The sequence below is a fragment of the Melanotaenia boesemani genome, chromosome 16 (genome assembly GCF_017639745.1).
Source record: "Melanotaenia boesemani isolate fMelBoe1 chromosome 16, fMelBoe1.pri, whole genome shotgun sequence".
NCBI lineage: Eukaryota > Metazoa > Chordata > Actinopteri > Atheriniformes > Melanotaeniidae > Melanotaenia > Melanotaenia boesemani.
The window spans coordinates 31,153,870-31,298,048 of record NC_055697.1 but is presented as its reverse complement, the minus strand read 5'-3'; the positions used below and the strand labels follow the sequence as shown (position 1 = coordinate 31,298,048).

Below are 144,179 nucleotides of genomic sequence, written 5' to 3'. Positions count from 1 at the left end.
ACGAGACTGTGTTTGCAATCCCATAGTCTTTTAGTACGCCATAGCAAATTCTCATAGAGGTTCTGAGTTTCGGCTTGAATAGCTGGTTCTCACAATCAGAGACGGTTTGATTATTTTGTATTGTTGTGTTCCTTTGGATATAGTCTCTCACTTGTAAGTACCGAAAAAAATCATGTCTATGAATGTCATATTTATTAAGTAACTGTTCAAAAGACATCAGATTAGGTCCGTCCATTAAGTCCGAAAGGGTGGAGATCCCTTTTGCTGCCCAAACTCGAAAACCGGAGTCAGTAGTCCCAGGCAGAAAAAGGGGGTTATCACACAGTGGAGTGAAAAGAGATGTTAATTGAGACCTGCCTTCAAGCTTTTGTACTATTTGCCAAGCTCTTACAGTAGATAATGTTAATGGGTTACTACAGGACATCCTTAAGGTTTTGAGTTTTTTCACAAAAAGCAGGTTTTTTAAGGGGAAATTGGACATGGCGCTCTCTATATCAAGCCAGAGAGAAACAGGTTCTTGCACCCAGTCGGCAGCTACACGCATGTGGGCACTAAGCTGATATTTCCTTATGTCTGGGAGGTCAAGGCCCCCCTTTGATGATGGAAGACATAACGTAGCTATTTTAAGACGAGGTTTCCTCCCTGCCCAAATAAACGAACTAAACCAGCCATTCAGAGTTTTAATAGTTTTGTGCGAAAAAAGAGTCGGAACCATCTGTATTGGATATAGTAGCCTGGGTAGGACGTTCATTTTCAGAAGAGCAATACGGCCAATCCACGACAGGGGTAAGGTTTTCCATCTCTCTAAATCCAATTTTACACGCTCAAATAAAGGAGTGAAGTTACTTTTATACATCTGATCAAAAGCGGGCGTAACCTTGATCCCCAAATACACAAATCCCTCTGGTGACCAATTAAAGGGAAATGGAGAAGGAGTCTGAGGTTTTTGCGTAAAGGCACCCAGTGGCATCACTTCTGATTTATTGAAATTGATTGTATAACCTGAAATGTCGCCGAATTTATTAATAATTTCAATTAGAGAAGGGATTGATGTTTCAGGCTGGGTCAACACAACCAGAACATCATCCGCATACAAAGTAATCTTATGTTGTCTTTGTCCTATGGTTAGACCGTGTATGTCCTCCCGAGATCGAACCGCCTCTGCCAGTGGCTCCACAGCCAAAGCAAAAAGCAGAGGGGAGAGTGGACAGCCCTGTCTGGTCCCCCTCAGAACCGGAAAGTTAGGTGATCGCAACCCATTTGTAAGAACTGAAGAGCAAGGATCAGTATACAAAATCTTAATCCAATTTATAAAATTTTCACTTAAACCAAATTGACATAATGTATAAAACAAGTAAGGCCATTCGACGCGGTCAAATGCCTTTTCGGCATCAAGAGAGACCACTACGCCAGGCACTGAGTTTTGTTTGAAGAACTGGATTGTATTCAACAACCTGCGCACATTGTTATATGAGTTGCGACCCCTAATGAAACCCGTCTGGTCTTCATTAATTAACAGGGGGAGTAAGCGCTCTAGGCGTTTAGCAAGTATTTTGGAAAGGAGTTTCAAATCCACGTTCAATAGAGAAATCGGCCTATAAGAGGCACAGTCTTCAGGTAATTTACCTTTTTTTAATATAAGAGAAATATTTGCCTCCCTTAAAGAATTGGGTAAAAGACCTTTTCTAAAGGAGTCATTATACATTTGTAGCAACGGGCCGACCAGTATTTCTCGAAATTCTTTATAAAACTCAGCACAAAGTCCGTCAGGCCCAGCTACTTTACCTGACTGTAACTCTTTAATGGCATCTAACACCTCTTTCTTTGATATGGGGGAATCAAGAATCAATTTTTGGGCTTCGGTCAGCCTGGGAAGATTGAGAGAAGAGAAGAAAGAATCCATTAAGCCTGGAGCATTTTTATGTGTTTGTGATTTATACAGGTTTTCATAGAATTTTGTAAATATCTCATTAATAGTGGCAGTATCAAAAAATTGTTTTCCATTTGTGTCTTTAATTGAAGAAATATTTTGGGAGTCCGACTTCTTCTTCGTCAAATACGCCAAATATTTCCCAGGTTTGTCGCCATGTTCGTATAACCTTTGCCTTGCAAATCTAATTTTAGTCTCTGCCTCTTTTGTCAGAAGACAATCTAATGATGAACGGAGAGCAAAAATTTCCTTAAGTTTACCAGTAGACGATTTTCTCAGATAATCTTCTTCAGTACGCTTTAATTTGGATTCTAAAATCTTTCTCTGTTCCGCTTGTCTACGCCTTTTACTTTTTGTATAGGAAGTGATGAGGCCTCTTGAATAAGCTTTCGATGTCTCCCATAGTAATGAAGGGTTATCTGTAGAGGGTGTGTTAATTAACAGAAACTGTCTAAATTCCTCTGTAAAATAGTCTATAAATTTTTGATCATAAAGAATGGAGGAGTCAAAATACCAACGTCTAGTTTGTGGGGCCGGGTTTCCAACACTGCAATGAAGGAAGACCGCAGCATGGTCAGACACTACTATGTTACCAATTGAGCTGGACATAATTGATGGTAGTATATGGTTTGGGACAAAAAAATAATCTATTCTCGTATAACATGTATGCACTTTGGAAAAGAACGTAAATTCTTTATCTGCCAAATGTTGTGCCCTCCACACGTCCACATAGTCCAACTCTTCACATAAGGTGGTAAGAGTTTTGGCCTGAGGTAGGAGAAACAATTTACCTTGAGGAGATTTATCCATAATTGGGTTTAAGTGACAATTGAAATCCCCCCCAACAAAGGAATTCCTGACATTTAGATCTACAAATTTTGTAAAGGCGGTGACTAGAAAATCTACTGGATGGTCAGGAGGGTAATACATATTCATAATTGCAATTTCCTCTCCATATAGAACACCTCTCACAATCACATAACGGCCACCCGTATCCTTTATACCAGGCATGTCAAACTGGTCCAGCAAAGGGCCGTGTGGCTGCAGGTTTTTGTTCCAGCCAGCCAAGAGCACACAGTTTGACCAATCAGCTGTCTGAAGACTGAGATCAGTTGATTGAATCAGTCAAATCTGGTGTGCTGCTGCTTGGTTGGAACAAAAACCTGCAGCCACACGGCCCTTTGCTGGACCAGTTTGACATGCCTGCTTTATACAGTCAAGAAATTTGAATGGTAGATTTTTACTGATTAGGATAGCTGTACCTCTACTCCTTGATGTAAACGAAGAGAAAAAGACATGTCCAAACCCCCCCTGCGCTAGTTTAGAATGTTCTATAGAGTCCAAATGAGTCTCCTGTAGTAGTGCTATGTGAACCTGTTCTCTCTTGAGATAATTCAAGACCTTTCTCCGCTTAACAGGTGTATGGATGCCATTTACATTCCAAGTGCATATATTCAATTTAGACATATTTTTATTATATTATGTAGGTAAAGCATGGTGTCTTCTGAGCCCCTTTCCACAGTTGGATAAGAATAGCAAGAATAGTAAACATAAAAAAGAGCTGGGGCAGCACAACAGGTGAACAAACAAACAATAACAAAACAAACAATGCCTAACATCGGCAAAAGAGAAAACACTGTCCTTCTCCTAATATAAAGGAGCTCGAGTGTAAAGGTTTCTAGCCGCAGAAGATAACTTCTTACTCAAAAAAAAGAAGTAAAAAAAAGGGTAGCAGCAACGCCCATAGTGTATCACAAACAATCAACATAACATTTCTTGACAAAAACAAAAAGATAGTGGCAGTAAATGCAATTTTAGCAGGACAGTACTAACTAAAATGAAATAAAATAAAAAAAAAAAAGTAGACTGCAAGCAGCAAACACTTACTCACGGTATAGAAGAAATCTCAACTAAAACCAGAAGAGCGAACACAGTCCGCCGATCACTCGCTATCAACAACAGGGGTTGAGACCAAAGACTCAATAAAGTCTTTCACCTCGGTGGCGTCCTTGAAAATCTTAGTAGATCCGCAGTGGGTCACTTTTAGCAAAGCGGGGTAGATCTGTCTGTAGTCAGCTCCAATGGACCTAAGGTGTTTCTTAACTTCGTCAAAACTTTTCCGTTTACGCACAACAGCAGCCGAGTAATCCTGAAAGATCATCACCGTGGCGTTCTCATACTTCAAGGGCTGGTTATTCCTGCTGTTTGTCTTGGTAGTTGTGTAGCCTCACCAATGCAGGACGTGATCTCTGGCCAGGGGACGGGGTCTGTGTCGCCGTGCGGTGCGCCCTTTCCACCTTAAGTCTGCCCGCTTTTGTCTTTATGTTTAAAAGTTCAGGCAGCCAACTCTCGAAAAAGTGTGTGGGATCGTTACCTTCAGCGCCCTCTGGGAGACCAATAATGCGAATATTTTTACGTCGTCCTCTGTTTTCTAAGTCGTCAGCGCGCTCCGCCAGCTCTTGCACCCGCTTCTCCAGTGATTTTAGTTTCTCTTCGGTCGGCGCCGTGGCATCCTCCACAGCCGAGAGCCGGGCTTCAACCTCTTGTATACGCCCCTCATGGTCCTCTAGTTGTGTCCCCTGAGCTTGTAGTAGCAGGGACTTTAGTGAGGTTCGCGGTCACTTCACGTATCACCTCGCGGACTGCTGGGTCCATTACATCCTCCGACTCGGCGCTGCTAGCTCCCATGCTAGCTCCTTCGTTAGCCTCGCTGCTTTGCAGACTGGGATCCTCCACGGATACTGTGACTTTCCTGCGCGGCATGTTGTCAGACTGTCTCAAAAAGTAGCTGCTAATACTCATCGCAGACTTACAGAAAAAAAAAGCGCCCGTTCTGTAGATTTATTTGTGGGTTATAAGTGTAAAATCAGTGAAATGGCGTGCTGGTACTCCCAGATGCGACCTCACTTCAAGCCGCCATCTTGAAACCCCTGCACAATGTTTTCTGACATCTATACCAAGATGCAGAGAGATTTGAGAGATGGCTTCATTAGCAAAATGTGCTCCATTATCACTAGACAGCCTTTGAGGTATTCCCCATCTGGGAATGATTTCACTCAGCAGAGCTTTAGCTACAGCAGAAGCATCTGCTTTTTGAGGTTGGGAAGGCTTCAACATATTTTGACCACATGTCCACTAGGACGAGACAGTATTTTTTCCCTTCTGCAGGTGTTAGTTCAATGAAGTCCATCATTACATGTGAAAAGGGACCTATTGGAGGTGGATGAGCAGCCTGATGGGAATTTGGCTTAGCTCTTCCTGGATTGTGAGAAGCACAGATCATGTAAGACTGACAAAATTTTTGTGCATAATTTGTGAAACCCTTTGCGAACCAGTGTTGTGTTATGGCACTCATCATACCCCCTTTTGACACGTGGTCAACACCATGTGTCAATTTGGCATAATGAAGGAAAAGGGCTGAAGGAAGGCATGGTTTACCATCAGGGCCGAACCAGCCATGGGATGTGTGTTGTGCATTTGCAAGTTTCCACAGGCGTTTGTCATCAGGCGTGGCCAGGCTCTGCAGCGCTGGGAGCGAAGATGGAACTGAGAGTGAGGTGGAAGCCAAGCAGAATACTGGTGGGACAGAAGCAGAAGCAGCCGCTTTTGCTGCAGCGTCCGCACGAGCATTACCTAGAGAAACAGGATCAGAAGAGTTAGTGTGAGCAGTACATTTACATACAGCCACCTGTTTTGGGAGAAGAATGGCAGTTAGGAGATCAGCAATCAGGTTGGTGGAGGATGGGCTTCCCATCAGATTTCAAAAATCTGCGGTGGGGCCAAAGAGCACCAAAGTCATGCACAACGCCGAAAGCGTAACGAGAGTCAGTGAAAATTGTCACAGATTTGTCAGCGGAGAGTTTACACGCCTGAGTTAAGGCAACTAATTCGGCTGCTTGGCTGAGTAATGGCAGGGGAGGGACGCGGATTCAGTGGTGTCATGGTCAGAGCAAACAGCATAGCCAGAACGGCAGTTGCCAGTAGAATCGCAGAACGAGGAACCATCAACATACAACACAAGATCAGGATTGGAGAGTGGCTGATCGAGTAAGTCTGGGCGGGGGGAGCACGTGATAGAGAGTTCAGCCATGCAATCATGTGGGATGCCTTCATCAGGGGTTGGGAGGAGAGTAGCAGGGTTTAAAGCAGTGCAACGTTTAACCGTTATATTGGGAAGTTCCAGAAGGCAGGTGTGATAACGAAGGAAACGTGACATGGAAAAGTGTGAGGTTCTGTGTTCAGATAGGATGAGATGAACAGAATGAGGTACCAGTAGAGTTAGAGGGGAATAGCCCACAATGTCCCTAGAGGCAGCAAGAGCTTTTTCAGCTGCTGCAATTCCTCTAAGACAGGGAGGAAGGCCTGCAGCAACAGGATCCAGTTTACAGGAGAAATAAGCAACAGGGCGCAGAGAACCTCCATGGTCCTGTAGGAGAACAGAGGTCATGCAGCCACCGCGCTCATCCACTGTCTGAGTGAAGGGCTTGGATGGGTCAGGGAGGCCCAGAGTAGGCGGGGACTGCAGGGCCAGCTTTAAAGCAGTGAAGGCTTTCTCAGCTTCAGGGGTCCACTGAACAGAAGACTTCATGGGCTTGGAGTGAGTCAGAGCAGAGAGTGGTTTAGACATGACAGAGAAATTAGGGACAAAGGCTCTGCAGTAAGAGCATAAACCAATAAAAGACAGGAGCTGTTTAACAGCCACTGGTTTAGGAGCCTGTTGGATGGCTGTGAGGTGTTTGGAGGATAAAGACTTGCCCTGGGAGTTGATGGTGTGTCCCAAAAAGATGACCTCGGGCTGCACAAACTGCATTTTGCTGCGGCTGACCTTGTGACCCTGCTCGGCCAGGTGGTGGAGGAGGGCGACAGTGTCAGTTAGGCACTGTTCCCGGGTTGGGGCACAGATCATCAAATCGTCTACATACTGGATAAGGGCGGAGCCTGGAGTGGGGGCATAGGTTGACAGTGAAGTGGCCAGGACTTGGTTATAGACTGTAGGAGACTCAGCATAACCCTGTGGCATCCTGGTGAAAGTGTAGCTTTTCCCTTGGAACTGAAAGGCAAACCAAAACTGAGAGTCAGGGTGAACAGGTACACTAAAAAAATGCATTTGCCAGGTCAACTACAGAAAACCATTTGGAGCCAGGTGGAATGTTAGATAGGATAGTGTAAGGGTTTGGCACAAGTGGAGCACGACAGTGAACTGCAGAATTAACAGCTGTTAAATCTTGAACAAAACGATACTCATCTGGTTGGCCTGGGCGATATTTCTTCACAGGAAGAATGGGTGTGTTAACTGGTGAGTCATTGCAGGGGCGCCCTACACCTGACTGGAGGAGAGAGTGAAACACCGGAGCTATGCCTGCAGCAGCTTCAGGGCGAAGTGGATATTGCGGCCTCCGAGGGCGGAAGTGGGACTTGGGAGTAACCACTAGAGGCTCACAGTCTTTGATCAAACCTACATCATACTTTCTTGTGGCCCAAACATGTGGAGGAACTGTAGTTAGGGCTGCTTCTAAGTCAGGTTCAAGAGAAGAGGGGGAGGATAGAAGGAGGGGGGTAGGTGAAATCTGAAGAGCCTGAACAGAGCGAAGGGTGTGGACAGTCTGGATAAGAGGCATGCGGCACACGGCCAAAGAAGGGGAAAACTGGACAGTAGGATCAGGAGTGCTTGTCCAATCTGCAGCCTGGTTGCAGGATTTCGTCCAGGGACCTAGGTCACGCCATTGGTCAGTGGAAGATTTAGCTAGAGAAATGTGAGCAGCACTATCAGGGACTTGGAAAAAGAGGAACTGATCTGGTGTCAGAGAGACTGACAGGGCACAGCGGGATGGTGACCAATAAAGGGTTGTGGTAGACAATCTGTCTTCAGCTTGTGATAGGAAGCTGTCAGCGTAGGGCTGGTCTGGTTGAGGGGACACATGGGATGTACAGTGCAGGTGGGCAGGATCTATGAAGTTCGCAGTATGTGAAACGAGTTCGCGTGCCAATTTTACCAAAGAAACAGAGCTAGAAAAGTTTATCCACCACTGATAAACACATAAGGTGGAGGTCAGAGAGTGTTTTACCAACAGATGAGATCGAGGAGCAGGGGAGTGCACAGTCATGCCTCCGGGAGTCGATCGGAGCTCGAGGCCCAGAGTCAGAATGAGGTCTCTGCCTAGAAGGTTAAAAGGACAGCAATCAGATAACAGAAAGGAATGCTTAAAGGATGTCGGGGCGATTTGGCATGTAACGGGAGCGGTGAAATGTTCTTTGGTTTCAGTTCCGCTAGACCCCACTGAATAGAGGTAACATCCGCTTAATTTGGTACCTGGCAGGTCAGAAGCTCGTATCACAGAGTACGTGGTGCCAGAGTCTGCTATAAACTCAAGGTTTTTCCCATTTACAGTCATATTGGATAATGGTAAATTTAAAATGCTCTCAGTGGAAGGACAATGCATTGTCAATGTATGTGTTGTGTGTGTTGTGGGCGGGAACTTATCTGGTATGGGCTGGAAGGGTCCTTCAGTCGAACCATTCACCGAAGCTCCGCCCTGCGTCACCAATCAGTCCGAATGGGTGGGGCGACGTGGGGCAGTCTGCCATTGGTCAGACCAATTTCTACGTGGTCCTCCTCGACCACGCCCTCTGCCTCTTCGTTGGTTGTGGGGTTTGCGTGGACATTCTCGAGCCCAGTGTCCAGTTCCTCCACAATAGAAGCAGGCGCCAGGTGGGCCAGGGGGCTGGTAATGAGGATTCTGGCTTCCGGTGGGAGGAGGAGCAGGGGCTGGAGAGGGCGGAGTTGCAGAGACTGGATTGGGGTTAGAGGCATGCTGGAGAAGGTGGAGCTGTGCTTTCAGGGCGGTGTCTTTGCGCTTCTTGTGCTCAGCAGAGTCTTTTTCTCTCTGTCGTTTCTGCTGGTGTTTGGCGTGGCGGAGGATGTCAACCATACGAGAAGAGGGGTTGGACCAACCAATGCAGGAGTCTTTCACCAGGTTGGCCAGTTCCTTCATCAGACCTTGGAGGAACTGTTGTTTCAGCAGACATTCGTAGGGGCCCGCTTCCCGGCCTAGGTAATCGTGAGGTTTTTCAAGCCCACTGTGGTTGTCAAAAGTTTCCTGCAGGCGAATCATGTAGTCCTCTACATCTTCATCTGGCTTTTGAGTGCAGGAGCTGACTTTAGACAGGTCACAGGCCACTGGGAAGGACCTCAGTGATGAACTGTGTAACACTTACTCCTGTTACTGTGGAGTTATCCACTAGGTTAAATTCCACCAAGGGTTAAGGAACCTAGATGATTTTTGGGCCAGAGGTTCGGCTACTTAGAGGAGGAGTGAAAAGAATGAGACTCGTACACAAGCTTAAATTTAAATTTCCGGGTTGTATTATTTTAACAGAAAATAGAAAATTTGCAATAAGAAAACAAGGAGGGAAAGAAAAATAAATTAAATTGTTTCAAGTCAAAATCCTTTTTGGTACCAATAGTCAATCAACTCTTTCACAGTCAAGGATTGACTATAAAATTCTACCAGGGTGCACCCATCTAGTTGTACAGATTAATCCAAAAGAACAGCTTCAGCTGTAATAATATTTTTCACGGAACTTGAATCATAGCATTTTAGTGCAACAAAACCCTTGTTTGAAATATGTCTTTCACTATCCCGCACCGAATCCACTTCCTTGGAGTGAAAGTATGTAGAGTCCGCAAAAGTCTTTAAGGCCTTCAAGTAAATGTCCAAAAGTCTCAGTAGGAGGTGTATGTATGGGCAAGGAAGGGGAAAAGAAGATGCATTACGGTGGGGAAAGGGTTTCTCCTTTTTTCTGTTGTTGCAATTGTCCTACCGCACTGCACCGTGCAGAAGAGGTAAATGCCATCTGGTTCATCCACGGGGTTGGCTCGCCATCAACATTGATCCACCCAATAAGGGAAGGAAGAGGTGGAAAAAAAAAAACCTGACCTGTGAACAACAGTGTCATAAATACACTAAGTGTCCTAATTACACAACTTATCATATAAACACTTCTTGTAACATTTGACATGTTGACAATAAAATAAAATTGTGCAAAATCTAAAATATGCATTGTCTCATGCACATTTTCCTTCTCAACACCATCTAAATGTTGGCATATTATCAAAACAGCAAAAACAAATATTTCTTTCAACAAAACAAGTTAAATCTTTTTAACCATTTTTTACAATTGTGTTTCACATTTTACATTAACATCACAATTGTACAAAAACTGTATAGACCAGTGGTTCTCAAACTTTTTACAGTATGTACCACCTGAGAAAATATTGAGCTCACCAAGTATCACCATCATGAAAAACCTGAACATACAGTAGCAAACATATTAAACTAAGACATACATAGCTATTAGCTATGGACAGTTCATAAAGGAACTGAGCTGCACAGTGGTGTGATGGTTAGCACCACAGCTTCACAGTAAGAAGGCCTGTCCAGGGTGTACCTGCCTCTCACCTGTTATTGCTAGAATAGGCTCCAGCTTACCCGCGACCCTTAATGGATGAATGAATGAACAGTTCATAAAGGAGGCATGTTAACTCCTAATTTGAGGATTATTTATTGATAATTGTTGCCAGCCAAAGCCACACTGTACAAAACTGTTGCATTATAACAAGCATCCTAACATGTCATCCTAGCGGCATATTTTCACTTGTTATACACAATATAAAATAGCAGTTGTATTTCATTCATTCACACACACAGTAGGCTGACCGAACCAGAAGTGTTCTGTTTCTTGAAAAAATACTCTTCTAATCAAGGTTAGAAATAATTCAAATTCCAAAGATTTTTTTAGCAATAAGTTATGAAACATCTGAAATCTTACAACATAAAATCACAAATCTATAACAAGAATGAATATTCACATTAGAAAAATCAGTGCATTATATTTGTATGAACAACACACGAACACCGTTTTTGTCATCACTGTCACCGTCTTCACATGTGGGACAATAAGCACACACCTGTATAAACATTAGACTCAATACAGTCTTTCTGTCCTGCTTTGACCATCATGTCCTGTTAACACTGCTACTTAAAAATAAAACCTGTAGCAACATAGCATGAAAAACGGGATCAATGAACCACAAACAATTATTAAGAACTGGCCAGCAAATTAATGACTGTTATCTACTTACATACGTCTAATGAGAGGGGTGCGCCTGTCTCTGCGCACACAGCCCTCCTATGTCTGGCTCGATCGTGGTCAGCTTCAGTCTCAGGTCTGGCTCAGCATCCATCCTGCTTCTGTATTTTGTCTTAATGACGGCAAGTAAAGAGAAGCCTTTCTCACACAGATATGTTGTCGCAAAAGGAAGGAGAAAGCGCACGGCCTTATCCGAAAGTGCAGAGTATTCCCTGCCTTGCTGCATCCAGAAGTTCAACAGCGACTGTTTTTTGAAACCAGTCTTCAACGTTTCATCACAAGACAGTTCTATTAAACTCTCCTGCTCGCAAACAGTAAAATCCTTGGGGATTTCAGAAGTTTCAATGCTGAATGGGTTTCTCATTCACTTGTTCACTTCAGGCGTCATTGGGAAATATTCCCTGAACTGCTGTCTGAGGGAGGCGAGGTGCGCAGCGATGTTGTCCCTGACCCTGTCATCAAGTTGCAGGTCGTTGTCAGAAAGAAAACTCTCCAAGGCGGGGAATGCTGAAACATCACCTGCCATGACTTTAATTTCGAACAGTTCCATCTTTTTCAACATTGTGCTGACTTTGTCCTGCACGTCAAAAATGTTGACAGAGAGTCCCTGTAATCCCAAATTCAGTTAATTCAAACGGGAGAAAATATCTGACAAGTATGCCAGTTTACTGAGCCATATAGTATCCTCAAAAACATGTGATATGGGGCAGTTTTTGTCCTGTAAGAACACCTGGACCTCTCTGTACAACTCGAAAAGCCTTGAAAGCACCTTCCCTCTTGATAACCATCTGACTTCTGTATGAAGCAGTAGCTGGACATGCTCGCTGCCCATTTCATCACAGAGCACATGAAACAGTCAAGAATGCATCGGTCGGGACTTAATAAAGTTAACTATTTTTACAGCTGAGTCAAGCACTGACTTCAGCTCATCAGGCATTTTCTTCACTGCAAGTGCCTCCCGATGGATGCTGCAGTGTGTCCATCGCATTTCAGGTGCCACCTCCTGAATCCTGGCTGCTACTCCGCTGTGGCGGCCTGTCATCGCCCTGGCACCGTCGGTGCAGACTCCGACACACTTTTTCCAATCGAGTCTGTTCTCTTGCATGAAGGTGTTTAGTAGCTGAAATATATGTTTGGCTGTAGTTCTAGTCTCCAGTGGCTGACAGAACAGTAAATCCTCTTGAGCTGCCCCATCACACTCATATCGGACGTACACAAGCAAATTAGCCAGATCTGCAACATCGGTCGTCTCATCCAGTTGGAGGGAATAATACTGACTTCTTTTGATGCGCTCAGTCAGTGTCTTTTTAACATTATCTGCCATGATCCGTATTCTCCGTGACACTGTATCGTTTGAAAGTGGCACCAAGTTTAACTGTTTAGCTGCTTTCTCCCCACACATGATGTGTGTAATTTCTTTGGCTAATGGCAGACAGAGTTGCTCGCCAATTGCATGTGGCTTTCCGGCTTTCGCTATACGGAGGCTGGCATGGTATGAAGCCACCTGTGCTTTGGCCATGGATGTAACACAGGACTGCAATGTGGACTTGGACTGCTTCAGCTCGTCCCACTTCCTTAGAAAAAAGTCCTGCGGTTTGTCTTTCAGCGCTGTGTGTTTGGTTAAAAGGTGCCGTTTGAGGTGTGCTGGTTTCATGGATTCCTTGGACTTCACCACAAACCACACATTGGGGCCTCGGTTCTTCATCAGTCCCGCGCCAACTAAATCCAAATTTGAGGTAACTGGAGTCATATTTCCTGACTGTTTTGCGCCGTTTGGTGCTAATGGGTGCTATGGACATTTGATTGGCGCCTCTCAAGTAGCCATTAGCACTTGTGCTCGGTTCACTGTCGTCCTCCTCTTCATTTTCAAGGCGGCTGCTTGAAATATTTTCCTCCTGAACTGCAGTCCTCTTCGTAATAGTTCCAGTTTGAAACCACGATTGCAGTGTTCTTGAACCACTCATCTTCCCTCTCTACATTTGACGTTTGTTGATCGTTTTGCACACAGTTCAACAACTCATAACCAATCACGGTCGGGCTAAGTGCATGAACCGGAAAACGTTGCGGGCTTATAACAAAAGCAAAAGGAAGACAATGCTTATTTTAAATATGAATTTAATAATGTGTTGTATGTATTTTATTTCTAAGCTTTGTACTATTTTGATGATATTATATATTTTAAAAATAATTTAATTTAAAAAAAAAATGACGTTCCTCTACGTACCACAAGAGGGCTCTCGTGTACCACTGGTGGTACGCGTACCACAGTTTGAGAAAGTCTGGTATAGACTACAAACATGAATTAAAGTGCTCACCAATCTCACAGGAAGACAACGCAGAAGCACAAAATGGCGCTGCCTGGAGCCTTTGAATTCCTCTGATTAAAAGTACAGAGAGAACCAAAGCTAATGAACATTTTTCAACTAATTGCATCCGTTTTTTATTTGTAAGAGGTTTTAAACAAAATCTAACATCAACAAATAACTCTTAACTCATCACAGAACATCGTTTTGTACCTTCTTTCTGTGAATCTCCGTCTCCGTGTTTAACCAGCTTAGAGTTCGTGGCGGAAAGAAGGAGCGGAAGGCCCACACTCCGAGGCGGAAGTGGTAGGCGGGACAATGCGCCGTTTTACAGCATCTCATTGGTCAAGAGTTTACATGCGCTTCCAGAAGAATTAACCCTTTAATCGCTGACAATTTATTTACCAGAACAACATAACTGCCCAAATGGACATTTTAACACATTTGTGGAAGCTCTTATACAGTTTATCACAGCCATATTTACATGGGGGTTACACCTGGACCACCCATCGTTGGTATTCTGCGTCTCCGGGAGCAGGTACACATCCTCTTCATTGACCTTCTCCCAGTTGGGTGAACTGGGTTGGACATGGTTGGTGAACTGGTCACGAAGAAGACCAAACTGGACAGTGCTGAGCAGATGGATCATTACTTGGCCCATTTCAGAAGAGGTGGGGGTGTAGTCTCGGATAAAGTCTATCAGGGCTTTGGCCATCACCTCTCCTCCCTTCTCTGGCTTGGGGAGATGCTTGGATGCCACGATGATGTCATCTGAAGTCCATGGGCGGTACACAAAGACAGGCTTTCCTTGTGGGCCTGCAACCTGGACCATAGGTAGCTGTGGAATGTGGGGGGCAGGTCCCAGGGTTAGTGCTCTTGTCATCATCCCACCATCTAAGGGGCTTGGGGGGCTGTCGAAGGAGGCAGCGAGGTTAGGAGGGGGACGTGAGGTGGAGGAGATGGGAGTGGATGCTGATGAGGCGGTCTGGGCAGAGGAGGAGGAGGCAGGGGAGGAGCTGTCAGGGGGAGGGCCATAGGAGGAGAGGAGGGGGGAGGAGGAGCTGGCGGGGGCAGGGCTTTCCTTGGAGACAGTGTCCGAATTTTGCGATATGCCAGGAAACAGCCCTCTCCAAACAGCAGAAACCCAGTTATCATGAATCCGAATGTCTTCAGAGTCCTCGACAGACAAGATCGACAGGCACATGACTTTCCCCACTCCCCAGGAATCCATCACATATCCAGCCGAAAATGTTCCACTAGGACAAGCAGGCTCCCCTACGCCTTTTTTCCGGTTCGAATAAATTTGGTCGATTGCATTTAGGGACCAGCTGATCAAATCCATGGTCTAGATTTTAGCTTCAGAAAGAAATGCAGAGAGAGACTCAGAGATGACAGGACAAGTAGCAGGGCAGATTTTTTTGGAAGAACCACCACATATTAGCTTAAACTACAGAAAGCCAGAAAGATCACAGGACTAGATCTTCCCAACTTTATTTTTTTTGCCAGGACACACTTGTAAAGGAGAGTCTTAAACTGGATGAGGTTTTTCCTGGTTAAATAAATAAATTGAAATTACTCAGTAGGTTACAGTAAACCTTAAAATGGTGCAAATCCCTGGGTCCTGGACAAGGAGACACCTGTCCCCAGCTCGTCTACCCTGTCTGGGATCCTGGGGCCTACTGCTACCGGTGGGTTGGCTCGCTCTCCGGGAGAAGTTTTCTACAACTAACGTGTGGGTTTCCTTCCCTCCAGCTGTACCCCATACTCACCGAAATTCACCAAAAACAATGGCAGAGTCATCAGAGAACTTGTGCAGATGACAGAGGGGGGAGTTGTAGCTGAAGTCTGAGGTGTACATTGTGTTCATATCTAATAGTCTGCGAGAACAACGCTCACTCGATGTAAGCCGGCTGTTCTGATTTACTATCCTTACGGATCAAAGTCCCCTAGGTTCATGAGTTCCTGCTACTTTTATCAGGGCACAGGTACATCCTACCAAGAAGCAAGACTAATGGGCAGAAATATTCTTTTTTCCCTGCAGCCATTGCCCTGTTAAATAAGCTGAATAAATAGCTCTATTTTTCTATTTTTCAATTTTTCCGTTTTTTTTTTTTTTTTTTCTATATCTATAAACAAGCAGCGACCTCTGTAAATAAAATGTGAAGCCTGTGTGGAAGTGCAAAAAATTGCAGTTCCCTCCTCATCCACTAGGAGCTGGCTCGAAAACAGAACAAATCCCCATAGACTCCCATGCTAAAAAGACCAAATTCACAGCAGAAATAAACATGTTTAAAGCCTGGTACAAAAATCCATTTTAGGATTAATAGGTCAAGTTTACCTTCATGACAACTTTGAGGGGGGTGAAGTTTTTTTCTAACTCATCCGTTTGGATGTTATTTAATCTTGAAATTCGGCATTATTAGGGGCGTGCCCTTTTGATTGATAGGTATCCAATATCTGTGGCATGAAGGGAGAGTGCAGCACAACCGTAGTTTTTAACTGGCTAACAGCGCGCCTTAGCTTTAGTCCATCTACCTCCATTAGCTCAGTTAGCTCAGTAGCTACTGTTAGCTCTGGGTTAGCTCAGTTAGCTTTTAGCTACATGCAGATCGGAGTTTGATGAGTGTCAATCATCCACCCCCACCTTCATAGTCCCCCTCTCTTTGCCCATTTTTGGATTTTTTTTTTTTATTTTATTTTTATTTTGGAATGATACAATAAAACCAATAAAAAGTAAACTAGAAAACACAACATAGAAAACTAAAAGAAACATAAAAATAAAAAACAAAAACAAAATGCAACGCCAGCAATTCCAGTCACAATCACAAAGCAGGTGTCACCAGAAGGAGAAACAGAATGATGCATCTTATATAACCTGAAATATAAAAAACTCAACAAGATTTTAAAATGAATGTTCAGGAAATGAGAACCTCCAAATAAAATGTGTATTAATTGTCTGTTTGTACATAAATGTTTGTCCCTGACTGCTTTGTTTTAAGCACTTTGAGTTGCTTTTGTCTGAAAAGTGTCATAAATAAAAATGTTTAATTTGGTTACTGTTTTACCCCCAAAGTTCCAGATTTTTAGTTGAACTTCCAGCATCCCAGTCCAATAATGGTACAGCTGAGTGGTCAACGTCCAGAAGTTAAATAAAAATTATAAGTTTACTCAAAGCTGAAAATGTATAATCAACATTTCAGAGTGATACAAATAAAAACTGTTCTGCAGTGTGATGGCCGTACCTACAGCCCCACATTTAAAGGCGGTAACCCCCACTACACCAACACATTTCATTTATGTTAGTTTGAGTTAACACTGTTTATATTTGGTTTAAATTAGGTTGAAATGCTTTAGTTCCCTTTTGTTAGCCCGCACATTGGAGCACTACTGTATTTTCAATTCTGTTTAAGTTTGTGTATTTAACATATGTTTTTCTCTTAATGGTGCTGGGGGGAACATGATGAACGCTGGGGGGCAGCAGTGAGCTCAACAGGCAGAAGCCAGGGAGCAGGAAGTGCCATGGGCCCAGACCAAGTTAGCTCCTTCCGGAGGGGAGATTAATGGCCTTCATATCGTTAAACATTTAGTTTTGTTGTTACGATTTTGATTAGTTTGATTTCTTGTAGTATTTTTGAATCATTCTTGTGTTAAGTAATAATGAGCTAACTGTTTAGGTTTTGTCTAATTGTTTAATGTATTTGTTTAGTATTTGTCAACCCCTCTTGAGTTTTAGAACTGGTCTGATCAGCCACTATTTAGGTACCCCTTTGTTTCCTGTTTGTTAGGTCAGGTTAGTTGTTTTGTTAGGTCAGTTTGGTTCTTGTGTTAGTTTGGTTTCTTTTGAGTTACATGTTAAACAGTTAGTTTAAAGTTTCTGAGTTATTGTTATACTTTTGTTTAGTTTTGTTCATTTGACCTCTTTTAAGGGCCCAAACTTTTTGTGTGAGTATTCTTTTGGGTAAATAAAACCCGCTCTTGTTTTGAAACCAACTGTGTCCTTGCCTTGTACCAGCAATGAAAGTCGATCAAGCCTTGAAAGTCACTGCTACCAGTTTCCACAAGTATCCCAACTTTTCTAGCTAACTTTTAACTATTACTGTACATACAGCAATATTTTATCATATAGCTTAAGTAAAGGGAAAAAGGAGCTGCATCAGCTTCAAACATCCACATTTAGACTCATACAACCTGATTAGAAGAAGCTGACATGCTGTCATTACTCATGCTGCTCGTCTGAGGATTGTTAGACATTTTACAGCAACACAGTGAGGCCAAAAACTTGTCCATGACACTTTTCCGGATTAAAATATACATAACCAAGTCTGCAAGAGGACTGAAGATAAGCAAAGTGAAAGCCGCGTTGTAGAAACTCTGGTTACATCTGTGTTTGCCTGCTAAAAACCAAATGATGCTGGGCAGGAACAGGAGCATGTAAATAAACAGCAGCACAACCAGAATGGCCACAATTCTTCGTTTTTCATCAGCAGGGACGCTGCGAGCTGCAGACAGGGCTTTAATGGTCCCAACCAGGAAGAAGATGAACAGGGGGAGGGGCAGGAGGAGGAAGACCCCACAAATGGTGACTATAACTGGAAAATTAGCCTTGAAATAGAGAGGGAGGGCATAAATCCAGGGGATGGCCCAGACCATGACGCAGACCACCACAGAGGTGTTGATGTTTCTTCAGAATCTGTACCACAGTGGCTGGGTGATGGCCAAATATTTGCACAGTTTATGTAGCATGTAGCACACTGCACATTATGTACATAGATTACTTTACTTACTTATATTTTACCTATAGTTTATATTTATGTTTACTCTTTTGCATGCTCTTCTTAAATGAGTCTTTTCTATATACTTTGAATATTTATGGCATTTGGTGTGGACGGCAAAGTAAGAATTTCACTGTACAGGGAAACCTGTTTCCTTACTGTGCATGTGACAATAAACACTTTGAATCTTGAATCTTGAAATACCTGCAATAACAGAGAGGAACATCAGACTTATGTCATAATAAAATCATCAGGGACAGTATGAACAGAAATCATACCTTTCTAGGGAAACACAAACCATGGATCCAATGCTGGAAATCAGACCAAAGAAGTAGATAAATCTGGCAGCATCTGATTGGGTGGTGAGGAAAACAGCCATGCAGCAGAGCTGAAGTGGATCAGAAATCAGAAGGTTGGTGATGTAGACTGGAGCTACATGATCCTTTCGCACCTGCAGCAAAACATTTATAAAAGGAAATAAAACTTCTATAATATATACTGAACTTTACCTCCTAAATGCGACTATAAAATGGCATCGGTGGCATTGCTCAGAAACAACATGTACAAATGGTGGTTCAGTAACTTCCCTTCTGGGTGCTCAGAACAACGTGGGTGAGAAGATGTTGGTCATATTGTGATGGAAATTATTGTGTGAGCTTGGCCTAAATTTTATTAGAGCTGTCATAATTTGAAAACATAATTGTAATGCTTAGGATATGATGATCATGTGGCTTTTCATCCTCATGTGGCCCCTTCACACTAAAAACGAAACTTACAGACACTGGCCAGATCTCTTTGTAGCTTCTCCTTTCCCCGTCTACCCAGGGTGAAGTAAGGGACAAAAGATCATGAACTGTCTCAAAGTGTGTCTAGTTTCATTTTATGTAAAACTCTCTCCAAATAGTTCCACTTTACGAAGAACTCTCTCTAAAAGTTGCCCTAGCAACAGCTATTGATAGATATCTCCATCAAGTCATGATGATGATGATGACAGTTGGTAAAGGCGTGATCAGAAATCTATATAACTTTGTGACACTTCCTTGTTTGCTCAGAGAGAGCTCTCTGCATGCTTGACTGCATAATTTTTTTATATTTGTCTTTGCTATAATAAACTTGTAAAAGACAGTTTGAATCGGCATCATTTTTGATTCTCCCCACGAAGATTTTTTCCAGCACAATTTGGGGGCTTGTCCGGGATTCCAAGTGAGTCCGCCGGTGTCGGGGACCGCAGGGCTGATCACCTGAACCACAACTGTTCATCCTCAAACCTCACGCAGACAAAGGAGTGACGAGGACCACGGTCTTCGATTCTGGTCGACTGCGCTGGAATCAACGGACTCCAGTCCGGAAAAATCGGGTGAGAAGTATTATTGCCAAATTTTATTTTAGATTTAATAACAATTAATTTAAAACTGGAAAGACAGAATTTAGAGGATTTAAGGAAATCTGAATTAGAACAAATTTCTAAATGTACTGAAGGAGTTCAAATCTTCTTGGTGCTTTGGTCAACTGCCTTTATTTTGTTAATGATTGCTGTTCTTCACTTCTTATAAGACCTTTTGTGTAAATAAGAATAGGGAAAGGTGTGTGAATGCCAGAACATTACTGAATGTGAATGAACAAGGATGATGGAAACCTAGCAGTGATAACACAAATCATCCCTCTGTGAAATCACTGAAAGTGGTTCTGGATTTTAGCCATAAAGTTTTGGTGTCAGAAAATCGAGCTAGTTCGATTTTCAAAAACCAGGTACTCGGGACACAGCGTGCCATATTTCCTAGTTGGCCAAAACTAAGAATAAATTAAGACCTGTGAAGTTTTTTTAAACTAAGATCAGGCAAATAAGTCCTGTGAAGTATTTTACTAAGTATTATTACTGAGACCAGGCCAGAAATCCAGTGAGTTCCGGCGTGGACAAGATCTGGTGACTAGGGAAAGGAATAAAATGAAGTCTTGTGAACCGTGGGTAACGGTGAGACCAAGCAGGGAAAAGTCCTTTGAGTCAGACGTGACAAGATAAGGTATAATGGGTAATTCAGGAGGAAAAGAACAGCAACATGACAAACCTGTGTCAAACCTTATGAATTTCATGAAAGCAAAGTATGGTGATGACTGCTGTAAATATGTCTATGTGTGGTGTGAAAAGTTCGGATTTCCTGATGGAGGTTCAGTGAGCCAAAATCAGCTAAAAATCCTGGTAAATGATCCATGATAACACCAGTATTTATGACATTGGTCATAAAAAATAAAAAAATCTTAATGACTACTATATTGCTAAGCAACCTGTTTTGACCTGGAACTTATGACTTCACTTTCTGTTAAACTTTAGACCAATCAGAGAGCTTAGATTAACGGTAATGTCCAAAGGAGCAGCCAAAGATCAACAAGTGAGCAGAACTTTCTATATGTGTCTGAAAAGAAGAAAAATAATGCTCCTCTATGGCTGGAATGAAGTCAAGAAGACGTTTCTGGAGCCGAGTTGGAGTTGGTTTTTGAGGATAGTAGGTAAATAGTAGCAAAAACTAAGAGGGGCTGAGCTTCTGCATGTATTTTACATTAAACCAACAAAAAACAAAAAAGGCCAACCAAAAATATTAAAATTAGGCTGGAGTTGTAATGGTTGTTCCTGTGGAAATGCATGGAAAATATGACTGTTTCTGTGTTACTTTAATCCACTGGAGAGATGATATGCACCACTTTATGTCAAAAAGTGATTTATGACCCGCAGTTGTACAACTTCATGTCAAAATTGATTTATGACCCCTACTGATGACATGATTCATGATGGTGGGGTGGGGGGGTGCCCGTCGTTCAACAGCCGGTATTGTTCAATCAGAAGCTGCCACGTCATCGCTCGAAGTCCCTCCCTACCTCCCTATCCAGAAGTCCGTCCCCCTCCTAGAGAGCAGAAGTCCCTTCTTAACTGGGCAGTGCGTCATCCTCCGAAGCCCCTCCTGCCCTCTTAGAGGGCGGAAACGTCGTCAATCCGGAAGCCGCGTCACTGCCAGGATCCCCGCCTCTTCCGTGGTTTTAGAGCCAATGAAGTGCGGGTGGGTCCGGCGAGGGCATGTTGGGGCATGTCTGGGGAAAAAACACTGAAAATAAGAAGATAAGCTGTTTCTCTACAGAAGAGAAGTACGGAGAGGGGAAAAAAATGGAGAGAAGACGCGCAAGCGAGGCTGTTAGCGGAGGCTGTTAGCGGAGGCGAAGTAGTTCCTGACACGGGCAACGATTAGTTACCAAGGCGCATCAGGCCGAACAGTACTCCGCCAGTGATCAGCGAGACTGCTGTAACCATCTATAAATCGGCGCGTTCGCTACCCAGAGCTCCAGTAAAGAGAGTTGTGTATTACCAGAGGGTCCAGATGCCTTCAACCAAGTCTCTGCGTGACGAATGGTCTCTAGTTCCCTACGGAGTGAGTGGTCGATGGGGGTACGTGTTCAAGTATGAGATGGGAGAGCTCTGTATCTACCAGGTGGATGGGAGTGAAACTTTCAGAACCTTACCGAACATAGCATCTTTGACCTCCAGCGACTGGGGCGTCCTGAAAATAGTGGTCCTGCGGTGGCGTGGAGAGGTTGAACTAGGCTCCTCGGATGAAGACGAGCATACAGCGGCCTCTCCTCCTAAACGGCCTAGACCGGGATTTTCCCCCAGCAATTCGGAGAGGGACAGCGGAGGAAAGCCTTGTTATAGCTCTGTGTGGCAGTCGAAAACCACCACCTCTGGCCACTGGTTTTTCCAAGCCAGCCTCCGGAGCCTCGGGGATCTGTGGGATCAAGAGCACTTTTTTCTGGAGTCCTTTAATTCAGAATTCCAGATGGTGTTGGCTCTCCCTCACATGGCCTGGGCTAAAAAAATGGAGGAAATTAATAACAAGATTAGCACCTTCTTCCGTGACTGTCGCAAGTGGAAAGACGTCATATCGGTGAAAAAAAAACTTATTTTTGTAGACCACGCCTCCTAGTCCTCCCTCTATTGGCTGATTTTCCATCTCCGCCTGAGATTTTTAAGGACCACGCCTCCTCCTTCTTCCACTGGCTATTCCTCCAACCCCTCCTACCATGCTCCTACTTATTGGCTCAGGTTCTACCGGCGGGAGTGGAAAAAAGTGCCCTAGCAAGATAAAAGAAGCTGCAGCAGGAATTCTTTTTAAACCTAGATTCTGAAGGGACCCACGATGTGACAGAGAAAGATGCGTGCTACACCCCGACCCCGCGGCCAGAGATGTCTAACCACATTCTTCAATCGGATGTCTGCTACATCCGAGAATCCCTCCTCAGTCTTCAACTCCTCCGACTCGACCGAGTCGGGTGAGTTTTCACCCCAGCACGGAGCTCACAGCCCCAGCTCACCAGACCCGACCCAGGACTCTGACTGCACACCCTCGCCGCTCGCTGGAGCCGCGGATGTGGGGTACTCTCAGGACACTGAGTGCTCACCCTTGCTGTTGTCTGGAATCAGGGTCGAGAGGTACGCTCAGGCTCCCGAGCCAGCGCAGTTGAAAAGGACAGGATTAAAATGTGGAAATAACAGTTGGCTAGGCTGCCTAAAACACACCTAACAAACAATATAAACTACCACAGTACTACATGATACATAAAGAAAGTACATTAGTCATCAAACGTACCTGCAGAGAAACGTACCAACACACAAAGATCAGTAACATCTAGTCAGAAGCAGATAGAAACACACAGGACAAATAAAAAATAAAAAAAAATAATTATCACTTAGTATTAAAACCCACTGGACAACTCAGTGACTGTGTCTGCATGCAGAGCATGAGGAACAAGGAGTGATCAGTGATGAAGAGTGGTGAGTGAGACCTCCACGGAGGCCAGAGGCAGACCAGGGCCAGAGTTCTGGGCCCTCAGCAGCAGACCCGGGGCACCAACCCAAGCCACCCCACCACGAAGACAACTCCAGCCCCACCCGAAGGGCGGCAGAGGAGAGCCCCAGCAAGAGCCCCCTACGGTCCCGGGGCACAGGTCCCACTGGGCCAAGATCAGCAGCTGCCGGCCCCGCCAGGGAACAGCCACCCAGGGCCCCAGGGGCCCAGAGGCGGCCGCCCCACCCCCCAAAGGCAGAGGGCCCGCAACATGCCTAGGAGGACCAGGCCCCCCCAGACAACCACCCGGCGTAGGCCAGCACACACCCCGATGTCCCAGCCGCACACCCCGGGAACCAGGGTGCTATCGGCCCCCTCCCCCCACTCCCCACCTATTCCAATCTGCACCCCATATAACCCCACACTCACACCCTCCCCCATGCCGCACCCACAAGCACTCACCACCACACAGTTACGCCACACACAACCCACGCACCATGCCCCGTGGGGGACACGCCAGGTGGACCAGAGGACAGCGAGCCCCAAGCACCCCCCGACCCGACACCCACAGAGCCAGCAGCCCACCAGCGCAGGCACCACAGGACCCAGTCCCGGGGCAACCACCCCCCCCACCCACCTGGGCAGTGACCGCAATGAGTCGAGAGCTGGGCCACCTAAGTGGCCCCGTCCGACATGCACCGCATGCCATGCCGCCCCAGTGTTGTTTGTGTGTTGTGTTTCTTGTCTTTTGGTGCCCTGTCTCACACCCCGGCACCTCCCCCTATAATCCCCCGAATCCCACTCAGCCCTCCAAACCCCTACACCCCCCCTTCCCCCGGGCCATACCCTGGGTCCCAGGGCGTCAACCAGACACCAGGGCATGCCCCAACCCACACCACGGCAGCACATCCGGGCAGGCCTAGACCCCCGGCACATACGGACCCCACCACCCCGGAGGGAGGAGGACCACCCCTGGGCACCAGAGCCCAGAACTCCCACCCAGCCCGCCCCGGAATAGCCCAGCCGCCCGACCCAGGACCGACGCCCACCAACCCAGGCACCATCAGTGGCCCACCCCCCGCCACGAGGCGACTCCAACCTCTGGCCCCCACAGCCCCCGACGGGGCCAAAACCAGAGCCCCATCGCAGAGCAGCCCGGTCCCGCACCACGGACAACCACAAAGAACCCGCAACCACCAGTCTCTCCCGGCCATTTCCCAAACCCCCATAGCAACGAGGTCACAGTCCTCCACCTACACTAAGTGATGGAACTAAGCACAGGGGACCAGAGGGAATGAGATTCAGCTAAATAGTTCTTTGAGGAGGCAGACTTTGTCTCACTACTGATGTGGTCAACTAAGAGATTCCTAAACTGCTGAATAGACAGATTATTTTTGTTTTTCCAGTTCACAAGGATAGTTTTCTTTGCGATGCATAATGCTGTGCGTATCATGTGTGCAGAGTTAATTGCCATATTAATGTCACCCAAGTCACCTAGTAGACATAGTGCGGGGATTGTAGGAATATTACATTTAAACCATGTTGACATGTCCACACATACCTGAAGCCAGAACCTGCGGACAGGTGTGCAGAACCACAAGGCATGGAGGTAGTTGTCAGGTGTGTTTTCATTGCAGTGTGTGCAGATGTTTGATTGTGACAGACCCATCCTGAACATCTTTTGTCCTGTATAATGAGTTCCATGCAGAATTTTGAATTGTATTAGTTGCATATTTGAATTCTTAGTCATTTTAACATATTTGTGACCATTTATCTTTATTAATGTTACTGGATAAGTCACCCTCCCATTTTGAAGTTGGAAGACAGATTGAGTCTTCTAGTTTAGATAATAGTCTATATGTTTTTGATAATAGCTTTGGGGCATTGAGATTCATGAATTCTGCCACCCTAATAGGTAGCTGTAAGTTTAATTGATTAATGGTATATTTTTTACATATAATAGATTTAAGCTGGTGATATTCTAAAAATTGTTTGCTACTGATTCTATATTGTGAAGTGAGAATATTAAATGAGAAGAAGTTTCCATTTTCTATTATATGTTCTGTTTTATTTCTTTATTTTTCCACTGAGTAAAATTGATAAGCTTTTTGTTTTGCAGGATGTCAGGGTTGTTCCAGAGGGGTGTAAACTTACATGAAAAAAGTGAGGATTTGGTTATTTTTAGAAAATCCCACCAGTATGGGGGGGATTATGGGACAGTATGGGCTATTTATAATGCAATTAAAAACTGGAAGGAGCCATGAGATGGTGGTGGGTTCCACTGCTGCCAGGCAGCAGAACCCCCTCAGGACTCCCTCAGTGTGTGTGAGTGTGTGTTATGTGTGTTGTGCAGTATTGTTAATTGTGGTAGTGTCTAACGTGTAAATAAAATCGGGGGGAGAGAGGTCACAAGGGAGGGGATGGAAGAAGGGCCACCTCGGTGGCTCCTGTCTGCCCACCCACAGCCCATGTGCCCATCCCCCCGAGGCCCTAAATGTACATTGATGTCTAGGTTGTGATTAAAATCTAGTGGGGCAGGCAGTCGCAGGGGTCCACAGGGGGATCCCGCAATGGGGACCCCTCAGTCAAACCCACCGCCTCCACCCGCCCCACAGTGCCCTATGTGTGGTGTGTATGATGTGGGGTGGCGGGGGAGGAGAGGGGCTCGGGGAGGGGCACAACTGGGAGACAGATCTCTGTCCCAGGCAGCCAACTCCTCAGCTGGCTGCTGTAGGTGCCCCTGCCTCCCCAAGACCACCCGAGGGAAGAGGGGCAAAGGCCCGGCCCAGCCAAGAGCCCAATGCATCAGTGCCCCGGACGCCCACCCACCCCCGGCAGCCCACGCCACCACACCAGGGGACCATAGAGCCCCAGGTTGCACACACTTATCCTGGTCGGGCCCAAGGCACAGCGCTCCCATCCACCCCGAAGGAGCCCCCGGCGGGAGGGGAGATATCAAGTCCCTGGATGTTTAACAGTGCAGTGGAGGAGGGTTTTCTCTGGAAATCAATCACCATCTCCTTTGTCTTGCTGGCATTTACTAGAAGGTGATTCAGCTCACACCAGTCAACAAAGTCCATGATGACCTTCCTGTACTCGCAGTCGTTCCCCTTGGACACACATCCCACTATGGCAGTGTCATCGGAGAACTTCTGGCGGTGACAACTGTCCATGGAATACCTGAAGTCAGATGCGTACAGGGTGAAGAAGAAAGGTGATAGTACTGTGCCCTGAGGGGCCCCTGTGCCGCAGAAAACCACATCCGACACACAGTCCCTCAGTCTCACATACTGGGGTCTGAAGTAAGGTAATCCATGACCCATGCAGCCAGATGGTCACTGACCCCCGCCCTCTCCAGCTTCATCCTGAGTAGTAAAGGTTGAATCGTATTAAAAGCACTGGAGAAATAAAAAAAAAGTGATCCTCACAGTGTTTCCAGTGCCCTCCAGGTGAGACAGGGATCTCTGCAGCAGGTAGATGACAGTGTCGTCCACACCAATGCCAGGCTGGTATGCAAACTGCATAGGATCCATATTTGGAGTTTAAAGGAGTGCGTGAGGTTTTTTAATAAATCAATCATGTGCAAGCCTTCCACAAACTCTCCTTTTAAAGTCCATCAGCCGTTACTCTTGGTTAGCTTCTTTATAATGTATTCGGCATTTCTGCAATCCCTCCGAGGAAGGTTTTTCAATACATCATGCGCTATTTCATCCAGGTTGCTCTGGTCGGATGCAAAAAAGCGCAGCCTGGCCTTGGATCCATTTTGAGGCTCAGGCGGAAGATGGTTGGGATGCTGGTCATCTGCAGACTCGCAGCGTAAAGTCAGAGTAACCTGGCTGTCATCTTTCAGACCTTGCTTGATTAGAGCGAGAAATCTCTGGAGCAGCGTGTCATATCGCTTAACCTTCTCGTAGGCACTCAGACACGGTTCGTTTAATATCGCTCTCATCTTCTTATCCAAATCATTTTCAGCCATCTGCCTAATAGACGCCTCCAGCGGCGTCAGATTTAATCGATTTAATTGTTGAGGTGAAACGAGGAACCTTTTCTGTGAGGTCTTCAGAGACATTTTTCTTCTTTTCTTATTTTTTCCAATTATCTTCTAATGATCCCGCCTAAAAGATTTCCCAGGATAGGTACGGCTGCAGAAAGCAGCTGTAAAATAAAACCACCTGACTGCTTATTTAAGGCCTGTCTCTTGCGTTTTATCCCAGTTTTTTTTTATCAGCCAACAGTTTGATGATTCTCTTTTACCTCTTCAGTTTTTTATATTGGCATGACGTCAGAGGAATGTTCCCTTTCAAAAGATTTAAGGCAGTCCTAAGTCCGGAGAGCAGTGAGAGAGAATGTCATTGCGTTTCCGCGTTACCGCTGCGTGGTACAGAGCTCTGAGTAACGGCACATTCCTTTTTATGCGTGCTGACATGTTGATGATGATGCTGGGTTATTTAGATTTTGGCACATACGGTCGGCCAATGGCCCGGAAGTATGCCCATTCTCAGTCTGTAAAGTTCCAGACAGGTCGGCGTGAGATTCAGGATTAAATAACCCGTGGGGGTCTCTGGTTGCAGCTTCAAAGCTCTCCAGAAAATAGGCTTTTTGTGTGGGGAAGATCTGATGAGCCAATATTTAGGCCCGAGCACCGAAGGCGGTGCGAAGGCCTATTGTAATGCAAGCGTTTATTATTATTATTCTTCAGCCTACATTTTGGCATTTTTGGGGGTCTGAACATGCTCAAAAACTCACCATATTTTGCCTACCCCCCCATTGGAATGCGAAAAATTTAATATTTTTGCATTTCCTGGACTGTTCGGGCAAAAATGAGCAAGAGCGCCACCTATTTGTGAAGCCCCTCCGCTACATCTTATCAATCTTTATGAAACTTGCTATACATGTTTTACATGTAGGGGTGAACAAAAAAGGAAATTATGACATTGGTCTAAATCAAACAGGAAGTCGGCCATTTTGGGTCAAAGTCGCCATTTTGCCATTTTACTGACCTTGCATTTGAACGATAGTCAGACGTGGAACTCAGCCAAATTGACATATGATGGAATAGTACCATTGTGGCTCTATAGCGCCCCCTACAATATTTCTATCAACCAGCTCCGCCCACTACGTGGACCGACATGCATGAAATTCACCACATTGATTTACCATGCCAGGATGTACAAAATTGTCCATTAGACCTATAGGCTAATTTCAACAGGAAGCCGGCCATTTTAAAAAGTGTCATTTTCACGCTCATTTTTGCCTGTTTCTTGCCATTGCATTTGAACGAACTCCTCCTACAGATTTTATCGTATTTACCTCAAAATCCCTCTGAAGCTTCCAGAGGCATGTGTGATCAAAAGTTATGCAAAACTTTCTCAAAGGAGAAACGGCATGGTGGGGGCGTGTCCTCAAACTTTGATATCTCGCCATGAGAGACGAAACTGATATACCTTACATATAAAACAGCCTATCTTCACCAAAATGGCCACATATGATGTCATTTCCATGCTGACCACATGTACATGTCCAGATGTTATCAACGCCAAAGCCCCGCCCCCTGGGAACAGGAAGTACCACATTTTTTCCCATTGAAAACCTAACACACCTACTCAAACTCGTCAATATCATCATTGATGAACTCATGATTTACAATATAACAAACTTCTTACACCATCTTCATTAAAATGGCTGCCTGTGAGTTTTGAGTCCCTCGCCATCAAACAGGAAGTGGCTATAACTCTGGACTCAGTAGACCAAAGGACGTGATATTGGGCAGTTGTAATTATAGTCCCAATCTGAACATTTTAGTACAAGATCAAACACTATAGCGCCACCTAGTGGCCATTCTGATATCTGCGAATATTAAAACCATGCCTTTGCTTGTATTTCTTTCACAAAATAGGTCAGAACATGGTCATGAATACATCTAATGTCATTATTGGGCCCACTGATGCACCAGGTCATCCTCAAAGGGAGACAATGTCCACTCAAGGCAGAAAACCTGGGGACGAGTGAACATACCGCTGCAAGCGAGAGCAACCGTGGTGGGGGACGGAGGTTGCCAGCTTAGGGGGCGGTGCAATAGGCCGGAGCGGCGCCAGAGGTGCGAGGGCCTTCATCGCTGCTTGCAGCTTTAATTTCATTTGTAATTTATCCCGAGGGTTTTTTAAAAAGCACCATATAGTTTGTATTTAAGCTAATGGTGCGGCTGTATTTACCCTGATGCAATACATTCTGAGTGAGCAAGAATACGCTCATATTTCTATGATGTCTACTTTGCGTGAATATCTTCACCACCTCTGCTCACCTCCCTGGAAAATGACGTCATCGAGTATGATCAGATGATTCTGATCTGAGGGAAACAGATCTTCATTCTGAAATGATTCAGACAATTCTTGCACAAATTTAATTCTTTTATTAAACTTCATCATCTCAGCATACATAGGTTGGAAAGATGTGTAAATCCATATCACATTAGAGGGTTCAACATCCATTTGAAATTTTCCAACACATCTTTTACACACATCTTTTACATAAAAGTTTTCCCACATCCTGAAGGTCCTGAAGGTCCAACAACCATGAAAATGACGTTTTCAGTCTAGGCTCAAATAAATAAATTTCCTCTGTAAGGTGCGTCTTTCTCTCTCTCTCTCTCTCTCCCTCTCCCCTCGCTTAATACCCAAAAGGCAGACTGGTACCGTCAGGAAAGAGGTGCCTTTTATCATACACCACACAAAACTTTTTTTTCAAATGTACAGTTTTTCACCTGAAAGCTCTTTTTGTACCGTCAGATAGTGTGCTACGGAGCCTCGATCACGCCCCCTCCAGAACCATCGCCGGTGCCCCCGCTCTTGGCGAGAACCCCCCACTTGACCTTTTACAGTGTCAAAGCTGATGCGCTCACTGCACACAGACCAGAATCTGCGTGATCCCCTTCATGCGCAAAACAACTTTTTGCGCAAACAACACCCAACTTGTCCGTAAGATTTCCCAGATAATTTCTTAGCTGCAATGGAGTCTCCCCAGTTTTTACCACATAAATCACGCTATCTGTGTCGGTGTAAAGAACACGGTGCTGCAGCTGCTCTAGATAACCGTACAACTTGAGCCGAGCGTAGGCTGTTGTAAAAGCAGCAATGAACATGTTGCTGGTCTTACCAGGAGGGATCACAGTTCGTCTGAGTATTTCCACTGAACCATCGTAGTTTTCTTATTCAGAAAGGTGAAATATCCCACCTTATATGAACCTGAAAACAGGAACCTGAAAAACTGCTCAGGGTCACTGACAAGCTCGGTGTGTACCAGATTATTTCTGTGAGCAATTTTCCCCCAGAAAGAATTTAAAAAGATTTTTGCCATCTGGCGTTTTGCAGGATTCACCTCGATATTGTCGGCGTCTAGTCGAATGCCCTGATGCGTCTCATAATCCCTGATGTAAGCCTCTCTGCTCGCCTGATCAGTCGACTCAGGTGGGTAACCGGATGCCTCCTGCTTGTTTTTTAGAAAGGTGCGGATGTACCCCTGGAAAACTGTGTCACTACGGTTATTAAAGTGCCAGACTTCTGTGATTTTACTCACGGTGTAACCGAGATCCAGAGCTTTGTTAAATTCTGCGGTCACCCAGACCCCCATTAATGCTCTTCCTTCCTCGTTGTGAGCGCAAGGGCCTGCCTGATTGTTTATTTCAGCGCATGTCCAGCAGAGGGTGAACACCAGTTTTTCACGAGACGTCTTGTACGGTAGAAGCGGAAAAAAAGCCCGCACGGCGGATTGACTACGGCTCTGATGAGTCCAAAGTAACTTTGAGGCGCAGCAAAGTCTCGAGTGATGATGACGGGGTGCCCTAGTGGATATGCGTAGCTGAAATTAACGTATGTGTACAAGGAGGTGACATCCACATAGTGCATGGTCTCATCGGGGGCCAGGTAACCGCAGCCTCACCTCGCAGCGCCTGCCTCGGAGAGAGCGGTTCAGGGGGTTTAAACTCACTCAAGAATGCTCTCACCTCAGGGTTTTCCCTCTTCATCCTCACCCATTCATGCTCCCACATGACCACGACACGCATGCCATAAATTGACTCCAGCGCGCGGCATTTGTGCTCTGTAGCATCACACAGCTGCTCATAGGGGACTCCGCTGAGAGGAGAGATGGCTCGTGCATCAAAACCCTCATCACAACCGTGAAATTCACAGCCCATAAACTCATAAGCGTATTTGACGCCATCAATTTCAGCATATCCGTCAACGTAGTAGGGACCTACCCGCTTCTCATCGCCTTTTAGTGCATGCTGGATGTGAACGGAGCTGCTGCGCGCAAACCACTCGAGCCACTGTATTGACGCGTTTGAAAAACGTTTACATTGCCTCCTGTAATCATCCGGAGAGGGGATGGCTAGAGTTTTGGGCTGCAGATAGTTCGTTCTGAACAGTTTCATGCAGGCTGAAGCATTAGTGATACAGCTGAACGGGTCCACACTGGTGTCATTGAGAAACTGTTCACAGAACTTTACGCAGCCCTGAGAAAGAATATCCACATCATTTTGACAATAATTCAGAGCTTCTTTCTGAATGTTGAAAGTTCCCTGACAGACCTCCTTGTAACAGGTGTAAAACTCATCCTGCTCGCGCTGACACATGCGGTCCACCCCATAATCAACCGGGGGAGGGAAAGGCCCTACATTATATAGAGCTGAATTTATGAGGAAAATGGCCTTAAGTAGAATCAGGAAACCCCAGAGCTTTTGGCATCTGACTAAGCCGCATAGCTAGAAAGGAGAGCAAGTCCGTGAATCTCAATTGGTAGTCAGGATCAGTAAAACAGAGGATCTTGCTCCCCTGCATGATTAGAACCGGCTGCAGACCTGACTCGATCATCCCGTTCAGAACCAAATACCCGTCAAACCCCCTGGAGTTATACGCTATGAAGGTGGAGCCCTGATACAGAGGCCTCCGAAAATGCAGGAGAAATTGCCTGACACAATCTAGTCCATACGATACCCACTGGACACCCTGCAGCGTCTTTGTACACACCAGAAATGGAACATGTACATGTTTCAAAGTCACCCACAGCGTCGGATTCACCCAGCAATTTCTCACCGCAGATGATACATTTTAGACGTGGGCAGGTGTGAGGACGCGCTCCATCCCCCGCAGAAACGGTGTACAGCATCTTGCATTTTAGACAGCGCTTTATCGTCAAACAAATACTGGCCTGAGGAGTTTGAGCTAAGGAAAAGGAGCTGTCTCTAGACTCTTTATGTCTTGTAAAACAGGAAGAGTTTTTGCACGTTCTGTTACAGTCAGTGCACAGCACAGGAGCAGGCTTCTCCTGGTTACAGGAGGGCTCGTTACATACCAAACAATAGCCTTTACAGATGTGAGAGTGTGGCTTTTCATAACATATATAGCAGAAATTGCAAATGTGTTTACCCCTGATAAAGTGGCAAGGGTTTTTATACCATAATAGTGATTGTTTAGTAAGAAGAGAAAAAGAGGATTAGAGTGGTCCAGGAAATCAGTTGACCGGTGTCCTGTTCAAATTTTTCTATGTCGCTGTACAGATGCCATCTTTTTTTATGGATAATTTCACAATCTAGAGTTGTTTTCCAATTTCTGTTTAGCACAGCCTGATGGATTAACAATGATTTGAGCAATAAACTCCAAGCGCGAGTCTGAAGCTATGCTTTCATTAGATTGAATCATGCGCTCTAATAAATCCTCAAAAGCGTCGGCAATTTCATTTATGTTCTGATCGTCGATGGCGAGTGAAAGATGATTATGGTTATTTTCCAGAATCTAAAGAGCGCTCTTCAAAGCTGGTTTGAGAATCAGGAGATGAAAACTGTTGTGTATAAATGTTTTCAGAATCCTGAGATGAAGGCAGCTCCTCGGAACCGTCATCAGAATCTGTCGACGTGTCTTGAGAGCCGTTTTCAAAATCAGAATCTGAAGACAAGGCAGAGATCTGGATTTCTGTTTCGTTGTAGTTGGATAAGGGCTGAACCGGTGAAACACTCTCTGTAGAAGCCGGAGAGGAATCAATGTGGAGCAAGGCTTCATCTATGAGGTCTAAGAGTGAGGGCTATGAAACAGAGGGAGGATTTTCAGGCGCGTTATCACCTTCATTTAATGATGCTGGGGGTGTTTGATTTAAAGAGTCTATGAGCTGTTGTAATGCATCCATGGATTATGTAAAAAAAAAAAAAAAAAAAAAAAAAATGACGCGCCTTACAGTCACACACACACACACACACACACACACACACACACCTAAAGAAGATCACTCAGTTTTCTTACAACTTGCATAAAAGTGAGCCCGAGTTGGAGAAACACGGTTCTCAGGCGCAGGGTCGCAGCAGATAGAGCACGCTGATGCCTCTCTCTTCTTCTGCGTCGTCTTTCCAGAGCTGCACAAAATACAGGCAAAGAAAGTACTTAAAAATAAAATCTCCCCACTTTATAAATACATAAAGAGTCTAGGAGCATGCGAGAAAGAGAAAGGACTGTGATGATAATCGGCTCACCTCTAATTACAAAGTTTTCACCCCGTTGTGATGATGGCTGTGGATGAATTTCTGCCGCTGTTGGTGCTCCACGGTATGCCAGTACTGTGGTAAACGGATTTTAAACTGAATTTAGTATTTCTGCAGAAAAACTGAGTCGATGAGAGGGGTAAAATTAAGGCCTACCACACTCCATGTTCGCAGGGGTGATGCGCCTCCAGTCTGATTTTCAAAGCAGGACGCTGCTCGGCTTATGTATACGAAACGCCTATCTTTACATTTGACATTAAGATTTAGCGTTTAAATAATGCCAAAAGTAAAAGGGGGATAAGTTTGTATGTTGTTGTTGTAGGTATTTATGGCTCCTAGAGTACAGCTCCACAGCAGCCGTGTCCTCAGAGGAAGTCCTGCAGGTGCAGTGAGACACCATCACCGCTATTAACCATGTGGACAAGGAGCTGCAGGAAATGGAGACAGTCTTGTTGGAAATTAGAACAACAATTCAAAAGCTTTGTGTAAGAATAAATAAATAAAGGAAATCCACCTCTTGTGTGTTTCATAATCGTTGCATCGCTTCTAGACCTCCAGTCTGTCCCACTCTGCTGGAGATCAGAATAAATGACCAAAGCTTACGTTTCACATCTTCTTCTACTGACTGGTAAACGTTGGCAGCAGACTCTCCACCTCATCATCTCCTTGATTTTATTCTGAACCGTTGGTGTCGCAGTTTCCTGTTTTCCAGATTTTCTGCGTAGGTCTGGGTCAGAGTTTCCGTGGAGGTAGGAACATTCTCCCACCAAGTTTTCATAAATCACAACGTTGACTATATTTGGCGTTTATTTCTAGTGGTGGTTGTACTAAGGTACTGGTAAGTCCTGATCTATCAGTCCATCTATGTGTTCTCTTTAAAGCGTCTGTAAGTAAAGACTAAACTTGTGGTTTTGGTAAAGTGTGTAAACCACGTCCTGCCTGCAGCTCTGTATGTTCACTGAATGATATTGATCTTAGAAAGTCATATACTCATGTTATCATTTAGTTCTGTCCCCAGTTTTTACCTCAGTCTGTATTTTCCCAGCAGTAACTATTTAAAACTTTGTTTTCTCTTTGCAGTTTGCTGAACGTTCTCCACGAATAAACTACACAGATATAAATTTACTGCTTCATCTACTTAATAAAATCAAGGCAACTTTTTGCATAATATTATTATGTAGGTCAAACGAGGGTACTTGGGGGTTAATGCCAACATGAAACCAGATCTATGAGCAAAACTTAACATGAACTTAAATAAACTACAGATAAAAGTAATTTGATAACATCACTTAAATTTAACTTGTAAGAATAATTTGTATTATCAACATCACAGATTTAATTAAGATACATTTCCATCTGCGTGGGTTTATTTTTTTCAGTGTACTAGTGAGCCGTGCAGGCTGATCCAGATTCATTCTGCTTTTGTTAGTGAAGTCAATTCACCATCATGTGGTCTCATCTGGAAACACCATGTCAGAGGAAATAAAACATATAAAAGATTAAAATGTTCACAGCACATGTTAAAAACGGGCTGAAAATAAATAAATAAATGTGAAGCTGAACAGACAGTTTTATGTTTGACCACATGATGGCGACATCACCTCCACATGGTGGTTTTCCAGCTGGTGAGAGGACATTTGTACCATTAAGGACTCATATGAAGCTGAATGTTTGCAGTATAATATTTATTGTTACAGAATCCCTAAATGTGCTCTATTTTTTTATGTTTTATGTTGGTATTTAAATTCACTTCCCATTCACATCATATCCCAGAAACACAATTTGATTCCAGCAAATCCAAACGTCCCCACTAAACAGCTGACAGGAAGGATGTGAGAAAGTGTTAAAGAAGTAAAATCTTTCTAAAGCAGAGGTAACTAAACTTTTCACAGTAACAAAAACAGGAAAATAATAACAAAAAGTACATAATTAGAACAAACAAACCAAAGAAAACTATTTACAACACAAACAAATGTAGGATTTCTGGTTTGTTCTGAGTTACCAGATAAGGTGAGGTAATTAACAGCTGGGGCGCCCACGTCAGAAAAGTAAGAAAAACACGCCTATCGTACTTTTTACCCTCATTTAGCAGGTTCTTCTGTTTACATTCCTTCATCTTGCAAAATACATAAAACAATGTAGATTACGTTTATTTCACCTGCTTACCGATTCTTTGACTTCACTAACTTGAATATTCCAAAATATAAATTGACGACAAACTCTGGCCTGAGGGGTTTTGCACAAAACCAAGATAAGCGATTAAGCCGGGATATGTTGGTTATCCTGGATGAATTTAGCCCTAAATCAGTTGCATGAAAGCAGCTCACACTAAACCCGGCCAAGTTACTGTGGTGATTTATCCGCTGCAGCTAGCCTGCTCCAGACCAGGCTAACTGCTCAGGCTAAGATTAATCCTAGCGAGTCACCTGCATGTCCAACGTCAATTCCATGAGGAATTAATGTGTTTTACAGCATGTCCATGGTCTTCCTAAGTATGGCGCGTCATTTTAATCATCCAGTATTAAAATATTACATATACAGTCACTGTACATTTAATCGAAATCTGTTCGTAATCGCAACAGCCTTTTTATATGGATTCGAGTTGTAGTATTATTATTCTATTCTATTCTACAGTCATTTAGCAGACGCTTTTATCCAAAGCGACTTACATTTGAGAGTAAGAACAACACAAGCATGAATTCAAACAAGATGGGACGTCATAATTAAGTGTTAGTCAGACCGCTTTTGAGTCCAGTTGAACCCAGGTGCTGTCGTGTAGTGCTAGTGCAGTGCTTATAATTATTTTTTTATTTTTTTTATTTTTTTTTAGTCATTTTATTTAAATACAGGATCACGATTTCATCACACAATATCAACTTGGTCATAAGTGCATGATTTCATCAGGCCAAGTGTTATATTGCTATGCTAATGAAGACTGCTCATCAAATTGCTGTCAGAGGTTTTATAAATATGTGTTTTATTGCATTAATTGAGATTACAAAACACAGCGGATGAGGTTACAAAGGTGTATTCAAAGAAATCCGTGACGAGGGCAATGTAGAATATTCAGGTCCAACTCCCCTTCACCTGTTCCCTCTTCATAATGGCTTGCCCTTTTTCGGCGGATGTGCTGGACGAGGAAGCCCGCATCCTCAGAAGAGCATTCAGACGTGAACGAGTCTTCAGGGACAGCTCACATCCCCTGGCCTTTGGAGATGACTATGTCATTGAGAGATACAGATTTTCGGTTACTGGATTTCCAGGTCCAGTTTTCTGAGTGTCCGGCGTTTAATCTCAAGATCCAGCTCCATTCCTTGGAGCTTGCTCTTTCTGAGTCAGTTTTTAACATCTGGCAGCTCTATCTCTCTCTCCAGGTGCCCTGAATAAAGCGTTCTGACAGTTTGTGAAGTCTGTAAAGGAAATGTCAGTTAGCACAGCAGGATTTGTTCATAACGTAGATTTACTTTAGCCAATACAATGTTACCAGGCCGCTTAGGAGACTGTGCAGCATCCGGGTCCTGTTACACATTTTCTATTAGCACCACATCACTGACTTCATATCCTTCATGGAATAAATAAGCAGGCCAATCCCATAAAACTGACATGCCTCAAGCCTTCTGGACTCCACTGACACAGTCTCCTCATCTGCAGACGTGCATTCTGCAGCTGCAGATGTGCCTTCCTCCTGCCGTATACATGCAGCGAGAGGACTCGGATTAAGATTTCACAGAACATACAAAGCCTGTGATTTCGAGACACTGTACTAACCGGATCATCTTCTGGTGGCTCCAAAAGTGTAATTGTGTTCCCAGACACTGCAAGGTTATCCAAAGTCAGACACTATATTATATTTGATTGTGTTCCATGTGCAGTAGAATTGCAGTACTTTGTGTACCTTGTATGAAGCAGACAGTTTCTGTGGCTGGGACAGAGTCAGTTATTGTCCCTCCCTGGATCCCCTCCATCTCTGGCCTCCCTTTATTTAAATGGAGGCCAGTTCCTCTGCTGGAGTCACATCCTGGCTTGGTGGGCCGCCCCCTGTGCCAGTTCTATAGGCCTTTTTTTAACTGCTACAATCATACAGACATTGAACATGTCAGCAGACACCTCATCTATTCACCTCATTTGTTCACGGTTATCTACTTTGGAGTCACTTACCAGCCTGCAAAACGTTCTTATATTTAATTTTTTCTTGCTGCCAGGTCCTTTTATGGCCAGACAGGTTTGTCCTTTATGAAGCACAGAAAGATAAAATAGATAAAAACGTTACATGAGGAAAATAGATTAAATGACACATTGTGGATAATTGTTTGCACCTAATCATACTCTACATTTCCTGAGTAACATGCACCTGCTTGTCACTCTTAAAGTATACAACAGTTAGTGGATTTGAAAAGTAACTCCTTTAATTGTAGCCTAATTATGACAGTTCCAGTGGAGCACTGTTTATTAATTGTACAGTTTTTGACCACTTAACGCATTGAGCCGGTCGGCTATTGTCTGCCAGGCTCTCTCGCGTTCTTTACTTATGGCATTGGTATTGCCTTTTTTCCTTATAATATCCTTAACTTCGTCAGAGAACTCCGTCAGGAGCTGTTGTTCAGCGGCCGTGACGTAGGACGCGCGACTTTTATCCATTTCCCCATCGGTGATTCTGTGAGCGATCTCGAGGTCTGCTTCAGTATGCCGTGCACACGCACTTATCCCAACTATCTTCACCTGGCTTAACCTAGCCGCACCTTCTCATCCTGGCTCAGCAAACGTGCAACCAATTAAGCCAGGATAGGCCGCGCAGGCTAGGTCAAGCTGGGCTTGTTTAATTATCCTGGATTTCTTTATTCTGGTTTCGTGCAATACCCCTCTGGTCTCTGGTGTCTGGTCGCTCTGCTGCAGCTTAACTTGTGCTTCTTCTCTTGGTTAATAGCAGGTCGCAAACCAACGTAAACAGGTGCATACTGCCCCCTACTGCACCAGAGTGTTACATCAGGTCCTACAGCGTTACCACGGCTCGCCAGCTTTAGCTGAAGGTCAAAGCAGTGACATTTGATGGAATGACTGGTGGCAGGTTCTTTATTTCAAATTACTAATAACAATAATTTTTCTTTTGAAAGGCCACAGGAACCCTACCCACAAAAATAAATAAATAAATCAATCAATAAATAAATAGAAGAATCCACTTTGGGGTCGAGGACTAAAGGGACATGTGCTCCAGCTGCTTTAGCCTCCTTTGAACAAACCATAATGCTGACTGCAGTTCTGTTACAGAGTAAACGTTACAGTTCCAGGACCAAGAACAGAATCACAAAAAATATTGAGGAAAAAATAAAAAATCTTTGTTTGATGATCCTACAAACAGGACTGTACTAGTGACGAATGTTTAAAAAGCTCCACAGGTTTACCTGCATCAGTGAAAGCGTCGCTAACACTGTGCTGTGATATAAACCCGTCATGATCAACAAGCTGCAGCGTCCGAGCAAAACAACCCAGACTGCAGATTCCAAAGTCTTCCTCCACCTTCTTCATGGGAGTCGCACTACTTTTGATTTCTACCTCTAACCCATGATGTGACGGCCTAAAGCCAACCAGGAAGTGTTTTGTTGTACATGCACCAGTAAAAAGGTGCCACATGTTGTAATATTAGAATATATCTATATGTTTAATGTATTTTAACTTCACCACCTGCTGCAGGATTGCAGGTAATTAACAAGTGAATCTGAGAAAAATGACAATCCAGTCATTGTTTTTTCAGGCTTGTAATTCTTTTTAACTTCTAGACTAAGTTTTGCTTAAACCCATAATTTCCCTGTTGTCATGACTACGTGATACGAATGAATCTTCCTTCCATTGATTATGTCTGAGTTGTTGGGGGGCTGGAATCTTTCCCATCAGCTACTAAGAAACTATAGAAAGAACATGTGAACATGGCTTCTTATGTTATTGTGAAAAGTTGTCTGAAACTGAGTCTGTGACTGTTTCTAATGAAGTAAATAGCAGCAGTCAGGCTTCATGCTTGTGGCCATGATAACATGTTCTGATAGAATCAGCATCGCCTGCAGCATCCTTCCTTCTTATGAAAATTACATTTATCTTTCTACAGAAGATATTTGTTTGATCTCTTGAATCTGAACATCATGTGAGTCTAAATCTTTTGCATAGAACCACAAAAAATTTAAATAATGTAAAAAAAAAAAAAAAAAAAAAAAAAAAACAGAACAGAACAGCAGACAGTTGTTTAATCAGATATCCATCTCATTCTTTTTATCCTCATGTTCCATAAACAAAGTTGACAGGTTAGAAATGCAGGTATGACCTGGATGCCAACAGAAACAAGAACTTTAAAAAGTTCTTTTTAATAATGAAGAACATGTAATGATAAAACACAACATAGGATGTAACTAGAAGCACTCAGACCTCTGCCAAGCCATACGGTCGCTCATGTAGGGGCAGCGTGGCTCAGTGGGTAGAGTGGTTGTCTTGTAGCATGAAGGTTGCCGGTTTGATCCTCGGCCTGTTGAGCTCATGACAAGGTTAAGTAAATGTCACGTGCAGCGGGCGGAGGTGAGGACCCAAATGCAGGCAGTCAAGGCAGGAGGCAGAACTGTGCTGGTGACAAGGTTTTATTCTTGAAACACAGGACAGGGAACCACACACAACAGGGGAACATGTAAGGATCTGACAAGGAATAACAGAAAACCAGGAGTACTTATACACAGAGGGAATAACAAGACACATGAAGTGGATGACTAATCGGACCAGGTGAACTAACGAGGCAGGAACAGAAAACCACAGCACACACACACGGATAAAATATAAAAACATAACCAGCAACCCTAAAAACATGAACATAAAAACCATAACCGTGACAGTAAAGTTGTAATGTAAAGTTATCCCTATCTCCCAAAATTAAAGAATCCTTAACCCTCCTGTTATATTTGTTAGTCAGACACAGCAATGATGTTCCTGGGTCAATTTGACCCGATGCCTGTTTAATTATCCAAAAGATGTCCAAAACCCAAAAATCCTAACAAGCATTGTTAATATTTCATTACTTCCTCCCTTACCAAATATCCTGTCAATATTTAGTGCAATGGTGTTCCTCACCTCTCACAGGTAATGGTTCAATTAGGGTAATTCACTCGTCTTTCATAAAAAAAATACATGTTCAAGCTAAATGTGTTTTGTCCAGCTCCTTTCACTTCTCCCCAACAACACGCCTCCCTTCTAGATTAGTCATTTCCAGAATGATTTTCTGTATTGAATTCGGCATGACCAGCTCAAAAGCTGACTTGATGTCTGTCACACGAGTCACTGCATCCTAGTGGGTCCTGGCACTGTCTGATGCATATTTGGGGATGATGTTAGATATTATTTTAATTTGTCTTTGAATGTATAACTTGTGTATGATCTTAGTTAAAATATTTAATTGCAGCTTTGCAAGTTGGGGGAAAACAACACACACACACTTAACAAGAACATTGTGTAATCATGCATTAACATGCGTTGCTTTCTGTTTCTAAGTACAGAAGAGGAGAAGCTGACAATTAAAGACTCAAACTGGTAATAGGGGAAATGTCTGGCCTACAACATGTGGTTGCTTTTGGCCATTCTTCCGTTTTTTGCAGAAACAGGAAACCAGCACCTCAGATGGAGCTGAAGCAGACAGACGAGGCTGACAGCAGAAAATGCAGAAAAAAATCTGCCTTGCAACAGTTTATTAGTTAGTTATTGATGCCTTGCAGCTGACGTCACAGACGCGTTCCACTGCGTTCAAATGCTTGCCGCCGCCATATTGAGTACCTGCGCTGAGTACCTGAACCACACAGGTAGTCGGAGATGCCGTCAAAATGCTGTACAGTTGGGTGTGACAAAAAGAAAGGAGACGGAGATATAGCTTTTTATCGATTACCAAAGGAAGAAAAACGTCGTCAGAGATGACTTTCAGCGATCAGGAGGGTTAACTGGACGCCGACTGCAAGTAGCCGTCTGTGCAGTGTACATTTCATATCAGGTGAGTTTCAATGCAAGCTAGGAGAGCTAGCTTTAGCTAGCGAGGTTTGATAAACAAACTTTTTAGAGTAGTAAGTGATTAGATTAAATCCGATTAGACCCTTTGTGCAACAAATGCATTTGATTAGCATTTCATATGAAGATCTTTCAACAGAGATAGCAGTTGTTAGCTTAGCTTACATATCGGTCTACAGCAACAAAAGTTAGCTTACACCACAACAAGCTAAGCTGCCAAAGGACGCTCCTCTGCAGTCTGTGCCGTCTTAATAATAACTGACGATTGGTAAAACAGCAACGGATATTTTAATCGTTTTCCTATTGTTTTATTTTTGGCCACTTCTGTGCACTAGCAGCATTTACAGTTTTCAGCTTCTGTTAACTTCGGGTGGTAGGTCAATGTTGATAGTTTGTTGTGCTTAGATCAACTTAAGATATTTCATTCATCTGGTTACTTGGTTGTAGCTGCCTGGAAAACAGGTGGAGTAATATTAACTGAAACCTCTGTCTCATCAGGAGCAGAAAGCCAGAACCCACTAAGTCCAGACTATGTGCCAACAATGTTTCCTCATCTAAGTTCTCTCAACAAGCAGAAGAGGATTTACCAAATGGCAAGGTTTGAACGAACTCAGGCCCTGAAAAGAAAAAGGGCAATGAGCAGAGCTGACAGAGGAGGGACAGGAAAAGCAGGAGAGGACAGATAGGAGGAGGACAGACAGGAGGAGCTACGTCTTCTACCAGGAATCTTGGTGTCATGGTGGACAACCAGCTGACCTTTAAGGACCATGTTGTCTCGGTTTCCCGGTCTTGCCGATTTGCTCTCTACAACATCAGGAGGATCAGACCCTACCTGACTGAACACACGACCCAGCTCCTGGTCCAGGCTCTGGTCATTTCACGTATTGACTACTGCAACTCCTTACTGGCTGGCCTGCCTGCATGCTCAGTTAAACCTCTGCAGATGATCCAGAACGCAGCAGCACGTCTGGTCTTCAACCAGCCCAAAAGAGCTCATGTTACTCTGCTGCTAATCGCTCTCCACTGGCTTCCAGTTGCAGCACGCATCAAATTCAAAGCTCTGCTTCTGGCTTACAAAACAATAACCCAAACAGCTCCGGTCTACCTTCACTCCTTAATCCAGAGCTACACTCCCTCTCCACAGTTACGCTTTACCAATGAAAGACGCCTAGTGCTCCCACCACAACGTGGAGCAAAATCAGTAGCTAGACTCTTCTCCTCTGTTGTTCCCCGGTGGTGGAACGATCTACCAAACTCCGTCCGATCCGCAGAGTCCTTATCTACTTTTAAGACCAAGCTAAAGACTCAGTTGTTTAAGGAGCATTTCCACATTTAGCTTAACTAAATGAGTTAGAAAGATTTGTCCAGCTTTTTGGCTCAACCAAGTACTGAAGAAGCTGTGTGCACTTATGCCCAAGATGATATTATGTGATGAAATCGTGATCTTGTATTTAAATAAAATGACTTAAAAAAAAAAAAAAATTATATGCACTGCCTCTAGCACTACATGACAGCACCTGGGTCCAACTGGACTCAAAGCAGTCTGACTATCACTTAATTATGACGTCCCATCTTGTTTGAATTCATGCTTGTGTTGTTCTTACTCTTAAATGTAAGTCGCTTTGGATAAAAGCGTCTGTTAAATGACTGTAGAATAGAATAGAATAGAATAGAACATGTATGTTTAAATTGTACACGGTTCCTTATAAACATTCCTGCCTGCTGCTTGATGGCTGCTTTGTCCAGGAGAGCAGAGAGCTGCTTCCCTGGCAGCCTGCTGTACTTCCCTTTCTTTCTCTCTCCTTAAACTTTCGTTTCTAGTCATGCTATGATTGGTAAATGAAAAGAGACCAACAGTATGAATAAATCTGCTTGGTGACATGAAAACAAGGCAGAGGCTACTTTTTCTGCTGGACATTTAGCAAATAAAATACTGCAAGTGTTAATTATGTAACCTGATGTAAACCTACACTGTTGTTCCAACTTGTCTATATTAATGAAATACAGTTGTCCGGGGACATTGGTCATGCTGTCCGGTTTATTTACTTTCTGCTCCGCACACTCATACATTCAAGCTACGTCCTTCTGCAGCCCTTCATCGTTCCTCCAGGTGCCTTTTACATAAAGGTCTTCCTGTAGCAGTACTAGATTTAAACATTACATACACAATAGTAAAAGTACTGCCCTCATTTAGCATCACTGCTAAATTAGACAGCCAGCTAATATATAAGTCCTCCAATAATTGTACAAGGCTTGTCTTATTTTTTATTGAAAGTCTTGATATATCGTACAACTGAAAGTCAGCGTTGTGTATTCCCACGTTAGATAAACGTAAACATATCATAAATCTAACAAGTTTACTTGTAAACACAATTATCTGTAAGACATAAAAATATAAACCTAATATTTACAGACACGTGGTATCCAAGGCCAAACTAATGAAGTACAAATATATTGCTAAAAGTATTTACTCACCGTCCAAATAACAGAAACCAGGAGTTCCGATCATTTCCATGGCTACAGGTGTATAAAGTCCAGCAGCGAGGCATGCAGACTGTTTCTACAAACATCTGTGAAGGAACGGGTCTCTCTCAGGAGCTCAGAGAGTTCCAGTGTGGTTCTGTGATAGGATGCCACCTGTACAACAAGTCCAGCTGTGAAATTTCCTCACTCCTGAATATTCCACAGTCAGCTGTCAGTTTGATCATAACAAAGTGGAAGCGATTGGGAACGACAGCAACTCAGCCACAAAGTGGTCGGTCCCGTAAAATGATGAACAACGTCGGTGGATGATGAGGTGCATAGTGCTCAAAGGTCGGCAACTTTCTGCATTCAACTGCTCCAGACCTCCAGACTTCAGATCAGCTCTAGAAGAGGAGAGAGCTTCATAGAACGGGTTTCCATGGCAGCAGCTGCATCCAGGCCGTACATCACCAGAAGCAATGCAGAACGTCAGATGCAGCGGTGGAGAGAACGCCGCCACTGGACTCTGGATCAGTGGAGACCTGTTCTCTGGATGTACGAATCACGCGTCACCATCTGGTGATCTGATGGAAGAGTCTGGGTATGGTGGTTGCCAGGACAACGATACTGGTCTGACTGCATTGAGCCAAGTGTAAAGTTTGGTGGAGGGGGGTCATGGTTTGGGGCTGTTCTTCAGGAGCTGGGCTTGGCCCCTTAGTTCCAGTGAAAGTAACTCTGAATGCTTCAGCGTACCAAGAGATTTTGGACAATGTTTCCAACTTTGTGGGAACAGTTTGGGAATGGTCCTTTCCTGTACCAACATGGCTGTGCACCAGTGCACAAAGCAGGTCCATAAAAACCTGGATGAGGAGGCTGGTGTGGATGGACATGATAGGCCTGCACGGAGTCGTGACCTCAACCTTATTTTCTTCTCCTCCAGCATCAGTGTCTGACCTCACAAATGTGCTTCTGGAGGAATGGTTAAAAATTCCTATAAACACTCCTAAACCTGTGGAAAGTTTTCCCAGAAAAGATTTGCCGGAGGGCCAGCATCATACTGAACTCATCTGATTAGGAATGGGGTGTCTATAAAGTTCATGTGAGAGTCAAGGCAGGTGAGCCTTTGGGCAGCATAATGTATATTTAGCAACAACGTGAACTCTCTGCAGCATCTCTGAGCTTCTCTGCTACAACCTGAACTGCAGGAGGCATCAAAGATTTCAGACGCCTGAACAGAGGGCTCACTCTGATGAAGCTTCTAGAACTAAATTTAACTAGTCTTACTGCAACATATTCTGTAAATCTTAATTTATTAAACTATTTTTAACTAATATAGTCAATGATCACGTCAACATGGGACACATACAGTACAGTGTACACTATTAAAAAACAAATAACTTTGAAAAGGGCACCTGCTGGTCCAGAGGGCAAAGCACCACATAGTGTCTATCTGTGCACCGCTGGTGTCTACAACATTTCATGGATAATAAAAGGAAAGGATTTCAGGTTCATGTATGAGAGGGAATATTACAATAATTTGATTAAAACAATTCTTTGTGTTATTAGAGTCCAACAGAAGTATTTTATCGGGTATAAAATTTATTGTAAAGCAAAGATGAAAACTGCTTATTATGTGTTGTTACTGAACAAACTATGTGAACTTTTTACATTTACACTGACATCAAAATGACAGAAAATCAGACAGAAAGAAGAAGATTCATCAGTAAATACTGAGCTCATGAACAGAAGAAACAGCTACATCTGATTTGTTTACCTGAATAGAAATAATCATTTAGACCAATCAGTGACATGGGACACACCCTGACCAGGTGTTTCTGGAAGAGCATATGTAGATAATCAGGAAACAGCTGCATGTTTTCATCACTTACTGCATGTATGTGGACTGTGTGGATGCAGAGGACAAAACTTTAAACACGGCTGAGAGGAACTCATTCAGGTATCTTAAAACACACTTTTATTACTCGGCTTTTAACACTGCTTGAGTTGTGTGGTCCTCTGTCACGTTTATTTTAGTTATTTATTTATTTTATGATGTTATTTTGTGTGCAGCACTTTGGAAACGTTTTGTTGTGAAATGTGCTATATAATTAAAGTGATTGATTAATTGAACTTCATGATTATCTTAAAAATACTTTCTGTTAATATGAAGAATTTTCTCTAAGAGCTGAAAACAAAACTCTCAGGAGCTTTGCAAGTTTGAATGTTATATATATATACTGTATATACTGTATGTATGTATGTACATATATATATATATCTCACATCAGACCTTTTCAACAACTTCCAATCTAACAATAAATATAAAAATCTAATTAAAAATGTTATATCTTTAGGTTTTTATACCCTTTTGGTCAGAAGAAATCCAGATTCTTTTAATGAGAAAAACATAGAATATTAAAAACTAGGTGAAGATGAACGTCCCAGCAGAGTAATGCTGGCTGCTGGCCCCCAGCACACTGCAGCGCACAGGAGGGAGTTGCAGATGCTGAAGGATGTCAGATTTCTGAGGATGTTTGAGATTCTACCAGTTTCATCTTAAAATGAACTGAAGGACAGAGAAAACAAATACCATGCACAACTTAGTGTAAATAGAATAGAATAGAATAGAATAGAAATACTTTATTAATCCCTTTGGAGAGTCCTCAGGGAAATTTGGGTACCAGCAGCAATACAACACCAACAGTAAAGCAGGACAAGCACAAGATATAATATATACAGGAACAAAGCAAAATAGAGGCAACAAGATGCAAGAAAAGCACAAATAGAATGCAATAAATAACAATAAGATAAGTTAAATATAAACAAGCATTGCACACAGTAGAGGTGGTACAGATGCCCAGTTCACTATTGCATGTATAAGTTATTGCAACTGTTTGTATGGGTTATTGTGCATGTGGTGTATCAGGCCGACTGCACACCTCCCTCTCCCCCCTCCTTCTCCCCCTCCTGCCTAATGCAGAGTTGTACAGTTTGATGGCTCGGGGGACAAAGGAGTCTCTGAGCCGGTTGGTCCTACTCTTGGGGAGGAGCAGCCTGTTACTGGTCAGGCTTCTCTGTGCACTGATGACAGTGTGCAGAGGGTGACTGGCATACTTCACAATAGCCAGTAGTTTTTTTTAGTGTTCTCCTCTCTGCCACTGTCACCAGGGAGTCCAGCTTCATACCAACCACAGAGCCTGCCCCCCTGATGAGTTTTTCCAGCCTGTTAGCACACCTTTTTTTCATGTTACCCCCCCAGCAGACAACAGCATAAAAAAGCATACTAGCCACCACAGACTGATAGAACATCCACAGGAGTTTCCTGCAGATGTTAAAAGATCTCAGTGTTCGCAGGAAGTATAGACAGCTTTGGCCCTTTTTGTACAGGTGATCTGTACAGCATGTCCAGTCCAGCTTGTTATGCAGCCACAACCCGAGGTACCTGCAGTTGTCTACAATCTCTACCTTGTCGTCCCTGATGATCACTGGACGTGGTTGTGGGCTGGACTTCCTGAAGTCAATAACCAGCTCCTTAGTCTTTGAGGTGTTAAGCTGGAGATGGTTCATCTGACTCCAGGTGACAAAGTCACTGACCAGATTCCTGTACTCATCCTCACCATCATCCCTGATACACCCCACGATGGCTGTGTCATCTGCAAACTTCTGGATGTGACACAGCTCTGAGTTGTAACAGAAGTCTGAGGTGTAGAGTGTGAAGAGGAGGGGGGCCAGCACCGTCCCCTGGGGTGCTCCTGTGCTGCTAATAACAGTGTCAGATGTGATGTCCTTTAGCCTGACGTACTGCGGTCTCTCTGTGAGGTAGTTACCAATCCAGGACACCAAGCAGGGGTCCACCTGCATCTCCCTCAGTTTTTCCAGAAGCATCAGGGGCTGGACTGTGTTGAAGGCACTTGAAAAATCCAAGAAGAGGATCCTCACTGTGCCCCTCCCCTTATCCAGATGAACTTGGACACGGTGTAGGAGGTAGAGAATAGCATCCACCACACCCACACCTGCACGATAGGCAAACTGTAGGGGGTCCTGGGCCTGTTGCATTTGGGGCTTGAGGAGATTGAGGATGAGCCGCTCCATCGTCTTCATCAGCTGGGATGTAAGTGCCACCGGTCTGTAATCGTTCAGCTCACCAGGATGTTTTTTTTTTTGGAACTGGAACAATACAGGATATTTTCCACAGGGTAGGCACTTTCCCCAGCTGTAGACTGTGGATGAAGACATGCTGGAGTGGTTCCCCCAGTTCATCAGCACAGGTCCTAAGCAGACGAGTATGCACTCCGTCAGGGCCTGCTGCTTTCCATGGGTGGAGCTTCCTCAATTCTCCCCTCACCTGTTCTGCTGTTATGTGTGGAGGGTGTTGAGATGGGGGGAGAGGTAAAGGTTGGCAGGGGGGCTGCACAGGGGATGAAGTCAGGGAGGATGTGTACTGCAGTGGGGGAGGGGGGACCGTGGGCTGGTCAAAGCGGTTAAAGAAGATGTTCAGCCTGTTTGCTTCTTCCACTGTCCCCCCCGCTGTTATGGCCTTTGATCTGAAGCCTGTGATGGTGTTGACACCATCCCAGACCTCCTTCATACGGCTCTCACTCAGTTTATCCTCCACCTTCCTTCTGTAGGTGTCCCTCGCCACCTTCAGGCATTGTTTCACCTCCCGCTGTGCTGATTGCATGGCCTCCCTGTCATGGTTCATGAAAGCCACCTTCTTCCTGTTGAGGGCAGCTTTGACATCTTGTGTTATCCAAGGTTTGTTATTTGGATAACAACGGACAGTCTTATTGGGGGAGACTACGTCCAGCGAGAAGTTGATGTAGTCCGTCAGACAGTAAGTCTGCTCCTCTATGTCCTCACCATGTTGTCTCAGCAGTACATCCCAGTCAGTGATGTCAAAGCAGTCTCTCAGAGCGTCCTCTGCCTCAGGTGACCACTTCCTGATTGAGCGTGTAGTTTTAGACATCCTTTTGACCAGGGGGGTGTACTGTGGCTGTAGGTGAATCAGGTTGTGGTCAGACTTTCCAAGTGGGGGGAGGGGGGTGGTTGTGTAGGCATCCTTCACATTGGAGTACAGCAGGTCTATTGTTCTGTTGTTCCTTGTGGGACAGTCTACAGCCTGGTAGAAGGAAGCCAAGGTAGAGTCCAGGGAAGCATGATTAAAATCCCAGATATGACCATAAACGCCTCTTTGTCTGCAGCCTTGCTGTTACTGTGTGTATCTTCTCAGAGGCAGCTGATGCTTCCGCGCTGAGCGCCTCATCTACAGTAAATAGTACAGCTTGAATAATTTTTACATTTAGTTTGAATTTATTCTAAATCGACACCTGAATTTATACCAATAGCAATACCAACTAGCAGCGGTAATGCATCGCTATAAAGTTGTTTCCAACCACTACTCGGTCTCCATAGATACTTGTTGTTTCATCTGACGTAGCAACTAGCTATGATTTCTGAAGACGTATAACCGTAAAGTAGGGTTGTCTCGTTTCCTAAAGGAATATTTACTCCCACCCCCTTAACACTTCGTTTCAAGGGATGAGGGGTCGAAAAGTGAGGGGTAGGGGTAAAAAGAGAACTGGGATTAGGCCTCGATGTCTCAGAGTTGAGCTGGAACTTAAACACCAGAAAGATTTCCACTGCTGGAAGTTTCTCATTTTGTCGTACAAGTGCGATAAAAAGTCATTTATAAAAGCTGGAGATGAAAGACCTTTGGTCTGCAGCAGGTGTTTTTACAGTCTGACTAATTTAAGGCTCTACAGACACGAACAAATGTATTTCTCTCATCCTCTGAACAGGCTTTACTCCAAAGATGAACAACACAAACCCGACGTCTTCAGTCAACAGCTACGAGTCTCTCATCTCCCACTGCTGGACTGAGAGTGAAGCTGATTTCTTCACACTGATCATCGTTTCCATCTGCCTTCCTTTGACCCTCTTGGCCTTATGTGCTCTTTTATCACAGGTAGTATAATAGAGCTGAGACTTCTGCTCTGTTAATGACTTATTACTGAAACGCTAAATATTTATCATGTTTCACCACATGTAAAGTTATATATTAATAAGATGTTTTTAGTTCCAGCTCTTAGAGAAAGAACAGAAAATGACATAAAACTGAACTTTTTGATTCTTCTTGTGCTGCCATCAGTGAATGAATGCTGTAATTATTTAGCTGTGGAACTACCGAATTCTGCTTTCATTCTTCATGAGTTTCCCAGTTTAAACACATTATTGATAACAGCTGATTTTATTTGTTTTCTGGTTTTCTTTTTATGTTTTCTGCAGCTGCGAAATAAACATGTTGCTCCGGTCTACATCATCAACCTCGTCTTTGCTGACATCCTACAGATGTGCTGCATGATCGTTGAGCTGGCAGGGGTCAAGGACGAATTAATAAAGTTTATATTTTTCTACTTTGTCTACAACTGTGCGGTGATGGCCAGTGTTTGCTCCATGGTCTGCATTGCCCTGGAAAGGTAACTGTCTATTCTACACCCCCCTAATGTATTAGTAGATAGCTCTGATGGTCTTCACAGACTGGTTTTGAGTATCTGTCTTGTGTTACAGATATCTGCTCATCGTCTGGCCGATCTGGTACCGTCTGAAACGAACCACCAAGGTCTATGTGGGTGTTTGTGCTTTAATCTGGATCATTTCTGTTTTTATTGGAGTCATTCATGGATATTTAGCAGGTGCTTTTCTCCTCCTCCCCTTTCCCCTGCTCATCTTCTTCCTAGTTGGGACCATTAGAGCCCTGTCTGCTGTCCAGGGTGTTTCCACCAATGAAAAACGGAGAATTGTGGCAGTTTTGCTTGTGGTTGTGTTAATGTACACAGTTCTTGTCCTGCCTCGGTTTGTTTTGAATTTGTTGTTTTTATCATATCACAATGACTGGAACATTTCCATCAAGTTATATGACGTGTCTTGCATTCTAATTCAGTTGAATCCTTGTATTGACTTAGTTTTATATTTTTTATTTAATAAATGGACCCTAGGAAGGTTTTTGGTCTGTCTGACCTGTTGCAGAAATAACAATGATGATGCCACCAGATCAACAGCCTGAATGATGAAAACATGAAAACACAAACTAAACACTTTTAATGTAGAAAAGACACTGATAGATTTATTTTACAAATCTTTTATGGAGTCTGTTTTAATGTTCTGTATTATTGGCTGGTTTGCAGAATAAAAACCGTCGGATATCATCAGAGTAGAAGTAAGATAACTGGCTCACAGCAGCTCTCTGTCAGATATTTATAATCAACACGTGTCACGGAAGGTGCAACCAATCCTGGCCAGCTCTGGTCACCCAGAAGAATTTGTTCTCCCTTCAGGTCGTCAGCATCGTTGCTAACAACCCAGCCACCTGCCTGACCAACATGTGACGTGGTTTGGTCACATGACTCTAGGTGTGAATGGTTTCTAAACGGCCTGGGAAGGTGAGTCAAGACTGCACTGCAGGTGTTTGACAGATGAAACCTGAGGCCCCCTCCTCTATCTAATGTTGGTTTTCCCATTTAACATCGATGACTTCTTCCCCTGTCCAATATATGCACCTTACTTTCCTTTAAAAGTGTGTTGCTTGTCCTTAAGATGCAGGTGGACTGTTGAAACTTGACCTGAAGAGCTGCTCTTTGTAGCACCGCACACCTGTAAAGTGGTTGTTAGGTTTCTATGTAGAGGTCTGTGCTCTGGTGGACCAGTTTCTGCCTCCGTGTGTTGCTAGGTTTGAAATGCACAGGAATGTTGTGTTTAGAGAAGATCAGTCCTCAAGGTCCTGCAGGTTCTGGAGGTTTCTTGCTGCACCTGAATCAGATTAATAGGTCATCATGCTGGCAGAGAACTTAACAAGCTGTTGAGGAGAACCATTTAATTTGAATCAGGTGTGCTGGAGCAGGAATCGTCTGACACACCAGAGCTGGACACCCCGGTTTTTCAGCCACTCCAGACATGTGTGGAATGACAACGTTTGTGCATCATTTCTTCTATTCTTCATTATTTGGGGCTCAGTTTTTCTCTGACTTGATAAAAGCCCAGCTCAGACACGCAGGGTTGAAGCTCTGTCTCGACATGCTTGTGCAGCTTTTCTTTCCTTCTGTCCTGGTGGGACATTTTCAGCCCGATGCTGCAGAGTCCTGAGGACGGCCAGTCTGTGTTCCAGTGGGTGGTGTGAGTCAGAGAGCAAGAACTGGTCTGTGTGTGATGGTTTCCAGTACACTGCTGGGTTGGTAACAAAACCTACCCGACTCCCACACGTCCCTCATGTTTTTCATTAGGTGCTTTTCCATTACCCCTAGAACTGCACAAAACCTAAATATCGCAATAAAAACTGATAATGGAAACACCAACATTTCGAAAAACCTCTCAAACATTGCTAAAATGTTTTTATGCTGTCATGAGGTGACTTTTCAGATGTGTCAATATAGGAGTATATCGCAAAGTGTAATGGAAACACTTTTTTTCATTTACACGTCCCCGGACATGACGTAAGGGGCACGGCATGAGGAGCTGCAAGAGGAGACAGAAATCTTTTCACAAACAATTAAAGAAAATATCGCTGCCATCCTTCATAGCAAACAACAGCGAAATGCAAGAATTTTTAACCAAAAATTAGAAATCTCCTTCCTCCTCAAAGCTGAGAGAACAACAACTAATGCACTAAACACCATTCAATGGAAGCGCTTGCAAATCGCTGTTGTTGAAATTGTAGAAATATTTCTTTTATTTAGCAAAATACTGTAATGGAAACGCAGCTACTGACTAACAGTAAGATTCAGAGTTAATTTCCAAACGTTACGACTCCAGTAGAAGGTGATGCATTAAATAGAAGCTTCTTATACATCAGAGCTTCAGGTGGTCGACCTCCATGATGCCAGATCTGAGCAACTTTCAGACATTTTTCAACATTTTGGTCCTATTTATGAAGCATTTAAAACTCTGTTTTTAACATATTGATTTATGTTGTTTGAATAGAAGTTTCAGCTGTAAATATTTTTTTTATTATTAGTGATATAATTTAAATCGAGTGTTTTGCTCTAGATTTTTTCTCTTAGACACGTGGATATAATCATCAATCTCTGTAAAAAACTTGGATTTCTTGCAGGAAGACACTAGCAGTGTCCTTAAAATGTACATGTTCATTGTATAATCTGTGTATTTATCAATTTTAAATTGTAATTTGAAGTGTTTGTGTGAACGAAATAAAGATTTAGGTTTAAACTGCACTCAATGAATCCTGAACTCATGACTCTTTTCTTTGTCTTTTCTTCCTCCGAAAACCAAATCAAATCAATTTTATTTATAAAACACTTTTCATGCAGAAAGGGCTTTACATTATAGAAACAATTTATGCATATTAAAGTAAAACAAGCCTTCACACAAAAGTTTTTAACAAATTGATTAAAAACACCCACACACACACATACACTCTAAGAAAAAATGGGGAGGGGGAGGCGGGGGGCGCCTACAGCGGCCAGCTGAGGAGTTGGCTGCTTGGGAGAAAGATCTCTCTCCCGGTTGTGCCCCTCTCCTCCCCCACCACCCCACATCATACACACCACACATAGGGCTCTGTGGGGCGGGTGGAGTCGGTGGGTTTGGCTGGGGGATCCCTGGTGGGCCTTGGGGGGACAGGGACATGGGCTGTGGGTGGGCGGACAGGAGCCACCGAGGTGGCCCTTCCTGCATCCCCTCCCTTTGTGACCTCTCTCCCCCCGATTTTATTTACATGTTAGACACTACCACATTTAACTGAATTGCACTACACACATAACACACACACTCACACACACTGAGGGAGCCCTGAAGGGGGTCCTGCTGCCTGGCAGAGGGACATGTTCTGGTCCCTGGGGTACCTGGCCTTGGTGTTGGGTTGGCGTGGCCGGCGGTGGTTTTGCCTGGGGCGGTCTGGCCCCATCAGGGTCCTGGGCGGGGCTCTGCTGGGGGGAATGTGTGGTCCTTGGGCATGTGGGGTGCCTGCCCTTCATGCAGCCTGCTCACCGTCGCCCTGTACTGCCTGGTGCCCCAGCCCCGTTGCTCCGGGGGGCTCTGGTCTGGGGGCCCCTCTGCTCTGGTCTGAGTGGGCCGCTGTTCTGTCTGCTTTGGCCGTCCTGGGCTTGGTGCTCTGTGGACCTGCTGGGCCTTTGGGGCCTCGGGCTCCCCCCGTCCCCCGATGATGCTTCGGGGTGCGACGTGATCACGGCCCCCTTGCAAGCACACATTTCGTCCTTGTTGCATGGCCACACACGCACGTTCACACGTGCATGCTCATAAACGTGCTCGTCCTCCATCGGCTTCTGACTAAATGTTGCTGGTATTTGTGTGTTGGTACGTTTCTCTGCAGGTACGTTTGATGACTAATGTACTTTTTCATATCATCATCCTATTTTCTTTATGTATCATGTAGTACTGTGGTAGTTTATATTGTTTTTTAGGTGTATTTTAGGCAGCCTAGACAACTGTTATTTACACATTTTAATCCTGTCCTTTTCTCCCCGTTTTATTTATTTATTTTTCTCTTCACTCTTCCTCTATCTCCCTGTCAGGTTCGGTACTGACATATAAAAACTAAAGAAAATAAGATTACAATAAAAATAATAAAACATGTCTCCCTTGGTAGTGCAAATCTGTCAAGTAAAATATGGCACACAGACCACCGTTCTGTATGTTAGGATGCTGGACAGGAAAAAAAAAAGAAAAGAAAAAATCTTGTAAATTTACAGTAAAATACTGGCAGCTACAGACACCAGTATTTTACTGTAAATTTACATGATCTATACTGTAACTTATTTTTACAGTATCATACTGTTGAAGTAAGTACGGTACAGATACTGTAAAATAATGGTAAAATACTGGTAAGTACAGCTGCCGGTATTCTTCTGTGAATTTACATTTTCAGTACTATAATTTATTTTTAAAGTAGTTTACTGTTAAAGTAAATACTGTAGTGCAGCTAAATTTACAGTAAAATACAGGTGGCTGTAGCTGCCAGTATTTTACAACTGTATTTACTTTATCAGTAAATACTGCATAGTACAACATTTTAATGTAGTTTTTTTACACTAAAAATAATGTAACCAAAGTCCTCATTTTCACTTGTACTGTAACATTTAGTAATAGTAGAAGAGAAATAGCGGTAAATAGTAGTATTTAAATAAAATACATAATGTTGTACAATGCATAACACACAAGAAGATTAGATGAGAGGAATTGTTTGGAAATGAATGTTCATTTCAAGGCACTGTAATGTCACAACCCAAACATATATATTCTTCAAAATTCCATTTCCATACCTCAGGAAATCACTGAAAAAATCAGGCCTCCAAATTTAGGAATTAGACATGGCTGTAGTAACACTGGAATAAAAATAGAAGAATTACAGGTTTCCATGTCTTAAACTGGGTTTAAATAATTTGCTTAATATGATCAGGACTTAATCTTAAGAGGTGACAACAACTAACCTGTATGAAGAGCCAGTCAAAGTCCATCAGGTTTTTAATCAGTAGAAACATCTGCATTCACAGTCTGCAGTTTCTTTTAGATTATCTTGTCTGTCTTTTTGGACACCATCTTTCCATGGGTGGTCTTTGTGCCCCTTTCTGGGTTAATCCCAATGAAGCGCATAAAAAACACAAGATCTAAATGGGAAAATGCAAGAACTTGCCAAATAGTAGTAACTGTAATATATTTTTATGCCTTATTTTGAGAAATTGTGCAGTTTTTAAATATACCAAGAAAATACATCAACAATTTTGACAACTATTAGTTATAATTTGCTTCATAGCTTTTAAATCTTGTGCAATTTGTTGTATTTAACTCACTGTACAGTGTTTTTAATATAATTAAATACAATCATAAGAATAGGTTTACCGTTAAATGAACTCCAAAGTCTTAGCTGCCTCATCTGGATATTGCAGGTTGAATATGTAGAAAGTTGCAAACACTGCTGCAAGTCCTGTCACAAATGTTGGCTGGATGATGTATCAAAGATGATATGGCTTTCAGCGCTGACCATCCATCCAGCTACCGGTTGCTCATTACATTACTGCACATCTTTGAACATATGTTGCAAAATGTCATTTTTAAGATTTTTTTTTGTATATGTATACCTTTTGTTAACACACACACACACACACACACACACACACACACACACACACACACACACACACACACACACACACACACACACACACAACAATTCAATAACTGATAGTAATAACCAGTTTTAGAATATCACCAAACTCAAACTGTACCTTTCATTAGTTCTAGGAACACAGTGGAAGTGTGGTCAGTGTGTGTGACCTGCAATAAAACGAAAAAAATCATAATAATAAAAAAATGAAATAGTAAATAAAAAAGGAGTTAAGAAAGCTACAGCAGAATTTACTTGTTAGCGGTGGCAGTAAGTAGATCAGTGCTGGTGTTGTGCTTGTATATACACAGCTATTGGCAAATTCAAACGCTAATGATTACATAAATTTACGACTATGGAAAGATGAAAGAGAAAAAGATGTGGTTTTGCATCACTTGTGTATTAAACACACCTTAGGTATAGAAGACTTTGTGGGTTATGGCAAAAAATTCCGCTCATGTTTTGCATCTACATGCAGTTGGAATGTTTCAGTTGTGTCCTGATTCAAAACATCCATTAGGTAACATCTACCCACAGCTTCATTTATTCAGTAACTTCTTGTCACTTCTATTGGCCCAAATTGACTTAATACCATGCAAAACCACAAGTTACATCCTCTAAAATTATTTTACTTACCTTTTTTATGCTTTAAAACTGGAGGATGAATGCTGGTTGTCGAAGTTGCAAATACCAAAGAAGCGGGTCCAAAAAAAAATAAACACAGTATTGGTTTGTTATTTTGCAGCAGTTTACTGTTGTCTTCATTTTCGATTCTCACAACAGTAAAAAAAGAAACAAACAAACAAACTGATTTTATTACTTCATTTTGGAAAGACAGTATGTGACTGCTAGAATTTGGCCATAAATTCACAGAAATTTCTAAGGGTGTACACAAACAAAGCACATCTATCCTTTCCCCACCCCCCACCGCTACCCCATGGACTGCTGTCCCTCGGTACTGCCTCGTAACTGACTGTGGGTATAAAAATAGAAAAATAGAAAAAAGAGAAACTAACATCTGGCTTGACACTTGACGCTGGTGTTAGGAAACCATAACCTTTTACACGGAAGCCAGCCCACTCATGACCACAGAGGGCTCCACCACCAGATAGTCAAGTAAACCACATCCACCATTTACCCACAGTGTGTTTTTAATGCAGATGCGTTGTATTCATGCTGTAAGGAACCATGACTGGTGTCATTGTGCAGCTTTCTAAAGTTAAACATGACTTTTTAAATTTCAGTAAAGATAATGAGCAAGATTAGAACCATAAAGAGGTTTAGGAGCTCCCACCTGTAGGTGTAGAACAGCATAGCTGGCTGTTGTTTTCCAGTAGCTACAATGATATAAAAATCCATCATAGATGTATAGATGGTCAGTCTTGAGGATAAATATACAAACTGTGACAGATAATGGTGTGGAAGTATAATTCTGCAGGATAGTAAGTTATGTTTAATTCCATCTAAATATTTAATGTTTTTTTTAGAATCAGAGGTATGTGCTTACTATAAGCTGATCTCTGCATCAGCAGGAAGATTTCAGCCTCAGCTGGACTGATTACAGCTGTAGTGTTCAAAGCATCAATGATGTAAGTAAAGGACTGATCTTATTTACACGTTTACAGCTACTTTAGTTACTTTTACCAATATTTTGCTGCAGACTTGTCTATTTTATATAAATTGTAAATTTAGCTTTTTCTGCTTTCAGCTGCATTTGACAGTGTTTTACATCCTTCGATGGGCATTGTTATACTGGAGGTCCTGCACCATGATGGTCTGCAGTAAGAATGACTGGTCCAGTGTTTACAGTGAGGTCACGGGGTGGTGGAGGGAATGTGATGTTTTCTATAAAGTCATGACACCCAGTGAGACACAGACACAGACTGTGGGGAAGCGTACGAGTAATCATGTTCTAAATAAAACTCATACTTCTGTACAAACGTTACACTTTTCCAGACAACAGAGACATTATGTGAGCTGTGGCTCTTCCTGAAGCTCCGTTAAGCTCCGTTAAAGGAGCTCCAGGCAGGGCCAGATTAACCCTTCATGGTACCCTGGGCAACAATTTTCAAGGGCCCCATCATTACTAATGGAGGATCATCATAATCTGGCCATATACTTAAACATTTACTGTTATATATCGTAAACATACTAAATACTTCAAATTCTGACATCAAGTGCATTCTGATGCACAAATAAGATAATGCCCACAAAACTGCAAATGCACTGCTATGCCTCATCAAAAAGACTTCCTGCCATATGATGCTTTGAAAACAAAACACTTCAGTATCTGTATAATCTGTTAAAATTGACTTACTACAGGGGGATCATCCATTTTCACAAAAGAAATAAGCAACTACTTTCAAGCCATCCACATTTTATTTAACAACTCTTATCCACAATATCAAAGCAATTGATAAAGCCACCACAACAGTCCACATCAAGAAGCATTTTGGTCCTTTATGCAAGTTTGAAACAGAAATTACCATTTCTCCTCAGAATTCAAATAGGCAACCAAGTTATAAGTCAAATATAAGCATGCAAATAATCAGCATTTTTTTAAGCTGGTATCTTGAGGAAAAAAGATCAACAAAATGCAGTATCATCTTCTCAAATAAACATTATGATCCTGAGCTCATTTTAACTTGTTAAAACTGCACTAACATGTCACAATAAAACAGTTCAACATTTAAGTGCAACATAAACATATAGAAATCTGTCAATTTCATTTTTAAGAAAAGGACAAAAAATAAATGCTAAAACCTGTCAAAGCAGCTTAAACTTAAACATGTTAGTGCTTAATCATAAGGAAGTGCATGTTTAAATGCTTTCATATCATTTGGCTGACATTTCTTATACTGGCTTTTTTCTGGACTTTGACTGTGCAAACTGGTGTATGACATCTTCAAAATCAAGGCCATTAACAAGTTCATGCTCAATGGCTAAAAGAGAAAGTGCAGAGAGACGTGTCTGTGACATTGTGGTCCTCAGCTCATTTTTAACCCGTTTCAAAACAGAAAATGACCTCTCGCCCTCACAGTTAGAGACAGGTAAGGTTAAAAACAGTCTTAGTGCAACATAAACATTTGGAAATGTTGTCTTTAGGCCATGTCTGTCAAGAGTTTGCAGCAGCTGTATAGGTGAAGTCTCATTCTGCACAAAGTGCTTGAACTGAATAAGTTCCTCTGACAAGGAACTATCCAGATCTGTTGGATAGGTGGAGCTCAGCTTAGCAGCTTTTGCACGCACATCAACATCATCACAGTCCCTCTCAAATAAAACCCCAAAGAGGTCACACACATCTGTGTAGGCTTCGATCCGCTTGGAAAGGCATGTACAAAGTCTGTCAATGATCACGTAATATGTTTCAACCTTAAATTTCTGACTACTGTCATTAAAAGATACTTCACTGTCATCAGCTGACTCATCGGCAAACCGCTTCCTTTTTCTCACACGTTGAGTGTCAAACTGGTAGTTTTCTGTTGTACTGACAGCGCGTGCTGATTCTTCCAGCACTGAAAACTGTTCTCGTAATGTTTCTACATATGAAAGCAGAGACCCGCCGTCACCGCTTCCCTCAAAGGTCGGACTCACAGCAGAATCTGGGTCGCTGGTTGAATGTGCTGTCGGGTTTCCCCCAGTCCAGGTTGCTGGGTTGTCGCTCTCGGGGCTGTAAGCTAGCGCTGGGGAAAGGTCCTGGCTAGCTGGGTTTCCCTCGTTGACGGAAGCTGATTCAATTGAACTCCCCGCATTAACGGGAGTGAAGAAATTACCTATTTTAGGTATATACTTTAAATTTTCTGCGATTCTGATGTCTCTCTCCTTTTTTAATTTCCGTTTTGCGCTCCCACTTAGCTTTTCCATGACTGATTTTTTTTGTTGCTTAACAATGCGTAACGTCCCGCTGCCGCTCAGTATACTTGACCTGCGTCACCTTTGACCCGCCTTATCAGACAGACCAATGAGAGGAGGGTCTCGGCCCATGATGAGAGTGACAAGCAGCGCAGCGTCTCTCTGCGCAGCGTAGTGGCTCGAGTGGATAGTTTAGGTGGAGATACAGTATTTTGCTAGTACCCATACTGGACTGGCCTGGGCCCTGGAGAAGTCGTGGGCCCCTGGGCAATTGCCCAATTGCCCATATGGTTAATCCGGCCTTGGCTCCAGGTAGAGCCGAGCGACTGGAGGTGAGTTCAGGTGCAGCTGTATGTGCTGAAAGCGGAACTGAATTCCAGGAATGATCAAAGTGTTTTCCAGCACAGAGAAGTACAGATGCCACAGTCAAAGCACAAGAGGATGTGTTTCTGTGCCAGTGATCCTCCTACCTGCAGCTTCGTGTAGTGGAATGACTTATTTTCATAGTTTGTGGTTTAAATTTCACATGAAATTCAGCATCAGGAAAATGTTGACATGCTTCCTCTTCCTACTTCCTCTTTTATGTAAACCTGCATGAGGAGTTTAGTTGTACCTTTAAACATAAATTTGTGGCATTTTCTTTTGCTGTGCACATAAAAAGCTATTTTAATTTGTGTTTAAAGTAAGTTACTTTTAAAGACACACAGCAGATTTCCTCAGTGACACACCCCCTGTAGATGGCTAATCCAGCATCTGTCTTACATCCTACATGTACTGTGAGATTCTCCAGACAGTAAAACACCATCTTATCTTTCTTTTCCTCTCTTCTTTGCTGAATCAGCCACGGTGTGCGTTAAAAACCTCCGGTGTGTTCCTATCTGCTTGCTAGCATGTGACACATAAAGCAAAACTCAGCTGCAACGTCACGCGGCGTCCTGGAAAATAAAGTTGTGGCGTTTCAGCCTCAGAAAGCTGCCGGGCAGCAGCAGCTCTGGAAATGTACATAATGGATGTCGCTGCGTCAAACAAGCCTGGAACGCAGAGCTTTGAGGCTGGAGAGTTATGTAATGTGTCTTTAAGAGTCAAACAGGTTTTGCTTGTCAGAAGAGTTAATTTGGTGGGACAGGTGGTAAAAATTGATCTTTTATAGGTAAACAACCCCTGGATTAGACACTCTTAGAATGCTAAGGCTTTAGACTATAGTCCATTATGCCAAGTTGAGATGAAGATGTTGTCAGTTACAGATCTCGACACGAGTCACCCTCTCATTTCCCACCATCAGCTACTTGGAGAAAATAACTGATCCCTGTCTGGATAACTGTAACTCTCTCTTTCTGGAATTGGTCAGATTTCCATTTCTAGTCTACAGCTGGTCCACAATGCTGCTGCTCGTCTGCTAACTGGAGCACACGGATTTCCCCAGTTTAGTTTTCTCTTCACCTTGATTTTAAAATCCGTCTGTTAAAGAATAATTTCTTTCAAAATGCTCTTGCTCCACAGTACTTGTAAAAGTTGCTTTTAAATCTCTTGTAAACGCCTTGTTTCCTTTAGCCTTTTCTAATATATGACCAATGTTTTGTCTGTGTTTATGTGGTATGGGTGCACAATGTGTGTTTATGCATATTTAAGCTTTCTTGTTGTAGACTTAATCTTTTTATGGTGCATATTATTTCTATATTTCCTGAATGTACAGCACTTTGGTCCAATGCTTTTTGTTTTAAATGTGAGAGATGCAGTTTATTCCTGTTAGTCAAGTCCTCAATAGTCTTATTTTGGGTCATTTTGCTTCCCCTCACTGTGTGTACAATGATGACTTTACGCTGTGAAAACAGGAAGTGTAAAGTTTCTAAATACCTTCCAGCACCCACACGACATGCATGCAAGTATTAGCTGGTTGCAGCAATGATGCTGCAGGACTGATAATTTATTCTGTATCTGTGCAGCCACATGTTTCATTAATGATACAAGCCGATGTTTGAGGTAGATAATGCATTCGCTTCAGGAAACACGGAAGTTATCTCTAAATTTGGTGACTGTGGCTAACATGAGCTTAGATAGGTTAGTAGCAAAACTCCTCCCCCAGCTCTCTGTGAATTAAAGGAAATGAAGCTTAATATAAGAGATTACTTCTGTTTCACTTTGATGCTTTTAAACTACTTTTATTCCTTTGTTATTTTTTTATAAACCTACTGAAAAGGCAGAGGACTTTTTATATCTTATATTTTTTTCTTTAATCTAAAGAAAAGATTTTCTGGCATCAAGGTAAAAACATTTTATCTTTTAAACTTTTTCTCTGATGTCTTTTCACCAGATGGTAAAACATGAAGGATGAGTTGATCTCTGTCAGATAACAGTAAATGAACAAAGAAAGATCTCTAATACTGACCTCATACTGTTTGTTTTTCTGTATCATGTCAGATTTCATAGAGATAAATGACTTTTTATGTTCATTAAATAAGATCACGTTAGGAATAAAAATAACCTTTATTTATTTCTTTGTTCTTTTCTGAGTTATTATTAGTAACTGTTTAGAGACTTTATATGAGTTCATAAAGTTATTATATTTTCTTTTTATATTTACATCTCACTACATAAAAACCTCTTAATGGAACAACTGACATGTTTTTTTAAAGTTTGGTGTAAAACCTTAAACAACCACTGGGTTGTTTAAAGTGTTCAGGAGTATCTCTGTAAGAATGAGGCGAGTTTAATTCCAGGAAACTGAGCTTATGAGCAGCAACTCATGCAGAGAAATGAGCTGCAATACATTTTTATATCTTCACATGAAAACTAAAATGTTAATAACTAAACAGAATTAATTTATTTGCATTTTACTGCTGCAAATGATTAAAAGTTCATAAAGTGCCTCCAATTCTGAAACTACAAATGTTCTTGTGTTAATGTTTTTTATGTTTTATTACTAAGGAGCCAAAATGAATCTAAAGAGGGAAACAAAGGCTTTTCTTTTTCTTTTATTGGAATAGCATGACATGTTCAAATCTTCTTACAGCACCAATTCCACAAAAAAGGCTCTGTGTAAAATGTAAATAAAAACAGAATACAAGGATTTATAAATCCAATTAATCCATATTTTATTCCCAGTAGAAGATAAATAACGTATCAGATGATGAAACTGAGCCATTTGACCATGTGATGGAAAATATGAGCTGATAGTGAATCTGATGGCAGCGACACGCCTGTAAAAAGTAGTTCCGGGGTGACGTTCGGCAGGGTGTAAAAAGTAGTTCCAGGGTGACATTCGGCAGGGTGTAAAAAGTAGTTCCAGGGTGATGTTCGGCAGGGTGTAAAAAGTAGTTCCAGGGTGATGTTCGGCAGGGTGTAAAAAGTAGTTCCAGGGTGATGTTCGGCACGGTGTAAAAAGTAGTTCCAGGGTGATGTTCGGCACGGTGTAAAAAGTAGTTCCAGGGTGATGTTCGGCACGGTGTAAAAAGTAGTTCCAGGGTGATGTTCGGCAGGGTGTAAAAAGTAGTTCCAGGGTGATGTTCGGCACGGTGTAAAAAGTAGTTCCAGGGTGATGTTCGGCACGGTGTAAAAAGTAGTTCCAGGGTGATGTTCGGCACGGTGTAAAATGTAGTTCCAGGGTGATGTTCGGCACGGTGTAAAATGTAGTTCCAGGGTGATGTTCGGCACGGTGTAAAATGTAGTTCCAGGGTGATGTTCGGCACGGTGTAAAATGTAGTTCCAGGGTGACGTTCGGCAGGGTGTAAAAAGTAGTTCCAGGGTGACATTCGGCAGGGTGTAAAAAGTAGTTCCAGGGTGATGTTCGGCAGGGTGTAAAAAGTAGTTCCAGGGTGATGTTCGGCAGGGTGTAAAAAGTAGTTCCAGGGTGATGTTCGGCACGGTGTAAAAAGTAGTTCCAGGGTGATGTTCGGCACGGTGTAAAAAGTAGTTCCAGGGTGATGTTCGGCACGGTGTAAAAAGTAGTTCCAGGGTGATGTTCGGCAGGGTGTAAAAAGTAGTTCCAGGGTGATGTTCGGCACGGTGTAAAAAGTAGTTCCAGGGTGATGTTCGGCACGGTGTAAAAAGTAGTTCCAGGGTGATGTTCGGCACGGTGTAAAATGTAGTTCCAGGGTGATGTTCGGCACGGTGTAAAATGTAGTTCCAGGGTGATGTTCGGCACGGTGTAAAATGTAGTTCCAGGGTGATGTTCGGCACGGTGTAAAATGTAGTTCCAGGGTGATGTTCGGCACGGTGTAAAAAGTAGTTCCAGGGTGATGTTCTGCGTGCTGTAGCACCCCCTCTTCTTCTAACATCTGTCTGGGAAGTAAGGAGACCACTCGCTGGAGTTTTAGGAGAGGAATGTTGTCCCATTACTAGGCCTGTACTATGAAGCAGGATTAAGAAACCCAGGATATCTCTCCGTTACCTGGGCTGACTTACCCAGACATTCACAAAACTGATAACCAGCTACTACTCAACTCTGTAATTCAACCAAGGGTTTTCCATCTTTATCAGAGCACCTCACATAAAAGGGGCGGAGTTTTCAGCACCTGACCAATTGCAGACATGGAGAAATCCTGCAAGGCAACTACTTTTCCATGCAGGAGCAGATAATTTTTCCTCACAAATATGAAGGATTCAAACACATCATCCAGGCTAAAAGCAACACTGTTGCTATAGCAACAGCCAGGAAGGAATACTGGCAGAAAACTGCAGACTCTGTGTAAATTAGTGAGATTATACAATGCTAATTTATGTGACAATATAAACAGCCAGCACTCTGATTGTCACTGTCCGGACATATGGGAAGGAGCTTCCCCAGTTCATTCCTTTCCTTTCTATTTTCCATCCAGTTCTTTAGAGGCTCAGCACCCGTGTGAGCGCTTGTGTTGAACTATTAATTCCTCACCGTGACGACACGAGTAGTTGTGGTTCCATAAATTCATGGTTCTGTAGTTCTGCCAAGTGTGAGCATTATTATCAAGCTCCTTATTTCAGATGCGGCCCTGGTGGAGCTAAACGGACTCGGAACAAGTCGAGAACAAGGACAGAAAAATATATGAAGCACCCGTGACAAGTAGTGTTGATTTTATCAGCCATTTTTAAATATAGCCTTAGTTTTAGTCCAGTTTCAATCGCACTTATTTATTTTTATTACATTTAGTCAACCTCATCCCATTTTTATTTAGTTTTACTCGACTATAAGTCGAGCATTTTAGTCTTTATTTTAGTCCAAGAAAACATCATTTATTTGTCTAGATTTAGTCAACAAAAACTGTCAACATTTTAGTTTAGTTTTAGTCAGGACAATCATTTTACCTTTTTACTTTGTCAAGTCAAAGTCAAAGTCAAAGTCACTTTATTTGTCAATTCTGCAGTATGTAGAAGACATACAGAGGATCGAAATTGCTTTTCACACAGACCCAAGGTGCAGACAATAAACATTTAACATACATCTTTTAAGTAAAAGAAAATGTCTCTGCTTTGCTATACAATATATAAGAAACTATATTATGCTATATAAAAGGAATAAAAGCAAGAAAATATAAATAATGAAAAAGGCACAAGTAGCAGCAACATATTGGGTAAAGAAAACCAGATAGTGCAAAATGAATACTGTAGTGCAAATGGCATGGCAGTTGTGCAGGTTTAGCTTATATACTGGGGTTTAGCTTATATACTGGGAGTTAAGTGTCCATGAACAGTTCAGAGTCTGGAGGTTTTGTGGGCAGGGCAGGGAGAGAGTTCAACATCCTGACAGCCTGGTGGAAGAAGCTGTCCTTCAGTCTGCTGGTCCTGGCGCTGAGACTCCGCAGTCTCCTCCCTGAAGGCAGCAGACTGAAGAGGCTGTGTGACGGGTGGGTGGGGTCACCAGCGATGCCGAGAGCTTTGCGGGTGAGGCGGGTGCAGTAGATGTCGTAGAGGGAGGGGAGAGGGGCACCGATGATCTTCTCAGCTGTTCTCACAATGCGCTGGAGGGTCTTGCGGCAGGACGCGGTGCAGGAGCCGTACCACACAGTGATAGAGCTGGACAGGATGCTCTCCAAAGTACCTCTGTAGAAGGTCTGCATGATGGGGGCCGGGGCTCTAGCTCTTCTCAGCTTGCAGAGGAAGTAGAGGCGTTGATGGGCTTTCTTGGTCAGTGCTGTTGTGTTGTTGGTCCAGGAGAGGTCCTCTGAGATGTGTACACCCAAGAATTTAGTGCTGCTCACCCTCTCCACAGCAGCACCGTTGATGGTCAGAGGAGCATGTTGGGGGTGTACTCTCCTGAAGTCCACAACAATCTCTTTGGTCTTCTCAACGTTCAGAGAGAGATTGTTGTGTGTGCACCACAAGGCCAAGTGGTTCACCTCACTCCGGTAGTTTGTCTCATCCCCGTTACTGATGAGACCCACAACAGTTGTGTCGTCCGCAAACTTGATGAAGAGGTTTGAGCTGTGCAGTGGGGTGCAGTCGTGGGTCAGCAGGGTGAAGAGGAGGGGGCTCAGCACACATCCTTGAGGGGCCCCTGTGTTCAGAATGATGGTCCTGGATGTGTTGCTGCCGACCCGTACTGCCTGTGGTCGCCCGGTCAGGAAGTCCAACAGCCAGTTGCACAGCGAGGTGTTCAGCCCCAGCCTGTCCAGTTTGGGAATGAGCTGTTGGGGGATGATTGTGTTGAAGGCTGAGCTGAAATCAATAAACAGCATTCTGGCGTATGAGTTTTTTGAGTCCAGGTGAGTGAGGGTAGAGTGCAGGGCAATGGAGATGGCATCATCGGTCGAGCGGTTGGGCCGATATGCAAACTGGGAGGGGTCCAAGGAGGGAGGGAGGACAGATTTGATATGTTCCATGACTAGCCGCTCGAAGCACTTCATGAGGATGGGGGTGAGTGCAACCGGGCGGTAGTCATTAAAACAGGAGGGTGAGGACTTCTTCGGGACAGGGATGATGGTGGTGGCTTTGAGGCACGTGGGAACAACACCCTGACTCAACGAGGTGTTGAAGATGTCTGTGAAGACATCTGTGAGTTCTGCTGCACAGTCCCTCAGCACGCGGCCAGGTATGTTGTCTGGACCATGAGCTTTGCGAGCGTTGGTCCTGCTGAGTGCTCTCCTCACCCTGTCCGGGGTTAGCGTCAGCACCTGGTCGCCAGGAGGGGGTGGTGTCTTCTGTGCAGGCGTGCTGTTGTGTGTCTCAAAGCGAGCAAAGAAGTCATTCAGCTCGTTCAGCAGCGAGATGTTGCCATCACAGGTCTGTGGTGGGGGTTTGTAGTCCGTAATGGTCTGTATTCCCCTCCACAGGCTCCGTGTGTCTCTGCTGTCGCTGAAACGGTGTGATATTTCCCTGGAGTACTGCCTTTTAGCCTCTCTGATGCCACGGGACAGGTTGGCCCTGGCTGTCCTCAGGCCCACCTCGTCTCCTGCTTTGAAGGCAGCGTTCCGAGCCTTCAGGAGCCTGTGGACCTCACCTGTCAGCCATGGCTTCTGATTGGCCCGCACAGAGATGGTCTTTAGTTCTGTTACATCCTCAATACACTTGGTGATGTAGGCGGTTACTGTGTCTGAGTACTCCTGAATGTCTGTGTTGTTATCGTTAGTGGCGGCCTGTCTAAAAACATTCCAGTCTGTGCTATAGAAGCAGTCCTTTAGTGCCTCTGAAGACCCCTCTGGCCACACCCGTACCTGCTTGCAAACTGGTTTGGTGACTTTAACCAGTGGTCTGTGTGCAGGCATTAGCATGACAGTGAGGTGGTCTGAGGCTCCGATGTGGGGGAGGGGATGGGCCTTGTAAGCCCCCTTCTGAGTGGAATAAACTTGGTCCAAAGTGTTATTCCCACGTGTTGGAAAGTCAATGTGTTTGTATATTTTAGGAAACACACTCTTTGGGTCTGCGTGGTTGAAATCCCCAGCCAAGATGAGAAATGCATCTGGGTGGGCTGTCTGCTGCTCACTGATGTGTGGATACAGTTCATTCATTGCCTCTCTCCTGTTGTTATTGTTGGGGCTGGGAGGCACGTAGACTGCTGTCATTAGTATGGCTGAATATTCCCGCGGGAGGTAAAACGGCCGACACTTAATGATCATAAACTCCACTAACAGTGAGCAGTATTTGCAGACCACAACAGCGTCACGGCACCACGCGTCGTTGATGTAAACACACAGACCGCCGCCACGGGTTTTACCTTCTTCGGCGAGTGCTCTGTCCGCCCGGTAACATGTTAGACCCTCGAGCTGGACGGCGTGGTCCGCCACGTTGTTGCCGAGCCATGATTCCGTGAACACGTAAACACAACACTCTCTCACTGTCCTCTGAGTAGTCCGTAATAGTCGTATGTGATCCAGTTTGTTGTCCAAAGAGCGTACGTTCGCCAGCGTGATGGAGGGAATAGCCGGCTTGTGTGGGTTTGCTGCTAGCCTGGCTCGGATGCCTCCGCGCTTACCCCGCTTTTGTCTGCGCTCACGCCGTTTGTGACGCCTCCACTCTGGGCGAGGTGCAGGGCAGGGGGTCGGTGGTGGTGTGGAGGTCCGGGGCAGGCCACAGGCGCGTAGCTCCTCTTTGTGTGCAGAGTTTAAGTCCAAATTTATGGTTTTGCTGATGTCGAGCAAAAACTCACGACAGTAGGTGCGCCTCAGGACAGGTAGACATGACGACGACTTACAAAAACACTGCGACTTACACGACAAAAAACACGAAAACACCTCATTGTCGGGAGAGCGTGAAGCCGCTGCAGCTGTCCGCGCCGCCATCTTGATTGTGTTGTGTCAGCAGATAATATTGAACATTGTTAGTAGAACATTGTTAAATGAAGTTTAACATTATTAAACTACATTTAACATCCATCCATTTTCTTTCGCTTATCCGGAGTCGGGTCGCGGGGGCAGCTGCCTAAACAGGGAAACCCAGACTTCCCTCTCCCCGGCCACATTAACCAGCTCATCCGGAGGGATCCCGAAGGGTTTCCAGGCCAGCCGAGAGATGTAGTCCATCCAGCGTGTCCTGGGTCTGCCCCGGGGCCTCTTTCCGGTGGGACGTGCCCGGAACACCTCACCAGGGAGGCGTCCAGGAGGCATCCTAACCAGATGCCTGAGCCACCTCATCTGGCTCCTTGATGTGGAGGACCAGAGACTCTACTCTGAGCCCCTCCCGGATCACCAAGCTTCTCACCCTATCTCTAAGAGAGAGCCTGGCCACCCTGCGGAGGAAACTCATTTCGGCCGCTTGTAGTCGCGATCTCGTTCTTTCGGTCATTACCCACAGCTCATGACCATAGGTGAGGGTAGGAACGTAGATCGACCGGTAAATCGAGAGCTTTGCCTTTTGGCTCAGCTCCTTCTTCACCATGACAGACCAATGCAGAGTTCGCATCACTGCGGACGCCGCACCGATCCGCCTGTCGATCTCCCGCTCCATTCTTCCCTCACTCGTGAACAAGACCCCGAGATACGTGAACTCCTCCACTTGGGGCAGGACCCTATTGCAGACCCGGAGAGAGCACTCTACCCTTATCCGGCTGAGGACCATGGTCTCGGACTTCGAGGTGCTGATTCTCATCCCAGCCACTTCACACTCGGTTGCGAATCGCTCCAGTGAGAGCTGAAGATCACGGCCTGATGAAACCAACAGAGCCATGTCATCCGCAAAGAGCAGAGACCCAATCCTGAGGCCACCGAACCGGATCCCCTCGACACCTCGGCTGCACCTAGAAATTCTGTCCATAAAAGTTATGAACAGAATCGGTGACAGAGGACAGCCTTGGCGGAGTCCAACCCGCACTGGTAACGATTCTGATTTACTGCCGGCAATGTGGACCAAGCTCTGACACCGGTCGTACAGGGACCGGACAGCTCGTACAAGCGAGTCCGGCACTCCATACTCCCGGAGTACCCTGCACAGGAGTCCTCGGGGGACATGGTCAAATGCCTTCTCCAAATCCACAAAACACATGTAGATTGGTTGGGCAAACTCCCATGCCCCCTCAAAGTCCCCAAAGAGCGTGTAGAGCTGGTCCACTGTTCCACAACCGGGACGAAAACCACACTGCTCCTCCTCAATCCAAGGTTCAACTATCCGACAGAACCTCTTCTCAAGCACCCCTGAATAGACCTTACTGGGGAGGCTGAGGAGTGTGATCCCTCTGTAGTTGGAGCACACCCTCTGGTCCCCCTTTATGAAGAGGGGGACCACAACCCCTGTCTGCCAGTCCAGGGGGACTGTCCCCGATGTCCACGCGATGCTGCAGAGGCGTGTCAACCAAGACAGCCCTACAGCATCCAGAGCTTTAAGGAACTCTGGGCGGACCTCATCCACCCCTGGGGCCTTGCCACCGAGGAGCTTTTTAACCACCTCAGCGACCTCAGCCACAGAGATAGGAGAGCCAGCACCAGCTACCCCAGACTCTCCTTCCTCATCAGAAGACGTGTTGGTGAGATTGAGGAGGTCTTCGAAGTATTTCCTCCACCCCCTAACAACGTCCAGAGTCGAGGTCAGCATCCCCACTGTACACAGTGTTGATGGAGCACCACTTTCCCCTCCTGAGCCGCCGGATGGTGGACTAGAATCTCCTCGAAGCCGTCCAGAAGTCATTCTCCATGGCCTCTCCAAACTCCTCCCATGCCCGAGCTTTTGCCTTAGTGACCGCCGAAGCTGCGCTCCTCTTAGCTCGCCGATACCCATCAGCTGCCTCTGTAATGGATCAGCAAACTGGACCACAAATACTAGTCAATACTACGGATTGGGTGATGAAGGATTTTTATTGTAACAATGCAAATAATCCAGGAGGGTCTGGTCACAAAGTCCGTTTTGCCCGCAGAGGGAATTGAAGCCGGCCAGGAGGTTACAGGAACCGAGATGGTTGCGATGAAGCTCCGCTGGGCTGTGGAGACTGCTGAACCAAATCAGTGTTAGTTGGATCTGATAGTGATAAGACAGATGTCCATTCTGGACAAATCCTAAGGAAAGAACCAGGTAAATCCTCCAAATGATCCAAATGGGAGAGCGACAGGTACTGTAATCCAAATCCAATATCCAATATCCGATTTCCAGTTTCCAAAATCCAACAAACAGTCCAAGGGTCAGAGTACTGGCAGAATCCTAATGACAGACAAACTGAGTTACCAGACAGGGGCAGGCAGAATCAGGGAATCCAGGTCAGAAAACGGGTCGAAGATCGGAACGCAGGTTAGCAGGCAGGAAATAATGGCTGAAAACGTACAGGGTAAACCGAGACGATCTGGCAGGGAAGAGTTGTCACTCACACGTATATAAAGTACCTAGCGCAGGTGGAGCGCATCAGCAATCAGAGGCAGAGCTGGAGGGAGTATGCCTTCAGGGACAGCTGGGAAATCCTGACCCCAGCCAAACACCATGACAGCCTCTGGAGTCCCACAGGCCAAAAAGGCCTGATAGGACTCCTTCATCTTGACCGTATCCCTTACTGCCGGTGTCCACCAACGAGTTTGGGGGTTACCGCCATGACAGGCACCGACGACCTTACGGCCACAGCTGTGGCTGGCCGCCTCGACAATAGAGGCACGGAACACAGCCCATTCGGACTCAATGTCCCTTGCCTCACCTGGGACATGGTTGAAGCTCTGCCGGAGCTGGGAGTTGAAACTCTTTCTGACAGGGGACTCTGCCAGAAGTTCCCTGCAGACCCTCACAACACACTTGGGTCTGCCAGGCCTGACCGGCATCCTCCCCCACCATCTGAGCCAACTTACCACCAGGTGGTGATCAGTTGACAGCTCCGCCCTCTCTTCACCCGAGTGTCCAGGACATGCGGCCGCAAGTCCGGCGACATGACTACAAAGTCGATCATCGAACTTCGGCCTAGAGTGTCCTGGTGCCAAGTGCACATGTGGACATTCTTATGTCTGAACAAGGTGTTTGTTATGGACAATCCATGACGAGCACAGAAGTCCAACAACAAAACACCACTCGGATTTAGATTAGGGGGGCCGTTCCTCCCAATCACCCCCCTCCAGGTCTCGCTGTCATTGCCCATGTGAGCATTGAAGTCCTCCAGCAGAACGAGGGAGTCCCCGGAAGGAGTGCTCTCCAACACCCCCTCCAAGGACTCCAAAAAGGGTGGGTACTGTGAACTGCTATTTGGTGCATAAGCACAAACAACAGTCAGGACCCGTCCCTCCACCCAAAGGCGAAGGGAGGCTACCCATTCGTCGTTGGCAAAACCCAAACGTACAGACGCCAAGTTGGGGGGCAATGAACATGCCCACACCTGCTCGACGCCTGTCACCGGGAGCAACTCCAGAATGGAAGACGGTCCAGCCCCTCTCGAGGGAAGTGGTTCCAGAGCCTAAGCCGTGCGTCGAGGTGAGTCCAACTATATCTAGCCAGAACTGCTCAACCTCGCGCACCAGCTCAGGCTCCTTCCCCGCCAGAGAGGTGACATTCCACGTCCCTAGAGCTAGCTTTTGCAGCCGAGGATCAGACCGCCAGGGTCCCCACCTCTGGCAGCCGCTCAGCTCACAATGCACCCGACCCCTATGGCCCCTCCCGCAGGTGGTGAGCCCACGGGAGGAGAGGCCCATGTCTCCCTTTCGGGCTGAGCCCGACTGGGCCCCATGGGCAAAGGCCTGGCCACCAGGCGCTCGCCTACGTGCCCCACCTCTAGGCCTGGCTCCAGAGGGGGGCCCCGGTGACCCATGTCCAGGCAAGGGAGACATTGGTCCTTGTTTTTTTCATCATCATAAGGGTCATCTGAGCCGCACTTTGTCTGGTCCCTCCCCTAGACACCTGTTTGCCATGGGTGACCCTACCAGGGGCATGAGCCCCCGACAACATAGCCATTAGGATCGTCAGGACGCACAAACTCCTCCACCACTCCTCCACCAGGACAAAAACTCTCAACATTTTAGTTTAGTTTTAGTCAGGACAATCATTTTACCCTTTTACTTTTTGTGTCAGCAGGTAATATTGAACATTGTTAGTAGAACATTGTTAAATGAAGTTTAACATTATTAAACTACATTTAACAATCCATTTAAAACTTTTACTTAAAACATAACTGTCCTATTTTATACAGAATTAATTGCAGGCATTTTTATGTTTACATGTATTTATTTACATTAATGTTGATGCCAATTTAAACCAAATGTCCTTGTGATGGTAACCTGAAGACAAACAGAACAGCATTTTATGTCACCAAATAAACACACTGGGATGCTGCTCCTAGACCCGTGGTTCCTTTTTCAGCTTGGAAACCCACTTTGATGACCCCAGACATTCAAAACACAATTTTACTTACTTTTATACCACATTAAGACTATTTCATGTATGAAAATTTAGGTTAAAGTTGTTTTGAATTAAGTGTGGCGTATTATTTAATTTTATCTAGATGATTTGTTTTAGTATGCTTTAGTTTTTAGTTTGTATCCATGTGCAGCTGCCCAGGTGTTTTGTGTTAACTATAGTTTGCTTGCAGCTTCTAGATTAGCTCATACTTCTGTCTGCTTTAATTAAACTTGCAATCCAACTGAAAACATAGTTGCCCAAGCAGTTTAACGTATCTAAGTTAACATAAATTCAACTTTACACACAATTTTATCAACAAGTAGCTACTATCGCTACAAGCTATGAAGCTAGTAAGTTAGCCAGCGGTGTGCAGTCAGTTTAACATTATTGTTGGAACATTACAGCGGTGGTTTAATGTTACATTATAAACCACCACCAAACGTTTTGTTAACTTACCGCAATGTCTTTGTGGTGAATTGCGACGTGTCTCTTCATGTTTGTTGTCATAAGGTTTTTTTTTCTTCTCTTCAGTGTAGCGAAAATGGGTCCATATATCACGTCTTCTCTTTCTCTTGGGCTCCGTGCAAAGCATGGCCATTAATGTTTTACTTTTAGCGTTTCGCCGTGAATCCACCTCCTGTCTGTCCCTTGTGTTTGTTCGCCTGCCTGCTGCAGGTTTGAAAGAGGGTGTGTGTGTGTGTGTGAGTGGCCGAAAAGCCGAGGAGGAGGAGGCGGAGACAGGATTTGACAAAATCATATCATACAATTAAATAATATAATTTTTGTCTCGTCTTTGTTTGTGAACTAAAATGTCCATAGATTTTAGTCCAGTTTTTATTTAGTGAACTACATTTTCATCTCGTCTTTATTAGTCCACAAAAATACATTCTGATTTAGTCCCAGTTATTGTTTATTAATGGGGATTTTAGTCTTGTCTAGTTTTCGTTCGGTGAAAAATGTGCATTGACGAAAATATTTTTGTCTAGTTTTCGTTAATGAAATTAACACTAGTGACAAGGTTTTATTTCTTCACCATAGTGATGCATCTGTCCCTAAAACGTCTTCCTCTACTAAGCCTCCTCTCAGATCCGTGCACTAACATAGACAGGATGTTCTATAAATGGGCGGGACATTTTCCAAGAGAACTGATTGGTCAGGAGGTGGAGCTTTTATTCTCATTGGTCTCTGATCCAGAACATAACCTGAGCAGGTTAGCCATTCAGCCTAAGTTACCATGGTGATGAAACCCGTAAGAAGTGAACCAGCGTTGTAGTACAGAAAACCAGGGTTAACCCTGAAGTTACCTGGATAGGAGAAAATCCAGTACAGGCCTCAGGTCTGATGCAGGATTCTAGCTGCTCAGTAGTTCTGGACCTTCGTTGCCAGTTTTCAACTTTGCCTCAGACCATTTTAAATGAGCTTCAGTCCAGAGAAGATTCTAGATTCACACATGGCTTCATTGATGGAGCTTTAAGCTGAATTTGTGGTTTGTAGTGTGTGTCACGGGTCAAGACAGCAGGAGACGAGGAGGTAGGACCCGAATGCAGGAAGGAGGTGAGAAGCTGGCAGATAAACTTACCCAAAGCTTTATTATGGAGAAATGAAGGCGGTGCTCAAACAGGAAATCCATCTCCACATTCAGAAAAGAACTAAACTTACTGAAACAAAACAAGACAACCTGAACCAAACATGATGAGGAACAACGGTGGCTGCCATGACAACACAACACAACGAACTAGGAAAGAACAACCGGACCGGGAGCTTAAATACTGAGGGACTAAATCACAAATAAGAAGCAGGTGTGACAATTAATGAAGAGATGCTGGGAACAGGAAGGAAAGTAAACAGAATACACAAAGGAATAGACTCAGGAAACAGGACAACAGGAGGGCTGAAAGACAACCAAGACCAGAAACTAAACAGAAATCTAAAAGAGAACTAAACCAGCAACCAGAAACTATGACACAGTGAACTGTGTTTACAGATGATGATTGCTGGAAGTCTTTCAAGAGAGAATCGGTGCTACCTGAGGCCCCGAAGATAACAGCATTTAGTTTGGACTTTTGAACTTTTTCCTCTGTGCACAGAGATTCCTTCTGATTCTCTGAATGCTTTGGTTGGTGAACCTCTTTCCATCTGAGAGGCTCTGCCTCTGAAATGCTCTTTTTATACTCAGTCATGTTACTGATGTCTCAGTTTCAACATCTGATATGTTGTTTATGTCCTGCTGGTAAAAACAGTGGTTTATGAGATTTGTAAATCTCTGCAGTTTGCTTTTATTTACATTTTACTGCAGCAGTAATAATGGGACAGTTAAAAAGTTAAATCTATTTCCCTCCTTCCTCCTTTGTCCACCCTCAGAGTTTTACTGTACCTGTGCGCTTCCACCTCAAACCTTAGAACATAATACTGAACAACCTGAAGAAGTTTCACAGTTGGCTGCCACTCAGAGCCAAAGTCAACTTTATTGTCCAGGTGTTTGTTTACAGCATTAATAGAACTTTATAGTCTGACAGAAATTCCTCCTCAGCAGGCTCCAGGGTTCATGTTTAAAACATTTGAACTGAACGTTAAAAACTTTATTCTTCCTAACTACAAACATGTGTCTCCATTAACACAGAGAGATGAAAGAGTCCAACATGAACAACTGCAGCAACAGCTTCAACCCTGAATCTAAAATCCCAGCAATCTTAAAGGTAACTGAATGGATCGTCATTTCTACTGGACTTCCTTTGACCTTAGTGGCCATCTTTGCTGTTTATTCCCTGGTAAGAACCACACTCAGTGTTTGTGTTGTTCCTGTTGTTTGGTCTCAATCGTTAATGTCCCTTATCGTTAAATTAAAGTCAGCAGACAAGTCAGAGGTTTGATGTTTGATGCTGGAGCTGATTCCAGCATATAAACCTCTGATCTGCAGGACGAGACCAACCACCAAAACAGTTCAGGTATGGACTGAGGAGGCTTCCTCAGCACTTCAGGACAGTTTTCAACTCAGACTGGGAAGTGTTCAAAGATGGCTCAGACCTGGAGGCCTACACGTCATCCGTTCTGGACTATGTGCAGTTCTGCACTGATGCTGTTCTGCCCACAAAGTCCATCAAGGTGTTTCCAAACCAGAAACTATGGTGTGACAATACAGTGCGGTCTCTGCTCAAAGCTCGGGCTGCAGCCTACAGGTCAGGTGACAGGCTGGCCTACAGCAGGGCCCGGTGTGAGCTCACCGGGTGAGCTCTACTCTGAGGAGGATCAACATCAACAAAGCCGCAGGACCAGATAAGGTAACAGGTCAGGGTCTGAAGCTGTGTGCGCATCAGCTGGCTGGAGTTTTTCTGGACATTTTCAACCTGTCCCTGCAGCTCGCTTCAGGTCCTATGTGTCTCAAGTCTTCCATCATTGCACCTGTGCTGAAAAAATCTGCTGTCACCAGCTTCAATGATTACCGCCCTGTCGCTCTGACACCGGTAATCATGAAGTGCTTTGAGAGAATCGTCCTAAGTCACATCAAGGACATCATCCCTTCTACTCTGGACAGACATCAGTTCACCTACAGGGAGAACCGATCAACAGAGGACACAGTCTTATTAGCACTGCACATGGCCCTGACTCACCTGGAGCATCCTAACACCTACGTCAGGATGTTATTTGTGGACTTTAGCTCAGCCTGTGATCCTGGACAAGGTGACGCTGAAACTCCACAACCTGGGACACTCCACATCATCCACACTGATCCTGAGCACAGGCACACCGCAGGGGTGTGTGCTCAGCCCGGCCCTCTTCACTCTGTTCACACATGACTGTTCTGCTTTTCATTCCACAAACATGATTGTGAGGTTTGCAGATGACACCACCGTAGTGGGTCTCATATCGGATAATGATGAGACTCACTACAGAGAGGAGATCCAGCACCTGACAGGATGGTGTTCAGACAACAACCTTGTCCTGAACACCAGCAAGACCAAGGAGGTCATTGTGGACTTCAGGAGATCCAGGAGGATGGAACACACCCCTCTCCTCATTCATGGAGAGGAGGTGGAGCGGGTGGACCACATCAAGTTCCTGGGCATCAACATAACATCTGACCTCACTTGGTCCATACATACGTCCCACCTGGTGAGGAAGGCTCAACAAACACTCTTCTTCCTCAGGAAGATCAAAAGGACTGGACTCTCCCCTCAGCTACTGTCAAAGTTCTACAGAGCCGCCATAGAGAGCATCCTCTGTCTCAGTGCAACAGTGTGGTACGGGAGCTGCACTGCACAAGACAGGAAGGACTTGGCCTGAGTGGTGAAAACAGCTTCTTCCCCAGAGCAGTGAAATCCATCATCCCACCCCCTCACACATCCGCCCCCCCCATCCACCCATAGACTGAGCGTTGACCCCTGCAGACAGACATTCCCACTGCACTGCACTTTAATACTGTGCAATATGTGTGATATATTCATCCCGGTCACTTTAAAGATTTGATCTGCACTGTTACTTTTATTCTTTTATTCTGTTTGTTCTATTTTTATACTTTTATACTTTATATTTTTTTATATTTTTGCGTCTTACAAAATTTCATTGTGTCTTGCGTAATGACAATAAAGATTCTTGATTCTTATTGCTCGAGGAAAGAAGCTGTCCCGGAGTCTGTTTGTCCTCGGTTTAATGGACCTGGAGCACTTTGACCTTTGAAACAGGAAGCTGACTATAAAAACTGTAGCATTCAGACCCTGTGGAGACTGGCTGTGTGGACGGATCAGATAAACGCCACCACAACCCACTGATTGTAGTGCTGGTTAAAACAATCAGATCGGACAATGTTAGCGCACAGAAACAGCCCATAATACTCATGTCCTATGATGAGGCCACTGTGAATCTCTGTCAGCATGCGCTCTGTGGAGAGGAGGTAAGATATGACCAACATCTTCTCACCCAGGTTGCTCTGAGCACCCAGAAGGGAAGTTACTGAACCACCATTTGTACATGTTGTTTCTGAGCGATGACACTGATGCCATTTTATCGTTGCATTTAGGAGGTAAAGTTCAGTATATATTATAGAAGTTTTATTTCCTTTTATAAATGTTTTGCTGCAGGTGCGAAAGGATCATGTAGCTCCAGTCTACATCATCAACCTTCTGATTTCTGATCTACTTCAGCTCTGCTGCATGGCCGTTTTCCTCACCACCCAATCAGATGCTGCCAGATTTATCTACTTCTTTGGTCTGATTTCCAGCATTGGATCCATGGTTTGTGTTTCCCTAGAAAGGTATGATTTCTGTTCATACTGTCCCTGATGATTTTATTATGACATAAGTCTGATGTTCCTCTCTGTTATTGCAGGTATTTGGCCATCACCCAGCCACTGTGGTACAGATTCAGAAGAAACATCAAGACCTCTGTGGTGGTCTGCGTCGTGGTCTGGGCCATCCCCTGGATTTATGCCCTACCTCTCTATTTCAAGGCTAATTTTCCAGTTATAGTCACCATTTGTGGGGTCTTCCTCCTCCTGCCCCTCCCCCTGTTCATCTTCTTCCTGGTTGGGACCATTAAAGCCCTGTCTGCAGCTCGCAGCGTCCCTGCTGATGAAAAACGAAGAATTGTGGCCATTCTGGTTGTGCTGCTGTTTATTTACATGCTCCTGTTCCTGCCCAGCATCATTTGGTTTTTAGCAGGCAAACACAGATGTAACCAGAGTTTCTACAACGTGGCTTTCACTTTGCTTATCTTCAGTCCTCTTGCAGACTTGGTTATGTATATTTTAATCCGGAAAAGTGTCATGGACAAGTTTTTGGCCTCACTGTGTTGCTGTAAAATGTCTAACAATCCTCAGACGAGCAGCATGAGTAATGACAGCATGTCAGCTTCTTGTAATCAGGTTGTATGAGTCTAAATGTGGATGTTTGAAGCTGATGCTGCTCCTTTTTTCCTGTACTTAAGCTATATGATAGAATCTTGCTGTATGTACAGTAATAGTTAAAAGTTATCTAGAAAAGTTGGGATACTTGTGGGAACTGGTAGCAGCGACTTTCAAGGCTTGATCGACTTTCATTGCTGCAGAACAGTTTTTATTTGTTCTCTGAAAAGGCCTTTTTGTATCACTCTGAAATGTTGATTATACATTTTCAGCTTTGAGTAAACTTATAATTTTTATTTAACTTCTGGACGTTGACCACTCAGCTGTACCATTACTGGACTGGAATGCTGGAGGTTCAACTAAAAATCTGGAACTTTGGGGGTAAAACAGTAAACAAATTAAACTTTTTTATTTATGACCCTTTTCAGACAAAAACAACTCAAAGTGCTTAAAACAAAGCAGTCAGGGACAAACATTTATGTACAAACAGACAATTAATACACATTTTATTTGGAGGTTCTCATTTCCTGAACATTCATTTTAAAATCTTGTTGAGTTTTTTATATTTCAGGTTATATAAGACGCATCGTTCTGTTTCTCCTTCTGGTGACACCTGCTTTGTGATTGTGACTGGAATTGCTGGTGTTGCATTTTGTTTTTGTTTTTTATTTTTATGTTTCTTTTAGTTTTCTATGTTGTGTATTCTAGTTTACTTTTTATTGGTTTTATTGGTTTACTTCCTGCATCTCGGTTATCTTGCTTCCTGTTTTATTCTGTAGAGCCTTCTCCTTTGTGTCAGCTGTAGAGCGGGGCTGCAGGTTTTCAATGTGTCCCTGCTCCAACACACCTGACTTTTGTTAAAGGGCCAAATAAAGAGTTCAGATTAAAAAAAAATTACTTTTCTTCGAAACAGGAGAAGCCAGACATGCACAGAGAGAACGTACAAACTCCACACAGAAAGAACCAGACAGTGTGTTCAAAGCAGGAAACTTCTTGCTGTGAGGCAGCAGTGTGAACCACCAGACAGAACTACCACAAGGAATTACCAAACCTTCTTCCTTTTCATTAGGAAATATCTTTTGTTGCATAAACAAAGCACAACATTTGCAGTAAAATGGAAGATTTCTGGTTTAAGTAACAGCTTCCTGTTCATATCATGGTGCTCTGAGTTTTAGTCAAGTCTGTAATATTATCAGGCTGAAAACTTTATCTTTTATTATTATTATATTATTTGGCTACTGCAACATTTCTGTATTGTTTTGCAGCCTCTACACTCATTATTAAAGACTCAGCTTCAAGAATTCTATCATTAGATCACATGGATACTCATTTGTTTTCTCTTTATATGTAATTTGGAACTTTAATTATGTTATGTTTATTCTTTTGTGCAAATACATATGAAAAAAATACTCATTTTTTTTGTAAAAGTAAGCAGACAAAACAAAAATGTCTGAAGTTTGGCAAAGTCAGAAATTCCTGAAAAGCTGTCTACAGCAGGGGTCACCAACTCTGGACCTGTTGGTCCAGGGTCCTGCAGGTTTTAGATGTTTCCCTGTTGTAACACACCGGACTCAAATGCAGAGGTTTCCTAACAATTCAAAGATCGTTAAGATCTGTACTAGTTTCTTAATTATCCATCAGTTTGAGTCGTTTCTAGGAAACACGTATTTCTCAGAAATCTTTTCTGCTGATTTGCTGTCGTTCTCATGTACTTTCAGTCATGTGTGAACATTTTTTGCAACTTCCTGAGAACATCAGATATAAATGATCAGAAACCGTTTCCTAACAACGATATTCGTGTCAGACATTAGATGTGAAGACAAAACGTCCACAGTAGAGGACTTTTTCACGTGTGGTCATCCAACATTCAAAGGTAAATATGACTTTATTTATAAATTTATTAGGCTACCAAACAGATAACAAACCTACAGAGAGACACGAACATTAATATATAAACTGAAACAAAGTGTGACTGGAGGTGCGAAGAACTCTGCAGTTTTATCAGTAATGTTAAATTTTATCTGGATTAGTTTTCTGTATTGAAGAACCCCGGCCTGCAGCTGTTATCTCTTTCCTCTTTTTAACCCAAATATTTCCACTGTGGTGTATTTTTTCAGTGTGTGTGTGTCAGCCTGTACATCAAGGTTTTATGAATAGTGCTGAGTTATGATGGAAATATGATAAACATTGTGCTGTCACTTATGTTTGTCCACACATCGTCTGTCCTACGGCAGCTTTTACAAGGAAAAATGGAAGATTCCTACATGAACACCTCAAGTGACCAAAGCTACAATCACAGCAACTTCAGCTTCAACTCAGATCATGAAAACGTCTTCGATTACAGCTATGTTGATGTAATCGTATATGTGGTGGACTGGATCATCATCGGTACTGGACTTCCTTTGACTCTAGTGGCCATCGCTGCAGTTTATTCTCTGGTGTGTATCAGATTTTTTTTTTATTTTTTAAGTATAATACAGTATTTCTCTGTCCTAGTCCTCAGAGATCCCTCCCCTGCATGTTTTAGAAGTTTCCACACTTTAACACACCAGCTTGCAGAGAACTCAAAGAGCAGCTCAGTAAATCTGAATCAGATGTGCTGGAGTTGGAACCATCTAAAGCATGCAGGGCAGGGGTCCCTGAGGACCAGGACTGAGAAACACTGGTATAATTAATGTGTTGTTAACAGTGTTGTGCATGCACAAGTTCAAAAGAACGCTTTCATGAAATGAGTTTGTTTCCACAGAACTTTGAACTGAACAAAACTTATTCGGAATAAGAATGAGAACCCATTCAGATTATTAAGGATCAAGGAATCTTTATTATCCTGTGAGGGTAATTTGTTGTACAGCAAGCAGTAAAAACAGTCAGCGCACAGTCACACAAACAACAATAAATATCTAAAATGACTATGATATATAGACATAGACTTAATATAACAGATGGACGGAGCCTCCTTGACGCCACCCGTAGGTTTCTGAAGAGATGAATTTAAGTTTATTGGACGGTTTCCAATGTCGCCGTCTTGGCAGCGTCACGTGTGTCGTCATTCCAAAATAAAAAATAAAAAATTCCAAAAATGGGCAAAGAGAGGGGGACTATGAAGGTGGGGGTGGATGATTGACACTCATCAAACTCCAATCTGCATGTAGCTAAAAGCTAACTGAGCTAACTGAGCTAACCCGGAGCTAACAGTAGCTAACTGAGCTAATGGAGGTAGGTGGACTAAAGCTAAGGCGCGCTGTTAGCTGGCTAAAAACTACGGTTGTGCTGCACTCTCCCTTCATGCCACAGATATTGGATACCTATCAATCAAAAGGGCACGCCCCTAATAATGCCGAATTTCAAGATTAAACAACATCCAAACTGATGAGTTAGAAAAAAACTTCACCCCCCTCAAAGTTGTCATGAAAGTAAACTTGACCTATTAATCCTAAAATGGATTTTTGTACCAGGCTTTAAACATGCTTATTTCTGCTGTGAATTTGGTCTTTTTAACATGGGAGTCTATGGGGATTTGCTCTGTTTTGGAGCCAGCCCCTAGTGGATGAGGAGTGAACTGCAATTTTTTGCACTTCCACATAGGTTTCACATTTTATCTACAGAGGTCGCTGCTTGCTTATAGATACAAAAAAAAAAAAAAAAAAAAAAAAGGAAAAATAGAGCTTTTTATTCAGCTTATTTAACAGGGCAATGGCTGCAGGGAAAAAAGAATATTTCTGCCCATTAGTCTTGCTTCTTGGTAGGATGTACCTGTGCCCTGATGGAAGTAGCAGGAACTCATGAGCCAAGGGGTGACTTTAAACCGTAAGGATAGTAAATCAGAACAGCCGGCTTACATCGAGTGAGGGTTGTTCTTGCAGACTATTAGATATGAGCACAATGTCCACCTCAGACTTCAGCTACAACTCCCCCCTCTGTCATCTGCACAAGTTCTCTGATGACTGCCATTGTTGGCTGAGTCAGAGGGGAGCGAGCAGGAGTACAGGAGGGGTCAGTACTGATTTTGTGAACTGGTGTGAACAAAACCATCTGCTCCTAAATACGAGCAAGACCAAGGAGTTTGTAGTTGATTTCCACAACTAAGTCCTTGGTGAATTTCAGTGAGTATGGGGTTGTACAGCTGGAGGGAAGGAAACCCACACGTTAGTTGTAGGAAACTTCTCCCGGAGAGCGAGCCAACCCACCGGTAGCAGTAGGCCCCAGGATCCCCCACAGGGTAGACGAGCTGGGGACAGGTGTCTCCTTGTCCAGGACCCAATGATTGCAGCCAAAGAGCCGCTGCCTCCCTGAAAAACACCCACCCGCCACACACTAGGGGGTGCGACAGGCGCAGCAAGTGAGCCCAAACCCACCATCGACCCAGGCTGCCCCCCAAAAGGTATCTGGCCAGACTGGCCATGCTAATAAGTCTTTGCACACCTCAAGCCAGAATATCTGTGCACCACAGAGCATACATGTAGTCATCAGGTTTGTTATCTGTGCCCTGTGGGCAGATGTTCGTTGGTACAAGACCCATCTGGAACATTATTTTTCCTGTATGTGTTATGTAAAGAATTTTATATTGTATAAGTTGTAAATTAGGATGTTTAATCATTGTGAAGGAGTTTAAACATATTTCTGACCAGATATGGTCACAAATGCAATGTTTTGTGGTAACTAGAGTCAGATTTCCATTTTAAGGACATTTTGGACATTAATTTTTACATTTTTATTTTAATTTGAGTGTGCTGAAATTAAGAAACTCTTACCCTAATATGAAGTTGCAAGATCTTACTTTACTTATAAAGTTGAACTGTTGATATTCCTGCTGATTCCATATTGTGCAGCGAGTATTTCAAATGATATAAACATTTAGTTTACAATTACATCCACCAAGTACTTTATTCCTTGGTTGCTCCAGTGAGTAAAGTTCAGCATTTTTTTGGTTTGCAGGATGTCAGGATTGTTCCAGATGGGTGCACACTTACACAGGAAGAGTGAAGACTTGGTTATTTTAAGGAATCCCCACCAGGCTGTCAGAGAGGAGCTGATATTGATGCTTTTAAAACAGTTATGCTGATATTTTGGCTAATAAATGACAAGTTTGTAATTTCCAGATTCTCACAAAGTGCTTGTTCTAGATCTGACCATGGTTCATCTAATGGGTGAGATTTGCACCATTTTGAGATTTCCTGTAACCTACTGACCCCTTTTTTATTTTATTTAACAAGGAAAAACCTCATCCAGTTTAAGAATCTCCTTTACAAACGTGTCCTAGCAAAACATAATAATGGAAGTTGGGTAGATCTAGTCCTGTGATGTTTCTAGTTTTCTGTAGTTTTTAAGCTAAAACGTGGTGGTTCTTCCAAAAAATTTAGAGATGTAAGAGTCTAATGACTTAAACAACGCAGAGGATGGTTTTATGGGTATCATGGAGAGGAGATCATTTATTTTCAGTAAAATCATTTTAATCATGGCATCTCTTGCCGTGAGTGAAATGGGAAGGGAGTTCCACCGTGTGAGATCGTCCTCCATAGATCAGTAATCTGGTGTAACCTTGTGGGTGTAAAGACACGTTTAGCACATTAAATAAAACTTGCAGACAGTAAAGGGAAAGTGGACAACCCTGTCTGGTGCCTCTCTGCAGACTGAAGCGTGGACAAGTTTGATCAGTTGTCCTCACACAGGCTTTGGTAGAGCTATATAATATTTTATCCAGTTCATAAATGATGATCTGAATTTGTGTAAAGTTGTTAATCAAAATTTCCAGTTTACACTTTTTCCTTATCTAATTAAATAATTATTGTTTCCACGTTCTTCATGGTGGAGTAGTCTGTGTGTTAGTGGAAGATTCTGTACCCTTTATGAAACCTGTTCGGTTGGGATGTATAATACAGAGGGTTGTCTTTTCTAATCGTCTAGTGTCACGGGTTGAGGGAGAGGTGAAGACCAAAATGAAGGCTGACAAAGAGGCAGACTGGTGCAGAAGTTGATGTTTTAATAACACAAACTAAACTAGACCACACAGACTAAACTAAATGAGACATGAAGATTTCAATCAATTAGAAGAGAATAAATGAAACCAAGGATTATATCTACACAGAGGTGAACTAACAAGGAACAGGTGAAGCAAATTAAACCACAAATACAAACGAACAGGAAGAAGAAAGCAAAACAGAATTCACAAGGGGGAAAACTCAATAAAATAAACAGGAAAACAGAACTTAACATGACAGGACTACAAAACCTTAAACCAAAACCCGCAGATCATGACAGAAGGAGCTTTGCTGATTGATTAGAGATCTACATGTATGGTAGCGATAGCTGGATGACAGCGTGGGGTCTTTGTGCAGCTTTAACGGGAGGCTGATGTTCATATTTGGTGGTAGTTTATTATTTTCCTTCATTTCTGATATAATCTTATGAAACGTCGGTGCCAGTGTATTCTAAAATTCTTTACAGACCCATTTGGGTCTGGAGCTTTATTACTGGGCATGTCCTGGAGGGCTTCATGGAGTTCTCCTATGAGAGGTGAATCTAAAGCCATAACCTGCTCATGATGTAATGTTGGGAGGCTGATGTTACTGAGAAATTGGTCAGTTTTGTTGTCTGGTGGGTTGATTTGTGGTGTGTATCATGGGTGCCCTGCGATGGACTGGTGACCTGTCCAGGTGTACCTGCCTCTCGCCGGTTAATTGCTGGGATAGGCTCCAGCTTCCCCGCGACCCTTCATGGACAAAGTGGTACAGATAATAAATGATCATGGGTGATGTTCCCTGATGAGTCTATAATAGTGGCTAGAGTTGTTTTTCTTTACGTATTTTTAACTGATTAGCTAAATATTTCCCAGACTTGTTAGCATGTTCAGAGTTCTCCAAGCGAAGTCTTTGCACTAGGAACTGTTTTCTAATCAGTTATTTCATTTAACTCCAGCTTAGCCTTTCTTATTCTTTTTAATATATGTTGATTTGGGAGACACCGTGAGCATCCTCTAGTGATTTAATTTTAAGTTCTAACTTTTTCTTATAAGATGAAAAACCCTCTTATTTTGCTATCTACAACTGTGCTGTTAAAAGTGAAATGTACTTTTCTATTTAAAAGGATGGCTACGCCTCTGTCTGGAGTTATAACAGGCTGACAACACGAGGAAATTGAGCTGTTCTGAGTACATCTGCTGATGTTGTAGCCAAACGTGTCTCTGCCTGTAGATCTTCTAACCTATTAAAGAGTTGTAACCTCTTTTCCCTGGAACCAGCTCCATGTACATTCCAGGTGACAAATATTAATGCGCTCATGCTTGAATTATTAGAGGTTGTGTGTGTGTACATGCGCATGTATGTAAACCTTGCTGAGTGCGTGTGTGTCCTGTCTAATTGTGTGCTGAATGTCTGTGTGTGTTGGTGTGTGTTATCTGGGTGTGTGTAGATGTACTGTCTGTGTTAAAGGTGGGATATGTTAGAAAGGCATTACAGGTGCTGTGGATGTTTACATTAAAGAAACTAGTAGTATAACAAGTTGGGGTGAAGTGAACAGAAAACGGAGATGACTAGACCTCAGCCGCCCTCCATGAGTCTCTTTTGAATTTGGAACAGAATCTTTCGTGGCTCCATGACCTCCCAGGAGAACTGGTCATTAAAGCTAAAGTCTGTTCCCTTCAGCTCTGCCGCAGAGCTTCACCTGCTCTTTCTGTTTAAAATGCTCGAACTTTGCTACGATGGGTCAACCGCTGGCAGGTTTCCTAGATCTCATCCGGATGACCCGGTGAACTGTGTTGAGATCTCTCACGCTGCATACCTGCAAGTCTGTAAAAGTTTCTCTGTTCTTCTTGTCTTCTCGGAGTCGAGTCATTCCCTCAGTGAGAGATTTTATAGACTCCTTGAGGGTGGCGTTCTCCGTAGCTCCTGTATCCATCGAAGGTAAATTCCAAAGACTCAGCACTTGGAACTGCTTGTTTTTAAACTTCGACGAGGGACAAACATGCATCTAGACCTGATGAGCACGAGTCAATAACAGAACATCTGCTGTCGCTTCTCGCTGGAGAAAACGCTCCGGGTGACTTTTCCTCTCTGGATTATGTGGAAGCTTTGGATGTTGCTGGAGTGGTCTGTTCATAACACTCATCAATAAATTCCTTCAGGTGGTCCAATTCTTCGTTTTGTTTGTGTTTGCGTTTGTGAAGGATAGATAATTGTTAAGCAAAGCAAAGATCAGCTTTCCAGTAGTTGGTATTTACTGGCACAGTTTCTATGAATGATGAAAATGTTTGATCAGTAAGTCGCCATGTTGGATTTTGTCTCACGTGATCTTGTGACATTACTGCATCACTTACAGTAGTAGCGGTTTAAAAGTTCCCCTGTTTCCATGATGGGTCCTTGACTGGTTCTTGACTGGTCCTTGACTGGTCCTTGACTGATCCTTGGCCGATCCTTCACAGGTCTGTGGGGGTAATGTAATCCCCCGCAATGACGTCGTCAGCGAGGCTCTGCCCCTAAGCAGCCCAAGTAAAAAAACAGCTGCAATCCCTCTTTTGTCCACGGGGAGGAGCAGTGATTTGATCTTGCTGCTCTCTAAACAGTTTATAATGAGCTGTGTCGCTCATTTGTTGCATTTTTGCCAACATTTAAAAAATGATTTGATTTGAAAATGGCGTCAAATAAATGTATCAAAAAAGCCGACATGTGTAGCTAATGGTGTTATGAGGCAAAGCACAACCTCCTCAAGTCGGCTAAGTGGTGAATGTCACTAGCAGCGAGCTTTCTAAACATCCCGAGGAGCGCTGCCAGCGGTCATTTGACTGCAACGTAAGTTATTCACAGTGGGGGTTGATACAGCTGCTGCATAACTGAATATTGACAAAATCATAACGTAATATCGGCAGGTAAAAATAACATAATACTGATAATGTGTAAAGCAGGGATCACAAAAGTCCGGACCCAGCCCAACCTATATTCTGAATTAGGCCTCAAAGTGCTATTATCCTAAGTAGATAAGTAAATAAATGGTTTATACTGTGAAATGAAGTGTCCCTGGATTTTATTCATAGCGATCTAGTGATAAAACGTGATAAAACGTCATACAGCTGTGTCTCAGCGGTGGGACAGCTGCCTGCCCGCTGTCTGAAGCAGGCACATGCGCAAAGGCTGGTAGGAATGACAGGAACCAGCAGCCTATCATCACACAGGGTTTGTGATCTTACAGCCAATCAGAAGCAGAGTAGGGCGGCCATTTATTACAACTCCATAGCCGTGATATACGACAGTTTGGCTGAGAAAGAGTCTCCCTGAGCGGCTCTTTGGAAGTTTAGACGTGCTAAACTGCTCGTAAATATTGATGTGTTTACTTTTCCAAACAAGTAAGCAGGTAAAACTATAGACAACAACTATATAATAAAAGTCCTAAAATACCAGGTTCAGCCGTTTAGTTTTTAATACACTATAAGCATGGTAGCGTGACTGGCGGTCATCAAAAGACCGCTGGCGACGCTTCCAGTGTTTAACACTAGAAAACCCAGAGATTTCTTATCCCTCTACCATGCCCAGAGTACAACCAAAAGGCTGCCCGGTTTGAAATTAACAATTCAATGGCCAACAATTAGCACCTTTACATTTGTAAACACAGCCATTACCTGCCGTTAGCGGTTCAAGCATACTCCTTGGGGGGAGGAGTGTGCTTGAAAAGAGCTAGGGACTGTGCTGTATAGTTTCACTCACCACAAACGGTATTTGTGCTTTTGACCATTTCTCACATTTTCATGTACCCTTTATTGAGCATTGGTCATGTGAGTTTTCATCGTCATCACACTATTGTACGCCCAGCTTGCTTTCAAGTGAGAGATTATCACGTTTCTGTTTCCACAAAGGCAAGAAGGAAAGCATAATCAAGTATTTCAAATGAGAGATAATTACATTCCTTTTGACCTGGGAACAGAAAAGCAAAATCAATTTAATGTTCCTCACTTCCTAATATGGTGCAACAAGGTTCACAGTCCTCAATGTTTTTAGTAAAAAAAAAAAAATTAAAAAACACCTTACTAACAGGGTGGAATGGAACATAACAGAGTGGAACAGAATATAACAGGGTGGAAAATATTTGTTCCCAATTCCAAATAAAAACGCTTCAATGGCCAGATGATCAGCAATGAATAAAGATATTTCTACAGTGATCCAGATTTTTTGTTTGTTGTTTTTTTTGTTTTACATTTTAGATTTTGTAAGAGATGGGTGTGTTTTAACAACAGCAGTTTTATCCGTGACTTTAATCGATCATTATTATCATTATCCAGTGTATAAAAATGTTGGTGTAAAAACGCCAAAGATAGATAAGCATGATGCTGAACTTCGTGGTCTTAGCTCCTGGTTTGGTGTGTCTTGTTCTGTTTATTATCATTCTGAAAGGTATACCAAGTTGTGGGCTGCATATATGCAAAGGCTAAATTCCTCAACATTCGCACTTGCTCCATAAAATTACCATCTCCAAGGCTCCTCCACCACCACTTTGACTATGGATTGATAAGTAAATGAGCCGCAGTTTTGTAATTGTTGCATTGTCAAAACAGTTCTGTTAGTGTTGTCACACAAAATTCAGTAGACTAGTTGGTTCCTATGCAGTGAATTTACATGTTATTACAAAAATACACAATAATAAAATAGGCAAGTGGTAAGATTAGAATAATGTTATAAGTTCTGCGCAAAGACTCCTTTTTCATTTTCCAAAACAAAACTGACATAAACAATCTTGAAAAAAATGTGCACGTAGGCTATGAGGAAAGAATGAATGCAATGAAGTAGGGACTGGTTGAATAAACACGGTTTAACTGGACGCCTAAGCGAGCGCGTTGCAGGATGGCTCCAGATTTTATTGTCAAATGGTTCCAGGTCAACCAAGTCCGAACTGCTTAGAGCAGAGTCCTGCACGGTTCCGTTTTGCTACGCATACCTGCCCTAACCCGTTAGAATGACTCCCGAACCCGACTCGTCACCAATGTATTTATTCCATTTAAATCCGAACCAGACTGATGTTTAACCCGCGACCTGAGCCATTAACGCATCATTGCCATGCTGCACCGCTTCTTTTCCATTATTATAGCCTATTGTTGTTTTTATCATTGTGTTAATCTAAAACACATAGATAGCCTATGAATGTTTATTTTAAGCTTGCTCAACATTTTTAAAACAGCTTTATATTCCTCTGACTGAACCATTTCAGAGTGAAGACTAAACCAGACCAGTGTGTTTTATTTTGCCACTGAGAGGGTATAATAGGCTACTCGGAGATTGCTGTGCTTTAACAAAATGTAATCCACCTTTCCTGGCAGCAGCTGTGTTCTCCGTTCCTGGACTACAAATCCGGCGTCTGCTGCGCAAATACCAGCGTAAAATAAACTTTCATATATTTTCTCTGTGTTGTTGTAGTATATTCAGATGATAAAACAACAATATAATAAAAAAGAAGACTTGGAAGGAGGAACCGCGGTGCAGTAGGCTATGGCACACGTTAACGTTAAAAAGCACACTGCTTGTTGTAAATACTTGGTTTATGCTTTAAGAGGTAAATATTTTGGTTAACATGTTGAAGAAATATCGTTGTTTCTTTTTTCATCTCTTGCTATGCTATTGAATTTGGCAACATTAACATGGAAATTCACTGCATTAGGACCGACTAGCCTACTGAATTTCTGGTAGCATGACAACACAAACTGGACTCGTTTGACCACTCTTACCCAATGTGCAACAATCACAAAACTGGGTCACTTGTTCAGCTGCCTCATTGCGGCTCATTTACGTATCAATCCACAGTCAAAGTGGTGGTGGAGGAGCCTAAGAGATGGTAATTTTCTGGAGCAAGTGCGAATGTTGAAGAAGGCGCATGTTCAAGTTGGGGGCTGCATACAGTACCTTTTGGAATGGTAATCAGAGCGTGTCGGGGAATAGCCCACCTGGAGGGGTGACGTAATCGGGATTCCCGGCGAGCAGGAAGTCGCAGCACAGCGAGTGTTGGATGTCCCCCCGCGATTAGACACATTGAAGTGGAAGAAATTATCTCCGATCCTGCGTGGGGCTTTTATCTGTCGCCCTGTCTTCTTATGGAGGTGAAATAAATAATATGAGAATAAAATAACCCTTCCTAGCTACCTCAAACAGATTCTGTGTTGCTTGATCCAAATCTGATTTGTCTATGTTAATAATGCTAATATTAAAAGATTAATCAGTATGATACATACATCCTATTGAGAATAGAGCTAGGGGCTGTGATCCAGTATTTGAAAGGTTTTATTAACCTACTAGCATTCATTTCTGAATAAAACAATTGGCAGCGCACAAGCATGTTACAATTTCACATTCCACGTCAAACGATGATTATGTATTAAGTTTTATGCATTTTTATGAATTGTGACTGGCCATCAGAGGTGCTTTGAGTGGTGCCTCTGCCGGTCAGTGTAAATTCAGATAAAATCTGACAGACTACGGGCGATGAGAAGTCTGTGAGAGAAGCGCCATCTTCTGGGTCTACCCTATATTACAAGGAATGGGTGGAGTTTGATTAAAACATCGACACTCCCAGGAGAAGGAGGGGGCCTCTCTGGCGGCTGGAAGTTGGAAGGCAGCTGGCTGGAACTGGAATGGAACTGGGCTGGAAGCCGGCAGGTATTCGGCTGGCTTTCAGCTTGGATGGGAACTTTTAAACCGCTACTACTGTACCAGTCTCCTGACTTACCTGACGGCTGATTTTATTATAACCGGTGGGAACTGAACTGTGAACTCGTTCATGAGAAGAATGAACTTGCACAACACTGGTTGTTCCTACAGTGTTCTGTTGTAAATGATCGACTTCAGCTCAGTGCTGAACTCATCCACACATTAGATTATTGCAGAGATAAACTTTCCACTTGTAATTTGTGGGCAGAAACACTTAGTTGGACTGAGGATCAGAAAATGTTTCAAGCTTATTTATTTACATTTATCAATGTTTTCCTGCAGGCACAAAAAGACCACGTTGCTCCAGTTTACATCATCAACCTTCTGGTTTCTGATCTGGTTCAGCTCTGCTGTATGACTGCATGGAAGGCGGGAGAGTTTCATGACATCATCATTTACGTCTACTATTATGGTCTGATGGCCAGTGCTGGATTCATGGTGTGCATCTCCCTGGAAAGGTAAGATTCAAGATTCAAGATCTTTATTGTTATTTTGCGAACATAACAAAGGATTCTCTCGGCTTCATTGTATGTAGCTGTGGAGGGTTGAATGCATTTGTGCGAGAACTATGTGGGAGTGTGTGTGTGTTTGTGTGTGTGTGTGTGTTATAAAGGGTTATAAATGTTGAACTACAGTGGGGCTATTGCTTTCACAGCTGTGGGGAAGAAGCTGTAACTGATGTATGTGTCATGTACCAGGAGATTGGACTCATAAATAATCAGAAACCCAGGGATAAGTGATGGAGTTTTATTTAACAAAATGAACTTAATAGAAATGAACTCAGGAAACTGGCGGAGATCAGAAAGTCCAAAGGTATAAAGGCTGCAGCAGGCGCTTCTGCGTTTCTCCGTCAGAGAAGTAACAGAGTCCGTGATCTAGACACAGTATCCTGTGAACAATCCAGAGGTCGGTAAAACATATACAGGGTATCTGCAGCATTAAGGGAGCCAAATTTAAGACTTTTTAAGACCTTTTTAATGCCGCTTTGATAAAATTTAAGACCTTACATTCACGAAATGTAAAGCATGGAAACACCTTACAAATAGTCCAAACACTGAGGTATAGTGAGTAACGAACATGTAAGTCCAGTTGCTTTGTTTTAGTCATTTTGTTGAGGGTTTCATCAAACATCAAAACTGCCTCTGTTGACATCGGCCATGAGGAGTTTAATGATATACGCACGTTGAATGTTGTTATTTACGTCCGGTAATCCCGCGCATGCGCACTACGCTGGAGGGCAAAAAGCTCTGCTTTCGTGATGACCAAAACATTGTAGTGTACAAGTATATCGTCATTTTGACCAAATCTGTTCACATAATGAAAACTAAAGATTTAGGTATTACTAATTTAGATCATCTTTGTGCAGATGATCGCGAAAGGTACAGTGCAAAGCTAACTGTATTTAACGAAAAGCTTACAGACCCATTTAAAATAGCTGACGATCTATGGGTTCACAGTCCTCAGAAATGACCGCCAGTTCAGTATGGCGATATCTACAACTACCTCATTAACACGCCAGGAATTTATACAGCAGGGGCGATGAAGGCATACAAGTCACTAGATGGCCATAACTTCTTTGTGTCTGGACATGTGGGGCAGATATTGTACCACAGCAATGAACACATGAACGTAGTGTGTTTCTTAAAGTGTGCCGTCATGCCATCGCAGAAGATAACCGACAAGAAACGGAAGCATCAGGTGTGGATCTGCTTGGAAAAATTAAAAGGCTACGTAGTGTCTGCCCACTGCACATGCAAAGCAGAGTAAGAATTCATATCCAGTCACATTCTCCTCATGGCTGTTATCCACTGCTTTCAGCGTTTTACATCCGCTGGAAACCTATTAAATTTGAAATGACTGTCCTTCTTTCGTCTATTTGTGCAGCCTACAGCGCTACACGTGTTAACCATACTAATTTAATAATATTTCAGGGCGAGATTTAGATTTAGCGTAACTTGCTGTCAACTTCACGTCTTCTGACAAGTGGAGGGCACCGGCTTTTTGCCCTCCAACTGGAAACTGGGTCAAAGAGCAAGTGGGCGTGACGTCACTCGTCAACGTGCCTATAGGGAGCCAAACCAAATTTCGTTATGTAGGCTGTTTTGTCTTTACCACAGGTAAAGTTTTTAGCGATTCCTGAGTCAGGAAACATAGCCTGGAAAATCTCTCCAACTCCCTCATTAGCGCTGTAGGACTGGTGTTTTGTCACGCTATGCAGACACCACAGTACCTCTGCCTGAAGGGTAGCGATGGACCCAAAGATTGCCCTGAAGTCTGTCTCTGATGCAGCAGTCGTCGCTGGGATCGGAAATGTAGCTGAAGTCTGAGGAACTGATGGAATAGCGCAGAACTGAGAAATGGCGGGCATCTGCTGGCGGGTTTTGGTAGCAGCTTCGTGCTTCTTGCTGCGCATATGCAACTCCACAGCTTTAACTCCCATCGAGCCGAGTTTAAAAATCTTCTTGCACAGTGTACAGCGGGCCTCGTAGCTGTTGCCTGGAATCGATGCTAACCATGTCCTAAATGTTGGATCATCCAGCCAGCGAACATTAAATCTGCACTTCCCCATGACTGATGCACCTGTTAGCTAATGAAGTACAAACTGCTAATGTGCCTGAAAATAGCGTCCCCCCCAACCTCTTATACAAATATACAAAACAGTAATTAGAAAGTTCTTTAGAGATTCCCAAAGTTGCCTGGGGCCAGGTCCCGGGGTGGCTGCGCTGGTGGGCTGCTGGCTCTATGGGGGTTGGGTCAAGGGGTCAAGGGGGGGTGCTTGGGGCTCGCTGTCCGCTGGTCTGTCTGGGGTGTCCCCCACGGAGCATGGTGGGTGGGTTGTGTGTGGCGTGATTGTGTGGTGGTGAGTGATTGTGGGTGCGGCACGGGGGAGGGTGTGAGTGTGGGGTTATATGGGGTGCAGATTGGAGTAGGTGGGGAGTGGGGAGAGGGGGCCGATAGCACCCTGGTTCCCGGGGTGTGCGGCTGGAACATCGGGGTGTGTGCTGGCCTACGCCGGGTGGCTGTCTGGGGGGGCCTGGTCCTCCTAGGCATGTTGCGGGCCCTCTGCCTTTGGGGGACGGGGCGGCCGCCTCTGGGCTCCTGGGGCCCTGGGCCCTCCGCTTGGGCTGCCCTGGGTGGCCGGTCCCTGGCGGGGCCGGCAGCTGCTGATCTTGGCCCACTGGGGCCTGTGCCCGGGACCGTGGGGGGCTCTTGCTGGGGCTCTCCTCTGCCGCCCTTCGGGTGGGGCTGGAGTCGTCTTTGTGGTGGGGTGGCATGGGTTGGTGCTCCGGGTCTGCTGCTGAGGGCCCGGCACAGGCCCTGGTCTGCCTCTGGCCTCCGTGGAGGCGAGGTCGCATTTGCATGATCTCACTCACCACTCTTCATCACTGATCACTCCTTGTTTCTCATGCTCTGCATGCTGACACAGTCACTGAGTTGTCTAGTGGGTTTTTAATACTAAGCGATAATGGGCGGTTGCGCAAGATGGCGACCGGTGCAGACATGTGAGCGCGATGCTCTGATACATTAATGAGTATCTGATTAAGATTTGAAGAGGCCAACGTATTAAGCAGCTGTTTAAACAGCTCAACGCCCACCAAACAAGATAGAAAACTTTTTAAGAACTCCTTGAAGACTCCAACGATTGGATATTAGTCTCCGACACGTGAGACAACGAGCTAGCTTAAGTAGCTAACATCAACACTACACACGTGAGTCGAAATGTCTAAGAGAGACGCAAAAAAGATCCCAAAAGAAAGTTTAGTGATGGATATGGATCCAGAAGAGGGCTTCCTCGGCTTATGTACCCCTCTTCCCGTGACTCCAAGCAAAAGCCCAAACCCGAAGAAACTGTGCGGAGAAAAAAAGGAGATGGACACGGTTTCTAACGCTGATATCCTCCAAGCCATATGTGAGTTAAAGCAGAGTTTCTCCATCTTTGAGCAGAAGTTGCAACAAAACACTACAGACATTAAAGAAGTAAAAGAAGTGATGAAAGGACTCAGCTTTCAAACTAAAGAAACAGAGGAAAAAGTGATAAAACTGGATAAAAGGGTGGACGAACTGAAAGAAAAAACCGAAGAAGGGGAAAGATACAGCAGAAGATGGAATTTGCGGCTCATCAACCTCCCAGAAAAGGAAACCGAAGATGTGAGGCAAGAAGTTTTCAAAATATTGAGCCAAATTACGCCAGATGAAAAAAACAAGCTGGGTTTCCTGGTCGATATGGTGCACAGAGTAGGACGCCCGAGGGAAGACAACAAACCGCGTCCAGTGATCATCCAGTTCAACATGCGGACCTTCAGGACCAAGATCTGGAGAGAGTCGCGCAACGCCGACATCCTGAAGAGGATGAACCTCCGAATGGCCGAAGACCTAACCCGCTCCGAGAAAGAATGCAGAAACAAACTGTGGCCTTTGGTGGAACAAGCACGCAAGGAGGGAAAAAAAACCAGATGGCAAGGGCCGACGGTCTTCATCGACGGAGTGAAATTCACAGCGTAAGAATCAAGTGCTGCAGACTATGATACTTAAGGTTAAATATGAAAAAAAAAAAAAATAAATAAATAAATAAATAAAGAAGGTGCACTACAAGCACTGTTAGGGTCTCAAACAGTTTCATCTCATGTACTTGATACTCATAATGTTCAGAGTAATTTCTAACCTTCCTTTAAAGTAGAGAGCTTCCATAAGCTCTTTTCTTGTGGTTTTCTCGTTATTGTTGTTCTTAGTCAGGCGGCATCTAGTTTTGTTTTTGTTTTACCTTTCCATGGCAGCTAATAATTTCATCAACCTTAAAATTCTCTCTCTCAATGTCAATGGTATACGAAATATAGCCAAAAGAAAGGCAATCTTTCTGTTTTGTAGAAGATCTAACGCTGATATTTTCTTTTTACAAGAGACACATTCCTGTGAAGATGACCGTAAATTCTGGAAAAGTCAATGGGGTGACCAACTTTATTTAAGTCATGCTTCTAACAATTCTGCTGGAGTAGCAATTCTGTTTAATAAATTTAAAGGAGATATTTTAGAAACTCACTCATCGGAAGAAGGTAGATGGATAATTTTAGTGCTGAAGGTAAACAATATCATTTTGATAGTAAATAACAATTATGGTCATAATAATAATGCTCTAGCAAAACATATGTTTGTCCAACTGACTGTAAACCTCATCAAGCTCAAAGAGAAATATAAAGAGGCTCATTTAATTATCGGTGGAGACCTAAATGATACAGCTGATGATTTAATGGACAGATTGCCAGCAAGAATGCCCTCTAGTTCAAGATTTAATGTAATTTCATATTTAAGTGAGCATCTTAATGTTATAGATGCATGGCGTTATATTCATCCTTATCAAAAAGAATACACATGGAGTAATGCTAGTGGCTCCTTACAATCTCGAATAGATGTGTGGTTAATATCCTCTTATGCTACGCAATATGTCTCTGACATAACACATACTTATGCCCCCTTCTCAGATCACAAAATGATAGTTATTTCCTTTATTAATCCTTTAGAAAAAAAAGCAACACTACGTGGTTATTGGAAATTAAACTGTAACTTACTGAAAAATGAAGCCTTTTGTAACTCTGTCAAAGCACTTGCTGGGAATATCTTCAATGGGAAAGAATTAAGCAATATACAAAAATGGGAATTCTTTAAATTTAAAATAAGAGAATCAGCCATTAGACACAGTAAAGAAATGAAGAAACGTAGCAATCTTGAAGAAACTGGAATCATGAAAGAATTAAATATCCTAGTAAATAAAGGTTCCCTTACTCTAGAGGAAGAAACTAAACTGATAAAATTGAAAGATGATTTAGATAAACTATATACTAATATGACTAAAGGAGCTTTTATTCGCTCTAGAGCTAAATGGTTAGAGGAAGGTGAGAAAAATACTAGCTATTTTTTTGCCTTGGAGAAAAGGAACTATAAGAAGAATAATATCACTTCTCTAAAAATAGATAACTCTGTAACCTCTAACCCAATTGAACTAGCTAACCACACTTTTCAGTTTTATTCTGATCTATACAGTTCTAAGTATAATTCAATAAAAAGTGAAGAATTCATTAATAATGTTAAAAGATTTACTCCCCAGATATCTAACAAATTTAAATTGGATTGCGAAAAAATTATCTCTAAAGCTGAAATTCTTGAAGCTGTACACAAAATGAAAAAAGGTAAATCTCCAGGAATAGATGGGTTACCGGTTGAATTTTACCAGTACTTTTGGGATATAATTGAAACCCCCCTGTTTGAGATGTTAAAAGAATGTATAAATACTGAAGAAATGACCACAACCATGAAACAAGGCATAATAACCTTGCTCCCCAAGCCAGACAAAGACCACCTTCTACTGGATAACTGGAGACCAATAACATTGCTCAATGTTGACTATAAAATACTCTCACTAATTTTCGCCAGGCGTCTAAGAAAAGGTTTAAATGAAATCATAAATGACACTCAAAACGGATTTATGAATGACCGCCATATAAGCTGTAACATTAGATTCATCCTTGATTTAATAGATTACTCCGAATATGTTCATTCAGATGCTTTAATGGTATTTTTGGACTTCTATAAGGCATTTGATAGTGTAGAACATCAATTTTTATTTCAATCTCTCCAAACCTTTGGCTTCGGGGAAAACTTTGTAGCATATATTAGAATGCTCTACAAAGACATCAATAGTTGTGTAATGTTATCCCCAAATACTACCAAAAGATTTCCAATCCGTAGATCTGTTCGTCAAGGCTGCCCCTGCTCTCCTTTTCTCTTTCTTATAGTTGCCGAATTACTCTCAATACAAATTCGACAGAGCAATGCCTTTAGAGGTTTAAAGATATTTGACAGAGAGGTGAGGATAACTCAACTGGCAGATGACACAGTGTTGTTTTTGGAAAACAAACATCAAATAGAGACAACACTTAGGTTATTAGACACCTTCTCTATTGCATCAGGATTGAGACTCAACTTAACAAAATGTGAAATCCTGTGTCTCTACAATACAAATGAAACAATGATTTGTAAAATACCAGTTAAAAAATGTGTGAAGTATCTAGGAATTCATATTTCAAAAAATCTTACTGAACGTCAAGAAAAAAATTTTAAGCCTAAACTACAAAAAACCAAAAATATATTTAATATGTGGCTTCAAAGAGATTTGTCCCTGTTTGGAAGAGTTCTTCTAAGCAAGGCTGAAGGTATCTCCAGATTTGTATATCCTACTCTCTCTTTATATGTTCAACAATCCATCTGTAAAGAAATAAACAGCACCCTGATTAATTTCATCTGGAAAAACAGATGTCATTATCTAAAAAAAGAAATCTTGGCAGCACCAAGATGTGATGGCGGCATGGAGTTGTTGGACTATATGGATATGAACCACACTTTCAAGACAAAATGGATAAAGGAATACTTGAAAAACCCAGACTCTCTTTGGTACTTTATACCTCAGAACATTTTTGATAGAGTTGGTGGGTTGAACTTTCTCCTAAACTGCGATTATGATATTTCAAAGTTACCATTAAAATTATCCAAATTTCACCAACAAGCTATGTCAGCAGCCAAATTATGCTTTAATCATAATTTCTCTCCGCACAAGACCATTATCTGGAACAACGAATTCATAACTAGAGGAAACAAATCACTATTTCTGAAACATTGGATTGACAAAGGAATAATCTACCTAAATGATTTACAAAATGATGATGGTGAAATTTTTAGTTATGAAGAGTTTCTGAGATCTAAAGTCTTTCCGGTTACTTATAAAGAATTTCAAACAGTGATTAAAGCTATTCCCAGTGGCATTCTCCAATTAATGAAAGGGCATTATGAAAAGCAAGAAACAGAAAGGGATGAATTCACCTTCCTTATCAATGGTCGAAACATTACGAGTCATCATTGCAATAATAAACATATAAGAAGTCTATTTCTCAGGAAAAGAAAAATTACACCCAGAGGAAAATTTATATGGTCCTCCTCTTTCTCTGATATTAACTGGAAAGCAACTTGGCTCCTTCCACATAAATTTGCTATCTCTAACAAAATAAAAGAACTCCAATTCAAGATTATACATAACATCTATCCTACCAACTCTTTTCTAACAAGGTTTATTAACACTGATGTGAAATGTGTATTTTGTAATGGTGAAGTAGAAACAATTATGCATCTGTTTTATGAATGTTATTTTTCAAAGTTATTATGGAAAAAAATTGAAACTTACATTGCATCACTTTGCAACATATCTATTAATCTTACAGCCAAAGACATACTTTTACTCTATAACAACAAAGATAAAAAAATACAACACTTTACTAACTTAATCTGTCTAATTGCAAAATTCCACATACATAAAATGAAATTTTCCAAAGGTCGACCTTTCTTTTCTGTATTTAAAAATGATTTCCAAAGCTACATTGAATGCATAAAAAAAATTGACAACAAAAAATGTATACACACAGTTAACATAATCCAAGAATTTATTGGAGAATTGTAATAGTTATGCCTCCTTCTCCTTTAAGTTATTTGTATTACTTTAAGTTTATTGCCATTTGCTATGTATTTCAGTTATATATGCACTTTCTTTGTAACATTCTGCTCTGATTACTTAATGTTTATTTATGTCACATCTCTTATATATATTACCTTTATTTTAAGATGCCATGTTCAATTTACAATATCTTTAATAACTATGATTGTATATTGAAAGAATTCAATAAAGAATTTAAAAAAAAAAAAAAAAAAAAAAAAAAAAAAAAAAAAAAAAAAAAAAATACTAAGCGATAATTATAAAAAAAATTTTTTTGTATTTTTCCTGTGAGTTAGTATCTGGTCGCTGTTATGTCTTTTTGATTTGATTTGGTTATTATTTAAAAACTCTTAATGACTGGCAGCCCTGTTTTTTTTTTTTTTTTTGTTGTTGTTTGTTTTTTTCTGTGTGTGTGTTTCTGCTTTTGTAAAAGTTGTAGGAAATTTTCTGGTGTGTTCATGTACAGGTGTAACAGTTTGTTGTCTGGTGATGGTGTGGATTGAAGGGTCGTTTCATTCTGTCTGTGATCTTTTTGTCTCCTTTCTTCTTTCCCTTTTGCTCTTTTTGCTATTTTCCATCTTTTTCTGTCCCCTCCGCTCAGGTCCAGCAAGATTACATAGATTCAGTGATTCAAAGTAAATAAATAAATAAATTAATCACATTATCAAGAGGAGCCTTACCCATAGGCCTCCCCTTGGCAGAGCAAATTTGTTCAGCACGATATAGCAACCAGATTATCATTTTGCTGCTATGATGCTGGACAGGAGAAGTTAAAAAAAAAAAAAAAAAAAAAAAAAAAAGAGATTCCCAAATAAAATATATATAAGTTCTGTTTATTTGATGTGAGCCATTTTTTAAGACCTTGGGACTCTGGATTTAAGGATTACTTGTCATTTTGTAATGATATTTAAGGCCTTAATTTTGAAAAATCTCATTTAAGACTTTTTAAGACTTTTTAAGGATCCGCGGATACCCTGATATAATCCGATAATTAACCAAGGCAGAATTACCAGTAAGGGAGCAGGCAGAGGCAGAAGTCCAGGTTCAGAAATACAGGGTCAACGGCGGACAGGCAGGCAGACAAGGCTGAGTAACACTAAGGGAGCGAGCGGCGGCGAATATCCAGGTAACGAAATACAGAGTCGGCAACGGGCAGGCAGACAGACAGGTAATACTGGGAAACAGACTGGGAACAGAGGCTGGATACATGCAGGGTGAAACCGAGACGATCTGGCCCGGGTGAGTTGTCACTGGCAGGTATATAAAGGGCTTGGCACAGGTGGAGAGCATCAGCAATCAGTGAGTGTGGAGAGGAGGTGCATTCAGGACAGCTGGGAAAACCGGGCGCCGTACCACTGAGCATGACAGTATGTTTATACTACAACACTAAAGGGCTGTTCCCAAGACCATGTCTGAAGCCAGTTACCAAAGTGGATAGGTTTGAGTCCTCTACCATCTGCGGTACTGTGCACACAGCGTAAACGCACCACTAGAGGAAAAGACGTCAATGTAACGAACATGCAGCGATTCCCAATCCACCCTTCCTCAAGTTTTTTATGCTTTGTACTTCAGAGTTTTTGAAGAAGAAGCTCGACTTCTTCATTAGTCTAAAGAAATGTTTCTCTTTTGCCTCGCAGTGAATCCTCAGCTATCTTCTCTTCTCTGCTTCCAGTGTGTACTTCCTGCAACATGCAGTAAGCCTTTATCTGTGCATGTGTTGTTTTGCTCCTGCTACTCTTTAGCGCCCCCCCACAGCCTTGTAGTATGTACTACAGCAGTGTTGTGGGGATGTTGAAAACTTTCTCCTAGTTTTTGCCACCATTTTCACACCTGAACCGGCTTTGGTGCCATGTGGACAGCCTGAGACAGTAAAAAGTTGTGTTGCGTTCTGGCCTCTTGTCTGTGTAGCAGACGTGCGCATCGAGCCTCCACGGACCTATGCAGCGCCCATGGCGGTGCTGCTGTAACCAACCTTATGCAGACGCTACGCGAAAATTACACACACATGTGTGTGTCGTTGCAAAGTTTCACTGCCCACTAGAGGCCTGGCATGTGCACATCGTTTGTGGTCCTCTTTGTGTTTTTCCTGCACATAGTTTTCATTCTGCTGGTGTGTAAATGCTTTTTTATTTTTTCAGAAACACTAAATAAAATTATTTCTGTGGTACGTGAAAACAGTGTTGTGTAAACAGGACCTGAGTCTTTTTGTGGTGGTTTTAATGTTCCTGCACCACTTTCCTGATGGAAGTCCGCAAACTTCACCACCATGTTGGTGGGGGGATGGTGGAGCAGTGTTGGGTGAAGAGGGTGGGGAGGGCAGGGCTGAGCACACAACCCTGCAGCATTCCAGCGTTGAGGATCAGTGGTGAAGATGTTGACTTCCCTATCTTCACCACCTGAGGCCTGTTGGTGAGGAAGTCTCTGATCCAGGTGCAGAGTGATGCTGACAGACCCAGATGTGGAGTTTCAGGGCCAGCACACCCGGGAGAACGGTGTTAAAGGAGAACGAGATTTATTGTAGTAGGTTTGTCTTCTACCCTCATTACACCAGGTTTCTGTTCCTGATTACCTCACATCCCCCCTGTTTGTTCATTAGTTCTCAGAGTAAATTATCCTCATCTCCTGTGTTCAACCACGAGTTAATAGTTTGTTTTTATCAGTTTCAGGCAGTCAGTATGTTCATCCTGTTTATTTACTAAGTTTAGTTTTTCCTAGTTTAAGTTTAGTGCCTTTGGGGTCCTTCCTCACAAATGGTGATGCTATTTTTTCATGGAACATTAAACTATAATATTTCTGATGCTCTTCATCAGCTGTGTATCTGTGTCCATGTTTCATTGCAGGTATTTGATGATCACTCAGCCGCTGTGGTACAGATTCAGACGAAACATCAAGACGTCTGTGGCTGTTTGTGTCGTGGTCTGGATCCTGCCTCTTGTTTATGTTCTCCCTCTTTATTTCAATGTTGATTTTCAGCTCAGAGAAGCCATATATGCAGTCTACTTCCTCCTCCCCTTCCCCCTGTTCATCTTCTGCCTGGTTGGGACCATTAAAGCCCTGTCTGCAGCTCGCAGTGTCCCTGCTGATGAAAAACGAAGAATTGTGGCCATTCTGGTTGTGTTGCTGCTGATTTACACACTGCTGTTCCTGCCCAGTATTATGTGGTCCCTGGCAGAAGAAGCTAGAAATAACCAGATTTTTGACGTCACATCTTTTACCTTACTTTATATCAGTCCTCTTACAGACCTGATGTTGTACATTTTCATCAGGAAAGGAGTCGTAGACAAGCTTTTGGCCTCTTTGTCTTGTTGTAAAATGTCAAGCGATCAGCAGATGATCAGCATGAGTAATGACATGTCAGCTTCATATAGTCAGACTATGTAGATTTTACAACTTTAATTCCAAAAAAAGTTGGGATGTTGTATAAAATGTAAATAAATTAACAGAATGCAATGGTTTGTGAATCTTATACACTTGCATTTGGAGCATTTCAGAGAAGCAGAGACTCTCAGATGTAAAAATGGACACAGGTTCACCAATCTGAGACAAACTGCATCAAACAGTTGTGGAACAATTTCAGAAAAATTTTCCTCAGTGGAACATTGTGAAGACTTTGAAGATCCCACAATCTACAGAGTATAATATCAAAAGATTCTGAGAATCAGGAGGAATCTCTGTTCACAAAGGGGTAAGACCAACGGTCAAACATGGGTGCTGGTGATCTTCGGATCCTCAGGCAGCACTGCATTAAAAACAGACATGATTCTCTACTGGAAACCACTGCATGGTCTCAGGAAAACTTTCTGGGTACACAATTCAAGTTTGTTTCAAGGTGCTTCAATTCGATCATTAAACAATGATTAGAAATTTTAATGCATCTTTTTACCCATTCAGACATTTCTCACTCTGCAGCAACTTCGTACTTTCATCTGTTCAGTATCCATTAATTCAAGTAACCAAACAAACTTATATCCACGTCTTTTTATTTATGTCAAACCAAAAATAAATCCAACAAATATCCAACATAAATTTCATATTATGTTTATATTTTTACATGGAATCTAAAGGAAAAATGTGTTAGCATTGTCAGAGTAGCTAGCCTTGCTTAATGTGCATTCATAGCACAGAAAACTGCAAATGATCCATCAATCAATGTGCCTGCGCCACGCCACAGAGGACCAGGTCCCTCGTATTTGTCAGAACTGCTGCAGCAGCATGCTCCAGCCACGGCTCTGAGGTCTTCTACCAGCTCCTTCTGAAGGTCTCGTCTTCTAGGCTCAAATCAAAATCAGAATCAGAATCAGAATACTTTATTAATCCCTTTGGAATTCCTCAGGGAAATTTGTGTTTCCAGTACAACCCGTCCAAGACTAGACAATAACAACATATAACACAAACAGGATCAGGGGTGACAAAGTTTTTTTTGTTGCTACTACAAAGTTATGGAACAGTTTTCCATTTCACATTAGAGCTGCCCAATCTGTTTGTGGTTTTAAATCCTTACTCATGACCCACTTTGCACTGGCTTTCGAACATAGCTGAGCTTGACATTTGCTTGTTTTTACTTTTTATTCCAGTTTTATGTCATTTGTTTTTTAAGATTTTCTATGGTTTATTGTTTTACTGTGTAGTGCTTTATGTCATAGTTTTTTTTTTTTTTATTGTTCATCCCTCTGGGTAACTGGAGTTGCAGTAAAAGTACTAAAAAAAAAAACAAAAAAAAACGTGAATGTGAACATGAATTCAGCACCATTGACTGCTCAGAAATTGTGTTGGCATACAGTGGACTGTGAAGCTACAAGTTAGTTTAGTGCATTATATTGCATAATAACTGTACATTGCTCAAGTGCATCTCTTGAACGACTGAACTTGAGGGGTTAAAAACTCAGATGAAGTGTGTAGAACTGTACTTATAATACATTTTTGTCTGTTAAACTGTTTGCAAGTGTGATTGTAGTGTTGTTAAAAAATGTATTGCAATTTGTATTCTCCCAAATTGCATGAAATTGAACATGTAATGATTAACTCTGAAATTACTATTGCTAAATAAAATATTATATATTATTGTAGCTTATCTACCTACAGGAAACAGCTATGCTGTTTTGATAAGTCGTTGCTATATGGAGGACCAAAATGGACAAAATTATAAATAAATAAATAAATATAAATATGTCTCAATTATCAAATTGATTTGTCAGTAAATTATTAAAAAAAATCAAACGTTTTTTCCATTAAGAAACCTATGAAACATGACACAAATTTATATTTCTTTTGCCATTTTCAACCTGTTTTGTTTGCATTCCAGATGAGGTGATGGTTTCTGCACCATCTCACAAACTGACCAGTTCTCTGTACTCAGCTTCTTCTCCATCACTGACACTCCTCCACAGCTGCACAGTAATCTGAGTATTTCTGTGGATGACAGGACTCAGAGTTGTACTGGAAGTCTGAAATGTACACTGTGAAGAAGAAAGGGTACAGTCCCTCGTGGTGCTCCTGTACAGCTGACCACCATCTCAGACAAACAACCTTTCAGTCGCACAAACTGTGGTCTGTTTGTTAGGTAGTCATAAATCCAGGTGGTGGTAGTGGAGGTTCCACCTGGAATTTATGGAGCTTCTCACTTAAGAAAGCAACTGAATTATATTAAAATTACTTTAGAAACCAAAGAACATGATCCTCAAAGTGCTGCCTGATTGGTCCAGATGAGAATGGGCTCTCTGAAGCAGGTAGTTGAAGGCATCTTCAACCCTAAAAATATTACAATAAGCAAACTGTAATGGGTCCTAAGAGATGTTGACCTGCTTACTGAGATGTGCCAATAACAGTCTGCAGGACTTTCATGATGAGACCTTTTAGGGCAACTGGTCTGTAGTCATCTGGTTCAGGTGGTTGGGATTTTTTTAGGTACTGGAACAAGACAGGACGTTTCCACAGCACAGGAACTATTTTCTATCTCAGGCTGGTGAAGAATCCAACATATTTTTTCTGAGCAGGTTTTCAGAATTCTGCAGCTAAAACAATGTAGACCTGCAGGCTTGTTCCGGTTCACTTTCTCCAGTTGCTACTTCACATTAGCATGTGGTTGTCTGATTGTTAGTTGGATATTTTTATTTATTTATTAATTTTAATTAATGGAACCAGTAGAAATTAAGACATTTTTTTTCCTTCTCATTGTCACCCCCACACAACAAAATGAAAATATAAAAGCAGCTCTTTAATGATTAACATCACCTCAAATAAGAAAGAAAAACAGTGCCATCTCTGGTAAACACTGTCCAATATTTTGATTATGCATTTTTTCCATTTTTTTGCATTTTCACTGACTTCAGCTCACATGCTAGCAACTGGATATCAATACACTGACTGTTATCAATGCACAGCATGAATGATTCATCAAAGAAACCCAAGGTAATATTATCCAATTAAGTTAGAAAAAGAAAGAGAAAAAAAGACAGAACGAGAGATAAACCAAGAGTTGACAATGGACTGACTTTTACTGGCTGGAGAGTTCAGAGAAGAGACAGGACGCAAAAAGATGCTGAATTAGCCGTCGTTAGGGGAGAAAATCTGCTAGAGTTCAGTAGAGGGGCTTTAAGATGTCTTTCGCCTCTTGTGGTTAAGCACCTCCTGCATCTCCTTCATCTTCTGAGTTTATTTGCTCAGAAGGTCAGCTTCGTTTAGAGTGTTGTGAATGTTCAACTGAACTCGGATACAGATCTGAGGGGTATTGCACGAAACCAGAATAAAGAAATCCAGGATAATTAAGCAAGCCCAGCTTGACCTAGCTTGCACGGCCTATCCTGGCTTAATTGGTTGCACGTTTGCTGAGCCAGGATGAGAAGGTGCGGCTAGGTTAAGCCAGGTGAAGATAGTTGGGATAAGTGCGTGTGCACGGCATACTGAAGCAGACCTCGTGATCGCTCACAGAATCACCGATGGGGAAATGGATAAAAGTCGCGCGTCCTACGTCACGGCTGCTGAACAACAGCTCCTGACGGAGTTCTCTGACGAAGTTAAGGATATTATAAGGAAAAAAGGCAAAACCAATGCCATAAGTAAAGAACGCGAGAGAGCCTGGCAGACAATAGCCGACCGGCTCAATGCGTAAGTAGTCAAAAACTGTACAATTAATAAACAGTGCTCCACTGGAACTGTCATAATTAGGCTACAATTAAAGGATTACTTTTCAAATCCACTAACTGTTGTATACTTTAAGAGTGACAAGCAGGTGCATGTTACTCAGGAAATGTAGAGTATGATTAGGTGCAAACAATTATCCACAATGTGTCATTTAATCTATTTTCCTCATGTAACGTTTTTATCTATTTTATCTTTCTGTCCTTCATAAAGAACAAACCTGTCTGGCCATAAAAGGACCTGCAGCAAGAAAAAATTAAATATAAGAACATTTTGCAGGCTGGTAAGTGACTCCAAAGTAGATAACCGTGAACAAATGAGGTGAATAGATGAGGTGTCTGCTGACATGTTCAATGTCTGTATGATTGTAGCAGTTAAAAAAAGGCCTATAGAACTGGCACAGGGGGCGGCCCACCAAGCCAGGATGTGACTCCAGCAGAGGAACTGGCCTCCATTTAAATAAAGGGAGGCCAGTGATGGAGGGGATCCAGGGAGGGACAATAACTGACTCTGTCCCAGCCACAGAAACTGTCCGCTTCATACAAGGTACACAAAGTACTGCAATTCTACTGCACATGGAACACAATCAAATATAATATAGTGTCTGACTTTGGATAACCTTGCAGTGTCTGGGAACATAATTACACTTTTGGAGCCACCAGAAGATGATCCGGTTAGTACAGTGTCTCGAAATCACAGGCTTGGTATGTTCTGTGAAATCTTAATCCGAGACCTCTCGCTGCATGTATACGGCAGGGGGAAGGCACATCTGCAGCTGCAGAATGCACGTCTGCAGATGAGGAGACTGTGTCAGTGGAGTCCAGAAGGCTTGAGGCATGTCAATTTTATGGGATTGGCCTGCTTATTTATTCCATGAAGGATATGAAGTCAGTGATGTGGTGCTAATAGAAAATGTGTAGCAGGACCCGGATGCTGCACAGTCTCCTAATCGGCCTGGTAACATTGTGAGTATTGGCTAAAGTAAATCTACGTTATGCACAAATCCTGCTGTGCTAACTGACATTTCCTTTACAGACTTCACAAACTGTCAGAACGCTTTATTCAGGGCACCTGGAGAGAGAAATAGAGCTGGCAGATGTTAAAAGCTGACTCAAAAAGAGCAAGCTCCAAGAAATAGAGCTGGATCTTGAGATTAAACGCCGGACACTCTGAAAACTGGACCTGGAAATCCAGTAACCGAAAATCTGTATCTCTCAATGACATAGTCATCTCCAAAGGCCAGGGGATGTGAGCTGTCCCTGAAGACTCGTTCACGTCTGAATGCTCTTCTGAGGATGCGGGCTTCCTCGTCCAGCACATCCTCCGAAAAAGGGCAAGTCATTATGAAGAGGGAACAGGTGAAGGGGAGTTGGACCTGAATATTCTACATTGCTCTCGTCACGGATTTCAACCTTTGTAACCTCATCCACTGTGTTTTGTAATCTCAATTAATGCAATAAAACACATATTTATAAAACCTCTGACAGCAATTTGACGAGCAGTCTTCATTAGCATAGCAATATAACACTTGGCCTGATGAAATCATGCACTTATGACCAAGTTGATATTGTGTGATGAAATCGTGATCCTGTATTTAAATAAAATGACAAAAAAAAATAAATAAATAAAAATTATAAGCACTGCACTAGCACTACACGACAGCACCTGGGTCCAACTGGACTCAAAAGCGGTCTGACTAACACTTAATTATGACGTCCCATCTTGTTTGAATTCATGCTTGTGTTGTTCTTACTCTCAAATGTAAGTCGCTTTGGATAAAAGCGTCTGCTAAATGACTGTAGAATAGAATAGAATAATAAAACTACAACTCGAATCCATATAAAAAGGCTGTTGCGATTACGAACAGATTTGGATTAAATGTACAGTGACTGTATATGTAATATTTTAATACTGGATGATTAAAATGACGCGCCATACTTAGGAAGACCATGGACATGCTGTAAAACACATTAATTCCTCATAGAATTGACGTTGGACATGCAGGTGACTCGCTAGGATTAATCTTAGCCTGAGCAGTTAGCCTGGTCTGGAGCAGGCTAGCTGCAGCGGATAAATCACCACAGTAACTTGGCCGGGATTAGTTTGAACTGCTTTCATGCAACCGACTTAGGGCTAAATTCAGCCAGGATAACCAACATATCCCGGCTTAATCCCTTATCTTGGTTTCATGCAATACCCCTCATGTCTCAGCTCACTTTATAACGCATGGCCCTGCAGGTAAACACAACCAACACGTGTGTGTAGAATGACAGGTGGGAGTAATGGCTCATAGTCAGACATGGTAAAATGAGCTAAATGCTCTGATAGAAGTGTGATCAAGCCAAGACTGCTATGATTTAATACAACTCTGTCTTTTGCTCTTATGTGGTGGAAACAGAAGTTGTCCTGTATTAACCAATGAAGGAGTTTCTTTCTTTGTTTTTTCCTTTCAGTAATTCTAGATGCAGACTGTTTTTCACTGTCTGGAGAGATTTTAGAGTACAGGTAGAAAGATGATGATGCATGGCAAATGCAGAACTAGCTGTCGTTAGGGGGCGCGTCACCCAAAAAATCTGCAAAAGTTCTGTAGTTATTCTCTAACACAGTCCCAATACTGGCGTATTACTGACATCCAGCAAAGGTCCAACACACAATATTTATATTTTTATTATTTAACACTTTGTCAAAATTAGAAAAAAATCCTTGTTGCATCTCCCTTTGGCAGCTTCATCCAGGAAAGACTTGTTCACTCAGTTACAAACACCAACATGGTGAACCAATAAATAGATTAAAATGAAAAGCTGGAGTAAAGTTTTCATGCAGAAACTCTTAATTCAGATCCATGACATTAAAGGTCTGCAAAGCACCAGAATTACAAGCAACAAAACTTCAGTTATTCCTTAATAATCCTCAGAGACCCGGAGATCTTCCCCACTGTGAGGACAGGCAACAACTTTATCATCATATGTATCATACATGCAGTCCTAGTTAATAAAAACCACATTTCTCTGACACCAAAAGACAGTCAGTGTCATTTCTGACTCCAAACAGGCTTTTTTTTCTCCCTTCACCCGAGTCTTTTATTTTCTAAACTAAATGGAGGATTGGTGTGTATAAAGACCCAAAGAAAGGTTGTGAGGAGAAAAGGGCCTTTGACCCGTCTTTCTACAGACTGAAACAGTGACATCCAAAGTTAGACTATAAGTCCAGAAGTTTCCTGCAAAAATCTAAACCCTCTTCTCGGATGTTTTAGAGACACTGGCTGCTGGTCTCTAAAGAACATGTTGCCTGTGCTTGATGACGTTTTCATGTGTCAATAAAAGAAAAAAGGTTGAACAGATTTACAGATAATGTGTTTGAAAATTTAACATGGCAGCATGATCTTTGGTGACAGGGTTGGCTGAAGAACATGCTGAGAAGAAATTAGCCAGTTTTTCCTCCCAGTGAACAACAATCATGAACAACAATAAGCTAGCTGCTTGCTCCAGGATGCGTCATCCTCCAGGGCCTCAGCACACGGCTGCAGATGAAGACTCAGTGATTTACTAATGAGCTGCAGCTGTGTGTGTCTCGCCTGCCACTTCTCCCTGAACCACAGCTTCACTCCAGCACCTTCCCTTCTTTCTTACGGAAGCCCAGAGCGGCCATGCTCCCACATATTTTTCTGGTGATGCTCACAATCATGGACAAAAATAAAAAAAATAATTAAAAAAATTACAAGATGACATCATGGTAGATGTTAAAATCAAACATTGTTTGACCCAGATCATGTTGACATAAAAATGTCAAGCCCCCCCTGATCCCACTACCACATGCATTAGACTCTGTGTTCCAACACAAGGAGTTTTACACAGACGTGATATTTCAGTACTTAAAAAATAAGAAGTTTACATTTTCTTCACTAAAGATGGAGGCAGTCTTTTGAGTCTGCCAGAATCTGTCCCCTGTGTCTGCAGCTTATATGACGTCCTAACATCAGCTTCTTTTATTTATAGACGGCTCAGACAATTTATACTTACAACATTTAATATGAGGAAGTTTGGACTTTATATAGAAACATTATAAATAAACAATAAATAACAATAAAAATAAATAATAAATAACATGCATTTATATTATATAAAACGGTGCAGCTCACTTGTCTGATCATGACTTGTTCATTCTCTAACGTTTATATTGAGTAATTTGGTGAAACAGCCTGACGGAGGTTATGACCAAGTTGTTTCCTCTGTGCAACCTAAACGTAGACTGTGCATGTCTGAAAAGAAATAAAAAGTTAAACCACTTCCTGCTGTGTTCTCCTGAAAACTGAAACAACTTTGGTGTCAGATTAGAAAGAGGCTCATACTGAAAATACATTTCAAGAATTATGAGGAAAAACATAAGAAAAGAAAAAGTTTGTTTCAGTGTTTAACTTTGTTGACGGCTGACTCGGGCCAGACAAAACATCCGGGCTCGTAGTGGTTCTGTGGTTTGTGGTTTCAGAGCAGCTACTTCTTCTTTCACATTAACACACAAGAAGAAGTCAGTTTCCCAGAGTCATGTTTTTAAAGGAAGCACAACAAACAATACGGAACAAACGCTGCAGAAACTGGCTTTTTCTAAAACTACCTGATGAATGAGAAACATATTTGTTAGAAAACCATCACATCTGTAAAGCTAGAATAATATAAGCATCTAAAACACAATTTCATTTTAAAATATTTCATTCTTATGAAGCTTCTTGGAAAAAACCCTAATATTTTTCATTAGTTATATTTAATTTAATCTTGATAAAAAAAACTATATTGTTAGATCTGCTAAACAGAAACACCATAAAAGTGTTGAAGTATGTAATAATTTAAAATGCATGATAAAGGGACATTTTGTCTTTTTGCTTGTTTCGTCTTTTATCTTTCACCCAGACTGTAGCAGGGGCGGAGCTAGAGGGGTGGCCAGGGTGGCTTTGGCCGCCTCTGAAATCTGATTGGAAACCTCAGGTGATTGACAGCAGAAGGACAGAAATGTCTTTCCAGACATGCAAGGATCACCAGCAGGGTTTGAATTACACAGGGGCTTTCAGGGGAGCCTTATTTTCAGGTGCACCCCTTCGCTTCACAAGTTGCTTCACAAATGCGTATTTGTGCATGTGGCACAGTCAAAAATATGGTTACTGCCCCAAAAACCTTCTGCTACCACTGCATGCTGCTTGTTTAATCACAAACAGGAATGGGGCGTTCTCTTAACAACCACAAAGAAGCACATGAAGTAGCTGTACAGATGCTCCCAGCACACGACCAACAGTGCTGCTGTCCATGGTGCTGAAGAACAGAACGAATCACCTGCCTCGTTTGGAAGATTTAATTATTAAATTAAATAATCAATAAACATACACCACTGACAAATTAATACTATTTTTTAAGAAACATCAGGAAAATTATGGATGTTAGCATGAAGCTACGTAGCAGTGCTAATCTACATATATGGTAGCACTAGATTAGTTTTAAGACAATGAACCAAAAGTGTGAATATAACCTGATTTCAAATAATCCAAGTGTTCATGCACACACATATTCTAATATCCTTTATCAGAAAAATGCCATCATCAGATGAAAAATCGGATGAACACATTTATATTTCATGTCAATAATAATAATGTCTTTGTGCATGTATCTGATTTATTTAGTCTTTTTACACCTGCACATGTGCAAATAGCTTTTTTTCTATTCTAAACTAGCACTCGCAATAACTTTGTTTCTGGACACCCAATGATAAAAATTCTAAATGAAAGACTTGAAAACAACAGAAACTTGACAAACCGGGAGGGTGAAGTGTTTTTTTTTTGGTAGATTTGGTTCACCGCTCTGACACCCACATGATGAAAATCAGCTTGTCTCACTGAGATAATACCAAATGTGGATTTTAAATATGGCACAAGTAATGATCTAGAGCCTATTTTTCTGCTAAACAATTTTACTTTGCAGCACATTTCTACATCTGTTTCATTGTAAGCATTGGGGTGCATGTGATAGCGGGAAAGGGGGTGTTGATATTATCTTGGAGTAAAAGGAGGCTCTGCAGAGAAAGTTTGGGAACCACTGAATTAAAACTTCCATTTCCATTTTCTTGCCTATTATCCGTGGTCGGGTCGCGGAGGCATAGTGTGTGCACAATGTCAGGATACATTCTCTGCTATTAGCTAACACTGTCATATATGAGCCTGGTTGCTGAGTTAGCACTAGCATCGGGTGGGATGTAAACATCGCTAACTATGACCACATACTCTGGGGAACAGTGACAGTCTACAGTTACTGTACTGGTACACCAGTAACCCTCTGACTGCAGTCTGACAGGAAGCTGTTGATCCACATGCAGGTGGAAAGTGGAAGTCCCAGGTCCCCCAGTTTACCCACCAGTTTGTGAGGGAAGACACTGAGAATGCTGTTCCTCGTATATCCTGAAATGTTTCGCCTTTCTTTGCCTCTTATTCATCTTCGCTTGATTGTGTTGCTGAAATTTTATGTCAAACATGTTCGTATTTTCTATATACAGAGTTTATTCTGGATCTGTCAGTTGAACCTGAAAAAAGACTTTCGTGATCAATAAGTTATGTGACTGTGAGGACAGGGGCGTTGCTAGACATAGGGCTCTACAGGGGCCCAGGCCCCCCATTACTCAGTATAACCATCTTTCAAGTGTCCTGGGATGCTTCCTCCTTATTGGGAATCTAGATGAGCATCACATAAACAGGACCAACTACTGTATTTATTTCCTGAGAGAAGCAGAAGTGGATCATAATGAATCACGTGTTACAAACCACATTTGCATCAGAATGACTGTGCCGGGCTTCGTCTTAACACTGGCACACAGAAACGTTTGAGGAGCAACATTTCAACTTTCAAAGGTAAAGATTGAGACAGAACTTTTTTATTTACTCCATCATCAACATTTTGTTTGTAATGTAAAACATCTGGATGAAAATCTTGCTGTGTGAACAGGGCTTTAGCTTTTTAAAATCTTGGGAGGGTTGTTGTGTGTATTAGGTGCTGCAAGGTGACATGAAATAAAAAGTTCAGATTGTTCTGTATCTCTGAAACTGTTGGACCAGCAAATGAAGAAAATCATTCTAATTATGTGTATATTATATGAACATTGCCTCTTTTATATAGTTTCCTTTAATAACATAAATAATAATAAATAAAAACCCACAAACTCAGATTACAACTTTAACCCTGATGACAGCTGTCAGGTTCTAACATTTGTCTACTTCTAGTAATCTCACTGCTGTTTTCACATCACCTTCTCTCAGAAAGTTGAAGATGGTGAGCTACACCGACAAAGCTGACAGCTACGCTTATGATTATATGGACCCTCGCACATTTCACCATCACATCACCCAGCAAGGCTGCTATTTAGGCAGCAGTTCATTCGCCTTCTTCGTGGTGACGTTGATCATTGCTGGCCTCGGCCTCCCTTTGACCCTCATAGCCATCTGCACACTTTATTCTCTGGTATGTAAAATAATGCTGACAATTGTTAATTGTACAAGTTTGTTCTTTTAACCTTTAAATGTTTGTAGCTCCATTTTATGGGAATGCAAGTTTGGATGAATCCTGCTAACATGGTCCATCTGCTGGATGGACTGCAGATATTCATGTTTCTAGAGCAGGGATATCCAAGCTTGGTCCTAGAGAGCCGCATGTTTCCCTGCTCTAACACAGCTGATTCAAATTAAATGCATCCAACAGTTTATCAGGTTCCTTCTCAGAGACTCATTCATTTAACTCAGGTGTGTTGCAACAGATAAACATCTAAAACTTGTAAGAATAGCTCTGTAGAATCAAACTTGCATTCCAGAGGATGAATTTCTGTGGTTGTTTATCTGCTTAAGAATAAAAATGTGCTTGTTTCTGCACGGTAAAAGACATTTGAATGTGTTTAACTCTTTAAATCCAGCCATGTTTCCTGACAGAAAGTGAAAGTAAAATAATTCAAATGACTGTGATTCCTCAACATTCATACAACCAACGTACTTCCAATGGAAGCTGGAAGCTGAGCCTCCTTTGATAAACAGGGTTTACAGAATATTGTGGCTTTGCCTGTGTGGGGGAAGTGAGCATAGCAGGAAAGCAGCTCTTTCTGTTGCTGGTGACATGTTTGGGTTTAAAGGGTTAAACCTGAAACATCTTTACAACTTTTCTCTTTGACTTTCTGCTGTTTTCCTGCAGGTACGAAAGGATCACGTTGCTCCGGTTTACGTCACCAACCTTCTCATTTCCGACCTCATTCGGCTCTGCTGCTTGATCGTTTTGGTGCAGAAATTCCCTGACTGGAAAATCTGCCTTGGATTCTTTTATATTCATCATTACATCATGATGGTCAGCGTTTGCTTCATGGTGGTGGTTTCTCTTGAAAGGTGACTATCAGTCTATCCAAGGCTGCCTCTTTGCTTCACTAGTCTGTTAATATTGGGGGTCTCATCTTTCTTTCCAGGTATTTGGTCATCACCAGGCCACTGTGGTACAGACTCAGACGAAACATCAAGACATCAGTGATAGTCTGCGTAGTGATCTGGCTCCTTCCTCTTTTATTTTTCCCCATCTTTTTCTTTGCTTATAACTACACTGAAACAGCTGTAGCTTCCTTCCTGCTCCTTCCATTCCCGCTGTTCTGTTTCTTCCTGGCGGGGACAGTTAAAGCCCTGTCTGCTGCCATCAGCATCTCTGCAGATGAAAAACGACGAGTTGTGGCAGTTCTGGTCCTGGTGTTGCTGATTTACACTCTGCTGTTTCTGCCTCGTATCATTTATTCCCTAGCAAAGAAATACAGACATGACCCAACTTTTGAACTTGTGACTATAATTCCAGTTTACTTCAGTCCTCTGGCAGATCTGTTTCTGGCAGATTTGTTTCTGAACGTTTTCATGAGGAAAGGTGTCTGTGATAGACTTTTAGCTGCTCTGTGTTGCTGCAAAATGGACCAAGATGATGAGAGCAAATCAAACGAGAACCCTGAAAACTTGGGAGCAGACAATCCTGCACAGGAAGAGGAAGCAGAGGAGAAAGTGTAGTATTGTGTAGATAAACAAGCACGTTCTTTATAAATGTTCTTTATAAACCCAGGCTCATGCACATATGTTTAATGAGTTTTAGGCTTTGCACTGTTTTGCTTTGTTTGTTATGTTTCTTGTTTTCCAGGCTTGAGGTGTTTTTAACTCGTTTTCTGTTTCATGTTGTATCTACATTTTACGTTACTTTGCTGTCTGTTGACCTTTTTGCTTCCGATGTTGACTCTTGCCTGAATTTTTACTTTCAATATTATTTCAATACTTTGAAAAAGTGTTTTAGAAATGTACTTTATTAACATCAGTAATATAGTAAATTGTAATATTTACAGCAATATTAAGTAGATCTCAACATGATCATTGCTGTCTGGAAGGGAATAATAAACTATATACTGTTTAATTTTTTATATTTTCAGCAGGGGAACTTCTGGGACTCATTCTTGAGTCCTACACTTAAGTACCATTTCCAGTGACTCGAGACAAAAGACTTTAGACTCGACTCGGACTCGCAATTTGAGACTCATGAACAATATTATTTTTCTCCATGATTGTGTCAATGTTGGATCTGTCTGCTGCCATTTCCCCGTAACACTGACGTAACATCACACAGACGTGCCCGCAGTGCACGTGCAATCAATCACAATAACTGCAGCACCTGTAAACACAGCTGTTGCTGCAGCGCTGCTGTGATTTTAAGGGTATTAAAACTTAATAAAAAAGGGTCAAAATTAGAGCAGCAAACTGAAACGTCTGTGGTATGAAAAAAGTGGACTCTGGATCCACCACATTCACCTTCATCCACCTTAAAACACCCCTGGAGAGGTTATATACTGTAATGTGAAGGCTAATGTTAGCATTAATGTTAGCAACAAGCTTAGAGCCACAGCAGTGTAAACGTTAGCTTGTTGCTACCTTTGTACTAAAACAGTATTAACTCCATCTGACTGGCTCCACTGGATGTGTTCAGAAGAAGAACGAGACATTTACTGAACAGTTTCCGTAAACTGTGACTTTGCCATGATGACGTTAAACTGGGATCAAACTGGGATCAAACTGGGATCAAACTGGGATCAGATCCACTGTAAACAACACGGTTTTAATGGGTCTGTTTATTTGACAGCTGTTGCTGATTTATGAAAGTAAAAAAAAAGTTCATTGTCCCTGCAAATATTAGATCTAAATAGATTAAAATATAGATTGTTTGTTTATTTAGTTTAAAAAGGTTTAAAATAAATATTTTCTGTACCCATCTCGCAATTATTTCAAGCCCTTTAAAAACTATATTAAGATTTCTGATGCAGTAGAGCAGGGATCACTAGCTGTGGACCTGTTGAGCCACTTTCCTGCAGATTTTACATGTTTACCAGCTGCAAAACACCTGAGTCAAATTATTAATGGGTCATTAAGAGGCTTGTTCAGAACTGGACAACAAGCAGTCACATGAATCAGGTGTGTTGCTACAGGGAAACGTCTAAAACCTGCAGGACAGGTGGTGATCCTGCACTAAAGCAGCATGTTGGTCCTCCTCTCTACATTCAGGATAAAATACTATGAACTATTAGTATTTTACATTTCTCAGTGGGTCCAGATGGATTTTGGTTCACATTAAAAACTCTTGGATAAGTTATGTTAAGAGCATATTTACTAATCTGAATAAACTTCCACGTTCATCTGCAGGTTTCCTGAATTCAGTAAAGCAAATAAATTGTCCAGAGGAGGGACAGAGCATTTCAGTAAAAGCTACAGATCAGAGCTGTAGCTAAATGCTGGAAGATAAGCAGACCAGAGGCAGATTACTCACTGAAACTAAAGTGACTTGCAACTTGACTTGGACTTGAAGTCAAAGACTTGAGACTTGACTCTGACTTGCGAAAAAGGACTTGTGAACATCTCTGGTTTCCACTCTGTCACAGTTTAAAGAGTCATGGCTTTAATTCTCAACTGAAGTAAAACACTTGAACTGTTGTGGACATTGACGCTGTGTTTTGTGGACAGATTTTATTTCCTCCTGAAAATGGATGGAATATACATTTATTGTTTTTATTTTACTAATTTTCCACTTGTGACTAAAGTATTTTTATTGTGCTGAAGATTTACAGAGGACACGAGCCAATGCCTTTACTGCCATTGCACAGAAAATATACAATGAACAGTGCTGAGTGCTATGCTTTACAAGTACACACTACACACACACACATTGTAATTATGTAATTAATGTGTAATGATGAAATGATGGTAAACTAATTAATATTCACAGCTCAACTAATTCAAGAGTAATAGCATAATCAATTAACAACACAATTAATTATAAATAGAAACTAATGAAATATTCCAGAACAGCTGCAACATGAGGCAGATATCTCGTTTAAAGTCTGTTCAAGGCTCGTATTGCTGTGGTAAAAACGCTGTGCTTAAGTCTTTTAGCCCGGACTTTAAATCTTCTGCTGACCTGGATGGGTGCAGTCGTTGATGGCGGCTGACAGAAGCTGAGATTGTTAACTGACCACTACTTCATCCATGCCTCAGTCTCCTGTCTGTACGCAGACATATCTCCAACCCCTATCAGCCAAACTACTGTAGTGCCATCTTCAAATTCATGGTGGAAGTAGTGGTGTAGACAGGTGTACAATCATACCTGTGACAAGACAAGAGATGGAGACCAAGTTTAACACACTGTGGGTGTGTTACAAACCCTGGCTCGCTAGGGAAAACGGGGTTGTAAACATTAAAGCTACAAACAAATCCTTAAATAAAAGCATTTATTTTAGGTTGATTATCTGCAACAAAAAGGCAGAAGATAAGATAAGATAAGATAAGATAAGTTAGATAAGATAAGATAAGATAAGTTAGATAAGATAAGATAAGATACGATAAGTTAGATAAGTTAGATAAGATAAGTTAGATAAGATAAGATAAGATAAGTTAGATAAGATAAGATAAGATATTAATGGTCCCACAGTGGGGACATTTTGGTGCTACAGCAGCAAAGGTGCAAAAACAGCATTAAAGAGGTAAGAACAAAAAAAACGTACAAACAAAGACACGAATGTATATAGAACAAAATCTATATAAAAAGTCTATATAGCTGTGCACCCACATATAGCAGATAGCTGATCAAATGTATTGAAGAATAGATTGAGTTCATTTGCCCATCGTCGATCCCCCGCAGGCTGGAAGTTGTGTTCCTTCGACAGCAGAGCTGGTTTCTAGTCACCATCTGCTTAGATTTTTAATTATTTCAAAGTTGGTAATTGCAATTTAATTCTTGTGTTTCTTTCAGGTGCAACTTCTCCAAAGATGGAGAGGTAGTGTTCCAGAAGAGGAGCAGATGGAAGCCTAACATTATTAAGAAAATACTGTTTTTAACCTAGATGCTCATATAAAATCACTTGTTCGCTCTTGTTTTTATCATGATTGTCCATACCTTCATTTCATCCAGACTTAATTATTGTAATTCCATCTTCACATGCTTAAGCAAAAGATCTCTTGACTTTCTTCAAGTTGTTCAAAATGCTGCTACAAGGCTGATAACAAAAAACAGGGAACAACACAGCTGGAGAGCATCAGCAATCAGGGCTTGAGGAAAGATGCATTGAGAGGCAGCTGGGAAAACTCAACCTCAGCCCAAGACTGTGACACATAGAAAACTTGATAATTTTCTGAAACATTTTCTCTTAAAACTTTCTATTTTCATTTCTTTCTTAAAGAACCGTGATGAGGATGTGATTAGTTTATAAGGATGACACATCAACAAGGTTTTATCATGAACTTATTTATTTAACCATCACCGTTTCAATTAACAGACAACAGATAAAACTCAGCTTAACCACTAAACTGTTCTATTTAAGAGAAATCTACACTAAATAATGAGCAGCAAGTGTATCATAAAAGTGTATAAGAACAGCCATTTTTAACATACTGAGATGAACAACTTTAGAACAACAGCAGAGTTACACTGGAGTTGTTTCTTAAACAGTGTACAAGTGGTGTATTTGTAATAATATTAAATTTGTGATGACTGAAGAACTGACATGACTAGATAGCAGATCTCTGATCTAACGTTTTCTGCTTTAAATGCTGTTGCACACAATATAGTATCCTTTCTTTTTAATTCCCTCATAGCTCTAACAATAATACGTCTCTAATATCCTTTAAGTGATTTATTCAAGAATGAGACATAAAGTTTAATCAGAAAAACATTCTTTAGTTAAACAAGGCAGAAATAACAGGAAAAGACAGTAGGTTGATTAAAAAAGTAAATAAAAACAAAACACTACAAGACAATACAGATATTACTTATAAAACACACTTCAATACTCAGTTTTTTTTCTTTATATTCCTGTTCAATACTCACAGCTAATCGTTCACACGTATCTGCAGCTATGCACTTTTTATTCCGTGTGAGGTTTTATGCTTTAAGACCAAACTGATATTTGAATCTTCACCCAAAACTTTACAACTACATTATGTCTCTCCTGTGTGAACTCTTATATGTCTTTTAAGATTAGCATGTACTGCAAACTTTGTACCACAAACATCACAAATAAATGGTTTCTCTCCTGTGTGGACTCTAAGATGACAAACTTTTTACCACAAACATCACAATGTCTGTTTTGTGTGGATTTTCATCTGTAAATCTAAATTTTGATTCACTTTAAAAAACGTATCTTTAACCAAACACCTGTTTACTGGATGGCTTCTCATGTGTCTCAGGAGAGACCGCTCAGAGAGAAATTCTTCCCCACACTCAAAGCAGCTACAGACTGTTTTGACAGTGTTACACGTTTTATCACTATTTTCACCCGACAACGGTGCCCTGCTCATCTTACAACCGCTGTCACTGCCTTCTACCACTCTGTTTTCTTCAGTTTGCCTCTGAAGTTGTGGGGACTGATGTCTCTCTTCATCGTCTTCATTCTTGACATCAGATGTGGTCTGGTGGTTTGTGGTGATGTCCTCCTCCAGTCCATCAGCCTGCTCTGTCTTTTCAATGGTCCAGAGTTCTTCTTCCTCTTTAATGTGGAGGACTTCTGGTTCCTTTAAAGGGATTTGCGTGTCCAGAATCACTTCCAACAGTTTCTCCAGCAGCTGGAGGAGCCTGAATAATGTTTACTTTGTGCAGGAGAAATAAAGTATCTACTGAGACTCTTCCAGCCAAACATCTCCATATATATATTTCTTCTTCCGGCTCTCAACCGAGGCAGACGCTTTTTCTTCTCCCTCCCTCTCCCACTCTGCCCTGCTACTGTCCTGTCATCTCTCTGAGCCTCTCTCTGCATTTCCTTCCAAAAACTAAATCTTGGATATGGATTTGATCAGCTGGTCCCTAAATGCAATCGACCAAATTTATTCGAACCGGAAAACAGGCGTAGGGGAGCCTGCTTGCCCTGGCGGAACGTTTTCGGCTGGATATGTGATGGATTCCTGGGGAGTGTGGAAAGTCATGTGTCTGTCGATTCTTTCTGTCGAGGACGCTGAGGACATCTATACATTCGGTTTCATGATAACTGGGTTTCTGCTGTTTGGAGCGGGCGGTTTCCTGGCATATCGCAAAATTCGGACACTGTCGGCAGTCACTGGCAAGCTGCCGGATTTCTGTGCGGGTGTGTGCCGAGCTACGAACAATCAGGCTGTGGCGGTACAGGAGCTGAATCGTAAACTGGAGGCTATTCCAGTTCTGGATGGCAAACTGGTTGCGATTTCTGGGCTTGTACGTGAGGTGGTCACCAACTTGGAGAAGTTGTCAGCTCGGCTGGATGGAAATTGACCCAAAATTCGGATGATTGGAGTCGCCAGTGGGACCACTGTAGAGACTCAAGGCAGATGAAACAGCTCTGGCCTGAACCAAAACAAATGCTGTTATCAAATTTGGCTCCCTGTGCTGGCCTTGATGGCTGGTTGAAAGCTCCCTGGAATGTTTTGTTGATGGACGCTCAGTCCCCAACCCTCCCCTCACCCTCTTCACGGGCGATGGACTTCAACCTGGATCAGCCCTCAAGGATGCCCCACTATCATCAGGTGGCAGAGACTGTGAGGGAGAACTGGGGCAAAGTTCATATGCTCACTTCTACGCACACACATACATGCACCACACTCAAGTACACCACTACAGATACATCCCCCCGTGATTCACTGCCTGGGGCTGCTCCTTACCCCGCTCCTTCCACTCCCTGGCGGCGGGTCGACTGGACTGCGCTCGTGTCAGCTGCGTCCGGACTTGCTGTGATGGGAGACCCCCCCGCCACGTGTTTCTGATGTTGTGATTGTCTGAGTTTTGTTCTTTATGTACTGAGGAGTCTTTTTTGTATCTCAATAATGGGCCCTTAGGCCCAGTGTGGAGATGCCTTTTTTTTATCCTCTCCAGCTACATCTTACTCCCCTAATGTTACCTTTCACCTATATCTTAGACAAGGAGCGCTGTAGAAACGGCTGCTCCGTCAGTCTGCCTGTTCTGTTTGTGTCATCATATGTTGTTTTGTCTAGTCTTGGATGGGTTGTACTGAAAACATGAATTTCCCTGCAAAGGGATTAATAAAGTATTTCTGATTCTGATTCTGATTCTGCTATTAGAACTAGAGATTTTCCACTGAAATGCACACAGTTGAAACCAAGCATCATTAGAGATTACCACATTTGTTTCCCTATCCCATTTTTGTTTAATGTAAATTGAGTTAAAATTTTTAATTTCCTGAATACCTTTGTATAGTCTTGAAATTAGTTTTGAACCAGGGTCTGCATGGTATGACAAAATAAAAAATTTCAATAAAGGAATTTCATAAATAGAAGACAGAATATTTAAAAATATTACAGGAAATGTAAACTGTTTAAATTCTTTGATATATTTTACATTAATCCAGTTTTTCTTTTAGATGGAGGATGATTTGATGAAGAAACTTCTGGTCTGCTGATTTCCTCTGTCATTATCAGCTCTGCTGTCTGACTGCGCTGAAGGAAGGAGGGTTTCATTACTTCACGTATTGCTGCTTCTACGTTGGTGTGATGGCCAGTGTTGGATTCATGGTGAGCATTTCTCTGGAAAAGTAAATAACTGTTTATGTACAGGACTATTTATGTGTCTGACCATTAAATTCATACATTTCTGATGCTCAGCTGTGTATCTGTGTTCATGTTTCATTGCAGGTATTTGATGATCACTCAGCCGCTGTGGTACAGATTCAGACGAAACATCAAGACCTCTGTGGCTGTTTGTGTCGTGGTCTGGATCCTTCCTCTTGTTTATGTCCTTCCTGTCTATTTCAAAGTTGGTTTCAGCTCAGAGAAATTGCAGTCTACCTCCTCCCCCCCTTCCCCCTGTTCACCTTCTTCCTGGTTGGGACCATTAAAATCCTTCTTCTTGTCAATAAGACTGAAACAAGTTTGACCAAAACATATTTGTAAACGTTGAACTCCTGCCAGACCCATGAAGTCCTGTGATCAAGATCTGTTTTATTTATTCTTACTTTTGACCACAAACTAGAGGGAACTGTTTGTAGACCTGGGTCCCAGTTTTAGATGTTTCCGTGCTGCAACACACTGGACTGAAATGCAGCGGGTCCCTAACAATGCAACGATTGTTAAGCTCTTCATTAGTTTCTTAATAATCCATCAATTTGAGTCATTTTTGGGAAACATGTAAAACCTGCAGGACACTGACCCAAGAGGTCCAGAGTTTGTGATCCCTGATCTACATTATATTATATTATTTATACAGGAGATGGTGATAACAAATAGAACACAGGTGAGGAGGATTTAGCTACCTGGACACAAGTGAGGAAACTAAAAGTAATCTATAATAGAAAAAACTAACAGGGCTGCAAAAAATCTAGTCAAATATAAAACACTTAAACTGCACCCACGTGAGAAGAATCTAAACTAATGCTTCTTTTTGTTTAGAGAATTTTCTGTTGAATTGAGACGTGTATCTAGTGCAACAGAATGGACGGGTATCTAACTGGTGATTCTTAGTTACACCTGAGTCTTGCTTATCTGTAACTATGTACTGGATGTTCTAGCTGAAGGACCCACTGAGCCAGACGAGTTCTACCGAATCATTCATATCAGAATGTAATCAAGTATTACAGTCATCCTCATATTTCCATACGTGTTTTATGTTGCCATGGTTGTTAAGTCAATACCTCCACTAGTGGGCAGTGCTAGTATAGGTTCACTCCCGCGAGCCGATGACAGCATTTTATATATATATATATATATATATATATATGTATATGAACGGCGGTCTTTCTGTGTGGAGTTTGCATGTTCTCCCCGTGTATGCGTGGATTCTCTACGGGTACATCGACTTCCTCCCACTATTCAAAGACATGCATGTTAGGTTAATTGGTCACTCTAAATTCTTCCTAGGAGTGAGCATGAGGATGAATAATTGTTTGTCTCTCTGTTTTGGCCCTAAATTGGACTGGTGACCTGTCCAGGGTGTATCTGACTCTCACCTGCTAAATGTTGGGATAGGATCCAGCTTCCCCATGACCCTTCATGAACGAAGTGGTATATATAATGGATGGATAGATGGCTGGATATATTTATATTTATGGCCATGGACCAATTTATATGCATAGATGATACACATGGATGAGAGAGGAATACAAAACTGGTGGATAATAACTGGGAGAAGGAGTTCAGGATGATACAATTCCTAAAAGATGACTTGTAAAATAAAGTTTGGGAAATCTTGTCTGCTGATTTTCATTCTCATGAATATTGCACAATCATGCATGAATATATTTTTTCTTTAACTTCCTTAGACAGTCAGATATAAATGATAAGAAACCATTTAATTTCTCCCATATTTGTGCCAGACTTTAAATGTTTAATGGTGCAGCATTCAAAGATAAATGTGACTTTATTTACACATGCAGCGATATAAACGTATCCAAACTACCTGAAGGAGTAACAACAAACCAGGGACAGGCTCCAGCTTCACAGAAGTGAAATAAGTGGTATATGAATGAATTTAAATGATGTTGTGAGACTGGATTGCCTCACCCAGACATCCCAGTTGGGGTTAGTCAAGCATTAAATTGTGTCCCAACAGCATTTTATACTGGTGTTAAAATGAACACGGTTACTGATGGCGTTATTTTTTCAGAAACAGGTAATCTATCTACTCACTTCATCCTGTCTCTTCTCTGAGATCTCTCCAGACAGTGAAAATCAGTTTGATTTTAACTTCTGTTTCATCTTCTATTACTTTCTCTCTTTCTTTTCTTCACTTACTTTGATAATGTCTTCTTGGGTTGCTTTGTTGAATCAGCCATGGTGCACATTCAAAACATCCAATGTGTTGATATCCAGTTGCTGGTGAGATGTGATGCCCCGGCCTGGAAAAAGGTTTCTGTGGAAAGTGCAGTTTCTCAGCCTCGGATGCTGCAGAGCAACAACAGCTCCAGTAATGTGCTTAATGGATGTCAGTATACCATCAAAAGGAGTTAGAAGCACAGAGATTTAATGCTGGAAACTTGTGTAGAGCTGCTTTAAACTTTGAGATGTGAGAAATATTGGAAGATGATTTCTTGACAGAATTTCTTCACAAGTACTTTCTGCTTATTTCCTTTTTTGTGATGAAGATTGCAGAATCATGTTAAGAAATCTTTTTTTTTTTAACTTCCTTAAAAAAGCAGATAGAAACAAGCAGAAACCAGCTGCTATCTACCATATCTGTGAAGGACTTAAGACAGCGAAGGACTTTTTCTTGAGGGATTTGCACCATTCAAAGGTAAAAGACTTAATTTATACAGATAAAGATGGTTTTTTTACTCACTGCATTACATCTTTCTGTGTTGGAGAACCACAGCTTGCTGCTTTTCTTTTTCTTTCCTCTGGTTTTATCCAAATATTTGTAACAAAGAGAAAGTCCACCAAGAGTGTGTGAGCCAACACATTAGAGTTTTAAACATTTTGCTGAATAATGTTAAAGTAATAAACAACTTGCCATCACGTCTGTCCTACAGCCGTTTGCAAACTGGAAAATGGATGATTTCCATATCAACACCACCTTAAGAGACAAAAGCTACAACTACAGCAACGTCAGTCTCAACAATGATGATTCTACCAACAACACCTATTATTACTATGATTACAGCAGCTTCGAAACCGCTGAACAGATCGAAAATGTGGTGGACTGGATCGTCATCTGTTCTGGACTTCCTTTGACTCTAGTGGCCATCGCTGCAGTTTATTCTCTGGTGTGTATCAGATTTACTTTTCTTCAGTATAATAAATGTGCTGTTTCTGATGTTTTCTGTTGTAAAGGATGGACTTTGTCTCAGATCAGTTCTGAATCCAGCCATACGTTAGATTACTAGATAGATAAATAGCTCAGATACAATTTGTGGGCAGAACAAGTAAATATATTTAGATTTAAAGTTCAGAAAATATTTCAAGCTTATTTATTTACATTTATTGATGTTTTCCTGCAGGTACGAAAAGACCACGTTGCTCCAGTTTACATCATCAACCTTCTGGTTTCTGATCTCGCTCAGCTCTGCTGTCAGTCTGCATGGAAGGCTGGAAAGATTAATTTCTTCATTGACTCGTTTTATGATTTTGGTCTGTTGGCCAGTGTTGGATTCATGGTGTGCATCTCTCTGGAAAGGTAAATAATTATTTATCCATGTTCCCCACTGTTTGTGTCTGACCCTTAAACTGATATGTTCAACAGCTGTGTATCTGTGTCCATGTTTCATTGCAGGTATTTGATGATCACTCAGCCGCTGTGGTACAGATTCAGACGAAACATCAAGACCTCTGTGGCTGTTTGTGTCGTGGTCTGGATCCTTTCTTTCATTATTTCCTTCTCTTTCTATTTCCATATTCATAATCACATAGGAACAACCATGTCTGCTATCTTCCTCCTCCCCTTCCCCCTGTTCATCTTCTGCCTGGTTGGGACCATTAAAGCCCTGTCTGCAGCTCGCAGTGTCCCTGCTGATGAAAAACGAAGAATTGTGGCCATTCTGGTTGTGGTGCTGCTGATTTACACACTGCTGTTCCTGCCCAACATCATTTTTCTTTTGGCAGAAGAAGCCATAAATAAATTAACTTTCTACATCACGTCTTCCATGTTAGTTAAGATCAGTCCTCTTGCAGACTTGATTCTGTATATTTTCATCAGGAAAGGGACCACAGACAAGCTTTCAGCCTTACTGTGTTGTTGTAAAATGTTAACCAATCAGCAGACGAGCAACAGGAGTAATGACATGTCAGCTTCATGTAGTCAGACTATATAGATTTTAATTTCAGACTGTTAACAGACGTTATGCTGCAGGTGTAATAGAGTTAAAGTCTGACATCATGTTTTGCAGAATGTTTTTATGAAAATGTTCTTTATATAAAATCTGCTTCTTTTGTTAAGGAATTACAATCATTACCTGAAGCGTTACGACGGAGCTTCGGCAGATTTTCTCACTTGGTCCCGTAACGAAGGTTAATTCGTTTGCATCGTGTCTCTTCTTTCACCGTCTCGTTTTCTTCTCCTTGCTCCCTCTGATAATGACTTCTCCCGTTTCTTGCACATTTAAAACAGCCGGTGTGTTGATATCCAGTTGCTGGCATGTGACGTGGTACTATAAAGTAAAACCTGATTCCACGTGATGCCCCGGGCTGGGGGGGTGGAGGGAAGAACGTTGTGAAGTGTGAAGTGTTGCATCAAAATGAAGCAGAATTGCAGAGTTTTAAGGTGGAAAGTTATGTAATGTTTCTTAAAGACCAATTCCTCTTTTTTCTTGTCTTTCCTTTGAGCTGAAGAAATGTATTTCCTCAGCACATTTTTCTTTAGTTTTAATTATGTTTTATTGACTATTTCATTGTTTTTAGATCAGATTTGATTAAAATGTATTGATCCCTTTGGGCAGGATTTCTTAGGATCCAGCAGCAGTGCAGCACCATAAGAGTTAAAGAAAAACATGATACAGCAAAAATCTACCCAAAGAATAAACTTTAAAATTCACCCAGGAGAAACTCTTGTACTCAAGTAGTCATGGATAAGTGCAGCCAGTCCAGTTTTCCACTACTATTAACTACTTAGTCTGTAATAATGTTAACTGTTCCTCCTTATTGTCGGCTGTTCCTCTGTGTGGAGTTCTACAGGGTGATGGCATGAGGAGAGAAAGAGTTTCTTAGTCTTCTTGTTCTGGTCCTGGGGAGTAACAGTCTGTTACTGAACAGGCTTCTCTGTGCACCGATGACCTCGTGTAAAAGGCTGACTGGCATCCATGATGGCCATGAATGATTTATGTCCAGAGTCCAGCTTCATACTAACCACAGAACCAACCCGCCTGACCAGCTTATCCAGCCAGCAGGACTCTTTTTTTAAGTATTTAGATTTGTTGGTTTTGCTTCAGGAACTCTGATCCAAACTGTCTAGTTTTACTCCTTTAGTGCATTTCAACAAACAGCAGAAGTCAGAGTATCGCTAAGAAGTTTAAAATGCAATGCTCTGAATGTAGTTTAACAAGTCTGAAAAGTTTGCTGCGTTCATTGTAATAATTTAGCATGAATGAGCTTTCTAGTCGCCTCCAGAGCAGTTCTGGTTGTGTTTCAGCTTCTGTGGTATTGGATGGACTCTCACACCTTCCCTTGTGCTGAAGGAGCTAAATTCTGTACCAGAAGTCACTAACAAGTGGACTGCAGTCCGGATCTGGACCCAGAAACTGTCCCACATGGACCCAGACCTAGAATATAAAATCTGACTGGGTGCTTTTATTTTAACTGGTGCAACATTTTTGTGGTCTTCGGGGTAGTGGTCAGGAAACACGCAGACCAAGTGCATGTGAGTAAATCCATCCCACGTGATACACTCAGCCAAACAGGTCTGTGAGGCTCCCGGCGGTTAACATTGCAGCACTACAGCGCAGACAGACCAGAGTTTAAGAGACAAGTAACATTAACATTACATCATCATTAACTACCCCTTTTTAAAGCTCCTTAGAAAAGCAGATGTAGATGATGAGAAACCACTGGGCAGAGGGCCAGCTGCTACCAGGACATGGGACACTCTTCAATACAAGCACATTTCCCCTGTTTTAGCCTCTTTTCTCTGGCTGCAGGTTCCTTTTAGAGCTTTTTCATTTTCTTCCTTTCGGCCTTGCTCCATCCTGCCTTTCTGAGCTTCTGCAGCCTTATTCACCTACTGGCTCCCTCAGCTCAGAGACGATGGCACTTTCTCTGTTGCAGCACCTAAACTGTGGAATAATCTCCCTCCACATCAGGCCTCTACGTTGCCAGATTTTACATCGCTCCATAAAACCCATCTTTTCCATCTGGCTTTTAACACCATTAAGATGTTGATCTGATTTATTTTTTATTGTTTTAGTAGTTTTAATTGTTTTTATGTTGTTTTATTTTGTGATATAATGTTTTAATGTGTTTTATCTTTGTACTTATTTCATGTGTTTGCTTTTATAACTGTTATTTGTGTCTTTTAGTTTAAATTTTCTGTACAGCACTTTGCTCCGGTGTGCTTGTTTTTAAAGTGCTTTATAAATAAAGCTGGACTGAATTTGGCAAAGTCATTTCAGTGTGGAACTATTTTTTGTAAAAATCTTGACTTTCTGCACTTTATCATTTAGAAAGTAAAGTTTAAACGGATACTTGTGTCACTGAAAGAAGCTAAACAAAAACATATTTTTACAGTGTACTTACATTCACATAGAAAAGAAGGAAAAAACTACTGTACAGCCTTTTTCTCACTTCCCGTTTTGAAGAAGATCATCAGGAGTCAGCAGGACTCATCTTAAGTGACTGGTTAAGGTCCATGTTGGTTCTTCTCATGCAGACGTTAAAATGACGGTTTTCCACAATAACTCTGCAATGCTGTGAGTTATCAGTGTAAACGACTCAATATACAAATAAATAATATGAAATATAAATAATTTTATATCTTTCATTTATATGCTCATTTTATACCCAATGCTGACACCCTTACCGTTACCTAACTAGTCTTAATTAAAGACTTGGGAAGCTGTTACTCATATATCTTATACTGCTGAGTTTTTCTTTCCCACTTTTCCATCTCTGCTTGATTGTGTTACTAAAATTTTATGTCAAATATGTTCATTTTTCTTTTACAGTGAAACTGGAGGATTAAAAACACCAAAAATCCTTTTTGTACTTGTGTGTAATAAATAAAGATTAAAAAGAATGAAGTTATTTCAAACTGCATTTTAGAAGATTTCCCAACTTTTCTGGAACTGGGAATTTTATTACTTTTGACTCTTTAGTTTAAAAAAATGCTGACTGTGTGTTTTTCTTTAAAATGTCCTGGGATGCTTCCTGCTTATTGGGAATCTAGATGAGCATCACATAAACAGGCCCGACTGCTGTATTTATTTCCTGAGAGAAGCTGAAGTGGATCATGATAAATCCGGGTTACAAGCCACATTTGCATCAGAGCGACTGTGCAGGGCTTCGTCTTAACACTGGTGGACTGTGGCGTTTGAGGAGCAACATTTCCACTTTTGAAGGTGAAGACTGAGACAGAACTTTTCCATTTACACCATCATGAGCTGTAATGTGAAAGTCTGGATGAAAATCTTGCCGTGTGAATGCAGCTTTACTCATCAGGTGCTGCAAGGTGACATGAAAACAGAGATGTTAGATTGTTGTGTATCTGTGAACTGTTGGACCAGGAAATGAAAAATTCATTCCTTCATTTTCTGTACCGTTCAGTCCAGTTCAGGGTCGCAGGGAAGCTGGAGTCTATCCCAGCAATGAGCAGGTGAGAGGCAGGTACACCTGGACAGGTAGCCAGTCCATTGCAGGGCAACACAGAGAAACAACCACTCACACTCACTCCTAGGAAGAATTTAGAGCGACCAGTTAACCTAACATCATGTCTTTGGACGGTGGGAGGAAGCCGGAGTACCTGGAGAGAACCCACGCATACGCGGGGAGAACATGCAAACTCCACACAGTAGTCGTGTATCTAAAATAAAAAATTTTTATTTTGTTCCAGTCTTGTTCTTTCTGTTTATTTTTCTTGACTATTTCCTGTATTATTTTTGTTTTTAAAAATCTAAATAAATTCAGGCATTAAGAGGTTAACAAGTACTTGTAACATTCGTCTACTTGTAGTAATCTTACTGCTGTCTTCACATAACCTTCTCTCAGAAAACATGCTTCAGTGAAGATGGTGAACTACACCGACTATGCTGACGACGGCTTTTATGATTTTATGGACTATGTGGACCCTCGTACATTTCACCATCACATCTCCCAACAAGGCTGCTGTTTAGGCAACGTTTTATTCACCTTCTTCGTGGTGACGTCGATCATTTCTTGATCATTTCTTCCATCATCAGTTTCCAGGTATTTGGTCATGACCAGGCCACTGTGGTACAGATTCAGATGAAACCTCAGGACATGGGTGGTGGTTTGTGTTGTAGTGTGGATCTTTCCTTCTCTTTACCTCTCTATCTTTTTCTTTGTAAATGGTAGGACAGTGGAGACCTGCATAGCGTTTTCCTCCTCCTTCCATCCCCCTGCTCGTATTATTTCTGGTTGGGAGAGTCAGAACCCTGTTTGCAGATGACGGGGTCCCTTTGGATGAAGAACGATGAGTTTTTTGGTAATTCAGGTTCTGCTGCTGCTTATTTACACTCTGCTCTTCCTGCCTCGTGTTGTTTTCTCTCTGCTAGAAAACATGAGACACCATCAAACCTTTGACGTTGGGACTATAATTCCTGTCCACTTCAGTCCTCTGGCAGACTTGTTTCTCTATGTTTTCATGTGGAACGGGAGGGTAGACCAGCTACTGGCGTCTCTGTGTGACTGCAGGAAGGGCCGTGATGTTACCAGCATTTCAGCAGTAAATGATGACAACGTTTGCATCATCAGCTCTGTGGCAGCAGAGAGTTAGGAAGTGGAAAACAGAAGAAGCACAGGCTAATAGAAAGGATAACGAAGGGACAGATACTTTAACCAACATCGTTTCCAAATATCTGTTAAAGAGGAAGGACTGGACTGCTTACAACTGTGGGAAGCAAGTTCAACACTCAGATAATATAAATGCACGACTTGACAAGACTTTACTAAAACACTTTTGCCTCTTCCTGATTGGTCAAAAATAAATACAAAATCACTTAGAGTTAGAAACAGTCATGTTTAGTCTAAAAGAAAACTCCTTTCTAACGTCTTCCATATCATGTTAATAAATAAACACTTCACATGTAGTTCCTCTTATGACCACTAGAGGTCCATATTCTGTGAACGTGATCATTGGTTGTTGTCGTCTGTGCAGATAAACGACCCACTGGATCATTTTTGTTTCATTTCTAAACTTGTTCTAGTTCCTTTCAACAAATGAATATTATGTTTGTCTGTTTGTTGTTATTGTTCTTTCCTTTAGGTTAATATATATGAAGTTCAGACCTATTTAATGACTAAAGCAAACCATTATTACCTTGATCACATTATAATCACCAGCTGCTTCATTTTCATGTGAACTTGCAGAGAGCTTCTCTTTCTGTTTCTGATAATATGAGATGTTTTTTATTTATTTATACTACTTTTCCTTATTGTACTGTATGCTTATTCAAAGCTGTATATTCTGTTACACATTGCTATGTTACACAGCTGTTGACAAAATGCCAGTTGTGGTTATATAATGTAAGTTTTTAGGAAATTTGCTCAACTAGAAGAACATAGAATGATGATTAGTCTCAGCAGTGAAACTAAACTATTATGAACATAATGAGCTTAATGTGACAGATTTGTTTTCTCTAACTATAGATCTGTAAAGGTTAATGCCCTCCGAGGTGGCCATTATCCTGCTTATACCATGGTCCACTAAGAAAGAAAAAATTTTTAAATAAATTATTAATGCGTTAATGTAGTTTTTACCGTTAAAATCGTAAGTTATCACAAGAAGCAGCTGAGAGGACTATTTTGTTGTGACACGTTGCCAAGGTAACCGGCTCTGACACAGAACCTGCAACTCGGTCGGCCACAGTTATGTTACGTGACACACACATTTCAGAGGGTGGGTGAAGCTCTTATAGCTTCTGTGTGTCCAGAGGATGATGCAACATTTTGTTTGAAACAGTCAAAGTCCACAGATAGTTTCCTACATGTTCAATCTGATCTGGCGTGTCTGCTGCCCGGCGTCTGAGTTTTTGTTGCCATGGTTACCAACTGCCGTTTAGTCAGCGCAGCCTTCTTTCATAGGTGTCCATTATCACTTTTTCATGGACACCCTCCAGCCAATCAGAATCGAGTATTCACCCAGACCACGGTATAAGTTTAAACAAAATGCCATAAAACCAGTGTTTAAAAATAAAGATAAATGTTCAGAGTTGGAGGGTAGAGTACGATTTGTTATTCCAAAGGTTTATATATTAGGACGTAGTAATAAATCATCTGGTTTACAGCAGGTCTTAAAATGAGGTAAATACAGATGAACATCTGAAAATAAAATATGTCATTCTTTACGAAAACTAAGATAAAATGAAGATGATCTGTGGAAAAATCTAAGTCCCTCTCATGACTCAATGCCTTATAGAACCACCTTTAACAACTATAACTTGAAGTAATCATTTTCTGTAAGACGATCAGGTTAAGGTCTGGATTCGACTGGATCATTGCAACATCTCGATTCAGTTATTCTGTTGTAGATTTGCTGCGAATGAAGTCATTTCAGCCAAGCTGTGCTGTCAGACAGATGGTCTCACATCTGACTCTTTGGTATACAGAGGCGTTCATGGGCCACTTAATGGCTGCAAGGTGTCCAGGACCTGTCGCTGCGAAACAAGCCCAAACCATCAGCCGTCCACCACCATGCTTGACAGTGTGTTTGTGCCAGTTTGTGTTTGATTTTCTCCAAATGTGCTTACGACCTAACATTTCCACCGTGGTCTAGTCTGTCCAAGGACATTGTTCCAGATGTTTTGTGGTTTGAATGCAAAGCTTAACTGTGCAGCCATGTTCTTTGCTGCAATGTCTTTTATCCTTCTTTCTTCTGGACCAGTGGTCGTTTAGGGGAATATCAGCCCTTAGCGAGCAGTTGTTGTGACTCCTTGAAGTTGTTCAGGTGGTTTGGTCCGTTTGGGTATAGCGCAGAGTGAAAGCGAACTAAACGAAGGGGGCAAATTTTTGGGGAATTCCCCGGCCAATCAAACCGAGTTGCTGATGTCTTTCCTCCTTGGCATTGTGTTAACAGCAGGGCTGTCCTCAGTTAACTTGCACTTAACTGCATATTAATCTAGATTTTTTGTCCTTCTCTAAATGTGACTTATCAGGATGTTTATCAAATATTTAATACTCCTGTAAGCAGTTATAGATGCACGTGTCACAGGGCGGAAAGCCCTGATATACCAGCTGTAGGTCCGAGAGGGAGTACTCTATAGAAAAGAACATGCAACAGATCTCCCACCAGTAAATGTTTATTATAGTTCTTTATAAAAACAAGGTAAAAGAGAAATAAAAAAATGTAGAAGCCAGGCTGCAGTGAAGTCCAAGTAATGGGGTGGCCCTCTACTGGCAGCTCCTATAGGTGACCGGGTCCCTCCGATCCTGTACCGAGGGGTGGGGGGGGAGGAATCGTGAGTCCAGTGAGTAATATTTTAACTGATCTTCTATCGTATGGCACGAGAGGCCACCATAGGAAAACCGAAAGGAGCACTTAGCTGAGAGGAGGGGGTTGTCGGACTCTCCCCCTCCACGGCTCCACCTGCGCGTCTCTCTCTGTCTCTCCGCTGCTCCTCTGCTCTGGGGACGCCGAAAGCCAGAACACCTGTGTAGGGGACAGGCCGTGACTCAGAAGGCCGGCGACAGGAATTACTCTGCAGGTTTTGCTGTCTGGTCAAAGTAGGGCTACCGCTGTCATGCAACAATTCACTTCAAGCCCAACAAAGAAGGAACACATCTAGTCCATGCAAAGCGGAGCCCACACAACCAAAAGAAACACTTAGCTCAGAGGAGGGAGGTTGCCGCACATTCCTCCCTCCACAATTCCCACGGCGCGTCCTGTCGCACAGGCAATTCTCCGGCGTCTGTGCCCACGGCCGTCCCGTCACTCGGTCAGCCCTCACTATCCACGTCCTTGACCCAGCTGGACGTCTCCAATGCGTCTCGACCTGGTACACGATTCCCCCTGGACCGTCGGACCCGCTGCTTCCCACACACTGCTCGCGTCTGAAGCCCTGCCACACTTTTCTCTCCGCTCTTCACACACCTGTAACTAATTATCTCTAATGGCAGGGCTGCAGACACACACACACTCACACAAACAATCTTGTCACCCCTGTGACACACGCACACACACACACACACACACACACACACACATACACACACACCTTTGCATACGCTCTCCCTCATGCCACTTCTGACAGCCTCACCTTCATTGATGGGTATTCACACTCATTGACGGGTATTTTTCTATCATAAAATAAGACACAAAGAACTCAGAGTGAAGTCAGCTTCATCGCGATGGGGAGAGACGGTGGTTCAGCACTCAGAGAGTGTCTGGTGTCAACTCCGAAGTCTCAACCCCAGCGCAGCCTCTTTATTGAGCAGATATTGCACTTCAGTAGAGCAAGCAAAGTTCAAGCAAAGTTCAAACAGGGAAACACATCAGCATACATCACTTCATGACCCTTATCGCACAGAGCAGTGACCACCACATCCTGTCCTCTGCAGGGTGGGTGAGACCGCAAATCCTTAAGGGAGAAACTTTAAACTGTCAACTTCTGCTTACTCTAACATTTCCCTCCTGTTTGACATTTAAAGTTATCAATTCCAAGCATAAACCAAACATAAATCAAAAACATGAATCAAAAATATGTGAAGAAATGCAAATATTATATAAATATACTGTCAACTTTGAACTGTCAACTTCTGCTTACTCCAACACTCATGATGACAAAAAAAAACAAAAAAAAAAAGCAAAAAAAAAACTCAGAAGCATAAAGAGGGGAATTATCATACATTTTATTAGTTTCTGATACATAAAGAATATGGATGGATCCGGATATGGATGAAAGCCATCAAAAGCAGAAGAGGAAACAGTGTTGTGCAATTTTTCTGAGCTACAGCTACACACAGGCTGGCATGAAACAGTGTGCAGTCAGCTCCATGTGTATGCAATTTGTTGACTCTACATCAGCACTGAAATGGTAAGTTTACTTTTTCACATGTATGTATAGCATTTTACTCAACTTACATATATATAATTAAAGTATTTCTGATGTCAAAGAGTAGTTTATGTAGGGATAAAATAATCTTTACCTAGCTGGTCTTTCTTCTTCTTTCAGGTTGAACTGGGAGAAATGGATTTCTACAGCTTGTATGACTATTCCAATGGTACAGACTATCTCTACTATAATTACTCCATGTTTGAGGAGTTTAATTACTTGTTTGAAGACGGGCTGCCACCAGTCTCATATGTGATTGCATGGATTGTGATATGGATATGTTTCCCTCTGATCTTACTGGCAATTTACGCTCTTCATTCTCTGGTATGTAAAGAATTCTGAACATTTGTCTGTCGCTTTCCATCAGAAGCCAGATATCTGTCGGCTCACAGGGAACTCTATGTGTGGTACACAGCTCATGCTGAGTGATTATCTGACACAGTCTCTGCTGTTTTTCTTTTCACTGCAGATCCGTGATGACAATGTTGCACCAGTCTATGTCATCAATCTCCTCATCTCTGACATCATCCAGATTTGTTGCTTTGGGATCTGGACAGGAACAGGACGCAGGTTCTCCAGGGTCATCTACGTCTCCATATTGATCTACTACTTTGGTGTGTTGGCCAGCGTTGGCTTCATGATGTGTGTTGCCCTGGAAAGGTAGACCATGTGTGTGTGCTGTAGCATTTTTGGATAAAACACTGCAACAACATATTAACTGTTGTGTCATCTGTGCGTCATCTGTTGCAGGTTTCTGGTCGTCGCCTGCCCGCTGTGGTACCGCTTCAGACGAAGTGTCAGGTTCTCTGCTGTGGTCTCCTTTGTGGTCTGGATTACGTGTCTCATTGAGCTTCTTGTTGCATTGCTGACGTCTGACTTGTACCAGCTCATTTTCCGATTTATCTTCCTCCTCCTCCCCCTTCCTCTTCTCACCTTCTTCCTAGCTGGGACAGTTAAAGTTATATCTTCTGCTAGATCCGTCCCTTCTGAGGAAAAACGTAGAATTGTAGGAATTTTAGTCCTGGTGCTTCTCATTTACACTTTGCTGTTCATGCCCTCAGTCATCCAGCTCCTGAAGATGATATTATATAGATATCCGCTCTATAGAACTGAAGATTCTTACTATGGCTTCCACTTATCGTTCCTTCAGTTCAGTCCTCTGGCAGATTTAGTTCTGTATGTCTTCATGAGAAAAGGAGCTCCAGACAAGCTGCTGGCCTGCCTGTGTTGTTGTAATGTAATGAAAGAGGAAGGAGGAGGCCAAAGCAGTGACATGACCACCGAGGACATCTCCTCTGTGCAGGTGCTTTCATAATAATCTTTCTCTGTAAAGATTATTTTGTAATTAGTGGAACTTTATAGTGTAATTTTCCTGTCAGAAGAAAACTCTTCTGCCCAGAAATGAGGTTATACACATTAGTTAGAATTAGAAACTGTTCATTTAGCTTTCATGTCATCATGCTAAGGGAAAGACTCTGTTGTCTCAAAACATGTTTGTGTAGGAGCTCTTCCTGGATTCACCAGTTCCTGTTCAGGGTTTGATTAAGGTAGAGAATATCACAAAGTATCCAAGCACTCTCCTATTACATGTTTTTATTTATTATTTATTTTCTTATTTGTCAGGGACAGCACATATTTATGAAAGTGCACTTCTGAAAACAACAATCCATCTATGAAAAAAACATCTATCTATCTAAAGAAAAATAAATCAACTGGATAAAATTGACAAAAAGGTGATAAAAAAAAGTCAAAGCAATTGTTAAAATTTACCAATGCATCAAAGCCATACCATATTTATATATTTAGAACTTTAAAGATGCAACACATGTTTGACCAAAGGCTTTTAGAGGCCAGTAAGCTGCAGGTATCATACAGCAGGCATTTCATTCAACACATGGACAGAGACAGTGTTTGACACACACAAACAAGAGCTAACATTAACAAGACTAATGTAGCTAAAGGCCTTTTTTTCAGTGGTTTAATCTGGTTGCAGGTCACCATAGAAACAGTAACAGCTGCTTTAAAAGAGAGTACATTGGAGTCTTTCCGATACAAGACTAAACTTGGTCCTAAACTCTGGAACCAGACTGCTCATGAAGACCCTGTAGCATGTCTCTACACTGGCTTCCAATCAGATTCAGGATCCAGTTTAAAATCCTTCTCATCAGTAAACAAACTTTTGTAAACTGTGAACTCTTTATTCTCCTGTCAGACCTCTAAGGTCCTCTGATCTAACTAATGTTTTTGACTTTCAACTACAAACTAGAGGGAACTATTTGCAGTTCTGGAGCCCAGATCATGGACCCAGTCTTCGTCTGGGGGTCTGCAAGCTTTCTTGGGTATTTTAAGCCACAATTATAGACCCAACTTTTCAGTATGTTTTTTAGGACTGACTTACAGAGTTTTAGGCTTTGGCTTTACACTGTTTAGCCTCATGTCATTATTGTTTTCCTGACTTGTGTTTCTACATTTTACATCACATTGTTATGTCTCGTGACCTTTTTGCTTCTAGCCCTGTGACTGTGTAAATCACTTTGTAACCCAGGCCTTAAAAGTACGATATGTGATCAAGGTCTACTTTATTTATTCTTACTTTTGACCATAAACTAGAGGGGACTGTTTGCAGACCTGTTGTAGATGTGTCCCTGTAAAGTTATGCTTTACTGTGTCTGAGACGTGGGCCTGGCCTTCTTGGGCTCACTGAGGCAGATTTCCAGAGGTCTCCCCTCTCGTTGGTATCATCAGATGGTGGACAGCAGCTCTTAGAGCGTCTTGAGACTCTTCAAATAGAGAGCCATATTGAGGCTCACAAAAATGGTCATGCAAATGGGCATGTTGGTGGACTTCCTAATGGAATTAGTAAGCCCCAGAGGAATGGTGCATTGGGGAGAAAAGACTTTGGGATGGAGATGGTCCACATCCCTATGACTACAATAGAAGCTACACAATCCCCGTTCCCTACAGAGTGGGGGAAGACGGGCATAGCATTCATCTACGCAGTAGTTTGCTTTGTCACCACCACTGTAGTCATTTCAGTGGTCCATGAAAGAGTTCCACCAAAAGACCATACCCCACCATTACCTGGCAAGTTCTTTGACCTGTTTGACAGGGTGGAGTGGGCCTTCTCCATCTGAGAGATTAATGACATCCTGGTTAGATATAAAGTTATGCTTTACTGTGTCTGAGACGTGAGTTAAGATGATGCAGCTAATGCTAACGCTAATGCTAAGAGACGAGCCTAAAAGTTTACCCCCCTGCAATGTACAAATGAGCCCTGTGTTTTCTTTTTATAAGTGGGGTGAAGTGCTCTGCCACGTATATATTTTTGTAAATGACTTATCTATTTCTTATTTCTCATGCCTGCTACCACACAGCACTACAGTATTCATGATTGATGGTTTGTGATGAAGGTGTGTGGTCACAGTTGTAGCTTTACTAGTCTTGCTACCACAACACAGCAGTGATCATATGATCATTTAATCTAACAAGGTTACCATCATGTAGTCAGATTTTACCACCGAACCAGAACACAAACTTTCTATTTCACTGACATTTTCACGTCATGTATGTAAAACAGGGGTCGTGGAGGATGTATCGCTATGGCTAGATTTTACTGGTAACTGGGCTGAAATGAGCCTCCTGGAAGAGGCTAAAACTGGTCCAGTGTCAGCTAGGGCGCCGAAAAGGGGAGGTAAAGGGGAAGGATTCTCGGGGCCCATGACTGACAGGGGGCCCAGAAGGGCCCTCAATGCAACTGTAATACTAACAAAATGATCTAATACTCAATGATAAACCTATAATCACACAAACATTTTGGTTACAATGCAATGGTATCACTAAGTTTCTTTGTTTTGGAAACACTTCTGAACTATATTTCACTTAAATGGTTCAGTCCACCTGCTCCTTCAGCAGACAGACTGCCAGTGGATGCGAAGACAGCAGGATGCCCCCAAAATAGGAAATTTTTAAAAAGAAAAAAAGCTGAGACTGGAGAGAGAGCAGAGGGGTGGCCAGTACGTCACCCAGTTCTTTCAGAGGCGAGGTGGTCAGTTAGCTCGTCTGATGGAAAGTTGTGGAACATCAGCTTGTTGTCTCTCCTACACTTTGTTCATATAAGCTAGCTCACTTTGCTCCCATATTAGCTCATATTTCTGAAGAAAACTCTGGATTTTATTTCATTTCACTTTTGTTTTAATCAAATAATCAAGGCAGGCAAACGATTAGCAAGCTGCTCTGCTAAAACATCATACATGTCCGAACAGACACGAGGGCAGCTGAAGCAGATGCTGCCAGACCCCCCCTTCCCTCCTCGCCCACCTGAACATGTCCCCCTCCTTCCCCGCCCACCTGAACATGTCCCCCTCCTTCCCCGCCCACCTGAACATGTCCAGGTGGGCCCTGAGGAACGAGGTGAGCAGCTGAGTGTTGAATTGGTTGATTACTGTGGCGAAAAAAACATTATATAACAGAAAAAATTTCTGAATTATTAATATAGTTTGCAGTTATTTTCTCAGCTATCACTGTAATATTAGGTCAGGTCAGTAGTTTGGACTCATCCTCCTGCTTTGCAGTAGGAACAGAGACATTTGTAGTGCAGCAGACTGCTTTCAATCCAATCAGAGAAATATGTATATTTTCTAGATATCAGAAGATTAACTAGCAACAACCATATAGCATCATATATGTTCCCCCACTAATCTAATGCTTCACCGGTGAGTCTACAGATCTGGAGATAAATTAGACTTCGTGTTGCTATATGAGAGGAACAATGACGTGGAGGATTAGTAGTCAAATCAATTTCCCTTGACATTGTTGGTGAAATCACTGAAAGCACCTTTGAGTAAAACAAAATAGTGTGAGACCACCAGAAATAATGATTGTGATGCTGTTACACATGACATTACACGACTGGAGATATTATATGATAGAACAGCTGATAGAATAGAAAGCTGGACTTCAGGACTTGATAAGTGATTCTCCTCAGAGAAAGCTCCACGTTGGGTTCTTGCTGAAAAATGCTGAGCAAGGACAGTGATGGTGAATGAGAAGAGCTTGACTCAGCAGTAGCGCACCTTTACTACTCCTTGATATCTTATTACACAAAGTTCTACCTTTTAAAATGTGATTATTTAATTTTAAAGATGCTCCCAGCCGTTGTTTGGCTGTAAATCTCCACAGTGGTTTGCTTGTGACCGTATTACATTTAGTTCATATAATACAGTAAACCATGTGAGGTCCTGCTATGTTTTGTTTCTGAGCCTACCTAATTTTTTTTGGCTTCTGATTTAATGATGATAATGCTCGCAATACAATAAGCCATAAAGATTGAGTGGTCATTTTGTTTTTGATGGTGTTTTAGCTGAGATTTGATTTATTTCTCGACAGATTATAAATGCATTTCATTTTCATGAATGAGGTTATTTTGTATTAAAGTTTTGTATTTGTAATTTGTTTTGTAATTATCATGAGATAATTAAGTATTTAAAAAAAGATAGATGGGTTTTTAAATATAAAGTTTCCGTCTTGCAGCAAATAGTTGAATCTAAATTAACTTCATTGTATTTTTAGTGCTTCCCCTACCAACTAGCCTGTCATGTTTTTCTTTTAATTTCTTTTAATTTAATTTCTTTTAATGCCATTTTGATGGTAAAATTAGCATTAAAATTGCCAATTGGATGTATGACACTATTAAAATTTTCAGGGGGGGCCCACTCAGTTTCTTTTCATGGGGCCCAAAATCTCTAGCAGCGCCCCTGAGTGTCAGTATTACAGAGGCTGTAGTGTAGTGTAGAGGCAGTATCTTTACTCTCAGGCTCGGAGTCTGGTTCAAACATAAATGGCTGAATTACGTAAGCTGCTGCTCGGTCAGCTTTGCTCGCCATCACTAAGCTGTTGATGTTTTGGAGTCAGACGTACGTGCATGCACTGGGCCAGTCCCCCTTCCAACTCTGGCCTCCCTGCAGCCAATCAGAGCGCACCTCATTAACATTAGTCAAAAGCTTGCATGAACTCTCACGAGACAATGTTGTGGTATGAGCAAAGGGTCAGAACAAGCTCTATGTTTGATCTTTTTTATGTAATACATTTTCAAAAAAAATATTTAAAGACACTTAGAGGACAGCTGACACATGAAAAGACCAGGTGATGACACCTTTAATGACCCATCGATTAGAGTCGTTTCTGGGAAACATGTAAAACCTGCAGGATACTGACCCAAGATGTCCAGAGTTGGTGATCCCTCATATACATTATATTATATTATCCAGAAGATAGTGATAACCAATAGAACACAGGTGGGGAGGATTTAGCTACCTGGACACAGGTGAGGAAACTAAAAGTAATCTACAATACAAAAAACTAACAGAGCTGCAAAAAATCCAGTCAGCTATGAAACACTTAAACTGCACCCACATGAGAAGAATCTAAACTAATACTTCCTTTTTTAATTTTCTGTTGAAAGAATTTCTCAGAAATCTTGTCTGCTGATTGGCTGTCGTTCACATGTACTTTGCGAAATTACTTGTGAATATAACCAGAGGTGGACAAAGCCCAAGAGGAAACATTTTGTTCCTGCAATACACCATTTACATAACACTTAAACACAAACTTTGAGTTAGCATAACACAAGAAATAGCTTTAACTAGACCCAACTTAAATTTACAGTATGTCTACTTTCAGTTGAATTCTGCAACACATTACCAGAACATTTCAACACACTGCATCAACACCCATATAAAGCAACTTCAGACAGGATGTAGTTATTTAGTGGTTTGTGTCAGACCACGTGGTGTTTGGGGACATTTGGGGACAAATATCTGATCTTTCTCTTACTGGCTTTGACTAAAAACATTACACAATCATGTATGACAACATTTATTTCCTAAGACTGACAGACATAGGCTATGAAAAGCTTCATTTACCATTTGGTCTGAGTTTAATGAGGACGCAGAAACTGATTCAGGTCTTATCTGTCAAAAGGTAAATATTGGAACTTAAACTTTTTTAATACGTATAGACTGTAGAGAAGTAGAAAGTACTGTTATAAGATCGAAAGTGTGGTCCAACACCACAAAAAAAGGGAAGTTTGTAACTATGTAACGGGGAGAAAGTATTCAGATTTAGTAAGTAATTTATATATAAATATTTAATATATACTTAATTGTCATTGTAGGAAATTTGTTATTACTGCTTTTTGAGTTAAAAAAAAAGTCCAAAAAGTGTTCATTATAAAGCTCTGATCAGATTGATTTTAGAAGCACAGCAAACAAAGCTACCATCAAAATAAGTGTTTAACTTATGAGCTGTATTAACATTAACAACAACACAGACAGTAAATTAGAAATGACAGAATGCCTCAAACATTTCCTCTAAGTTATAGATATTGCAGCCTTGTAGGTGCAAAGACACGTTTAGCACATAAAGTCTTCAATTACGGGCCCACAACGGTCAGTGTGGTTCAGACATATGCCATTTATTGCACATAACTAAAACCTAAAATATACAATGAAAGGCAGATGACAGACTCGTGCTACGGATGAGAACACATGTAATCACAGTGACGGTACCAGGGTTATACTACACATTCAAATTAACATGAATCCATTTAATTCCAAATAAAAAACACCATGCT

General features: G+C 42.2%; 6 protein-coding genes and 2 long non-coding RNA genes across 9 annotated transcripts; 7 read left to right on the top strand and 1 right to left on the bottom strand.

Annotated features, from left to right (window-relative positions):
- Positions 1-17,562: 17,562 nt before the first annotated feature.
- On the bottom strand, positions 17,563-21,453 carry LOC121655403 (mas-related G-protein coupled receptor member X1-like). The gene is given in 3 exon segments (XM_042010014.1): positions 17,563-18,106; positions 18,434-18,606; positions 21,421-21,453. Coding segments are annotated over 3 exon segments (750 nt in total).
- A 27,676-nt stretch (positions 21,454-49,129) lies between these two features.
- On the top strand, positions 49,130-53,212 carry LOC121655982. Its single transcript, XR_006013343.1, has 3 exons — positions 49,130-49,959; positions 50,280-50,470; positions 50,562-53,212. It is a non-coding gene; the product is annotated as an uncharacterized LOC121655982 (long non-coding RNA).
- An 8,893-nt stretch (positions 53,213-62,105) lies between these two features.
- On the top strand, positions 62,106-80,305 carry LOC121655964 (G-protein coupled receptor 4-like). 2 transcript variants are annotated; one of them, XM_042010915.1, is made up of 4 exons: positions 62,106-62,241; positions 75,797-75,944; positions 78,315-78,424; positions 78,499-80,305. In XM_042010915.1, the coding sequence occupies exons 2-4, from the start codon at positions 75,801-75,803 to the stop codon at positions 79,040-79,042; spliced, it is 798 nt and encodes a 265-aa protein (XP_041866849.1). In that variant the 5' UTR covers positions 62,106-62,241; positions 75,797-75,800; the 3' UTR covers positions 79,043-80,305. The 2 variants fall into 2 exon arrangements, with proteins under 2 accessions (XP_041866849.1, XP_041866848.1); XM_042010914.1 differs by having other exon boundaries at positions 78,252-78,424.
- A 372-nt stretch (positions 80,306-80,677) lies between these two features.
- LOC121655958 (G-protein coupled receptor 4-like) lies at positions 80,678-105,340 on the top strand. Its single transcript, XM_042010908.1, has 4 exons — positions 80,678-80,885; positions 81,247-81,450; positions 91,972-92,147; positions 103,063-105,340. The coding sequence occupies exons 2-4, from the start codon at positions 81,262-81,264 to the stop codon at positions 103,601-103,603; spliced, it is 906 nt and encodes a 301-aa protein (XP_041866842.1). The 5' UTR covers positions 80,678-80,885; positions 81,247-81,261; the 3' UTR covers positions 103,604-105,340.
- LOC121655987 lies at positions 93,086-93,757 on the top strand. Its single transcript, XR_006013347.1, has 2 exons — positions 93,086-93,452; positions 93,674-93,757. It is a non-coding gene; the product is annotated as an uncharacterized LOC121655987 (long non-coding RNA).
- Positions 105,341-114,195: 8,855 nt separating the features above from the next.
- Positions 114,196-116,701, top strand: LOC121655952 (mas-related G-protein coupled receptor member A6-like). Its single transcript, XM_042010902.1, has 4 exons — positions 114,196-114,242; positions 114,648-114,849; positions 115,567-115,754; positions 115,832-116,701. Exons 2-4 carry the CDS (start codon positions 114,658-114,660, stop codon positions 116,406-116,408), a joined length of 957 nt encoding a protein of 318 aa, XP_041866836.1. The 5' UTR covers positions 114,196-114,242; positions 114,648-114,657; the 3' UTR covers positions 116,409-116,701.
- Positions 116,702-126,043: 9,342 nt separating this feature from the next.
- LOC121655954 (G-protein coupled receptor 4-like) lies at positions 126,044-129,793 on the top strand. Its single transcript, XM_042010904.1, has 4 exons — positions 126,044-126,135; positions 126,371-126,604; positions 126,839-127,014; positions 127,111-129,793. Exons 2-4 carry the CDS (start codon positions 126,389-126,391, stop codon positions 127,646-127,648), a joined length of 930 nt encoding a protein of 309 aa, XP_041866838.1. The 5' UTR covers positions 126,044-126,135; positions 126,371-126,388; the 3' UTR covers positions 127,649-129,793.
- Positions 129,794-136,684: 6,891 nt separating this feature from the next.
- On the top strand, positions 136,685-137,864 carry LOC121655402 (G-protein coupled receptor 4-like). The gene is made up of 3 exons (XM_042010013.1): positions 136,685-136,873; positions 137,019-137,209; positions 137,300-137,864. Exons 1-3 carry the CDS (start codon positions 136,685-136,687, stop codon positions 137,862-137,864), a joined length of 945 nt encoding a protein of 314 aa, XP_041865947.1.
- The last annotated feature ends 6,315 nt before the right edge of the window (positions 137,865-144,179 follow it).

Bases quoted from the DNA above. Each gene is read 5' to 3' on its own strand.
- LOC121655402 (XM_042010013.1), top strand. From the start codon at position 136,685: ATGGATTTCTACAGCTTGTATGACTATTCCAATGGTACAGACTATCTC. The intron at 136,874-137,018 runs GTATGTAAAGAA...TTTTCACTGCAG, and splicing joins TTTACGCTCTTCATTCTCTG to ATCCGTGATGACAATGTTGC. The intron at 137,210-137,299 runs GTAGACCATGTG...CATCTGTTGCAG, and splicing joins ATGTGTGTTGCCCTGGAAAG to GTTTCTGGTCGTCGCCTGCC.
- LOC121655952 (XM_042010902.1), top strand. From the start codon at position 114,658: ATGGTGAGCTACACCGACAAAGCTGACAGCTACGCTTATGATTATATG. The intron at 114,850-115,566 runs GTATGTAAAATA...GTTTTCCTGCAG, and splicing joins TCTGCACACTTTATTCTCTG to GTACGAAAGGATCACGTTGC. The intron at 115,755-115,831 runs GTGACTATCAGT...CTTTCTTTCCAG, and splicing joins GTGGTGGTTTCTCTTGAAAG to GTATTTGGTCATCACCAGGC.
- LOC121655954 (XM_042010904.1), top strand. From the start codon at position 126,389: ATGGATGATTTCCATATCAACACCACCTTAAGAGACAAAAGCTACAAC. The intron at 126,605-126,838 runs GTGTGTATCAGA...GTTTTCCTGCAG, and splicing joins TCGCTGCAGTTTATTCTCTG to GTACGAAAAGACCACGTTGC. The intron at 127,015-127,110 runs GTAAATAATTAT...GTTTCATTGCAG, and splicing joins GTGTGCATCTCTCTGGAAAG to GTATTTGATGATCACTCAGC.
- LOC121655964 (XM_042010914.1), top strand. From the start codon at position 75,801: ATGAAAGAGTCCAACATGAACAACTGCAGCAACAGCTTCAACCCTGAA. The intron at 75,945-78,251 runs GTAAGAACCACA...GTTTTGCTGCAG, and splicing joins TCTTTGCTGTTTATTCCCTG to GTGCGAAAGGATCATGTAGC. The intron at 78,425-78,498 runs GTATGATTTCTG...CTGTTATTGCAG, and splicing joins GTTTGTGTTTCCCTAGAAAG to GTATTTGGCCATCACCCAGC.
- LOC121655958 (XM_042010908.1), top strand. From the start codon at position 81,262: ATGGAAGATTCCTACATGAACACCTCAAGTGACCAAAGCTACAATCAC. The intron at 81,451-91,971 runs GTGTGTATCAGA...GTTTTCCTGCAG, and splicing joins TCGCTGCAGTTTATTCTCTG to GCACAAAAAGACCACGTTGC. The intron at 92,148-103,062 runs GTAAGATTCAAG...GTTTCATTGCAG, and splicing joins GTGTGCATCTCCCTGGAAAG to GTATTTGATGATCACTCAGC.